Raw genomic sequence first — 102,371 nt, 5'->3', positions numbered from 1 at the left:
TGTGTGTCAGCCTCAACCACACACAGAGAGAGCTTGAGGGTCTGTGCATCCCTTTCCACACATTAAATCATGGTGCACACATATGATACCTGTGTGTGTTCCAACAGGAATTTATTCATAAATTTAACCTTGTTTTAACTAGGCAAGTCAGTAAAGAAGTAAATCTTATTTACAATGACGACCAAACCCAGACGACGGCCTCCCCCCGGCCAAACCCAGACGACGGCATCCCCCGGCCAAACCCAGACGACGGCATCCCCCCGGCCAAACCCAGACGACGGCCCCCCCCCCCCCCCGGCCAAACCCAGACGACGGCATCCCCCCGGCCAAACCCAGACGACGGCCTCCCCCCGGCCAACCCAGACGACTGCCTCCCCCCCGGCCAAACCCAGACGACGCCCCCCCCCCCCCCCCCCCCGGCCAAACCCAGACGACGACCTCCCCCCGTCCAAACCCAGACGACGGCCTCCCCCCGGCCAAACCCAGACGACGGCCTCCCCCCTGGCCAAACCCAGACGACTGCCTCCCCCCTGGCCAAACCCAGACGACGGCCTCCCCCCTGGCCAAACCCAGACGACGGCCTCCCCCCCGGCCAAACCCAGACGACGCTAGACCAATTGTGTTCCGCCCTATGGTACTCCCAATTACAGCCGGATGTGATGCAACCTGGATTCAAACCAGTGACTGTAGTGACGCCCCTTGCACAGCTGCGATACTCGGGAGCCCTGTGTGTGTGTGTGTTGGTGCCTTTACTAATAAACGAGAGTGTGTATTAATCGTCCTGATACCTCAGCTGGCATGTTTTATGGTGGGAACGCTGCACGACGTGTGTGTGTGTGTGTGTGTGTGTGTGTGTGTGCGTCCAACTGCCAAGACCAGCAGTGAACAGATGTCATTCCCACATGTCTCCCTTAGACTCAGACAGCCTCACAAACATTCAGTCACTCAGAGACACACACCGGTGTGTCTTCTCTCCTGTCCTCCAGTGTGTCATGACTCAGTACAGGTTCTCCTGAGGGCAACCAGGGAACCAACCCTGTGTATCTCCCTCAGTCCCTGAACCTGAGTTAACACACCATCACAGTTTACATTCACTGTGACCCAGATAGATAAGAGTGTATTTGTGGTCACATCGACCACCTGGGACCGTGGAGAATGTCCTGAATGATAGTTGTGGTGCTATTGAGCCTCCGACAGGGAAATGACCACAGGACCACAGGCCACGGACCACAGGACACGGACCACAGGACACGGACCACAGGACCACAGGACCACAGGACACGGACCACAGGACCACAGGACACGGACCACAGGACCACAGGACACGGACCACAGGACCACAGGACACGGACCACAGGACACGGACCACAGGACCACAGGACACGGACCACAAGACACGGACCACAGGACACGGACCACAGGACACGGACCACAGGACACGGACCACAGGACCACAGGACACGGACCACAGGACACGGACCACAGGACCACAGGACACGGACCACAGGACCAGGACACAGGACACGGATCACAGGAACACAGGACACGGACCACAGGACACGGACCACAGGACACGGACCACAGGACCACAGGACATGGATCACAGGAACACAGGACATGGATCACAGGAACACAGGACACGGACCACAGGACACGGACCACAGGACCACAGGACATGGATCACAGGAACACAGGACATGGATCACAGGAACACAGGACACGGACCACAGGACACGGACCACAGGACACGGACCACAGGACCACAGGACACGGACCACAGGACACGGACCACAGGACCACAGGACACGGACCACAGGACACGGATCACAGGAACACAGGACACGGACCACAGGACCACAGGACACGGACCACAGGACCACGGGACACGGACCACAGGACACGGACCACAGGACCACAGGACATGGACCACAGGACACGGACCACAGGACCACAGGACACGGATCACAGGACCACAGGACCACAGGACACGGACCACAGGACCACAGGACACGGACCACAGGACCACAGGACACGGACCACAGGACACGGACCACAGGACCACAGGACACGGACCACAGGACCACAGGACACGGATCACAGGACTACAGGACACGGATCACAGGACACAGACCACAGGACCACAGGACACGGACCACGGACCACAGGACACGGACCACAGGACCACAGGACACAGACCACAGGACCACAGGACACGGACCACAGGACACGGACCACAGGACCACAGGACACAGACCACAGGACACAGACCACAGGACCACAAGACACGGACCACAGGGCACGGACCACAGGACACAGTATGTGGTTTAGCGGCTGACCAAGATGGCTTTAGTACAGGTGACCTCACCAGGGTGATAACGGTAGAGACTGACCTCTACATAACAGGTGACCGCTATGCAACAGGTGACCTCACCAGGGTGATAACAGTAGAGACTACCTCTACATAGCAGGTGACCTCACCAGGGTGATAACAGTAGAGCCTACCTCTACGTAGCAGGTGACCTCACCAGGGTGATAACGGTAGAGACAACCGCTACATAACAGGTGACCGCTACATAACAGGTGACCTCACCAGGGTGATAACGGTAGAGACTAACCCTACGTAACAGGTGACCTCACCAGGGTGATAACGGTAGAGACTAACCCTACGTAGCAGGTGATCTCACCAGGGTGATAACGGTAGAGACGACCGCTACGTAACAGGTGACCTCACCAGGGTGATAACGGTAGAGACCAACCCTACGTAACAGGTGACCTCACCAGGGTGATAACGGTAGAGATGACCGCTACGTAACAGGTGACCTCACCAGGGTGATAACGGTAGAGACGACCCCTACGTAACAGGTGACCTCACCAGGGTGATAACGGTAGAGACGATCGCTACGTAACAGGTGACCTCACCAGGGTGATAACGGTAGAGATGACCGCTACGTAACAGGTGACCTCACCAGGGTGATAACGGTAGAGACTAACCCTACGTAACAGGTGACCTCACCAGAGTGATAACGGTAGAGACTAACCCTACGTAACAGGTGACCTCACCAGGGTGATAACGGTAGAGACTAACCCTACGTAGCAGGTGATCTCACCAGGGTGATAACGGTAGAGACGACCACTACATAACAGGTGACCTCACCAGGGTGATAACGGTAGAGACTAACCCTACGTAACAGGTGACCTCACCAGGGTGATAACGGTAGAGACTACCTCTACGTAGCAGGTAACCTCACCAGGGTGATAACGGTAGAGATGACCTCTACGTAACAGGTGACCTCACCAGGGTGATAACAGTAGAGACTACCTCTACGTAGCAGGTGACCTCACCAGGGTGATAACGGTAGAGACTACCTCTACGTAGCAGGTGATCTCACCAGGGTGATAACGGTAGAGACGACCGCTACATAACAGGTGACCGCTACGTAACAGGTGACCTCACCAGGGTGATAACGGTAGAGACTAACCCTACGTAACAGGTGACCTCACCAGGGTGATAACGGTAGAGACGACCCCTGCGTAACAGGTGACCTCACCAGGGTGATAACGGTAGAGACGACCCCTACGTAACAGGTGACCTCACCAGGGTGATAACGGTAGAGACGACCCCTACGTAACAGGTGACCTCACCAGGGTGATAACGGTAGAGACGACCCCTAGGTAACAGGTGACCTCACCAGGGTGATAACGGTAGAGACGACCCCTACGTAACAGGTGATCTCACCAGGGTGATAACGGTAGAGACGACCCCTAGGTAACAGGTGACCTCACCAGGGTGATAACGGTAGAGACGACCCCTACGTAACATGTGACCTCACCAGGGTGATAACAGTAGAGACGACCACTACGTAACAGGTGACCTCACCAGGGTGATAATGGTAGAGACTACCCCTACGTAGCAGGTGATCGCTACGTAACAGGTGACCTCACCAGGGTGATAACGGTAGAGACGACCCCTACGTAACAGGTGATCTCACCAAGGTGATAACGGTAGAGACGACCCTTACATTCTGCATTTGAACACCATTTTTTAGAGAGGCGTTAAAACTGCAAGGGAAATAGTCTATTAATTACACCGTTTTTACCAACTATTGAGTTACATTAATTGTGAATGATTATTCAGGCTATATGAGCAGATTTATAGAATGTTGAGACATGAAATTGCTGTCCTGGACAGTTTTTTGGGGAGGGGGTGATTCCCGGATTAAGCTGGAACAGAACTGGAATGGGAAACAGAATAATGGAATGATGGAAGTCTGATTCATGGAGCTCTTTGTTCAGATTCTCCATACAGACTCCATTCACTCTGCCTGGTCTGACCTGTGGTGGGTTCTGGGTCAGTATCTCTGAGTCTGTGTGTGCAACCCAAAGTGCACCCTTTTCCCTACACCCCTGACTGTGAAGGGGTGAGACAGAGACTGGTCCTGGCTGACTGTGCAGGGTGAAGGGGTGAGACAGAGACTGGTCCTGGCTGACTGTGCAGGGTGCAGGGGTGAGACAGACTGGTCTTGGCTGGCTGTGAAGAGGCGAGACTGGTCCTGGCTGACTGTGAAGGGGTGAGACTGGTCCTGGCTGACTGTGAAGGGGTGAGACTGGTCCTGGCTGACTGTGAAGGGGTGAGACAGAGACTGGTCCTGGCTGGCTGTGAAGGGGTGAGACAGAGACTGGTCCTGGCTGACTGTGAAGGGGCGAGACAGAGACTGGTCCTGGCTGACTGTGAAGGGGCGAGACAGAGACTGTACCCCTCTATCCCATCTCCCTCCCGTTATGTTTCATCCCACACAGGCTTTTTCTCTCCATCCGTCAATCTAGCTCACTCTTTCTCTATGAATCACTATATTCTACCTTTTTTCCGGCTCTTTCTTTCATTCTTTCTTCCTTTCTCTAAATCTGTCTTTTCTTTCCCTCCTTGGTGTGGGCAGGTGAGGTGACAGGTAGAGTTACCTGGTGAAACCTGACCTGTGTCCCTCCTCACATTCATCAGAGACACAAACCAAAAGCTACTCTGTTCCTTTCCTGTGAATTAGCCTCTGTCCCTGTTCAACTGAATCAAAACACCTCTGTTCTCCCTCTCTCTCTCTCACGGACAAGGACTGGGAGGGAGAGGGGCGGGAGAGGACTGGGAGGGAAGGGGGTGAGAGGACTGGGAGGGAGAGGGGCGGGAGAGGACTGGGAGGGAAGGGGGTGAGAGGACTGGGAGGGAAGGGGGTGAGAGGACTGGGAGGTAAGGGGGTGAGAGGACTGGGAGGGAGAGGGGCGGGAGATGACTGGGAGGGAAGGGGGCGGGAGAGGACTTGGAGGGAAGGGGGTGAGAGGACTGGGAGGGAAGGGGGTGAGAGGACTGGGAGGGAGAGGGGCGGGAGATGACTGGGAGGGAAGTGGGCGGGAGAGGACTGGGAGGGAAGGGGGTGAGAGGACTGGGAGGGAGAGGGGCAGGACATGACTGGGAGGGAAGGGGGTGAGAGCCCTGGGAGGGAGAGGGGCGGGAGATGACTGGGAGGGAAGGGGGTGAGAGGACTCGGAGGGAGAGGGGTGGGAGAGGACTGGGAGGGAGAGGACTGGGAGGGAGAGGACTGGGAGGGAGAGGGGCGGGAGATGACGGAGGGAGAGGGGCGGGAGATGACTGGGAGGGAAGGGGGTGAGAGGACTGGGAGGGAGAGGGGTGGGAGATGACTGGGAGGGAGAGGGGCGTGAGAGGGCTCGGAGGGAGAGGGGCGGGAGATGACTGGGAGGGAAGGGGGTGAGAGGACTGGGAGGGAAGGGGGTGAGAGGACTGGGAGGGAGAGCGGTGGGAGATGACTGGGAGGGAGAGGGGCGGGAGATGACTGGGAGGGAAGGGGGTGAGAGGACTGGGAGGGAAGGGGGTGAGAGGACTGGGAGGGAAGGGGGTGGGAGGGAAGGGGGTGAGAGGGCTGGGAGGGAAGGGGGTGAGAGGGCTGGGAGGGAAGGAGGGAGATGGGGATGAGAGAGGACTGCGAGGAAAGGAGGGAGAGGGGGATGAGAGAGGGATAACAACATGCACATTTCTCCCTTTGTGGATTAATAAAGCTGTTTTCTTCCTGTCTGTGGATAGTGTGTGGTGTATTGACTTCCTGTCTGTGGATAGTGTGGGGTGTATTGACTTCCTGTTTGTGTATAGTGTGGGGTGTATTGACTTCCTCTCTGTGTGTGGGGTGTATTGACTTCCTGTCTGTGTATAGTGTGGGGTGTATTGACTTCCTGTCTGTGTATAGTGTGGTGTGTATTGACTTCCTCTCTGTAGATAGTGTGGGGTGTATTGACTTCCTGTCTGTGTATAGTGTGGGGTGTATTGATTCCTGACTATGTATAGTGTGGGTGTATTGACTTCCTGTCTGTGTATAGTGTGGGTGTATTGACTTCCTCTCTGTGTATTGTGTGTTTCAACAACCATGACTGACTGTTGGTCATCTTATTCTAAGTGAATTGAATCAGAAACAAAGGACATAATGAGAGGGGTGTCATCAGTCCACTACTTTGTTATTAGCTTTGCGATGCTGTGAGGTGGTTGTTGTCTGATGCTGTGAGGTGGTTGTTGTCTGATGCTGTGAGGTGGTTGTTGTCTGATGCTGTGAGGTGGTTGTTGTCTGATGCTGTGAGGTGGTTGTTGTCTGATGCTGTGAGGTGGTTGTTGTCTGATGCTGTGAGGTGGTTGTTGTCTGATGCTGTGAGGTGGTTGTTGTCTGATGCTGTGAGGTGGTTGTTGTCTGATGCTGTGAGGTGGTTGTTGTCTGATGCTGTGAGGTGGTTGTTGTCTGATGCTGTGAGGTGGTTGTTGTCTGATGCTGTGAGGTGGTTGTTGTCTGATGCTGTGAGGTGGTTGTTGTCTGATGCTGTGAGGTGGTTGTTGTCTGATGCTGTGAGGTGGTTGTTGTCTGATGCTGTGAGGTGGTTGTTGTCTGATGCTGTGAGGTGGTTGTTGTCTGATGCTGTGAGGTGGTTGTTGTCTGATGCTGTGAGGTGGTTGTTGTCTGATGCTGTGAGGTGGTTGTTGTCTGATGCTGTGAGGTGGTTGTTGTCTGATGCTGTGAGGTGGTTGTTGTCTGATGCTGTGAGGTGGTTGTTGTCTGATGCTGTGAGGTGGTTGTTGTCTGATGCTGTGAGGTGGTTGTTGTCTGATGCTGTGAGGTGGTTGTTGTCTGATGCTGTGAGGTGGTTGTTGTCTGATGCTGTGAGGTGGTTGTTGTCTGATGCTGTGAGGTGGTTGTTGTTTGATGCTGTGAGGTGGTTGTTGTCTGATGCTGTGAGGTGGTTGTTGTCTGATGCTGTGAGGTGGTTGTTGTCTGATGCTGTGAGGTGGTTGTTGTCTGATGCTGTGAGGTGGTTGTTGTTTGATGCTGTGAGGTGGTTGTTGTCTGATGCTGTGAGGTGGTTGTTGTCTGATGCTGTGAGGTGGTTGTTGTTTGTGATGCTGTGAGGTGGTTGTTGTTTGCGATGCTGTGTGGTCATTGTTGTGTGCGATGCTGTGAGGTGGTTGTTGTTTGCGATGCTGTGTGGTCGTTGTTGTGTGCGATGCTGTGAGGTGGTCGTTGTTGTTTGCGATGCTGTGTGTGGTCGTTGTGGTTTGCGATAACTGTGTGTGGTCGTTGTTGTTTGCGATGCTGTGAGGTGGTTGTGGTCTGATGCTGTGAAGTGGTTGTTGTCTGATGCTGTGAGGTGGTTGTTGTCTGATGCTGTGAGGTGGTTGTTTTTTGCGATGCTGTGTGGTCGTTGTTGTTTGCGAGGCTGTGTGGTCGTGGTGTGATGCTGTGAGGTCGTGGTGTGATGCTGTGAGGTCGTGGTGTGATGCTGTGAGGTTGTGGTGTGATGCTGTGAGGTCGTGGTGTGGTGCTGTGAGGTCGTGGTGTGGTGCTGTGAGGTCGTGGTGTGGTGCTGTGATGTCATGGTGTGGTGCTGTGAGGTCATGGTGTGATGCTGTGAGGGCGTGGTGTGATGCTGTGAGGTCGTGGTGTGGTGCTGTGAGGTCGTGGTGTGGTGCTGTGAGGTCGTGGTGTGATGCTGTGAGGTCGTGGTGTGATGCTCGGAGGTCGTGGTGTGATGCTCGGAGGTCGTGGTGTGGTGCTGTGAGGTCTTGGTGTGGTGCTGTGAGGTCGTGGTGTGATGCTGTGAGGTCGTGGTGTGATGCTGTGAGGTCGTGGTGTGATGCTGTGAGGTCGTGGTGTGATGCTCGGAGGTCGTGGTGTGATGCTCGGAGGTCGTGGTGTGGTGCTGTGAGGTCTTGGTGTGGTGCTGTGAGGTCGTGGTGTGATGCTGTGAGGTCGTGGTGTGGTGCTGTGAGGTCGTGGTGTGGTGCTGGGGGGTCGTGGTGTGGTGCTGTGAGGTCGTGGTGTGATCGTCTGCTTAATGACTGAAATATTAGTTTCCTGAAACAAGGTGTGTTGATACGATCAGCTAGCGGAAAGGCAAACTGAAGTTGTGTTTTTTCCTGCAAGACTGCAGTGATATTATAAACCTCCATGTCGACCACATGACTTTCTATGTTGTTATGGTGCTAAATTACTCATTAATATGTAAGAGGAAAAGTGTTGAAAAGTGTTGAAAAGTGTTGTAAAATGATGTTGTTTGTCTGTCCAACAGGAATGAGCGTGCTCGCTGGATCAGTGCTCTGGGCCAGAGCAGCAATGAGGAGAAGAACCAAGACCGAACCAGTGAGTTCAGCACCACACACACACTTCACTCAGACAGCACTATCAAACATGGCTGGTCAGTGGAACTCACATGTACACACACAGCACCACTTGGTGGTGGAGTAGTAGAACTGTCTCCCAATCACTGTGTCAAATCAAAGTTTATTTGTCACGTGCGCCGAACACAACAGGTGTAGACCTCACAGTGAAATTATTACTTACCAACAAAAATAGGTATTAGGTGAACAATAGATAAGTAAAGAAATAAAAACAACAGTGAAAAATAACAGTAACGAGGCTAAATACAGGCACCAGTTAGTCTAAGTGACTATGCATATATGATAAACAGAGAGTAGCAGCAGTGTAAAAGAGGGGTTGGGGAGGGGGTACACAATGCAAATAGTCCGGGTAACCATTTGGTTACCTGTTCAGCAGTCTTATGGCTTGGGGGTAAAAGCTGTTGAAAAGCCTTTTGGTCCTAGACTTGGTGCTCCGGTACCGCTTGCCGTGCGGGTAGCAGAGAGGACAGTCTGTCTTTGAGGGGTCTGGGGGCGTCTACAGTAGGACAGGGCTATTCACATCCAAGCCTCTAGGTCTGGAGTACTGCTGCTTTTCTGTCATCTGATCATTCATTCCAGGTATAAATCAGTCCTTAAAGGGATACTTCTGGATTTTGGGCCATAAGGTTCTTTATCTACTTCCCCAGAGTCAGATGAACACATTGATGCCATGTTTATGTATCTGCATCCAGTATGAAGGAAGTTACAGCTACTTTCGTGAGCCAATGCTAACTAGTGTTAGCACAATGACTGGAAGTCTGCAGGAACAGCTGTTCCCAGTGTAAACTCTGTGTTGTGTCTGTATTGGCCAAGGGTTAGAATGTAAAACTCTGTGTTGTGTCTGTATTGGCCCAGGGTTAGAGTGTAAAACTCTGTGTTGTGTCTGTATTGGCCCAGGGTTAGAGTGTAAAACTCTGTGTTGTGTCTGTATTGGCCCAGGGTTAGAGTGTAAAACTCTGTGTTGTGTCTGTATTGGCCCAGGGTTAGAATGTAAACTCTGTGTTGTGTCTGTATTGGCCAAGGGTTAGAATGTAAAACTCTGTGTTGTGTCTGTATTGGCCCAGGGTTAGAGTGTAAAAACTCTGTGTTGTGTCTGTATTGGCCCAGGGTTAGAGTGTAAAACTCTGTGTTGTGTCTGTATTGGCCCAGGGTTAGAGTGTAAAACTCTGTGTTGTGTCTGTATTGGCCCAAGGTTAGAGTGTAAACTCTGTGTTGTGTTTGTGTTGTCCCAGATGCCATGCAGGTGGAGGTGACGAGGACGTACACAGCCAAGCAGCCTGATGAGCTGTCACTGCAGGTGGCTGACGTGGTCCTGGTGTCACAGACTGTGGAGGATGGTACGTTACACTGTTTGTCTCTCTCTCTCTTGCTCTTGCTCTCTCTCTCTTACCCCTCTCTCTCTCTTACCCCTCTCTCCCTCTTACCTCTCTCTCTTACCCCTCTCTTCTCTCTCTCTCTCTCTTACCTCTCTCTCTTACCCCTCTCTCTCTCTCTTATCTCTCTCTCTCTTACCTCTCTCTCTTACCCCTCTCTCTCTCTCTCTTACCCCTCTCTCTCTCTTACCTCTCTCTCTTACCCCTCTCTCTCTCTCTTACCCCTCTCTCTCTCTCTTACCCCTCTCTCTCTCTCTTACCTCTCTCTCTCTCTTACCTCTCTCTCTTACCCCTCTCTCTCTCTCTCTCTTACCCCTCTCTCTCTCTTACCTCTCTCTCTTACCCCTCTCTCTCTCTCTCTCTCTCTTACCCCTCTCTCTCTCTCTTACCCCTCCTCTCTCTCTCTTCTCTCTCTTACCTCTCTCTCTCTCTTACCTCTCTCTCTCTCTTACCTCTCTCTCTTACCCCTCTCTCTCTTACCCCTCTCTCTCTCTCTCTCTTACCTCTCTCTCTCTCTTACCTCTCTCTCTCTCTCTCTCTCTTACCTCTCTCTCTCTCTTACCTCTCTCTCTTACCCCTCTCTCTCTCTCTTACCCCTCTCTCTCTCTTACCTCTCTCTCTCTCTTACCTCTCTCTCTCTCTTACCTCTCTCTCTTACCCCACTCTCTCTCTTGCTCTTGCTCTCTCTCTCTTACCCCTCTCTCTCTCTCTTACCCCTCTCTCTCTCTCTTACCTCTCTCTCTCTCTCTCTCTTACCTCTCTCTCTCTTGCTCTCTCTCTCTTACCCCTCTCTCTCACCTCTCTCTCTCTTACCTCTCTCTCTTACCCCTCTCTCTCTCTCTCTCTTACCCCTCTCTCTCTCTTACCTCTCTCTCTTACCCCTCTCTCTCTCTCTCTCTTACCCCTCTCTCTCTCTCTTACCTCTCTCTCTCTCTTACCTCTCTCTCTTACCCCTCTCTCTCTCTCTCTCTTACCTCTCTCTCTCTCTTACCCCTCTCTCTCTCTCTTACCCCTCTCTCTCTCTCTTACCCCTCTCTCTCTCTCTCTCTTACCTCTCTCCTCTTACCTCTCTCTCTTACCCCTCTCTCTCTCTCTCTTACCTCTCTCTCTTACCTCTCTCTCTCTTACCTCTCTCTCTTACCCCTCTCTCTCTCTTACCTCTCTCTCTCTCTTACCTCTCTCTCTTACCCCTCTCTCTCTCTCTCTCTTACCCCTCTCTCTCTCTTACCTCTCTCTCTTACCCTCTCTCTCTCTCTCTCTTACCTCTCTCTCTCTCTTACCTCTCTCTCTTACCCCTCTCTCTCTCTTCTCTTACCTCTCTCTCTCTCTTACCCCTCTCTCTCTCTCTTACCCCTCTCTCTCTCTCTTACCCTCTCTCTCTCTCTTCTTACCTCTCTCTCTCTCTTACCTCTCTCTCTTACCCCTCTCTCTCTCTCTCTTACCTCTCTCTCTTACCTCTCTCTCTCTTACCTCTCTCTCTTACCCCTCTCTCTCTCTCTTACCTCTCTCTCTCTCTTACCTCTCTCTCTCTCTTACCTCTCTCTCTTACCCCTCTCTCTCTCTTGCTCTTGCTCTCTCTCTCTCTTACCCCTCTCTCTCTCTCTCTCTTACCTCTCTCTCTCTCTTACCTCTCTCTCTCTTGCTCTCTCTCTCTTACCCCTCTCTCTCACCTCTCTCTCTCTTACCTCTCTCTCTTACCCCTCTCTCTCTCTCTCTCTCTTACCCTCTCTCTCTCTTACCCCTCTCTCTCTCTTACCCCTCTCTCTCTCTCTTACCTCTCTCTCTCTCTCTCCGTCTATTTTTCTCCTCCTTGGGGGATCATTGAAAGAGATGTATCCGTGTAGTTTCTGACCAGAGGTGTTTGATGATGCGTATACACAGTTACACTCTTAAGGTGAAAGGTCATTTCCCATTGTCTCCATGGCAACCATCTCTTTTATGTGAAAGGGCATCCTAACACAGACAGAATAGAGCATCAAGCAGATGTCATTAAAGAGTCCAACAGCGGGCTGAGAGCTCACTTCCTGCTTTGAAGAGGAAACTATTTTCTCCAGCCCTGTGAAGTGATTTTCTGAAGGATAAATAAAGGAATATAGAGTGGTATGTGTCTCTCTTTCAGGCTGGTATGAGGGCGAGCGACTCCGTGATGGCGAGAGGGGTTGGTTCCTGTCAGAATGTGCTGAACCAATCATGTGCCAGGCCACTATTGAGCGCAACGTGCAGAGGATGGACCGCCTCCAGGGGCTGGAAACCAATGTGTGAGCTGGAACTGTAGGCTCCACCCATTAAATACACCAGTGACCTGCCTTCAATCAGACACACCAATGAGTGAGCTGGAACTGCAGGCTCCACCCACTAAATACACCAGTAACCTGCCTTCAATCAGACACACCAATGAGTGAGCTTTATGCCAGCAACAGCCCTCCACTGAACACACCAATAGAAAGTCTCTTTGGTCAACAGAGCAATGTGTGAGATCTTTCTGCCAGCGACTGAATACACCAATGAGCCGCCTTCAAGCACTATCAACCAATGAGAGTGCTGACTGCCACTAAATGCACCAATAGAATCTCTCTGTGGTCAACAGACACAGGTATGCCAGCTGACTGCATCTATTAGAATGGGTTTGGGGTCCAGTGATTGTTACCCATGCAGTGTAACATTCCCCATCTTCTACCAATCTCTATGGTAAGGAAGTTTGACCCTATGCCCTGTCAACAACACTTTGACTCCTCCCACTGATGGAAGACTGTCCAACCACTGCCCGTGTGACTGCTTTTTGGCCCCGAAGGACATCCCACTTGGACACACGCGCACACAGAACGTGCTGGGGTCAAAGTTTAAAACTGCCACGTGGATTGGTCACCTATAATAACAGTAGATTACAACTAATATAACATGTATTCATTTCATTTCCTTCTGAAAGACTCCCCAGGAATGAAGCTTACCTTCTGTACTACATAACTCAGATTTATATTAGTATATTTTCTGTCATGCTTTTTAAAGTGCCAGGTTGTTGTGATGGGACAGGTCAGTTTCACTTCTGCTCTGTGGTCAGGTTATAGTGTGTGATGAGACTGTTGGGGAAGAGGCTCATTGTAGACACACAAATTACACTTTACGTTAGACTTGTCTGTGTGTGGCTAGGAGGCCTTTTGTAATGTAACTGAATGTGACGACGGTCCAAAATGGCCAAATAAACGGATCATTTCTAGACTTCCCTGTGTGGCCAGTAGGAGCCAAAATGGCAGAATGGCTGGTCCAGTTTCCTGACTTCCCTCTGGTTAGAAGGTTACAGTAGAGTGAGGCTGAATGTAAGGAGCCAAAATGGCAGAATGACCAGTCCAGTTTCCTGACTTCCCTCTGGTTAGAAGGTTACAGTAGAGTGAGGCTGAATGTAAGGAGCCAAAATGGCAGAATGACCAGTCCAGTTTCCTGACTTCCCTCTGGTTAGAAGGTTACAGTACAGTGAGGCTGAATGTAAGGAGCCAAAATGGCAGAATGACCAGTCCAGTTTCCTGACTTCCCTCTGGTTAGAAGGTTACAGTACAGTGAGGCTGAATGTAAGGAGCCAAAATGGCAGAATGACCAGTCCAGTTTCCTGACTTCCCTCTGGTTAGAAGGTTACAGTACAGTGAGGCTGAATGTAAGGAGCCAAAATGGCAGAATGACCAGTCCAGTTTCCTGACTTCCCTCTGGTTAGAAGGTTACAGTACAGTGAGGCTGAATGTAAGGAGCCAAAATGGCAGAATGACCAGTCCAGTTTCCTGACTTCCCTCTGGTTAGAAGGTTACAGTAGAGTGAGGCTGAATGTAAGGAGCCAAAATGGCAGAATGACCAGTCCAGTTTCCTGACTTCCCTCTGGTTAGAAGGTTACAGTAGAGTGAGGCTGAATGTAAGGAGCCAAAATGGCAGAATGACCAGTCCAGTTTCCTGACTTCCCTCTGGTTAGAAGGTTACAGTAGAGTGAGGCTGAATGTAAGGAGCCAAAATGGCAGAATGACCAGTCCAGTTTCCTGACTTCCCTCTGGTTAGAAGGTTACAGTACAGTGAGGCTGAATGTAAGGAGCCAAAATGGCAGAATGACCAGTCCAGTTTCCTGACTTCCCTCTGGTTAGAAGGTTACAGTACAGTGAGGCTGAATGTAAGGAGCCAAAATGGCAGAATGACCAGTCCAGTTTCCTGACTTCCCTCTGGTTAGAAGGTTACAGTAGAGTGAGGCTGAATGTAAGGAGCCAAAATGGCAGAATGACCAGTCCAGTTTCCTGACTTCCCTCTGGTTAGAAGGTTACAGTAGAGTGAGGCTGAATGTAAGGAGCCAAAATGGCAGAATGACCAGTCCAGTTTCCTGACTTCCCTCTGGTTAGAAGGTTACAGTAGAGTGAGGCTGAATGTTATGATGGCCTACAAAGTACAAAAGAAACTCCCACATTCATGCGCTAACCCCGATTCCCAACACATCCTAACCCCGATTCCCTAGCCATTTTAGATACCTTAACTATTAAACAGGTATTAGCAGTATGGGCATAGTTTCACCTTGCACTCTGCTGAGGCTTGAACCATGGTTACATATGCAATTCGTTCAGCGTTACACACTGCCTAGGGCCTGGAAGTCGATCTGTAATTGGGCACTTTATCTCCATCTTAATGTCACCTTACATAAACGGAGACCTTTCCGTCCCACAAACCTCCGTCAGTCCTGCCTCTGGGTGTGAGGATTGCCCTGGGGTGGCTTTTAGAAGGCCCAGAGCTGGAAGTTTTAAAAACAAATACCCTTTCTGTGACGAGCGACAGGAGAGAAAATGAACCGGTGCGATGCTCTGGGTTCTAAAACTGGAAAAGCCAAGGTTTCAACATGATCTGTTAAGTGTGTAATGTTGTCTTGCATAGCTAAGGGAAACAAAGAATGGCCTGATCAGCTTCCTGTTGCAACGCCGTTCATCTAACCTGCTCTACATCTGGTCTGACCCAGACCCCTACTCTACATCTGGTCTGACCCAGACCACTACTCTACATCTGGTCTGACCCAGACCACTACTCTACATGTGGTCTGACCCAGACCACTACTCTACATCTGGTCTGACCCAGACCACTACTCTACATCTGGTCTGACCCAGACCACTACTCTACATCTGGTCTGACCCAGACCACTACTCTACATCTGGTCTGACCCAGACCACTACTCTACATCTGGTCTGACCCAGACCACTACTCTACATCTGGTCTGACCCAGACCACTACTCTACATCTGGTCTGACCCAGACCACTACTCTACATCTGGTCTGACCCAGACAAAAAAAGTTTAATTTGCACTCAGGGATAAACTGTGATGACACACATTTAACCTATGTAAATATGTAACTAATAACTTCTGTTTTAAACATATGTAATCCACAGCTATAGATTTATATTGCAGATGATGTCATTTAGATATTGTATCTAACTCTTGTTAATAAAAGTGCTATGTTGTATCTGTTGTATTTGCAATCTGTTTTTTTTCAGAATGCTGATGAATTGTTGAATGGCTCAGTGAATTTAGGGGAACGGGGAACAGACCTCTGTTATGGCTGGGGAACAGACCTCTGTTATGGCTGGGGACCAGACCCCTGTTATGGCTGGAGACCAGGGACCAGACCTCTGTTATGACTGGGGAACAGACCTCTGTTATGGCTGGGGAACAGACCTCTGTTATGGCTGGAGAACAGACCTCTGTTATGGCTGGGGAACAGACCTCTGTTATGGCTGGGGACCAGACCTCTGTTATGGCTGGGGAACAGACCTCTGTTATGGCTGGGGAACAGACCTCTGTTATGGCTGGAGAACAGACCTCTGTTATGGCTGGGGACCAGACCTCTGTTATGGCTGGAGAACAGACCTCTGTTATGGCTGGGGACCAGACCTCTGTTATGGCTGGGGACCAGACCTCTGTTATGGCTGGGGACCAGACCTCTGTTATGACTGGGGAACAGAACTCTGTTATGACTGGGGAACAGACCTCTGTTATGGCTGGGGACCAGACCTCTGTTATGACTGGGGAACAGACCTCTGTTATGACTGGGGAACAGACCCCTGTTATGGCTGGGGAACAGACCTCTGTTATGGCTGGGGACCAGACCTCTGTTATGACTGGGGAACAGACCTCTGTTATGACTGGGGACCAGACCTCTGTTATGACTGGGGAACAGACCTCTGTTATGACTGGGGAACAGACCCCTGTTATGGCTGGGGAACAGACCTCTGTTATGGCTGGGGACCAGACCTCTGTTATGACTGGGGAACAGACCTCTGTTATGACTGGGGAACAGACCTCTGTTATGACTGGGGAACAGACCTCTGTTATGACTGGGGAACAGACCTCTGTTATGACTGGGGAACAGACCTCTGTTATGACTGGGGAACAGACCTCTGTTATGACTGGGGAACAGAACTCTGTTATGACTGGGGAACAGACCTCTGTTATGACTGGGGAACAGACCTCTGTTATGACTGGGGAACAGACCTCTGTTATGGCTGGGGAACAGACCTCTGTTATGGCTGGGGAACAGACCTCTGTTATGGCTGGGGAACAGACCTCTGTTATGGCTGGGGAACAGACCTCTGTTATGGCTGGGGAACAGACCTCTGTTATGGCTGGGGAACAGACCTCTGTTATGGCTGGGGAACAGACCTCTGTTATGGCTGGGGAACAGACCTCTGTTATGGCTGGGGACCAGACCTCTGTTATGGCTGGGGACCAGACCCCTGTTATGGCTGGGGAACAGACCCCTGTTATGGCTGGAGACCAGGGAACAGACCTCTGTTATGGCTGGGGAACATACCTCTGTTATGGCCGGGGAACAGACCTCTGTTATGGCTGGGGAACAGACCCCTGTTATGGCTGGAGACCAGGGAACAGACCTCTGTTATGACTGGGGAACAGACCTCTGTTATGGCTGGGGAACAGACCTCTGTTATGGCTGGGGAACAGACCTCTGTTATGGCCGGGGAACAGACCTCTGTTATGACTGGGGACCAGTCCGAGAGAGAGAATGGGTTTGGTTTTAATTGGTAACATTCAGTGAAGTTAAACTTTACTCCTGCTGTAACTGTACCTCCTGTTAAGAGATTAGACCGATGGATACATAAATATCAAGATAACACAAATGGATTCTATTAAAGACATGCTCCGGTACTTTGGCGACTAGTATTTTCTAAATCTCCCGCTTTTGGGCCGGATGTGTCGATGTGTAGTTCACACATGCATCATCTATGAGCAGAATTACTGTTTTACCTCAGCCACAAAATCCCTAGTTTGAAAGAGACTTTTCTGGAAGATGTGCCATTTCCCCCCACGTGGGCCAGCCCCCCTAACGCTTTGAGTTCCAGCCAATGAGATTCAGCCCCTCGCCATGTGAGTGTCAGCGGTTAGAGGCAGGTAGCCTAGCGGTTAGAGGAGGCAGGTAGCCTAGCGGTTAGAGTAGCCTAGCAGTTAAAGGAGGCAGGTAGCCTAGCGGTTAGAGGAGGCAGGTAGCCTAGCGGTTAGAGTAGCCTAGCAGTTAAAGGAGGCAGGTAGCCTAGCGGTTAGAGGAGGCAGGTAGCCTAGCGGTTAGAATGGACTAGTAACCGTAATGGTTGCCAGATCGAATCCCCAGGCTGACAAGATAAAAAAATCTTGTCATTCTGCCCCTGAACAAGGCAGTTAACCCACTGTTCCTCTGGTAGGCCGTCATTGAAAATAAGAATTTGTTCTTAACTGACTTGCCTGGTTAAAGAAAATGTTTTTTAGTTGGATAACGCAATGTACATCTATCACGGCTGTTACATTTTAATAAGGACCCAATTCAGGAATATGTGTTTGTTACTACTAACGTATCTTCTAACTTGAAATCCGATCGCCCCTATTTCCACGTTCGTAGAGAGATGGCATTCAAGGTAAATGCTGCAGATGACGGCTCAGTTAGAAATGACCTTTAAATGTCAAGCACGCCATAATGCGAATCCAGGCCTTAATCTCTCCCACTTCACACCACACTAGAAAAGACGTCACACTGCAATAAGGGCAGCTTTATTGATTCAGCTTCAGGGAGAAGATTCAAATATTTGAACAAAAAACTGAAAAGAAAACAATGGCAAGTTAATCATTCATCAGTCAAATGGACCATTTGACAACATGAGAATGTCAAGCAATATCAACAAAACAGCATTCCATACAACTTAGTTTCACATAATTGTTTTTAACAAATGCAAAAATACATGCTCAGCCTTTTCCAGTAGGCTTATAGAATGAAATTCAAATAGTTGGTGTTCGGGGACTCTTTCTTCACATACCATCCTGACTGGACTCATATCCAATAGAAAATGTGCCTAAGACATTGAGATGTATAGAGATCTCTACTTGGAAACAATTTAGCGTGGACATTTAGAGGCTTCCACCATTTTAAAGTAGTCAACTGGGTGGGGGATTCCTATGGGAATGATCAGCCAATGACCAGACCATGGTCTTCAAATTGGTTTGCCTAGTTGGTAAATGGCGTTAAGCTTTATCGCCAAAATAACACAATATTTAGTTTAGGACTCCAGCTCTGCAAGTGGAGGTAAATCACCAACATTAGCTTGACACTTAATTCAAACGGAGATAGCATGGGCAGCGCCATTATGGCACAGATACAAAGTGGAGACCTCTTTCCATCTCTATGGCCTGAGCTTTTCTCTGGGTTGAGAAGAGATGCAGCAGTTCTCGTACTCGTCACCATCATCGTTGTTGTGATACTGGCGGCGTCCTCTAGGCTCAGTGTTCCTCGCGTTAACGTCGGGCCTCTCCTGGGTGGTGATGAGGTCTATGATGGCTGTGATGACGGCACAGTCTTTGGATTGGCGGTTGCTCCAGTCCACAGGGGCGGGGCTTCGGATCTTCTCTTCCAATAGAGAGTCCAGCTCCTTCTTCAGATTCTGCAGAGAGAGGTAGATACGGAAAAACGGTCAAGTGTGTGTGTGTGTGTTCGTGTACCTTGACGAGGTGAGCGATGCGTGCGGGGGACTGGAAGACGATCCAGTCGTCCACAGCGATGGTGTGTGTGTGTGTGTACCTTGACGAGGTGAGCGATGCGTGCGGGGGACTAGAAGACGATCCAGTCGTCCACAGCGATGGTGTGTGTGTGTGTGTGTGTGTGTACCTTGACGAGGTGAGCGATGCGTGCGGGGGACTGGAAGACGATCCAGTAGTCCACAGCGATGGTGTGTGTGTGTGTGTGTACCTTGACGAGGTGAGCGATGCGTGCGGGGGACTGGAAGACGATCCAGTCGTCCACAGCGATGGTGTGTGTGTGTGTACCTTGACGAGGTGAGCGATGCGTGCGGGGGACTGGAAGACGATCCAGTCATCCACAGCGATGGTGTGTGTGTGTGTACCTTGACGAGGTGAGCGATGCGTGCCGGGGACTGGAAGACGATCCAGTCGTCCACAGCGATGGTGTGTGTGTGTGTACCTTGACGAGGTGAGCGATGCGTGCGGGGGACTGGAAGACGATCCAGTCGTCCACAGCGATGGTGTGTGTGTGTGTACCTTGACGAGGTGAGCGATGCGTGCGGGGGACTGGAAGACGATCCAGTCGTCCACAGCGATGGTCTCCTGGTCCTGATCCATCTGTATGGTGACGTCACCTCCAAAGAACAGCAGGGAGAACGGAGACACCTCCGTACAGTCGTACAGGAAGATCTGGGGACAGACATGATTACAGCATTAACCCCCACACACACACACACACACATACAGGAAGATCTGGAGACAGACATGGATACAGCATTAACACACACACACACACAGGAAGATCTGGGGACAGACATGATTACAGCATTAACACACACACACACACACACACACACACACACATACAGGAAGATCTGGGGACAGACATGGATACAGTATTACACACACACACACACACACACACACACACACACACACACACACACACACACACACACACACACACACACACACATATACATACATACAGGAAGATCTGGAGATGCTTGGTAAATAACAGGTGGACCCTTCCCAACAATAGAGACAAAGAAAACAAATAGAAAAATGTATAACAAGGAATAAATCCACAATGAGTAATAATAACTTGGCTATATACACACGGGGTACCAGTACTGAGTCAATGTGCAGGGGTATGAGGTAATAACTTGGCTATACACACACGGGTACCAGTACTGAGTCAATGTGCAGGGGTATGAGGTAATAACTTGGCTATATACACACGGGGTACCAGTACTGAGTCAATGTGCAGGGGTATGAGGTAATAACTTGGCTATATACACACGGGGCACCAGTACTGAGTCAATGTGCAGGGGTATGAGGTAATAACTTGGCTATATACACACGGGGTACCAGTACTGAGTCAATGTGCAGGGGTATGAGGTAATAACTTGGCTATATACACACGGGGTACCAGTACTGAGTCAATGTGCAGGGGTATGAGGTAATAACTTGGCTATATACACACGGGGTACCAGTACTGAGTCAATGTGCAGGGGTATGAGGTAATAACTTGGCTATATACACACGGGGTACCAGTACTGAGTCAATGTGCAGGGGTATGAGGTAATAACTTGGCTATATACACACGGGGTACCAGTACTGAGTCAATGTGCAGGGGTATGAGGTAATAACTTGGCTATATACACACGGGGTACCAGTACTGAGTCAATGTGCAGGGGTATGAGGTAATAACTTGGCTATATACACACGGGGTACCAGTACTGAGTCAATGTGCAGGGGTATGAGGTAATAACTTGTCTATATACACACGGGGCACCAGTACTGAGTCAATGTGCAGGGGTATGAGGTAATTGAGGTAGATATGTACATATAGGTATGAGGTAATTAAGGTAGATATGTACATATAGGTATGAGGTCATTGAGGTAGATATGTACATATAGGTATGAGGTAATTGAGGTAGATATGTATATATAGGTATGAGGTAATTGAGGTAGATATGTACATATACAGTGCCTTGCGAAAGTATTCGGCCCCCTTGAACTTTGCGACCTTTTGCCACATTTCAGGCTTCAAACATAAAGATATAAAACTGTATTTGTTTGTGAAGAATCAACAACAAGTGGGACACAATCAAGAAGTGGAACGACATTTATTGGATATTTCAAACTTTTTTAACAAATCAAAAACTTAAAAATTGGGCATGCAAAATTATTCAGCCCTCTTAAGTTAATACTTTGTAGCGCCACCTTTTGCTGCGATTACAGCTGTAAGTCGCTTGGGGTATGTCTCTATCAGTTTTGCACATCGAGAGACTGACATTTTTCCCATTCCTCCTTGCAAAACAGCTCGAGCTCAGTGAGGTTGGATGGAGAGCATTTGTGAACAGCAGTTTTCAGTTCTTTCCACAGATTCGATTGGATTCATGTCTGGACTTTGACTTGGCCATTCTAACACCTGGATATGTTTATTTTTGAACCATTCCATTGTAGATTTTGCTTTATGTTTTGGATCATTGTCTTGTTGGAAGACAAATCTCCGTCCCAGTCTCAGGTCTTTTGCAGACTCCATCAGGTTTTCTTCCAGAATGGTCCTGTATTTGGCTCCATCCATCTTCCCATCAATTTTAACCATCTTCCCTGTCCCCGCTGAAGAAAAGCAGGCCCAAACCATGATGCTGCCACCACCATGTTTGACAGTGGGGATGGTGTGTTCAGGGTGATGAGCTGTGTTGCTTTTACGCCAAACATAACGTTTTGCATTGTTGCCAAAAAGTTCAATTTTGGTTTCATCTGACCAGAGCACCTTCTTCCACATGTTTGGTGTGTCTCCCAGGTGGCTTGTGGCAAACTTTAAACAACATTTCTTATGGATATCTTTAAGAAATGGCTTTCTTCTTGCCACTCTTCCATAAAGGCCAGATTTGTGCAATATACGACTGATTGTTGTCCTATGGACAGAGTCTCCCACCTCAGCTGTAGATCTCTGCAGTTCATCCAGAGTGATCATGGGCCTCTTGGCTGCATCTCTGATCAGTCTTCTCCTTGTATGAGCTGAAAGTTTAGAGGGACGGCCAGGTCTTGGTAGATTTGCAGTGGTCTGATACTCCTTCCATTTCAATATTATCGCTTGCACAGTGCTCCTTGGGATGTTTAAAGCTTGGGAAATCTTTTTGTATCCAAATCCGGCATTAAAACTTCTTCACAAAAGTATCTCGGACCTGCCTGGTGTGTTCCTTGTTCTTCATGATGCTCTCTGCGCTTTTAACGGACCTCTGAGACTATCACAGTGCAGGTGCATTTATACGGAGACTTGATTACACACAGGTGGATTGTATTTATCATCATTAGTCATTTAGGTCAACATTGGATCATTCAGAGATCCTCACTGAACTTCTGGAGAGAGTTTGCTGCACTGAAAGTAAAGGGGCTGAATAATTTTGCACGCCCAATTTTTCAGTTTTTGATTTGTTAAAAAAGTTTGAAATATCCAATAAATGTCGTTCCACTTCATGATTGTGTCCCACTTGTTGTTGATTCTTCACAAAAAAATACAGTTTTATATCTTTATGTTTGAAGCCTGAAATGTGTCAAAAGGTCGCAAAGTTCAAGGGGGCCGAATACTTTCGCAAGGCACTGTAGGTATGAGGTAATTGAGGTAGATATGTACATATAGGTATGAGGTAATTGAGGTAGATGTGTACATATAGGTATGAGGTAATTGAGGTAGATATGTACATATAGGTATGAGGTAATTAAGGTAGATACGTACATATAGGTATGAGGTAATTGAGGTAGATGTGTACATATAGGTAGGGGGTAAAGTGACTAGACAACACAATAGATAAACAGTAACAGCAGTGTATGTGACGGGTCAAAATAGTGGTAAAAGAGGGTAAATGCAGTTAGTTCATCAATAGCTACCCAGCCTAACTAAGCTTCGGTACAGTAGCAGAGAGAAAACAGTCTATGACTTGGGTGGCTGGAGTCTGATCATTTTAGGGCCTTCCTCTGACACCGCCTGGTATATAGGCCCTGGATGGCAGGGAGTTCGGCCCCAGTGATGTACTGGGCCGTACTCACTACCCTCTGTAGCACCTTGCAGTCGGATGAAAAGCAATTGACATACCAAGCGGTGATGCAGCCAATCAAGAAGCTCACAATGGTGCTGTCAGAGAAATTCTATAGGAAGAGAGACTGCGGATTCTTTCAAACAACACATTTTATTATAAGACTAGCAAAAATGAAGCAATCAACCATCACTAAAAATAGTCAGAGTTGAAAAGCAAAATGAACAGAGCTGTCTTTCACCTCCTATAGAAACTATATCCTTGTATCTTTGTAAGAGTTAGCAAATGTGCAGAAACAGACCCTGGGAAAAGAGCTCGTCGGTGTAGCCCAATATAGCTGATATCCACCATTTCTCTGTTCTTCCCTGCACTTCCCACATAAAATTATCCATTGTTATATGTTAGTATTTTTGCTGATACAGGCTTGTCTTGTATGAATCTGAGTGTATAGATGTATGAGCTGCTTGGATGCGACAGCAGTATGAGGCCACCTGTGTTTACGATCGGCAGGAATTGCGCTAAGTAAAAACAGCATAGTGTGTCTAAGTAAACAGTATAGTATGTAATTAATATTACATTTCCACCACAGTGCAGCTGGAGAACTTTGAGGATCTCGGGGCCCATGCTGAATCTTTTCAGCCCCCTGAGGGGGAGAGGTGTCGTCTTGCCCTCTTCACAACTCTGTTGGTGTGTGTGGACCATGATAGATCCTGATGTGGACACCGAGGAACTTGAAGCTCTCGACCGTCTCTACTACAGCCCCATCGTTTCCTGCAGTCCCCGATCAGCACTGCCAGGTCTCTGACGACCTCCCCTGTAGGCTGTGATCAGGCCCACTACCGTCGTATCATCTGCAAACTTAACAATGGTGTTGGCGTCGTACGCCACGCAGAGGCGGGTGAACATAGAGTACAGGAGGGGTCTAAGCACGCACCCCTGAGGGGTCCCACGTGTTGAGGGTCACAGTGGCAGACATGTTGTTGCCTACCCTCACCACCTGGGGACTGCCCGTCAGGAAGTCCAGGATCCAGTTGCAAACGGAGGTGTTTAGTCCCAGGGTTCTTTGTTTAGTGATAAGCTTCGAGGGCACTATGGTGTGGTGACTACGCTAAGCTGTAGTCAATGAACATTATTCTCACGTAGGTGTTCCTTTTGTCCAGGTGGGAAAGGGCAATGTGGAGTGCAATAGAGGTTGCGTCATCTGAGGATCTGTTGGGGCGGTATGTGAATTACTCTCATGCATGGTTCAGTGTTGGTATTTAGCTCGTCTGCTAGGCTCGCGTCACTGGACTGGCTAGGTTTCCCTTTCACAGTCGGACCAGAAAGACAGTCGGACAAGAAAGAAAAGCACCTCTATCTAACAGGGATGGGCAACTTTGCTGGGGGTGGGGGCCACAAAACAATCTCCACTCATAAGGGGCCGCAGTGCCTCGCAGGTCTGCATACCCACACCTGCATTAAGAGTCGGCCCTATCCTTCTGGGGGCGCTAAGCACAAAAATGTAGCGTCCCCACTTGAAAATGAGAGAAAAAAAATTGTATTAGTATTAGTTAATTTCATGCAATTCTACACATTTTGCCATCTTAAAAATTGCAAAGGCTGAATGAGAGAGACTAACAAAATCCATGGCCCCCCCCCCCTTGGTTGGTAATTCGACCATGATTACTACAAGCTTAGATAGCTGGCCATTAGACTGACTTAACAATCTAAAAGATGTTAGCTGACATGGCTGATTGAGTGACTGACATAACAAGAGAAACTGCTGATGCACAACCATATTGCCTTTTTTTTTTTGTGATATCCAATTGGTAGTTACAGTCTTGTCTCATCGCAGCAACTCCCATACGGACTCGGGAGAGCCGTGCTTCCTCCGAAACACAACCCAACCAAGCCGAACTGCTTCTTGACACAATGCCTGCTTATCCCGAAGCCAGCCGCACCAATGTGTCGGAGGAAACACCGTACACCTGGCGACCGTGTCAGCGTGCATTGCGCCTAGGCGCCACATGAGATGGGACTAGCACATCCCTGCCGGCCAAACCCTCCTCTAACCCAGATGACGCTGGGCCAATTGTGCGCCGCCCCATGGGTCTCCCCCGGGTCTCGGGCCGGCTGCGACAGAGCCTGGACTCGAACCAGGATCTCTAGTGGCACAGCTAGCACTGCGATGCCTTGTGCCACTCAGGAGGCACAACCATATTTATAAATTGCACCTTGTGTATTCTACTATTCTAACTCTCAACAGTAAGTTGAGATCCCGACTGAGTTCCTAAAACACATTTCCACAGTCAGTAACCCAACCCTCCTCTAACTGATAACATTCAGTGCAGCAGGGTAGAGAGAGGACAGAGAGAGGCTGGCATTGACTGCATTCCTCTCTGGTACTGCCCGGGAGCTTGGATGTGCCAGGGACTTTGGGAGGGAGTTGAAAGCCACTGGTTTAATCAAATATTAATCAAGTCTAAAAATGGGACCAGAGTTAACCTTTAACCCGCCAACTCAGTGAAACGGTCACAAACAACACTGTGGAACTCACAACCACCCATCCAAGTCCATATCCCTCACCCTCTGGTGTGTGTATCCTACTGCATGAATCAGGATGAAGTATCTATCACTCATCCTCTGGTGTGTGTATCCTACTGCATGAATCAGGATGAAGTATCTATCACTCATTCTCTGGTGTGTGTATCCTACTGCATGAATTAGGATGAAGTATCTATCACTCATCCTCTGGTGTGTGTATCCTACTGCATGAATCAGGATGAAGTATCTATCACTCACCCTCTGGTGTGTGTATCCTACTGCATGAATCAGGAGCATGCATATATCAAAAGATTGGTACTAATTTGCAATAGGAAAAAAAGTACTGACAAACTGATTTGAGTGAACCATCTCTGTAAGGTTCATTTGTGGCAAATGGTGCAACAGCGTTGTATATGGATGCTGTACTGTGTATGCATGCAGTACTGTGTATGCATGCAGTACTGTGTATGCATGCAGTACTGTGTATGCATGCAGTACTGTGTATGCATGCTGTACTGTGTATGCATGCTGTACTGTGTATGCATGCTGTCTGATGTATGATGTCAAAGTCAGTCTGGAAATTCACTTTTCATAAACCCTTAAAACATTGGAAATAACTTCAAAACAACTTATTTTGCATGGGTTGTATTACCAACATAAATGATCACACACAAACAATAATGTAACAAACAACGAGCTCTGGTCCCTCAAGAAAAGTCCCGTGCCTCGGGCCTAAAAGAGTCCAGCCCGGTAAAGCGTTCAGTAAACTCAAGTGACCTTAATCACGCAATGTTTGTCCGTTCATAAAAGTGTAGCGTAAACCCAGTCTCAATCATACTATCAAAATATCAACTATTTTACCACACAACCATAAAGAGTAGAGGTCAACAGATTAACCTCTCTTGGGTAGGGGGCAGTATTTTCACGTCCGGGTGAAAAGCGTGCCCAAAGTAAACTGCCTGTTACTCAGGCCTAGAAGCGAGGATTTGCATATAATTGGTAGATGTGGATAGAAAACACTCTGAAGTTTCTAATAATGTCTGTCAGTATAACAGATCTGAAATGGCAGGCAAAACCCAGAGGACAACCCCCCCCCCCAAAAAAAATAATTCAGCCTATTCACTTTATTATAAGGTGAAGTCCTCCCAGATTGCAGTTCCTAGGGCTTCCACTAGATGTCAACAGTCTTTAGAAAAATTTGCAGGCTGGTTGTTGGAAAAATTTAGTAAAATTGTAGTTTTTCTAGGTGGCTCCCATTTTGGCTGTAGTGTTTCCAAGCGTGTGGAAGAGAGCGCGTTCTTTGGTATTTTTCTCAGGTAAAGACAATAACGATTCTCTGTCTTAAATTTGATCGTTTATTTACATATTAGGGTACCTAAGGTTTGATTATAAATGTTGTTAGACTTGTTTGGAAAAGTTTATTAGTAATGTTTGGGACTCATTTTGTATGCATTTTGATGGGGGGAAACTGGGTGGATTATTGACTGAAGCGCGCCAGCTAAACTGAGTTTTTATTTTTATTTTGACTTTGACTTAGGGATGCCACCCGTTAGATAAAATACGGAACGGTTCCGTATTTCACTGAAAGAATAAACATTTTGTTTTTGAAATTATACTTTCCGGATTTGGCCATATTAATGACCTAAGGCTCGTATTTCTGTGTGTTATTATGTTATAATTAAGTCTATGATTTGATAGAGCAGTTTGACTGAGCGATGGTAGGCAGTAGCAGGCTCGTAAGCATTTATTCAAACAGCACTTTTGTGCATTTGCCAGCAGCTCTTCGCTGTGCTTCAAGCATTGCACTGTTTATGACTTCAAGCCTATCAACTCCCGAGATTAGGCTGGTGTAACTGATGTGAAATGGCTAGCTAGTTAGCGGGGGGCGTGCTAATAGCGTTTCAATCGGTGACGTCGCTCGCTCTGAGACCTTGAAGTAGTTGTTTCCCTTGCTCTGTAAGGGCAGCGGCTTTTGTGGAGTGATGGGTAACGATGCTTCGAGGGTGGCTGTTGTTGATGTGTTCCTGGTTCGAGCCCAGGTAGGGGCAAGAAGAGGGACTGCCTATAAGAACATCCAATAGTCAAAGGTTAATGAAATACCAACGGTATAGAGGGAAATAGTCCTATAATTCCTATAATAACTACAACCTAAAACTACCTGTGAATATTAAAGACTCATGTTAAAAGGAACCACAAGCTTTCATATGTTCTCATGTTTTGAGCAAGGAACTTAAACATTAGCTTTTCTACATGGCACATATTGCACATTTACTTTCTTCTATAACACTTTGTTTTTGCATTATTTAAACCAAATTGAACATGTTTCATGATGGTGTATTATATTAAGTTAAAATAAGTGTCATTCAGTATTGTTGTAACTGTCCTTATTACAAATAAATAAATAAAAATTGTCCGATTAATCGGTATCAGCTTTTTTTGGTCCTCCAATCAGTATCGGCGTTGAAAAATCATAATCGGTCGACCTCTAATAAAGAGTATCAAATCTCAGTTGTCATCAACTACAACTGACCACAAATTACAGTATAAATCACACTCATACAAATGAAATATTGTATGCAAAAAAGTCAGTCAGCCAATCCAATCAGCCAACAGATCTCCAGTGGAGAAAGGCCACGACAAAACAACGGAGACCAACTGAGATGTGTAGTCCAAAAGGAAGAAATGACTGGTTAAACTTGAGACAAGGCTACAAATCACACTTTTAAATACGACAAAACAAATGGAGTGAAGAAGCTTCGGAACTGAGGGTTGAACACATCCTCATTCCCACCACCATCACAACCCCACTTTTGCGCAGCTGATGCCGGCTATTTAATAGGGAATTAAAGGGGAAACACCCTATTGGAAGGAGAAGCAATGAGACGGTTCAGACAAATTCAGGGCCGTCACACACCCCCTCCCCTGGAAAAAGCCAACCATTGCCCTGGAACGCACATCTTGGTCTGGGAAACCAAGAAAAGTCTATCACTTTCCTCTACAAAAATATTCATGACTTTGTGGCGCTCACACTCCTCAGCTGAGGGGTAACAGGCCTTAAGGCGTGAGACTTCTGGGTCTGGGAATCAGAGGAAAGTCGTCATCACTTTCCTCTTCAAAGATATCCAGGACCTTGCAGCGTTCAATCTCCTCCAATTCCTCAGCCGAGGGGTAACGGTCCTTAAGGAGTGAGACATGGACAACGCGCATATCTTCACCGGTGTCCTCTTTCACCACTCGGTAGTTCAGAGGGCCCATCTGCTCCACAATCCTAGATGGTCCTTGCCATTTAGGCCGAGAAGAATTGTTCAGCTTTTGAGTAAGGATGAGAGCGAAGCCACACCCGATCACTAACCTGGAACTGCACGTCTCGTCTGTTCTTATCATCATTTCTCTTCTGCTTGAGTCGAGCCTGGGTCATGTTCTTTGAGATTCTTTGGGTTCTTTGAGAGTTCTAAAGTTCTAAAGTCATGGAGATGGACTACCTGGTCATAGCATGCAGAGTCTGGAGTAACCTGCTGGGGCTGTAGAACCATATCCAAGTGTCCTCGGAGGGGGACGACTGAGGTTCAGATCTACAGGGATGACTCCAGTGGACTCTTGCACAGCAGAATTCAAGGCAAATCGAAACTCACGAAGGTGCTTGTCCCAGTGTTTGTGCTGGGTCCCTACATATGAAGCAACTCCTTCCGCAGTTTCTCATTGAGCAGTGTGTAGGATGACCCGGTGTCCAGGATGGCTCTTCCTGTCCATGGGCCTATGGACAGGTGTAACACCAGTTGGTGCGGTATTAACTGAAAGGAAGGGGATGTCGATGGGGGAGCGTAGGCAGTGACTCTTGGGGCTTTCGGCTTTGGTCAAAGCAACCAGAGTAGGATGGGCGTTCCTGCGAAGGGAGTTAGAATGTTGTGATTGGTGGTTTCTGGAAGGGTTTACTTGATACTGATTTGGACATGTAGTTGGAGAATGTTTATTTTTGCTACATCTCCAACAGAACATGGGAGGGGTCTTGGCTGTAGACTCTGGCTGTTGTTGATGGTCTGGCTTGGGTAACTGTTTGGGTGTCTGTTTCTTTCTCTGTTCATATTGCAGCTGGCATTCTCTGTCCAGGGGATTGAGGGCAAGAAAGTCACAACATCTTCCCAGATATATTAGCGGATTAAGACTGTCATCCTCCCCCCCCCCAAAGGTGGGAAATTGCTATTTAACCTCACTAGGGTACGCTAGCGTCCCACCTGGCCAACATCCAGTGAAATTGCTGAGCACCAAATTCAAAAACAGAAATACTCATTATATAAAAATTCATAAAACATACAAGTGCTATACATCGGTTTAAAGATGAACTTCTTGTTAATCCAACCACGGTGTCAGATTTCAAAAAGGCTTTACGGCGAAAGCATACCATGCGATTATCTGAGAACAGCACCCAGCAGACAAATCATAACAAACAGTTACCTGCCAAGTAGAGGAGTTACACAAGTCAGAAATAGCGATATAACTAATCACTTACCAATGATGATCTTCATATGGTTGCACTCACACGACTCCCATTTACACAATAAATGTTTGTTTTGTTCCATAAAATCCCTGTTTATATCCAAAAACCTCAGTTTTGTTCGAGCGTTTTGTTCAGTAATCCACAGGCTCAAACACAGTCACAACAGGCAGACGAAAAATCCAAATATTATCCGTAAAGTTCGTAGAAACATGTCAAACATGTCAAACGATGTTTATAATCAATTCTCAGGTTGCTTTTAGTCATAATAATCGATAATATTTCAACCGGACAATAACGTCGTCAATATAAAAGGTAAACAAGAAAGGCACGCTCTCTGGTCACGCTAAATGAAAAAGCTGTGTGACACTGTAGGGTCCAGTCATTCAGAGTGGTCTACTCCCTCATTTTTCAGAATACAAGCCTGAAACAATTTCTAAAGACTAGTGGAAGCCATAGGAAGTGCAATTTGAATCCTAAATCAATGGATACTGTAATGGCATTCGATAGAAAACTATAAACAAAAAAATCCCACTTCCTGGATAGATTCTTCTCAGGTTTTCACCTGCCAAATCCATTCTGTTATCCTCACATACATTATTTTAACAGTTTTGGAAACTTTAGAATGTTTTCTATCCAAATCTATATGATCTATCCAAATTATATGCATATCCTATCTTCTGGGCCTGAGTAGCAGGCAGTTTACTTTGGGCACGCTTTTCATCCGGAAGTGAAAATAGTGCCCCCTACCCTAGTGAAGTTAATGGGCATCAGCCCCACATGACATCTACTCACATCACCATGAATAAAAGAGCTAGGAAGGATTGAGGAAGTAGAGGGTGAGGGAGTTATCAGACAATGGAAATAAACACCAGGATGCATGGTGGATCGCATCCTGCAGGGGGTGGCTGCAGCATGGCCTTGTCTTGGCTGTTCTGAGGTGCCAGCTTGGCCCTCGGTGGTCTGAACAGAAGTGGACATCAGAGAAGCTCTGTGCAAAGAGTTGTGCCTAATGGAGGTCATGTCAACAGACACGTCATCCAACATTTTACGACATTTAGAGAGCTCTGTCTGCAAGTGGTCTCCAGTGTTAACCAGGGGAGAAAAAATAGAATGAACGTCATTGGTGATGTTACAGGCACCACTGGCAGTGAGCTGGTTTCGTTGGTAGTCAAACTGCCTGTCCATGGCACCAGTAATATCCCATCTTCCACTCTCACTGAGCTCTGTCAGCATGTGGGTTAGAGTTCTCAGTGAGTCTCAGAATTCCATTGAGCTCTGTTGTTGCTCTTCACTCAGACATTTGAATTCATGGTGGATTAGAGTTTGGAGATGTTGTTGAGTCCGAATATCAAGGATGTCACCTTGAAGTTGTAAGACTACAACCTCTGGAGATAAACCAGAATAATGGAGGAAGGTTGGGTGTCAGAGGGAGGGGCTAGCTCAGTACTTCCACACATGTCCAAGTCAATAAGTGAGTAACTGGTTAGACCTCCTGTGGCCTGTGGTCCAGACCCGAGCATTCAGATTCCCAGGGCTCTGGCCCAAATCAACTCCATTATCTCCATTCACATTATGATTTGTATTGTCAGCTCGATGGTCAGAATGATCCTGTGTATTCCTATTGACAGGTATGCTATGGAGGCTCAATGGTCAGAATGATCCTGTGTATCCCATTGACAGGTATGATATGGAGGCTCGATGGTCAGAATGATCCTGTGTATTCCTATTGACAGGTATGATATGGAGGCTCGATGGTCAGAATGATCCTGTGTATTCCTATTGACAGGTATGATGTGGATGAACAGATTTTCTTGGGGTGAATCCATTGTTTTAAATAACACACAATCTGCACAAAAATATTTGCTTTGGTTATTTCTCAATGTTGAAAGAGGTCTGATCTGGGGTGCCATTTTCTATGTCACAGTTTTAACTTGAGGTTGTTGTTTGTAGGGGTGCCAGGTAGGTTGTGCCTACCAGAGAAAATACAGACACATTCAGGGTTGTCACAGTATGCTGTACTGTATACTCACACTGCTGGTCCTCATCTTGAGGTGATAGATGAGCCATGTGTAGTTAAACTGGGTCTCCTCAGCATTCACTGACTTGGGGTGAATACACACCTTCCCATCAGTTTTAGTATACACCCTCACCCTGGAGAAGAGAGGTGGGGAGGGGGGCATTAGTGTGTGTGTGTATGTGTACGTGTGTACATCCTTTACAGACAGATGTGTGTGTGTGTGTGTGTGTGTGTGTGTGTGTGTGTGTGTGTGTGTGTGTGTGTGTGTGTACATCCTTTACAGACAGGTGTGTGTGTGTGTGTGTGCATCCTTTACAGACAGATGTGTGTGTGTGTGTGTGTGTGTGTGTGCGCGTGTGTACATCCTTTACAGACAGATGTGTGTGTGTGTGTGTGTGTGCGCGTGTGTACATCCTTTACAGACAGATGTGTGTGTGTGCGCGTGTGTACATCCTTTACAGACAGATGTGTGTGTGTGTGTGTGTGTGCGCGTGTGTACATCCTTTACAGACAGATGTGTGTGTGTGTACATCCTTTACAGACAGATGTGTGTGTGTGTGTGTGTGTGTGTGTGTGTACGTGTGTACATCCTTTACAGACAGATGTGTGTGTGTGTGTGTGTGTGTGTGCGCGTGTGTACATCCTTTACAGACAGATGTGTGTGTGTGTGTGTGTGCGTGCGTGTGTGTGCGTGTGTACATCCTTTACAGACAGATGTGTGTGTGTGTGTGTGTGCGTGTGTGTGCGTGTGTACATCCTTTACAGACAGATGTGTGTGTGTGTGTGTGTGTGTGTGTGTGTGTGTGTGTGCGCGCGTACATCCTTTACAGACAGATGTGTGTGTGTGTGTGTGTGTGTGTGCGCGTGCGCGCGTGTGTGTACATCCTTTACAGACAGGTGTGTGTGTGTGTGTGTGTGTGTGTGTGTGTGTGTGTGTGTGTGTGTGTGTGTGTGTACACATCCTTTACAGACAGAGGTGTGTGATATTGTCCATAGCAACATAATACAGTTTCACGACTATTGATATTTGGCCAAAGTTTGAATCTGAATACAACAGTTTTTAAACCATCTCACTGCTTCAAGGCCTTTGATCGAAGGTGTATTTATGCAGCTGTCTGCTACGTGTTATGATGAGTTATTGATGCATCGGTCTGGAATGGGTTTAGGGTTTATGGTCTGCCATCCATCCTGGGCTTGGGGGGGGCCCTTCTCAGGTATAAATCAACAGGAAGTTGACAAAGAGTACGTTTCAGGTCTGAGTGAATTGTACTTCCCTCTGCAGAATCTGGGGTGTCCCCTCTTGTCATTTGTGTCGGTCTGTACTAGTGCCGAGCGATTAGTGCTTTCGGTTCAGTTTATTTTTTTAAATAACCACGTTTTTCGGGTTCGATTATTCGTTTATTTTTTACAAACATTAAATGCTTACCGTGTTGCGTCGTGCGTAAGAGCAGCCCTTAGCCGTGGTATATTGGTTATATACAACAGCCCCTAGGGCCGTATTGCTTAATTAACATTCATTTATTCACATTACTTTACTTTAATTCAATATTTCAGTCTTGTGTAAATTACATTAGTTTTATTTGATGACTTTATTATTTCATTCCAAGTCATCATCTGATCTCTATAAAGCTGCTGCCCGCCGTCTGACAAAACCACTATTTTTGTTGTTCTTCAATGTAAATAAGGCATTTATGACTGCTGAATATCACCGATCAGTCACTTAGATCATGTATTGTCAGGTAGAGATACTTTGCGAAGAAACAGCTGCTCTCTATATCCCCTCATGATCGTGCACTCTTCCCTCTTCAATAGTAGCAGGTTTAAAAAAAAAAAAAAGACTGGACAAGTAGATGCGCAACGGATTATGGTCATTGTAGTTAATTACAATGTGGAATATTGGCCTGTTGGAAACTACAACTCCCTACTGAATCGTTCAGGCTGGATCTGATTTATATGTGGAGAAACTGTGCAATGGGTGCATTGAGCTTACCGATAAAAACAGAACAAAATGCAAATCATTTAACCAAAATGTTGGTTAATTCATCAGCACTTGCCCCTGTTTGCTAATGGGTGTTATATGTGAGTCCTAATAGATACTATCTACACACACGCACAAAGTCGGAAGTTAACATACACCTTAGCCAAATACATTTAAACTCAGTTTTTCACCATTCCTGACATTTAATCAGAGTAACAATTCACTGTCCACACCATCAAGAATGTTAAATGTCAGAATAATAGTAGGGAGGACGATTTATTTCAGCTTTTATTTATTTCATCACATTCCCAGTGGGTCAGAAGTTTACATACACTCAATTAGTATTTGGTAGCATTGCCTTTAAATTGTTTAAATTGGGTGAAATGTTTTGGGTAGCCTTCCACAAGCTTCCCACAATAAGTTGGGTGAATTTTGGCCCATTCCTCCAGACAGAGCTGGTGTAACTGAGTCAGGTTTGTAGGCCTCTTTGCTCGCACATGCTTCTTCAGTAGGATTCAGGTCAGGGATTTGTGACGGCCACTCCAATACCTTGACTCTGTTGTCTTTAAGCCATTTTTCCACAACTTTGGAAGTATGCTTGGGGTCATTGACCAAGCTTTAACTTCCTGACTGATGTCTTGAGATGTTGCTTCAATATATCCACCTAATTTTCCCACCTCATGATGCCATCTATTTTGTGAAGTGCACCAGACCCTCCTGCAGCAAAGCACCCCCACAACATGATGCTGCCACCCCGTGCTTCACGGTTGGGATGTTATTCTTCGGCTTGCAAGCCTCCCCCTTTGTCCTCCAAACATAACAATGGTCATTATGGCAAAAGAGTTTCATCAGACCAGAGGACATTTCTCCAAAAAGTACGATCTTTGTCCCCATGTGCAGTTGCAAACCGTAGTCTGGTATTTTTATGGCGGTTTTGGAGCAGTGGCTTCTTCCTTGCTGAGGACTCATTTTACTGTGGATATATATACTTTTGTATATGGTGTTTATACTTGCGTACTATTGTTTGTACAGATGAATCTGGTACCTTCAGGCGTTTGGAAATTGCTCCCAAGGATGAACCAGACTTGTGGAGGTGTAATTTGTTTTTGCTGAGGTCTTAGATGATTTCTTTTGATTTTCCCATGATGTCAAGCAAAGAGGCACTGAGTTTGAAGGTAGGCCTTGAAATACATCCACAGGTACACCTCCAAATGACTCAAATTATGTCAATTAGCCTATCAGAAGCTTCTAAAGCCATGACATCATTTTCCAGAATTTTCCAAGCTGTTTAAAGGCACAGTCAACTTAGTGTATGTAAACTTCTGACCCACTGGAATTGTGATACAGTGAATTATAAGTGAAATAATCTGTCTGTAAACAATTGTTGGAAAAATTACTTGTGTCATGCACAAAGTAGATGTGCTACTGACTTGCCAAAACTATAGTTTGTTAACAAGACATTTGTGGCGTGGTTGAAAAACAAGTTTTAATGACTCCAACCTAAGTGTATGTAAACTTCAGACTTCAACTGTATGTACATCTATATATCTATATGCTACTGTAGGTCCAGGCTGACTCACGGTCTCTTCTTGCTACCGCTGGGTTTGATCATGGCCACTTTGGGGTAGAGACCTGCCACTATCACTGCCTTGATCAGCTTCTCATTATCTGAGGGAGAGACACACAGAGAGAGGGAGAGAGAGAGTGAGACATGGAAAGAGAGAGGAGCGAGAGAGAGAGAGAGAGGATCGAGAGAGAGAGAGAGAGAGGAGCGAGAGAGAGAGAGGAGAGAGAGGAAGGAGCGAGAGAGAGGAGAGAGAGGAAGGAGAGAGAGAGGAGCGAGAGAGAGGAGAGAGAGAGGAGCGAGAGAGAGGAGAGAGAGAGAGGAGCGCGAGAGAGAGAGGAGCGCGAGAGAGAGAGGAGCGCGAGAGAGAGAGGAGCGCGAGAGAGAGAGGAGCGCGAGAGAGAGAGGAGCGCGAGAGAGAGAGGAGCGCGAGAGAGAGAGGAGCGCGAGAGAGAGAGGAGCGCGAGAGAGAGAGGAGCGCGAGAGAGAGAGGAGCGCGAGAGAGAGAGGAGCGCGAGAGAGAGAGGAGCGCGAGAGAGAGAGGAGCGCGAGAGAGAGAGGAGCGCGAGAGAGAGAGGCGCGAGAGAGATAGGAGCGAGAGAGATAGGAGCGAGAGAGGAGCGAGAGAAAAGTGAGAGAGGAGTGAGAGAGGAGTGATAGAGACTAGCAAATTGTAGAAAAATATATCCAACCAGTTCACCTGAGTTAGTGTTAGATTCAGGGTCTTTTGGGTTCTTGCTGCTGGTGAAGCCAGCCCCCAGCAGGTGCTCAGCAAACTGACCCTTCATGTTGTGCAGCATCTACAGACAGACAAACACACAAGACAGGTTAGATACTAATCTCAATATGAAGCCAAGGCTGCATCCCAATGGTGGAGCGTGATATCTGATTGGTGGACCATGAGAATCACCTGGAGTGTATTGGCTGACAGGAAGTTGTCCCAGCAGAACTCTCGTTCAAACTTGTAGCCGCGTCGCTTAGCTTCCTCCCAGCCCTGACAGATTAACACACAGTCAAGTTAGCAATTCTTTAAACAGACTGAACCATTGATATTATTCCATTGAGGAGATGGGAGAGACCTCTAATGATGTAGGAGGGGAAAGAGGATCTTACTGTGAAGGCATAGATGATGGTGAGGTGGTCACTCTTTGAGTCTCTGGATAGAGTTCTTCTCCTAAAGTCTGCCATCTTCTCCTTACCCTGAGAGAGAGAGAGATTTGAGTACCTAAAATGTATGTGAGTGTGTGTGCCTGCGATCACGCATATGATTACCATTGGTATGAAGAAGGGGTCCTTGAAGCTGAGAGAGGCAGCGATAGTGAGGACAGGATCCAGACAGCCCAGCAGAGCTCCAAACAGGATCAGCTTCCCGATGTGAGGCTCTACAGGCAGCCTGGCCAGGTGGAACCCTAACGGGGTCAGAGCCTCTGAGCGGTCCAGAGCATTGAGGTCCATCAGATGTGTGATGGCCAGAGTGACAGCCTCCTCTGTGGGAGGGTCCAGAGCTTTCCTCAGGAACTCTGCTATTGGACCCAGCTTGAGGATCTAGAAGGAGTGGGGAGAGAGAGTTAGACAAACTACATTAAAAACTACTTAGGGAAAAGTCAACAGCTTGACTTGATCAAAAACAAATGGGAATGAGACCTGTCTAAACGTTAGACCAGGAAATCCATCTGGACACAGAAAGCAGTGAGTCAACTCCTCACTAGCAGATCCAGCAGGGCTGTACTATGTCACGGGTCCCTTTAGATCCAGTACATTAGTGTGTGTGTGTGTGTGTGTGTGTGTGTGTGTGTGTGTGTGTGTGTGTGTGTGTGTGTGTGTGTGTGTGTGTGTGTGTGTGTGTGTGTGTGTTTTAGAGCTGGGCAATAAGGACAATTATCCATATAGCAATACATTTCATGAATTGACGTGATAACAATAAATAGAAAGATGTTTATAACACCAATGTGCACCACAGTTTATAACACCAATGTGCACCACAGTTTATAACACGAATGTGCACCACCGTTTATAACACCAATGTGCACAACCGTTTATAACACCAATGTGCACCACCGTTTATAACACCAATGTGGACCACCGTTTATAACACCAATGTGGACCACAGTTTATAACACCAATGTGGACCACAGTTTATAACACCAATGTGCACCACAGTTTATAACACCAATGTGCACCACAGTTTATAACACCAATGTGGACCACAGTTTATAACACCAATGTGGACCACAGTTTATAACACCAATGTGGACCACAGTTTATAACACCAATGTGCACCACAGTTTATAACACCAATGTGGACCACAGTTGTTTATTATTCTCCTTTAAACTACTAAACTCACCAAAAAAGAAACAGCCCTTTTTCAGGACCCTGTCTTTCAAAGAGAAGTGGTAAAAAAATCCCCGAAAAATGTGCAGATCTTCATTGCTTGTTCAATGAAACATAAACTACTAATGAACATGCACCTGTGGAACAGTTTACAGATGGTAGGCAATTATGAAAACTTAGGGACATTAAAGAGGCCTTTCTACTGACTCTGAAAAACACAAAGAGAAAGATACCCAGGGTCCCTGCTCATCTGTTGGATCAGAGGATGAGGGCTAGGGTAATTCCCCCCAGAAATATCCAGAAACTTGCAGGTGCCTTGGTGGAAGAGTGGGGTAACATCTCACAGCAAGAACTGGCAAATCTGGTGCAGTCCACGAGGAGGAGATGCACTACAGTACTTAATGCAGCTGGTGGCCACACCAGATACTGAATGTTACTTTTGATTTTGACCCCCCCTTTGTTCAGGGACACATTATTCCATTTCTGTTAGTCACATGTCTGTGGAACTTGTTCAGTTTATGTCTCAGTTGTTATGTTCATATAAATATTGACAAATGTTAACTGCGTTTATTTTCAGCGAACTTGAAAGTGAGAGGAAGTTTATTTTTTTGCTGAGTTTAGTTTGATGGTTGTAGCCATCAATTGTCCCAAAAATGATGTTGATAATTTAAGTTTATCGTCCCAGCTCTAGTTAGTGTGTGTGTGTGTGTGTGTGTGTGCGCTGAGGTCAGTCATTCTCCCTCTAAAAAGGTGTGAATAGTACAATAGACACCAACACACTGATTAACACACGTTATCCCAGTAGGGGAATGGGAGACCAGCCATTACAACACTGTCTTTATTACTAGTTAAGCTAGTAATATCATCAACCATGTGTAGTTATCTAGCGTGTCCTGCGTTGCATGTAATCGATGCAATGCAGGGGGATGATTTAACAAAAGCACGTTTGCAAAAAAAATCACAATCGTTGGACGACTGTACCCAACCATAAACACCAATGCCTTTCTTAAAATCAATACACAGAAGTATAGATTTTTAAACCTGCATATTTAGTTAAAAGAAATCCAGGTTAGCAGGCAATATTAACCAGGTGAAATTGTGTCACTTCTCTTGCGTTCGTTGCACGCAGAGTCAGTGTATATGCAACAGTTTGGGCCGCCTGGCTCGTTGTGAACTAATTTGGCAGAATTTTACGTAATTATGACATAACAGCGATATTTAGACTTCGGGATGCAACCCGTTAGATAAAATACCGAATGGTTCCGTATTTCACTGAAATAATAAACGTCCTGTTTTCGGAATGATAGTTTCCGGATTCGACCATATTAATGACCAAAGGCTCGTATTTCTGTGTGTTATTATGTTATAATTAAGTCTATGATTTGATAGAGCAGTTTGACTGAGCAATGGTAGGCACCAGCAGGCTCGTAAGCATTCATTCAAACAGCACTTTTGTGCATTTTGCCAGCAGCTCTTCGCTGTGCTTCAAGCATTGAGCTGTTTATGACTTCATGCCTATCAACTCCCGAGATTATGCTAGTTAGCGGGGTGCGCGCTAATAGCGTTTCAAACATCACTCGCTCTGAGACTTGGAGTAGTTGTTCCCCTTGCTCTGGAAGGGCCGCAGATTTTGTGGAGCGATGGGTAACAATGCTTCGAGCATCAGTCGAGCAGTGAATTTCAAACACTGATTCAACAACAAAGACCAGAGAGGTTTTTCAACGCCTCGTAAAGAAAGGCACCTATTGGTAGATGGGTGAAAAATTAAATAAAAAAACAGACATTGAATATCCCTTTGAGCATGTTGAAGTTTTGAATTACACTTTGCATGGTGTATAAGTATATAGCCATGTTATTTTCTACTTCCTGTATATAGCCATGTTATTTTCTACTTCCTGTATATAAGCCATGTTATTTTCTACTTCCTGTATATAAGCCATGTTATTTTCTACTTCCTGTATATAAGCCATGTTATTTTCTACTTCCTGTATATAAGCCAATGTTATCTTTACTAGTGTTATTCATTGGCTATTTATTCCTTGCGTCACTATTTCTATCTGTATCTTTAACTCTGCATTGATGGAAAAAGACCAGTAAACATTTCACTGTTAAGTCTACGGCTGTTGTTTACCAAGCATGTGACAAATGATTGTGTATTTGACCGTCACACCAGAGATCCACACATTACCTTGATCTGCAGACACAGTTCCTCCAGTGGTGTGCGCATGATCTCAGGTAGCTGGTAGGCATCCAGAAGACTGGCCCTCAGGCCATTATACAGGTGATAACATTTCCCTGGACACACCCTGCCAGCGTGCATGCATACACACACACACACACACACACACACACACACACACACACACACACACACACACACACACAATTAGCTCATGTGATTATTCTGACAGTGTTATGTAGCCCTTATGACAGAGAATTGTATTAAAGTGTTAGTGGCTTTGAACAGAGTCACACTGTAGCTGCCACAACTAGACCAGACTAGTGGAGCACTAACTGTGTCCTGGCTCACTCTGAATACACACTGTAGCTGCCACAACTAGACCAGACTAGTGGAGCACTAACTGTGTCCGGACTCACTCTGAATACACACTGTAGCTGCCACAACTAGACCAGACTAGTGGAGCACTAACTGTGTCCGGACTCACTCTGAATACACACTGTAGCTGCCACAACTAGACCAGACTAGTGGAGCACTAACTGTGTCCTGGCTCACTCTGAATACACACTGTAGCTGCCACAACTAGACCAGACTAGTGGAGCACTAACTGTGTCCGGACTCACTCTGAATACACACTGTAGCTGCCACAACTAGACCAGACTAGTGGAGCACTAACTGTGTCCTGGCTCACTCTGAATACACACGGTAGCTGCCACAACTAGACCAGACTAGTGGAGCACTAACTGTGTCCGGGCTCACTCTGAATACACACTGTAGCTGCCACAACTAGACCAGACTAGTGGAGCACTAACTGTGTCCGGACTCACTCTGAATACACACTGTAGCTGCCACAACTAGACCAGACTAGTGGAGCACTAACTGTGTCCTGGCTCACTCTGAATACACACTGTAGCTGCCACAACTAGACCAGACTAGTGGAGCACTAACTGTGCCCTGGCTCACTCTGAAAACACACGGTTAGTATTGCCCTTATAGGGCCCGTACGGAGTAGACATGCAGAGTTAACCAAGCTGCACTCATCAACACAGAAACAAATTTAGGGTGAAATATAGGTGAGGCAGAGGCGTGAGAGAGGGAGAGACTAAGAGAAGAGCGGGAGAGAGAATAAGAGAAGAGAGGTAGCGAGACTAAGAAGAGAGGTAGCGAGACTAAGAAGAGAGGGAGCGAGACTAAGAAGAGAGGGAGCGAGACTAAGAAGAGAGGGAGCGAGACTAAGAAGAGAGGGAGCGAGACTAAGAAGAGAGGGAGCGAGACTAAGAAGAGAGGGAGCGAGACTAAGAAGAGAAGGAGCGAGACTAAGAAGAGAGGGAGCGAGACTAAGAAGAGAGGGAGCGAGACTAAGAAGAGAGGGAGAGAGACTAAGAAGAGAGGGAGCGAGACTAAGAAGAGAGGGAGCGAGACTAAGAAGAGAGAGAGCGAGACTAAGAAGAGAGGGAGAGAGACTAAGAAGAGAGGGAGAGAGACTAAGAAGAGAGGGAGAGAGACTAAGAAGAGAGGGAGAGAGACTAAGAAGAGAGGGAGAGAGACTAAGAAGAGAGGGAGAGAGACACCCAGACTGACCTGCCAGCGCGTCCTCTTCTCTGTTTGGCATTGGCCAGGCTGACCCACTCTGCAGTCATAGTGCTGATGTTGTTCTGAGTGTCAAAGTGAGTCTCCTTAATCTTTCCCCCATCTATCACAAACACCACATCATCTATGGTAATACTGAGAGAGGAGAAAGAGAAACAGAGACAGAGACAGAGACAGAGAGAGAGAGAGAGAGGAGAGGAGAGAGAGACAGACAGAGAGACAGACAGAGAGGAGAGAGAGAGACAGACAGAGAGAGGAGAGAGAAGAGAGGAGAGAGAAGAGAGAAGAGAGGAGAGAGAAGAGAGGAGAGAGAGAGAGACAGAGAGAGAGAGTGAAAGGGGACATTATTAAGACAGCCTGATGACACTGATGAGTCTGCACTTTGAAAAGAAAATCAAAACTCCACGCATACACACTCATTTGCTGCCTCTCTAACTCTTTGAACCACATGTATAAATAAATACGGTGTCTGACTGTTTCCTACTGTTCAGAGAGCAGCAGTAGTGAGGTCAGTGAAGTTTGTCTCGCCTGTTCAGTCGGTTCCTGAATTCATTCAAAGTGAATTTATTCAAACAGGCTGTCGCCCTGGCTCGGGATCAGCATTTGAAATGTTTTGACTGTTTTCCCGAGTTCTCATTTAAGCACTCAAATGAAAATATATATATTTAGAACACAAGGCCCGTACTGGAAATAAATGAGTGCATTTATCTATACACCAACTGTGCACAACAATGCCTAATTTATCATTACCATTACAGATAACAAATCATAAAAAGATATCATACTGTATATTCTCTATAAAAAAGGACCATTTAAGATGAATTTACTGAAACCATTACATCAACTGGTTATATTATATTGTGAAACCAAATCTTTCTAACAGGGCAGTAACCTCAGCAGTGATGCTTGTAGAAGACCATGGCTGTGTAATGGTGTAGCCTTGTTGTGTTCATTTAGCGGACAAAATAGTGTTATTTTGCGAGCCCTTATCACAGTCAAGACAGCTATTTCAATAGTAAAAATAAAAAAGAGGATGTAATATAACAGAATATTTTTTCCAAATAAAAAAATGAAGCTGCCAGTGCGAATTGATGCACATTTCACATCTTGAAACAGTTGTTCACAAAGATGATTTGAAACCGGTCTCAATTTGGACAGTTGAAAAGATTTTTTTTTAAATCTGGGTCAAACCAATATCGGTGTTCTTTTCGATATATAATTCGTTTTTTTTCTGCTTGTTCTTTGGAATATTCTAAATGTGTTTAACACGTTGAACATGGATTCCAGCCACAACATCAGTCTGGTGAGTAAGTCTATGTTCAATGGTTCTGATGAAAACTCTTTGAGTTTATCAAACTAATGTTTTGGCAAATTTTCATTGTGGAGCCGGTCTATGTTTAGGGGGTTATAGCCAAGGCTAAACAACTCGATTGGCTACTTTGTGAACTGCTAGTGCCAATGTGGGGCGGCAGGGTAGCGTAGTGGTTAGAGCGTTGGACTAGTAACCGGAAAGTTGCAAGTTCAAATCCCTGAGCTGACAAGGTACAAATCTGTCGTTCTGCCCCTGAACAGGCAGTTAACCCACTGTTCCTAGACCGTCATTGAAAATAAGAATTTGTTCTTAACTGACCTGCCTAGTAAATTTTAAATAAATAAAGGTCAAATAAAAATAAAAAATTGCGTGTGAAATAGACGGGATGCAATTATTTCCAAAACTGCAGCTCGTTGTTGGAACATATTGAGTCAACCAGCGCATTTAAAATGTGTGATAAAACTGTCAGCATTTGGCAATACAATTCCGTAGGCCTAAAGGCAACTTTACACTGGGCACGTCAATTCAACATCTATTCCACATTGGTTCAACTTCATTTTATTGGAATGACGTGGAAACAACATTGATTCACCCATTGACTGACCTTCATGTCTTAAAGTAATGATGGAATGTCGTTTCTCTTTGCTTATTTGAGCTGTTCTTGCCATAATATGGACTTGGTCTTTTACCAAATAGGTCTATCTTCTATATATCACCCCTACCTTGTCACAACACAGCTGATTGGCTCAAACGCATTAAGAAGGAAAGAAATTCCACAAATGAACTTTTAACGAGGCACACCTGTTAATTGAACTCAAATCAAATGTTATTGGTCACATCCACATGGTTAGCAGATGTTAATGCGAGTGTAGTGAAATGCTTGTGATTCTAGTTCCGACCGTGCAGTAATATCTAACAAGTAATCTAATCTAACAATTTCACAACAACTACCTTATACACACAATGTAAAGGAATGAATAAGAATATGTACATATAAATATATGGATGAGCGATGGCCGAACTGCATAGGCAAGATGCAGTAGATGGTGTAGAGTACAGTATATACATATGAGATGAGTAATGTAGGGTACAGTGCCTTGCGAAAGTATTCGGCCCCCTTGAACTTTGCGACCTTTTGCCACATTTCAGGCTTCAAACATAAAGATATAAAACTGTATTTTTTTGAGAAGAATCAACAACAAGTGGGACACAATCATGAAGTGGAACGACATTTATTGGATATTTCAAACTTTTTTAACAAATCAAAAACAGAAAAATTGGGCGTGCAAAATTATTCAGCCCCTTTACTTTCAGTGCAGCAAACTCTCTCCAGAAGTTCAGTGAGGATCTCTGAATGATCCAATGTTGACCTAAATTACTAATGATGATACAATCCACCTGTGTGTAATCAAGTCTCCGTATAAATGCACCTGGACTGTGATATTCTCAGAGGTCCGTTAAAAGTGCAGAGAGCATCATGAAGAACAAGGAACACACCAGGCAGGTCCGAGATACTGTTGTGAAGAAGTTTAAAGCCGGTTTTGGATACAAAAAGATTTCCCAAGCTTTAAACATCCCAAGGAGCACTGTGCAAGCGATAATATTGATATGGAAGGAGTATCAGACCACTGCAAATCTACCAAGACCTGGCCGTCCCTCTAAACTTTCAGCTCATACAAGGAGAAGACTGATCGGAAATGCAGCCAAGAGGCCCATGATCACTCTGGATGAACTGCAGAGATCTACAGCTGAGGTGGGAGACTCTGTCCATAGGACAACAATCAGTTGTATATTGCACAAATCTGGCCTTTATGGAAGAGTGGCAAGAAGAAAGCCATTTCTTAAAGATATCCATAAAAAGTGTTGTTTAAAGTTTGCCACAAGCCACCTGGGAGACACACCAAACATGTGGAAGAAGGTGCTCTGGTCAGATGAAACCAAAATTGAACTTTTTGGCAACAATGAAAAACGTTATGTTTGGCGTAAAAGCAACACAGCTCATCACCCTGAACACACCATCCCCACTGTCAAACATGGTGGTGGCAGCATCATGGTTTGGGCCTGCTTTTCTTCAGCAGGGACAGGGAAGATGGTTAAAATTGATGGGAAGATGGATGGAGCCAAATACAGGACCATTCTGGAAGAAAACCTGATGGAGTCTGCAAAAGACCTGAGACTGGGATGGAGATTTGTCTTCCAACAAGACAATGATCCAAAACATAAAGCAAAATCTACAATGGAATGGTTCAAAAATAAATCCAGGTGTTAGAATGGCCAAGTCAAAGTCCAGACATGAATCCAATCGAGAATCTGTGGAAAGAACTGAAAACTGCTGTTCACAAATGCTCTCCATCCAACCTCACTGAGCTCGAGCTGTTTTGCTAGGAGGAATGGGAAAAATGTCAGTCTCTCGATGTGCAAAACTGATAGAGACATACCAGCTGTAATCGCAGCAAAAGGTGGCGCTACAAAGTATTAACTTAAGGGGGCTGAATAATTTTGCATGCCCAATTTTTCAGTTTTTGATTTGTTAAAAAAGTTTGAAATATCCAATAAATGTCGTTCCACTTCATGATTGTGTCCCACTTGTTGTTGATTCTTCACAAAAAAATACAGTTTTATATCTTTATGTTTGAAGACTGAAATGTGGCAAAAGGTCGCAAAGTTCAAGGGGGCCGAATACTTTCGCAAGGCACTGTATGTATATTATGTATGTAAACATCATATAAAGTGACATTTTTAAAGTGACTAGTGATACATTACATCCAAGTTGTAATTATTAAAGTGGCTGGAGTTGAGTCAGTATGTTGGCAGCAGCCACTCAATGTTAGTGATGTCTGTTTAACAGTCTGTTGGCCTTGAGATAGAAGCTGTTTTTCAGTCTCTCGGTTCCAGCTTCGATGCAGCTGTACTGACCTCAGGGTGAACAGGCAGTGGCTCGGGTGGTTGTTGTCCTTGATGATCTTTTTGGCCTTCCTGTGACATCGAGTGCTGTAGGTGTCCTGGAGGGCAGGTAGTTTGCCCCCAGTGATGCGTTGTGCAGACCTCACTACCTTAGGGTTGTGGGCGGAGCAGTTGCTGTACCAGGCGGTCATACAGCCTGACAGGATGCTCTCAATTGTGCATCTGTTTGTGAGTGTTTTTGGTGAGAAGCCAAATTTGGTGTACGCCAACGAACTTAAAACTCTCCACCTTCTCCACTACTGTCCCGTCGATGTGGATAGCGGGGTGCTAGCAGGGTGCTCCCTCTGCTGTTTCCTGAAGTCCACAATCATCTCCTTTGTTTTGATGACATTGAGTGTGTGGTTATTTTTCTGACACCACACTCCGAGGTCCCTCACCTCCTCCCTGTAGGCCATCTTGTCGTTGTTGGTAATCAAGCCAACCACTGTAGTGTCGTCTGCAAACTTGATGATTGAGTTGGAGGTGTGCATGGCTACGCAGACATGGGTGAACAGGGAGTATAGGAGAGGGCTGAGAACACACCCTTGTGGGGCCCCAGTGTTGAGGATCAGCGAGGTGGAGATGTTGCTTCACCACCGGCCCGTCAGAAAGTCCAGGACCCAGTGCCACAGGACGGGGTTGAGACCCGGGGTCTCGAGCTTAATGATGAGTCTGGAGGGTACTATGGTGTTAAATGCTGAGCTGTCATCGATGAACAGCATTCTTACATAGGTATTCCTCTTGTCCAGATGGGTTAGGGCAGTGTGATTGCGATTGCGTAGTCTGTGGACCTATTTGGGCGGTAAGCAAATTGGAGTGGGTCTAGGCTGTCAGGTAGGCTGGAGGTGATATGATCCTTGACTAGTCTCTCAAAGCACTTCATGATGACGGAAGTGAGTGCTATGGGGCGATAGTCATTTCGCTCAGTTACCTTAGCTTTCTTGGGAACAGGAACAATTGTGGCCCCCCTAGAATCATGTGGGAACAGCAGACTGAGATAGGGATTGATTGAATATGTCCGTAAACACACCAGCCAGCTGGTCTGCGCATGCATGGAGGACACGACTAGGGATGCCATCTGGGCCAGCAGCCTTGCGAGGGTTAACACGTTTAAATGTTTAATGCACATTGGCTGCGGTGAAGGAGAGCCCGCAGGTTTTGGTAGCGGGCCGCGTGAGTGGCACTGTATTGTCCTCAAAGCGAGCAAAGAAGTTATTTAGTTGGTCTGGGAGCAAGACATCGGTGTCCGCGACGGGCCTGGTTTTCTTTTTGTAATCCGTGGTTGACTGTAGACCCTGCCACATACGTCTCGTGTCTGAGCCATTGAATTGCGACTCTACTTTGTCTCTATACTGATGCTTAGCTGGTTTGATGTATTCCAGGTGACTACCTCATGAAGCTGGTTGAGAGAATGCCAAGAGTGTGCAAAGCTGTCATCAAGGCAAAGGGTGGCTACTTTTAAGAATCTCAAATATAAAATATATTTTGATTTGATATATATATATATATAAAAACAATCCGTGTCTGTGATAATAGTAGGAAGTTTCTGAACAAAAAAAGTGTAGACACACACACACTGTATGGGGTTGGGAAAAGACACAAGGCTGATACACTAACAAAAATACACAAATATAAACCTACCTGGTCTCAGCGATATTGGTGGCAATGACAATCTTCCTGACTCCTGGAGGGGGCCTTTTGAACACCTGAAGAGGGAGACCAGTCAGAACAAACAGCATCACTCCCTGAGTTATTCATGTTTTGTTCTGGGTGAAAGGAGAGTTTCTGACACCATGCTCACCGAGGTCTGGGTGACAGTAGGCATCAGGGAGTGCAGAGGAATGATCACAAACCGATCTGAAACACAAGGTCAGACACAGAGTGTGTGTATATAGGAAGGAAGATAGATAAGGTAGATAAGGTAGGTAGATAAGGTAGGTAGATTAGGTAGATATGGTAGGTAGGTAGATAAGGTAGGTAGGTAAGGTGGGTAGATATGGTAGGTAGGTAGATAAGGAAAGTAGGTAAGGTAGGTAGGTAGATACGATAGGTAGGTAGGTAGGATAAGGTAGATAGATAAGGTAGATAGATAAGGTAGGTAGGTAGGTAGATAGATAAGGTAGGTAGGTAGATAAGGTAGATAGATAAGGTAGGTAGGTAGGTAGATAGATAAGGTAGGTAGGTAGATAGATAAGGTAGGTAGGTAGATAAGGTAGGTAGGTATACACACACGTACCTGATTTGAACATCTGCTGAGCCATGAGGAGGTCATTGAGGCCACTGATGTTGTCCCAACCTGGCAGGAACACCAAGATGGCTCCTTCCTGGAACACACATCAGGACACACTCAGGCAACATACACATCAGAGCTTTTCCATTACAGGCAGAAACAAACAGGAACCTGAATAAACAAAACAGGAACCTGAATTCTACAATTTTGATAAACATTCCCACTTTCTGTCATCTCAGCCAAGCCAGCCTCTCTCTGCCCACAGTCAAATTAAGTCATTACACAAAATAAGGGCCTATTTTGTGGATTTGGAATGAATAAATAAAAGCCTAATTTACTCAAAAGGGAACAGAAAGTCACACCTAAAAACCCAGAGACAAAACCGAGCTAACCACAATCCACATTAACCTGCTTAATGAGGTTCAGAGGAGAATAGTGGCCGTGTTAGCATTAGTTTAGCTTCAATGGTGGTCTAAGCCTGTGTTTACACAGGCAGTGCAATTCTGATATTTTTCCACTAATTGGTCTTTTGACCAATCAGATCAGACAACAATTGGGCATAAAATCAGAATAGGGCTGCCTGTGTAAACACAGCCTAAAAGTGTACCGTACTTAGTAGTTAGCTTAGTTGGTTTTCATCTTGGGTAGTCGTGTTAGCATCAGGGTTGGGGGCGATGTCATTACAATCCTGTTGAATTCATGAAAAGTAGTCCATTATTATGATTTACGAAGAGGACTTTTGCCATTCATGAACAGAATCTGATAGCTGAGCTGACTGGAGAGGATTGAGGGGTCAGTCCTTGTCATTTCAGCAAGCTATTGACACCCACCGTCTTAGATTGTTCTGATACGTTTCTATAGTTAGAACCAGATTAGAATTCCATGAAACATTCTGTTGACATTTCATTAGATCACATTTCATTTGGATTGCGAAATTGGCCATTTTAATTTACAAGATTCATATAATCATTAATAAATATAGTATCTAACATTGGATTTGGATCATAATTCTTCCCAACAATGGTAAAAAGCTACCCACAGAGACGCTACGCCAATCCCAGCACAACATTTGAGTGAGGAAAAGCTATTAGTTGTCTACTCAAAGTTGCAAAGAAAATGTTGTGATCCAATAAAACACAACAGAGCAGAAAAAAAGTTATAAAATAAATCAAGAACAGCAACATCCGGTGGGCAAAACTTGGTACTTTCACATTCATTTACGGTAAATAATGCAAGTGACTTCAGTTACTAATTTCTCTGACACCAGTCTCAAAGTCAGTGAAGAGGCGACTCCGGGATGATGGGCTTCTAGGCAGAGTTGCAAAGAAAAAGCCATATCTCAGACTGGCCAATAGAAAGCCATATCTCAGACTGGCCAATTAAAAGCCATATCTCAGACTGGCCAATTAAAAGCCATATCTCAGACTGGCCAATAAAAAGCCATATCTCAGACTGGCCAATAGAAAGCCATATCTCAGACTGGCCAATTAAAAGAAAAGATTAAGATGGGCAAAAGAACACAGACACTGGACAGAGGAAGATTGGAAAAAACGACGAATCTAAGTTTGAGGTGTTCAGATCACAAAGAAGAACACTCGTGAGACGTAGAAAAAATGAAAAGATGCTGAAGGAGTGCTTGACGCCATCTGTCAATCATGGTGGAGGCAATGTGATGATCTGGGGGTGCTTTGATGGTGGTAAAGTGGGAGATTTGTACAGGGTAAAAGGAGATGGTCTGGTGGTGCTTTGATGGTGGTAAAGTGGGAGATTTGTACAGGGTAAAAGGAGATGGTCTGGGGTGCTTTGGTGGTGGTACAGTGGGAGATTTGTACAGGGTAAAAGGAGATGGTCTGGGGGTGCTTTGGTGGTGGTACAGTAGGAGATTTGTACAGGGTAAAAGGAGATGGTCTGGTGGTGCTTTGATGGTGGTAAAGTGGGAGATTTGTACAGGGTAAAAGGAGATGGTCTGGTGGTGCTTTGATGGTGGTAAAGTGGGAGATTTGTACAGGGTAAAAGGAGATGGTCTGGGGTGCTTTGGTGGTGGTAAAGTGGGAGATTTGTACAGGGTAAAAGGAGATGGTCTGGGGGTGCTTTGGTGGTGGTACAGTGGGAGATTTGTACAGGGTAAAATGGATCTTGAAGAAGGAAGGCTATCACTCCATTTTGCAAAGCCATGCCATACCCTGTGGACGGCGCTTAATTAGAGCCAATTTCCTCCTACAACAGGACAATGACCCAAAGCACAGCTCCAATCTATACAATAACTATTTAGGGAAGAAGCAGTCAGCTGGTATTCTGTCTATAATGGAGTGTCCAGCACAGTCACCGGATCTCAACCCTATTGAGCTGTTGTGGGAGCAGCTTGACCGTATGGTACGTAAGAAGTGCCCATCAAGACAATCCAACTTGTGGAAGGTGCTTCAGGAAGCATGGCTCAACAAATTGATGACTAGAATGCCAAATGTCTGCAAGGCAGAAATTGCTGCAAATGGAGGATTCTTTGACAAAAGCTAAGTTTAAAGGACAAAATTATTATTTCAATTTTTTTTAAATCGTTATTTACAACCTTGTCAACGACTATATTTCCTATTCATTTTGCATCTCATTTCATGTATGTTTTCATGGAAAACAAGGACATTTCTAAGTGACCCCAAACTTTTGAACAGTAGTGTATATAAACTCAGCGCTGTCAACTGTGTTTATTTTAATTTTGTGTGTAAATATTTGTATGAACATAACAAGATTCAACAACTGAGACATAAACTGAACAAGTTCGACAGACATGTGACTAACAGAAATTGAATAATGTGTCTCTGAACAAAGGGGGGGTCAAAATCTAAAGTGACAGTCAGTATCTGATGTGGCCACCAGCTGCATTAAGTACTGCAGTGCATCTCCTCCTCATGGAATGCACCAGATTTGCCAGTTCGTGCTGTGAGATGTTACCCCACTCTTCCACCAAGGCACCTGCAAGTTCCCAGACATTTCTGGGGGGAATGGTCCTAGCCCTCACCCTCTGATCCAACAGGTTCCAGACGTGCTCAATGGGATTGAGATCCGGGCTCTTCGCTGGCCATGACAGAACACTGACATTCCTGTCTTGCAGGAAATCACACACAGAACAAGCAGTATGGCTGGTGGCATTGTCATGCTGGAGGGTCATGTCAGGATGAGCCTGCAGGAAGGGTACCACATGAGGGAGGAGGATGTCTTCCCTGTAATGCACATCGTTGAGATTGCCTGCAATGACAACAAGCTCAGTCCGATGATGCTGTGACACACCGCCCCAGACCATGACGGACCCTCCACCTCGATCCCGCTCCAGAGTACAGGCCTTGGTGTAACGCTCATTCCTTCGACGATAAACGCAAATCCGACCATCACCCCTGGTGAGACAAAACCGCGATTTCGTCAGTGAAGAGCACTTTCTGCCAGTACAGTCTGGTCCAGCGACGGTGGGTTTGTGCCCATAGGCGACGTTGTTGCCGGTGATGTCTGGTGAGGACCTGCCTTACAACAGGTCCTCAAGCCTTCAGTCAGCCTATTGCGGACAGTCTGAGCACTGATGGAGGGATTGTGCATTCCTGGTGTAACTCGGGCAGTTGTTGTTGCCATCCTGTACCTGTCCCGCAGGTGTGATGTTCGGATGTACTGATCCTGTGCAGGTGTTGTTACACATGGTCTGCCACTGTGAGGACGATCAGCTGTCCCTCTGTAGCGCTGTCTTAGGTGTCTCAAAGTACGGACATTGCAATTTATTGCCCTGGCCACATCTGCAGTCCTCATGCCTCCTTGCAGCATGCCTAAGGCACGTTCACGCAGATGAGCAGGGACCCCGGGCATCTTTCTTTGGGTGTTTTTCAGAGTCAGTAGAAAGGCCTCTTTAGTGACCTTAATTGCCAACCGTCTGTAAGCTGTTAGTGTCTTAACGACCGTTCTACAGGTTCATGTTCATTAATTGTTTATGGTTCATTGAACAAGCATGGGAAACAGTGTTTAACTTCATTGCTCTAGGGGACAGAATTCAGGAAGTTTTGATGAATGAGGTACCCAAAGTAAACTGCCTGTTTCTCAGGCCCAGAAGCTAGGATATGCATATAATTAGTATTGGATAGAAAACACTCTAAAGTTTCCAAAACTGTTAAAATAATGCCTGTGAGTATAACAGAACTGATATGGCAGGCGAAAACCTGAGGAAAATCCATCCAGGAAGTTGGATATTTTTGATGTGTGTAGTTTTCAACTGCCTGCCTATACAGTATGTAATGGGATAGGACCCAGATTGCAGTTCCTATGGCTTCCACAAGATGTCAGTCTTTAGACATTGTTTCAAGCTTGTATTCTGAAAAATGAGGAAGAATTAATTTTCTCGGTGGACTGTAGAATGAACCAGAGCTGGTTTGCGCGCGTGACCGATTGTGTGTGGTTTGTTATTTTTCCTTTCTCTTGAATATGCTATTGTCCGGTTGAAATATTATCAACTATTTAGACAATAGACAACCTGAGGATTAATTATAAACATCGTTTGACATGTTTCAACAAACTTTACCACTACTATTAGGGTGTATTCGCCTGCCTGTTGTGGCTGCCTTTGAGCCAGTGGATTACTAAACAAAACGCGTCAAACAAAACAGAGTTTTTTGGATATAAAGAGGGACTTTATCGAACAAAACAAACATTTATTGTGTAACAGGGACTCTTGTGAGTGCAACCAGATGAAGATCATCAAAAGGTAGGTTGCGTCCCACCTAGTGGAGAGAGGTTAATTAAACCCTTTACAATGAAGATCTGTGAAGTTATTTTAATTTTAACAAATGATCTTTGAAAGACTGGGTCCTGATAAAGGGGCGTTTCTTTTTTTGCTGAGTTTATTCAAAAAAAGTTGGTTAATTTTTTCTAGAATTTTGCGTAACAGGGTGAACATTTTTAAATGGGACATATAGACTAAAATGAAACATGGAAAAATAGATAATTTGTGTTCATATTTATTTAGCTTTGCACCATTGTTTTCCCACTAAAGAAATCAACACTTCCTGAATGTGGTGTCATTGTAAATGGGTTGTTTTCTTTAAACTCCCACACCAGCAGAAATCCACTTTTTCGAGCTGAAATACGATGGCCAGAGTTTACCCATTATATTGCACAACGATGTAAGTCAATGAGTCATAATTTTAGTCAAAGTATGATGCTCCATCACAGAGGCAAATGATTTAATTAACCAATCACCACAGTCAGAACCCTGACAGCCAGCCCCTAGCATCAACTAAGAACACTGTCATGGCCAATCTACTGCTTTCCTCTCAGTTCTCTGACAATGTTACAGTCAATCAGCCGGCTGGCTCCCTTCTGAGTCACGGTAGCTGACAGAGATAGGGTTGCTGAATTTAATATGGACCTCTAACCCCAAACCTCTAGGCATTACTGTATAGAGAAACTCTCCTCTCCATGTTTCAACTACACAGCCCTTTTTCTCCATGTATCAAACACTGCTCCTGGATAATGGTCCTACATGGGGAAAAGACAGATTTTTGGGGAAATTCACAATGGGACAAAGATATGAGTTAATTATTGATTGAACTTTACACTGATTTATGTTGTATTTCACATGATGATCCAAGATGGCGTTGTATTTCACATGATGATCCAAGATGGCGTAGCAGTAAGTCGTCGTGTCGTGTCGCTGTATATTTTGTTTATTTTTCGTTTTTTACATATTTTTCGTTTTTTACATAGCTATCCCTTTAAAAACATTTTGCTAAACCTAAGCTTCCAAATACGCTGGATCTTCACAACTAGCTATCTAGCTAAACCGCAACCCCGGATGATTACCCCTGGCTAGCGTTTCCACCCACTTAGCTTGAAGCTAGCCCGGCCTGCGCTACCACCGTAGCATACTCCTGAGCTACAATACCCGGGCCCACGACCGGTCTATCGATGTCACCGCATGAAGAGGAATAAACAGACTCACCCCATCGCGACGTCCCCCAAAGGCTAACTCTCTAGCCCTCGCTATCTCCCTGCTTGCTAATTCGGCCTGCTAACTGCTAGCTTGTCCAGCTCCGGTCCGCTAACTGCTACCTTGTCTAGCCCGGGCCTACAAACTGTTAGCTTGTTAGCACAGGCCTGCTAACCGCCTGAATCGCCGCGTCCCAAACGCCCACCGGACCCATATTTACTTTCTATCTCTTGACTTTTAATTTGTTTATACCTTCCGGAAACCTGCCTCACCCAATGTGATACGGAATCGCTATTATTTTTTATTTATTTTTAGAACACACTCAAGAACCTCCAGAAGCTAACCAGCTAACTAGCTACAAGCTATTTAGTCATTGTTCGTTTTTTTTAACCTGGATAACACTCGCCAGTCCAGCTTCTCTTCCCCATCCACCGCTGCCCCCTGGACACTGATCTCTTGGCTACATAGCTGATGCACGCTGGACTGTCCATAAATCACGGTACTCCATTCTGCTTGTTTGTTTTATCTGTTGGCCCCGTTGCCTAGTCTACGCCATTTTACCTGCTGTTGTTGTGCTAGCTGATTAGCTGTTGTCTCACCTACTGTTTTAGCTAGCTTTCCCAATTCAACACCTGTGATTACTGTATGCCTCGCTGTATGTCTCTCTCAAATGTCAATATGCCTTGTATACTGTTGTTCAGGTTAGTTATCATTGTTTTAGTTCACAATGGAGCCCCTAGTTCCACTCTTCATACCCCTGATAACTCCTTTGTCCCACCTCCCACACATGCGGTGACCTCACCCATTACTACCAGCATGTCCAGAGATACAACCTCTCTCATCATCACCCAGTGCCTGGGCTTACCTCCGCTGTACCCGCACCCCACCATACCCCTGTCTGCGCATTATGCCCTGAATATATTCTACCATGCCCAGAAACCTGCTCCTCTTATTCTCTGTCCCCAACGCTCTAGGCGACCAGTTTTGATAGCCTTTAGCCGCACCCTCATACTACTCCTTCTCTGTTCCGCGGGTGATGTGGAGGTAAACCCAGGCCCTGCATGTCCCCAGGCACCCTCATTTGTTGACTTCTGTGTTCGAAAAAGCCTTGGTTTCATGCATGTCAACATCAGAAGCCTCCTCCCTAAGTTTGTCTTACTCACTGCTTTAGCACACTCTGCTAACCCTGATGTCCTTGCTGTGTCTGAATCCTGGCTCAGGAAGGCCACCAAAAATTCAGAGATTTCCATACCCAACTATAACATCTTCCGTCAAGATAGAACTGCCAAAGGGGGAGGAGTTGCAGTTTACTGCAGAGATAGCCTGCAAAGTAATGTCATACTTTCCAGGTCCATACCCAAACAGTTCGAACTACTAATTTTGAAAATTACTCTCTCCAGAAATAAGTCTCTCACGGTTGCCGCCTGCTACCGACCCCCCTCAGCTCCCAGCTGTGCCCTGGACACCATTTGTGAATTGATCACCCCCCATCTAGCTTCAGAGTTTGTTCTGTTAGGTGACCTAAACTGGGATATGCTTAACACCCCGCCAGTCCTACAATCTAAGCTAGATGCCCTCAATCTCACACAAATCATCAAGGAACCCACCAGGTACAACCCTAACTCTGTAAACAAGGGCACCCTCATAGACGTCATCCTGACCAACTGGCCCTCCAAATACACCTCCGCTGTCTTCAACCAGGATCTCAGCGATCACTGCCTCATTGCCTGTATCCGCTACGGAGCCGCAGTCAAACGACCACCCCTCATCACTGTCAAACGCTCCCTAAAACACTTCTGTGAGCAGGCCTTTCTAATCGACCTGGCCCGGGTATCCTGGAAGGACATTGACCTCATCCCGTCAGTTGAGGATGCCTGGTCATTCTTTAAAAGTAACTTCCTCACCATTTTAGATAAGCATGCTCCGTTCAAAAAATGCAGAACTAAGAACAGATACAGCCCTTGGTTCACCCCAGACCTGACTGCCCTCGACCAGCACAAAAACATCCTGTGGCGGACTGCAATAGCATCGAATAGTCCCCGTGATATGCAACTGTTCAGGGAAGTCCGGAACCAATACACGCAGTCAGTCAGGAAAGCTAAGGCCAGCTTCTTCAGGCAGAAGTTTGCATCCTGTAGCTCCAACTCCAAAAAGTTCTGGGACACTGTGAAGTCCATGGAGAACAAGAGCACCTCCTCCCAGCTGCCCACTGCACTGAGGCTAGGTAACACGGTCACCACTGATAAATCCATGATTATCGAAAACTTCAATAAGCATTTCTCAACGGCTGGCCATGCCTTCCGCCTGGCTACTTCAACCTCGGCCAACAGCTCCGCCCCCACCCCAGCTCCTCGCCCAAGCCTCTCCAGGTTCTCCTTTACCCAAATCCAGATAGCAGATGTTCTGAAAGAGCTGCAAAACCTGGACCCGTACAAATCAGCTGGGCTTGACAATCTGGACCACCTATTTCTGAAACTATCTGCCACCATTGTCGCAACCCCTATTACCAGCCTGTTCAACCTCTCTTTCATCTCGTCTGAGATCCCCAAGGATTGGAAAGCTGCCGCAGTCATCCCCCTCTTCAAAGGGGGAGACACCCTGGACCCAAACTGTTACAGACCTATATCCATCCTGCCCTGCCTATCTAAGGTCTTCGAAAGCCAAGTCAACAAACAGGTCACTGACCATCTCGAATCCCACCGTACCTTCTCCGCTGTGCAATCTGGTTTCCGAGCCGGTCATGGGTGCACCTCAGCCACACTCAAGGTACTAAACGACATCATAACCGCCATCGATAAAAGACAGTACTGTGCAGCCGTCTTCATCGACCTCGCCAAGGCTTTCGACTCTGTCAATCACCATATTCTTATCGGCAGACTCAGTAGCCTCGGTTTTTCGGATGACTGCCTTGCCTGGTTCACCAATTACTTTGCAGACAGAGTTCAGTGTGTCAAATCGGAGGGCATGCTGTCCGGTCCTCTGGCAGTCTCTATGGGGGTGCCACAGGGTTCAATTCTCGGGCCGACTCTTTTCTCTGTGTATATCAATGATGTTGCTCTTGCTGCGGGCGATTCCCTGATCCACCTCTACGCAGACGACACCATTCTATATACTTTCGGCCCGTCTTTGGACACTGTGCTATCTAACCTCCAAACAAGCTTCAATGCCATACAACACTCCTTCCGTGGCCTCCAACTGCTCTTAAACGCTAGTAAAACCAAATGCATGCTTTTCAACCGGTCGCTGCCTGCACCTGCATGCCCGACTAGCATCACCACCCTGGATGGTTCCGACCTAGAATATGTGGACGTCTATAAGTACCTAGGTGTCTGGCTAGACTGCAAACTCTCCTTCCAGACTCATATCAAACATCTCCAATCGAAAATCAAATCAAGAGTCGGCTTTCTATTCCGCAACAAAGCCTCCTTCACTCAAGCCGCCAAGCTTACCCTAGTAAAACTGACTATCCTACCGATCCTCGACTTCGGCGATGTCATCTACAAAATGGCTTCCAACACTCTACTCAGCAAACTGGATGCAGTCTATCACAGTGCCATCCGTTTTGTCACTAAAGCACCTTATACCACCCACCACTGCGACTTGTATGCTCTAGTCGGCTGGCCCTCGCTACATATTCGTCGCCAGACCCACTGGCTCCAGGTCATCTACAAGTCTATGCTAGGTAAAGCTCCGCCTTATCTCAGCTCACTGGTCACGATGGCAACACCCATCCGTAGCACACGCTCCAGCAGGTCTATCTCACTGATCATCCCTAAAGCCAACACCTCATTTGGCCGCCTTTCGTTCCAGTACTCTGCTGCCTGTGACTGGAACGAATTGCAAAAATCGCTGAAGTTGGAGACTTTTATCTCCCTCACCAACTTCAAACATCAGCTATCTGAGCAGCTAACCGATCGCTGCAGCTGTACATAGTCTATTGGTAAATAGCCCACCCTTTTCACCTACCTCATCCCCATACTGTTTTTATTTATTTACTTTTCTGCTCTTCTGCACACCAATATCTCTACCTGTACATGACCATCTGATCTTTTATCACTCCAGTGTTAATCTGCAAAATTGTAATTATTATTACATACCTCCTCATGCCTTTTGCACACATTGTATATAGACCCCCCCTTTGTTTTCTACTGTGTTATTGACTTGTTAATTGTTTACTCCATGTGTAACTCTTTGTTGTATGCTCACACTGCTATGCTTTATCTTGGCCAGGTCGCAGTTGCAAATGAGAACTTGTTCTCAACTAGCCTACCTGGTTAAATAAAGGTGTTCTCAACTAGCCTACCTGGTTAAATAAAGGTGTTCTCAACTAGCCTACCTGGTTAAATAAAGGTGTTCTCAACTTGCCTACCTGGTTAAATAAAGGTTAAATTAAAAATTAAAAAAAAAAACTCCATCAACACCAAAATAGCCGTTTGGTGGGACTCCACACTAGACCCCACCATATATATATAGTTTCACCAATAATATTAGCCCTTTTCACACTATATCGGACGATAATTCCACAGATAACTAATATTAAATAAAAATGTTGATCTGAACACTTGCTGCCACTCTCATGATGTGTCATTATGGTCACTACTGTATGTATTAAATCAACACTTGAAGCAGTTATTGGACAATTGCTCTTTTGGATGGCAATATATATATGAGAATTCAGTGTGGAAAAATTTCCATTTCCCCGCTGTAAAACAGAATATCAGCAGATATATCAGTAAGTTTTGTCCCCCCAAAAAACCATAGCGGTTAGACTACACCACACCAAGATAGTTAAAACTCACTTCCTGGCTTAGCACGATATGTCTGATCAGCTGCACGATGAGCTCAAGGTCAATCTTATCATCATCGTCCATCATCTCCAACACATCTATGGTTCTGTCAGAGTACCTGCCAATCAAAATGAGAGACACGCAGAGTCCCCAATCACAGACAGGAACAGACACAAACAGGAAGAGATACAGACTAATCAATCAAAGACGGAGACAGTAATGCTATCAGCAATGACGCAGAACACTAAATAACAATCATTTATCAAATTGATTCTTTCATTTGTTAGACAGCTTTGACAATCCTCTCAGCAACCATTGTTCAATCAGAGTAATATAAAGGACAGCTAGACATGTCACACCGAATCTCTTTATTTAAACTGGAGAATCATTATGACATTTTCCCTCAGTAACTCACTTGTCTCGTAGTGTGTGGGCTTAGCAAGGCCAGCTCCCCCCCTCAGTAACTCACTTGTCTCGTAGTGTGTGGGCTTAGCAAGGCCAGCTCCCCCCCCAGTAACTCACTTGTCTCGTAGTGTGTGGGCGTAGCAAGGCCAGCTCCCCCCCCAGTAACTCACTTGTCTCGTAGTGTGTGGGCGTAGCAAGGCCAGCTCCCCCTCCCCCTCAGTAACTCACTTGTCTCGTAGTGTGTGGGCTTAGCAAGGCCAGCTCCCCCCCTCAGTAACTCACTTGTCTCGTAGTGTGTGGGTGTAGCAAGGCCAGCTCCCCCTCCCCCTCAGTAACTCACTTGTCTCGTAGTGTGTGGGCGTAGCAAGGCCAGCTTCCCCCCCCCCCCCCCCTCAGTAACTCACTTGTCTCGTAGTGTGCGGGCGTAGCAGGGCCAGCTCTCCTTGTACTCGGCCTCTTTCTGGTCCTTCTCTGGTCTGGAGTTCTGACCCTGCATGAAACCTCTCTTCCACCTGGGCCTCTGCTCCTTCTTCTGGGGACGGTACCTGGCAGACACACACAAACACAAGCACACAGTTCAGCCCAAAGTCTAAAATTACCGGATTAGAAGGTGCTAATCTTCCTCATACCTTTAGGCTAGTGAATATATCCTAGTCCAGTAGGATCTCACCTAATCATCTCCAACATCCTCCAGTAGGTTCTCACCTAATCATCTCCAACACCTCCTCCAGTAGGATCTCACCTAATCATCTCCAACACATCCGCCAGTAGGACCTCACCTAATCATCTCCAACACATCCTCCAGTAGGTTCTCACCTAATCATCTCCAACACATCCTCCAGTAGGTTCTCACCTAATCATCTCCAACACCTCCTCCAGTAGGTTCTCACCTAATCATCTCCAACACCTCCTCCAGTAGGATCTCACCTAATCATCTCCAGCACCTCCTCCAGTAGGTTCTCACCTAATCATCTCCAACACATCCACCAGTAGGTTCTCACCTAATCATCTCCAACACATCCTCCAGTAGGATCTTACCTAATCATCTCCAACACATCCTCCAGTAGGATCTCACCTAATCATCTCCAACACATCCTCCAGTAGGATCTCACCTAATCATCTCCAACACATCCTCCAGTAGGATCTCACCTAATCATCTCCAACACATCCTCCAGTAGGATCTCACCTAATCATCTCCAACACATCCTCCAGTAGGATCTCACCTAATCATCTCCAACACATCCTCCAGTAGGATCTCACCTAATCATCTCCAACACATCCTCCAGTAGGATCTCACCTAATCATCTCCAACACATCCTCCAGTAGGATCTCACCTAATCATCTCCAACATCCTCCAGTAGGAACTCACCTAATCATCTCAAATCAAATCAAATTTTATTTGTCACATACACACGGTTAGCAGATGTTAATGCGAGTGTAGCGAAATGCTTGTGCTTCTAGTTCCGACAATGCAGTAATAACGAACAAGTAATCTAACTAACAATTCCAAAAAAACTACTGTCTTATACACAGTGTAAGGGGATAAGGAATATGTACATAAGGATATATGAATGAGTGATGGTACAAAGCAGCATAGGCAAGATACAGTAGATGATATCGAGTACAGTATAACATATGAGATGAGTATGTAAACAAAGTGGCATAGTTAAAGTGGCTAGTGATACATGTATTACATAAGGATGCAGTCGATGATAGAGTACAGTATATACATATGCATATGAGATGAATAATGTAGGGTAAGTAACATTATATAAGGTAGCATTGTTTAAAGTGGCTAGTGATATATTTACATAATTTCCCATCAATTCCCATTATTAAAGTGGCTAGAGTTGAGTCAGTGTCATTGACAGTGTGTTGGCAGCAGCCACTCAACACATCCTCCAGTAGGATCTCACCTAATCATCTCCAACACATCCTCCAGTAGGAACTCACCTAATCATCTCCAACACATCCTCCAGTAGGAACTCACCTAATCATCTCCAACACATCCTCCAGTAGGATCTCACCTAATCATCTCCAACATCCTCCAGTAGGAACTCACCTAATCATCTCCAACACATCCTCCAGTAGGATCTCACCTAATCATCTCCAACACATCCTCCAGTAGGATCTCACCTAATCATCTCCAACACATCCTCCAGTAGGATCTCACCTAATCATCTCCAACACATCCTCCAGTAGGAACTCTTGCACTGGGAAGGTCATCCCCGGGATGTGGATCATAGGACAGTTATCTGGAGAGAGACAGGGAGGGGGCAGAGGGAGGAATTTACTGACTCTATTCAATGGTCATTCCCAATTTCCAAACTCCATTGTACACACTGCTACGACAGAAACACACTCAATCCCCACTGTTTGTCATTGCGTACTAAAGTACTTGGAGAACTTCTCAGCGTTGAGCGTGGCACTCATGAGGATGACCTTGAGGTCCTGTCGGACTCGGAGCAGGTCTTTAACAATGATGAGTAGAACATCAGAGTGAAGGTTCCTCTCATGAATTTCATCCAAAACCAGGTGGCTGATGGTGGACAACAGACTGACAGGGAGAGAGAGAGAGATTTAGAAAAAGAGAATGATGGGAGAGGAGGATGATGAAGAGGAAGGAGAGGAAAAACACTCACGGGGAAGAGCGAAGCCACTGTAGAATAATACCCGTTGTACAATACAGCACCGAGCCCTGTTTCCGTGGTAACCGACTAAAATGAATTTAAAAAAATGTTTTTAAAGAACACACAATTGAATACAAACACTTATTAATACAGGTTATTACATCTAATATACATAATAATACTGTTTATATACTTATTAATGCAGGTCATTACAGATTATATAATTATTACAGATTATTTACATATTAATACAGGTTATTCCAGCGTATATACTTACTTTCCCTAATATACTGTAAGCCATTTAAATCAGGGCCCAGAAAAAGAAAGAGGGAGGAGGGGGAGTATGTTGGATAGTGGGAGAAAAATCCAAAAGCCCTAGGCGGGGTCAGACATTAACGATGACCAGCTGGCCCGGGGTCAGTAAAAACACGTGTTGGGCCAGTGGAACTCGTCAGTGACTTCTCTGACCGGGCCAGTAACTTATCAGCGCATTTCTGCGTTCCAGTACAACATTTAACTGCTATGTCGCAGTCTATCACTGACTACAACAAACGGAAGAGTCATGCTGTATTTAAAGCCATATGATTGGTCGTTAGTTCAAGCACCACGCCCCCGCAAGTCACAACTTCGAGTGGTACATGATTAGATGCCTTAACACAGCACACGCCAGCTGTCCAGAGCAAAATGAAGCACCCATCACTCTACTCTCAAAGCTTATTTCTTATAGGGAACGTTATTTACAAAAGTACAACTTCAATAGTGAACATACTAGCAATATGCTGGCTACTGTTAATAGTCTGCTAAAAGATAGCTACACAAACACACCTAGACTTAGTATTAGCTAGCCTGCTGTATGTAGTCAGGTCCCTATCATTTTGGAATGTATGTCTTAAAGGGGTAGCGTCCTATTTTGAGATGTAAACAAATATAGATTCTCAAAATGTCATAGGCCTACTTTAGAAACAAAAAGTAATATAATGTAATTCTAGAGAATACAGTAATGACTTGCATTGCTAAATTATATTACACAGCTTTTTAAAAAAGGACCAATGCAGCGTTTTTTTAAATCCCAATATCAAATGATTTCTGGGTAACAATGAAGTAATTACCATACTGTAACTGCTTTCAATTAAAATTATCAAAAATAAACTAAATTGGCTTCTAAGCTAAATGGAATTTCTGTGTTGGAGTGATCTGAGTGAGGGGCCTAATTGGAGGATCCTAATGTAAGGGATGTGTAACCTGAAAAGTAGCTGTAATTAGCTGATAGGAGCACTGTTATTGGTCTACTAACCAAAAACCCAACCCAGGAAAAAAGCTGTAATTTCAGGGGGTCTTTTCAAACAGTTCTTACACTAAAATTGCATTATCATGTTTTTCAAAATGTCAGTTATTTTTTTTAAACACAGGAAATCACATTTTTGAACGCACTTTAATACAAATCATAATACGTGCACACACAAGCACACAGCGTGACAGAAGTACTATCTTCTTCCAAGGCTGATGTGTCGTCCCAGTATGACGTGTGTGAATATAGCCTTGATCACATTAACCTCTCGCTGAGCCCCATGGACACATGATTTCCCCAGTCGGTCATCTCTCCTCCATGTCATCTCCCCTTCATTGCAACCTAATTTTCAACCTGACCATCTATTCTGGCTTAAAGGGGTAGCGTCCTATTAAGATGGCTATGAAGAACCTGGCTGACGTTTTACTTCTCCCAACCAATTGTGCTATTTTGTTAGTTTTTTTGCGTTTTGTGTAACTCATTTCTTTAAACTTATTTTGTACATAATGTTGCTGCTACCGTCTCATAAGACCGACAATAACTTCTGGACATCAGAACAGCGATTACTCACCGCGAACTGGAAGAAACGTTTTCCTTTAACGAGTCCGATGAGAAAGATACACTACTTTCACTGGAACGGGCCCAGATTCCCGTCATTTGCTTGAAGAAAAGACGCAGGAAAAGGAAACGCAGATCGGTCTGCCTTCTGAGAATCCGTAGGCAAGCGAGTAAACTCCCACTGCCATCCATTCTTCTTGCTAACGTGCAATCATTGGAAAATAAAATTGATGACCTACGATTAAGACTATCCTACCAACGGGACATTGAAAACTGTAATATCTTATGTTTCACCAAGACGCGGCTGAACGACGATATGGATAATATAGAGCTGGTGGGATTTTCCATGCACCAGCAGAACAGAGAAGCTACGTCTGTTAAGATGAGGGGTGGGGTTGTGTGTCTATTTGTCAGTAACAGCTGGTGCGCGATGTCTAATATTAAAGAAGTGTCGAGGTATTGCTCGCTTGAGGTGGAGTACCTTATGATAAGCTGTAGACCACACTATCTACCAAGAGAGTTCTCATCTACATTATTCATAGCCGTCTATTTACCACCACAGAACGAAGCTGGCACTAAGACCGCTCTCAACCAACTCTATAAGGCCATAAACAAAGAATAAAATGCTCACCCAGAAGTGGCGCTCCTAGTGGCCAGGCATTATCATGTAGACAAAATAAAATCAGTTTACCAAATTTTAACCAGCGTGTCCCATGTGCAACCAGAGGGAAAAAAATATCCTAAGCCACCTTTACTCCACACACAAAGCTCTCCCTCGCCCTTCATTTGGAAAATCTGGCCATAATTCTATCCTCCTGATTCCTGCTAACAAGCAAATACTAAAGCAGGAAGCACCAGTGACTCAATACGGAAGTAGTCAGATGATGTGGAGGCTACACTACAGGACTGTTTTGTTAGCACAGACTGGAATATGTTCCGGGATTCATCCAATGGCATTGAGGAGTACACCACCTCAGTCATCGGCTTCATCAATTTGTGCATCAATGACGTCGTCCCCACAGTGACAGAGAAGCCATGGATTACAGGTAACATCTGCATCGAGCTAAAGGCTAGAGCTGCCGCTTTCAAGGAGAGGGAGACTAATCCAGATGCTTATAAGAAATCCTGGTATGCCCTCAGACGAACCATCAAACAAGCAAAGCGTCAATACATGATTAAGATTGAATCCTACTGCACCGGCTCGGACGCTCGTCGGATGTGGCAGGGCTTGAAAACTATTACGGACTAAACACCTCCCTCTGCAACTGGATCCTGGACTTCCTGATGTACCGCCCCCAATTGGTAAGAGTAGGCAAAAACATGCTGATCCTTAACACTGGGGCCCCTCAGGGGTGTGTACTTAGTCCCCTCCTGTACTTAGTCCCGCCCTGGCCCCCATTAACATCAACAGGGCTGTAGTGGAGCGGGTCGAGAGTTTCAAGTTCCTTGGTGTCCACATCACCAACGAACTATCATGGTCCAAACATACCAAGACAGTTGTGAAGAGGGCACGACAGAAGCTTTTCCCCCTCAGGAGACTGAAAAGATTTGACATGGGTCCCCAGATCCTCAAAAGGTTCTACAGCTACACCATTGAGAGCATCCTGACCGGTTGCATCACCGCCTGGTATGACAACTGTTCGGCATCTGACCGTAAGACGCTACAGAGGGTAGTGTGTATGGCCCGGTACTTCACTGGGGTCAACCTTCCTGCCATCTAGAACCTATGTAAGAGGCGGTGTCAGAGGAACGTCCATAAAATTGTCAGAGACTCCAGTCACTCAAGTTATAGACTGTTTTCTCTGCACGGCAAGCAGTGCCAGAGCGCCAAGTCTAGGACCAAAAGGCTCCTCAACAGCTTCTATCCCAAAGCCAAGGCTTTCGACTCTGTCAATCACCACATCCTCATCGGCAGACTCGACAGCCTTGGTTTCTCAAATGATTGCCTCGCCTGGTTCACCAACTACTTCTCTGATAGAGTTCAGTGTGTCAAATCGGAGGGTCTGCTGTCCGGACCTCTGGCAGTCTCTATGGGGGTGCCACAGGGTTCAATTCTTGGACCGACTCTCTTCTCTGTATACATCAATGAGGTCGCTCTTGCTGCTGGTGAGTCTCTGATCCACCTCTACGCAGACGACACCATTCTGTATACTTCCGGCCCTTCTTTGGACACTGTGTTAACAACCCTCCAGGCAAGCTTCAATGCCATACAACTCTCCTTCCGTGGCCTCCAATTGCTCTTAAATACAAGTAAAACTAAATGCATGCTCTTCAACCGATCGCTACCTGCACCTACCCGCCTGTCCAACATCACTACTCTGGACGGCTCTGACTTAGAATACGTGGACAACTACAAATACTTAGGTGTCTGGTTAGACTGTAAACTCTCCTTCCAGACCCATATCAAACATCTCCAATCCAAAGTTAAATCTAGAATTGGCTTCCTATTTCGCAAAACAAAGCATCCTTCACTCATGATGCCAAACATACCCTTGTAAAACTGACCATCCTACCAATCCTCGATTTTGGCTATGTCATTTAGAAAATAGCCTCCAATACCCTACTCAACAAATTGGATGCAGTCTATCACAGTGCAATCCGTTTTGTCACCAAAGCCCCATATACTACCCACCATTGCGACCTGTACGCTCTCGTTGGCTGGCCCTCGCTTCATACTCGTCGCCAAACCCACTGGCTCCATGTCATCTACAAGACCCTGCTAGGCAAAGTCCCCCCTTATCTCAGCTCGCTGGTCACCATAGCATCTCCCACCTGTGGCACACGCTCCAGCAGGTATATCTCTCTAGTCACCCCCAGAACCAATTCTTTCTTTGGCCGCCTCTCCTTCCAGTTCTCTGCTGCCAATGACTGGAACGAACTACAAAAATCTCTGAAACTGGAAACACTTATCTCCCTCACTAGCTTTAAGCACCAACTGTCAGAGCAGCTTACAGATTACTGCACCTGTACATAGCCCACCTATAATTTAGCCCAAACAACTACCTCTTTCCCAACTGTATTTAATTTTTATTTATTTATTTATTTCGCTCCTTTGCACCCCATTATTTTTATTTCTATTTTGCACATTCTTCCATTGCAAAACTACCATTCCAGTGTTTTACTTGCTATATTGTATTTACTTTGCCACCATGACCTTTTTTGCCTTTACCTCCCTTCCCACCTCATTTGCTCACATTGTATATAGACTTGTTTATACTGTATTATTGACTGTATGTCTGTTTTACTCCATGTGTAACTCTGTGTCGTTGTATCTGTCGAACTGCTTTGCTTTATCTTGGCCAGGTCGCAATTGTAAATGAGAACTTGTTCTCAACTTGCCTACCTGGTTAAATAAAGGTAAATAATAATAATAATAATAATAATAATAATAAGACTGGGTAACAATTAATCAAATCGCCACCGGACTATTTTACATTGACCCGTCCCTTTTTGTACACTGCTGCTACTCGCTGTTTATTGCCTATGTATAGTCACTTCACCCCTACCTACATGTACAAATTACCTCAACTAACCTGCACTACTGTTTATTACCTATGCATAGTCACTTCCCCCCTACCTACATGTACAAATTACCTCAACTAACCTGCACTACTGTTTATTACCTATGTATAGTCACTTCCCCCCTACCTACATGTACAAATTACCTCAACTAACCTGCACTACTGTTTATTACCTATGTATAGTCACTTCCCCCCTACCTACATGTACAAATTACCTCAACTAACCTGCACTACTGTTTATTACCTATGTATAGTCACTTCCCCCCTACCTACATGTACAAATTACCTCAACTAACCTGCACTACTGTTTATTACCTATGCATAGTCACTTCCCCCCTACCTACATGTACAAATTACCTCAACTAACCTGCACTACTGTTTATTACCTATGTATAGTCACTTCCCCCCTACCTACATGTACAAATTACCTCAACTAACCTGCACTACTGTTTATTACCCTGTATATAGCCTTGTTATTGTTATTCTTATTGTGTTACTTTTTATTACTATTTTTACTTTAGTTTATTTGGTAAATATTTTCTTAACTCTTCTTGAACTGCACTGTTGGTTAAGGACTTGTATGTAAGTAAGCATTTCATCGTAAAGTCCACACCTGTTGTATTCGGTGCATGTGACAAATACAGTTTGATTTGGCCACCTATTCTGTCCTATTTCCCCTGACCGTCTATTCTGTCCTATTTCCCCTGACCACTATTCTGTCCTATTTCCCCTGACCACTATTCTGTCCTATTTCCCCTGACCACTATTCTGTCCTATTTCCCCTGACCATCTATACTGTCCTATTTCCTCTGACCACTATTCTGTCCTATTTCCTCTGACCACTATTCTGTCCTATTTCCTATGACCATCTATTCTGACCATCTTTTCTGTCCTATTTCCTATGACCATCTGCTCTTGAGTATCTCATGCTACACACTGTACACGTTTGTCATTTAGCACAGAGGTTCCCAAACTTCTTCACTCGGGGGGGGGCCCCCTTCCAGCATTGGAAGGACATCCCGCCCCCCACCTTCCCACGCGTGCACACGCCACGTCTACAAGCACTGTTCATGACACAAACTGTTCACACCCCTCTTGCTGGTGGAGAGAATCTAGCAGGTTTAAAGCTTATTTCCTGCAATTCTACATATCTTTGTTCATGGGGCGCAAAGAAAATGTTGCCATTTTAAAGCACATTTTCTTGCAAGTCTATACATTTTGCCATGTCTAATGTGCATTCATGTCAAATTGGAGTGACCAAAAAATGACAACAATATCTATGGGCAAAAAAAATGTGCCGACACATGGCGCCCCCCACAGTTTGGGAACCACTGATTTAGCAGACACTCTTTTCAAGAGAGATATACAGGTAGTACATCCATCTTAACCTCGACAGGATCGGTGTGTCCCCGGCGCGATGGTTGAGCTAACGTGCGCTAATGTGATTAGCATGAGGTTATAACTAACAAGAACAATTCCCAGGACAGAGACATGTCTGATATTGGCAGAAAGCTTACATTCTTGTTAATCTAACTGCACTGTCCAATTTACAGTAGCTATTACAATGAAATAATACCATGCTATTGTTTGAGGAGAGTGCACAGTTATGTACTTAGAAATGTATCAATAAACCAATTAGGCACATTTGGCAAGACTTGATACAACATTTTGAACAGTAATGCAATGGTTCATTGGATCAGTCTAACACTTTGCACATACACTGCTGCCATCTAGTGGCCAAAATATAAATTGCACCTGGGCTGAAATAATACATCGTGGCCTTTCTCTTACATTTCAAAGTTGGAACAAAAAAAAGCATGTTTTTTTAATTTGTATTATCTTTTACCAGATCTAATGTGTTAACTTCTCCTACTATTAATTTCTAGTTTCCACAAACTTCAAAGTGTTTCCTTTCAAATGGTATCAATAATACGCATATCCCTGCTTCAGGTCCTGAGCTACGGTCAGTTATAATTGGGTATGTCATTTTTAGGCAAAAACTGAAGAAAAAAATTCCGGTCCTCATTAAGATAGCTAGGTGAGAACCACAGCTATAGTATGTAAGTACATGTACTCTTCTCTCTCTTTCACAGATCTCCTCTGTTGGTCTATGCTCTTCTCTCACTTCCCTGCTCCCCTTGGCCGTTGATCCCTCTAATCCACTGATCCTGTTATCCTCTCTTTCTCTCTACAGCTCTCCTCTCATCTGTCCATCTCTCTCCTTCACACTTCTCCCTCTCCTTACTCCCTCTCCTTCTCAAGCGCCCACACACACACACACACAACTGGCTGCTTGTACAAAGTTCTCTCAATCCATTAGCGCAAAACTCAACTCAGAGCTTGAGAAATCAATAACCCAGGTGATCACTGACAGGAGCGTGGCTTAGGAGGACTATAGGGGATTCATAGATCTCCTTTCAAAGCCCACCATCTGTGGAAACAACCACCCAGAAATCTAAACTAACATGAGAGGTCATCACAACACACTTCCTATGCAAAACAGCATACACCTTTAAGTACTTTAGGAAGAAGATGAGACAGAAAGAGAGAGAGACAGAAAGAAGAGAGAGAGAGAGAGAGAAAGACAGAAGGAGAGACAGAAATAAGAGAGAGAGATGGAAAGAAGAGAGAGAGACGGAAAGGAGAGAGACAGAAAGAGCGCGAGAGAGAGAGAGAGAGAGAGAGTGCGACTGAGGGACCACTGAGGCTGCAGACAGCTGTATAGCCATCTTGTCTGGATGTTTAGATGTTCTCAGTGAGTCGCAGTGGAGATGTGTTCTGCACCATACAGACACACAAACAGACACACTGAGCTTTCGCTCCAGCTGACATGGCAGCGTTTGTTCTGTATTTCTGTTCAACTCTGATGTTAGTGGCAGATGGAGCAAAGCAACTTATCCCATCAAGGGTGTGTGTGTGTGTTTGGTCTGAAGGACGAGAAGCATTGGTAGTGTGTGTGGGGTACAGACAGACAGGGTTAGGGGGTACAAACAGACAGGGTTATGGGGTACAGACAGCTTGTACAACCCACACACACACTTTCTAGTTAGTCAGAGGCATTGGGGATTAGGATTATCAGAGTTTAAACCCTGTACTCGATGTGCAGCTGTGCTTTCTCCACGCCCTTAACCCTCCACCCTCCACGCACTCAACCCTCTCCACCCTCCACGCCCTTCACCCTCTCTGCCCTCAACCCTCCACGCCCTTCACCCCCTCCACCCTCTTCACCCTCCACCCCCTTCATCCTCCACGCCCTCACCCTCCACCCCCTTCACCCTCCACGCCCTCAACCCTCCACCCCCTTCACCCTCCACGCCCTCAACCCTCCACCCCCTTCACCCTCTCAACCCTCCACGCCCTTCACCCTTTACACTCGTACCCGTATCCAGATTGAAAAGGGCTGATATGGGTACTAATAAGTGTCTAAATTGGAACGTTAGAGGCTGTACAGTAACATGCCAGAACACAGGCTCTGTGACTTCAGAACACAGGCTCTGTGACTTCAGAACACAGGCTCTGTGACTTCAGAACACAGGCTCTGTGACTTCAGAACACAGGCTCTGTGACTTCAGAACACAGGCTCTGTGACTTCAGAACACAGGCTCTGTGACTCACAACTCTGTATGGGTTGACTGACATACATTCTGACTTTAGGCAACTTTTGCAAACACTAAAATGGTCCATGAGTGAAATGCTGTAAATTGAGAGGACTATGCATTTTGAAAGATGAGAGGTTGAGGATTATAATAAATATTGCTTTGATGTCATACAATCAAGCCAAACACCGGAGAGTCCAAAATGTGCTCTTCAAAGTTCCATATCATAAAACTCATGTAATATACAATGTTCATGATCTCGATGTTTGATGTACAGTTACAAGATGACATGGCCAATACCCTGGGTTGTTCTGAACAGAATGAGCCCGTTTGTCTGAACAGAATGAGCCCGTTTGTCTGAACAGAATGAGCCCGTTTGTCTGAACAGAATGAGCCCGTTTGTCTGAACAGAATGAGCCCGTTTGTCTGAACAGAATGAGCCCGTTTGTCTGAACAGAATGAGCCCGTTTGTCTGAACAGAATGAGCCCGTTTGTCTGAACAGAATGAGCCCGTTTGTCTGAACAGAATGAGCCCGTTTGTCTGAACAGAATGAGCCCGTTTGTCTGAACAGAATGAGCCCGTTTGTCTGAATAGAATGAGCCCGTTTGTCTGAACAGAATGAGCCCGTTTGTCTGAACAGAATGAGCCCGTTTGTCTGAACAGAATGAGCCCGTTTGTCTGAACAGAATGAGCCCGTTTGTCTGAACAGAATGAGCCCGTTTGTCTGAACAGAATGAGCCCGTTTGTCTGAACAGAATGAGCCCGTTTGTCTGAACAGAATGAGCCCGTTTGTCTGAACAGAATGAGCCCGTTTGTCTGAACAGAATGAGCCCGTTTGTCTGAACAGAATGAGCCCGTTTGTCTGAACAGAATGAGCCCGTTTGTCTGAACAGAATGAGCCCGTTTGTCTGAACAGAATGAGCCCGTTTGTCTGAACAGAATGAGCCCGTTTGTCTGAACAGAATGAGCCCGTTTCTCTGAACAGAATGAGCCCGTTTCTCTGAACAGAATGAGCCCGTTTCTCTGAACAGAATGAGCCTGATCATTTGCTGCGTCACACATACCTAAACGCACTAATCACTCCATTCTATACGCACCAAAATGACATATCGGTTTCTCTGAATTGCCCTGTGAAAGCCTAACACTGTGAAGATAATATTTGATCATGTTTGGAAATAGAACCAGCTTTAAAACGACGCTGCCCTCCTGATGTGTGATTTATAATGGACCGTTTTGGGACGGCGTAAACAATAGTAATGGTGTGACGGCGGGGATAGAGGGCCGTGTTGCAAATAAACAAAACAACACGTGTCCTTCCACTAGTTCCTCAACGGCACAACGAGAACAGATAAAAACAGCACCTTTACAGTTGAAGACTTCTTCTTTCAGTCCTACAAGTGCAAAGAAATGACTTGGGAACTGAACACTGGTGACTTAGAGAGGTGTGTGGTGACGTAGAGAGGTGTGTGGTGACTTAGAGAGGTGTGTGGTGACTTGGAGACACTATTTAGTCCTCTCATTCCAACTCTTGTCCTTTTCTTGTCTCATGTTGCACCTATCTTACATTTTCCAGGAATATTCTCATGTTACTGAACGTATCCAGAGTATTTTCAGATTTCCATTATCAACAAATGCAGTGAAAAGTACAGTGAATGTCAAATTCACATAAAATCAACAGTGTAACGTTTGAATTCAGTCTTGTGTCAGGTGAATGTTGTTTCCTCACCTTTGGCCTAATAATCTCCAAACTGTTTCAATTACTACCATGCTTGTGCTTTTCATATTTCCTCTGTTAAGAAACATGTAAAAATGTGGCCTGATCCATATAACCCAATTGCCATGAGCATAAAGGGTTAAAGAGAGGTTCCACTCCAAACAGAAAACTCACCTCTGCAGGCGGATCTGATAACCACATGAGTTCCCGTCCCCTACACTCTCAGCCCTCTCCGCAGCCACCCGCTCCGCTACCTAAAACACAATGAGAGGAGAGAGTACACACCTGCAACAAGCACACATCAGAAATGACACGATACGTATATACAAAAAGGTAGGACACACACACACACATGGAAAGGGTGCAATACACACACACACACACGGAAAGGGTGCAATACACACACACACACACACACACACACGGAAAGGGTGCAATACACACACACTCCTGGAACAGGTGCGATACGCACGCACTACTTACAGATATGGCACTGATGCGACGTGGCTGGGTGCAGACCACCCGGCAGACTGAACCCATGCCCCTCTCTATGTAGTCATCCAGGATAAACTGGGTCACCTGGGTAGTCTTACCACACCCAGTCTCTCCACTGACCACCAGCACCTGGCTGGACCTGATCAACTCCACCAACTCCTGATGAACCAGAGAGAGGACAGTGGGAATACGGCAAGAGCCTTTCTGTCGGATGAAAACCTCTTATCATCCTTAATAACTTAACCTCTTATCATCCTTAATAACTTAACCTCTTATCTTTTCAGGAAATGGTAAACAAGTCAATATTTTAACAAACATTAACAAGCATTTTAAAACTTCTGACGCTATTTAGAATACATTTATTGTTCCTGGAGATATGAAATGTTCAGAGTACATCGAGGGGAGTTGCTTTCAATACATGTACAAAAAATAAATACCCCCCCCAAAAAAAGAGTGAACATATACAGATTGACAACCATTTCTGTATGGACGTCGCTTTGAGTACGGGGTCATTGTTATGCTGACACAGAAAAGGGCCTTCCCCAAACTGTTGCCACAAAGTAGGAAGCACAGAATCATCTAGAATGTCATTTCATGCTGTAGCGTTAAGAGTTTCCTTCACTGGAACTAAAGGCCCAAACCATGAAAAACAACCGCAGACCATTATTCCTCCTCCACCAAACTTTACAGTTTGCACAACGCATTAGGGCAGGTAACGTTCTCCTGGCATCCGCCAAACACAGATATGTCCGTCGGCCACCATTGTTCCTGTTCCCAAGAAAGCTAAGGTAACTGAGCTAAACGACTACCGCCCCGTAGCACTCACATCCGTCATCATGAAGTGCTTTGAGAGACTAGTCAAGGACCATATCACCTTCACCCTACCTGACACCCTAGACCCACTCCAATTTGCTTACCGCCCAAATAGGTCCACAGACGATGCAATCTCAACCACACTGCACACTGCCCTAACCCATCTGGACAAGAGGAATACCTATGTGAGAATGCTGTTCATCGACTACAGCTCGGCATTCAACACCATAGTACCCTCCAAGCTCGTCATCAAGCTCGAGACCCTGGGTCTCGACCCCGCCCTGTGCAACTGGGTACTGGACTTCCTGACGGGCCGCCCCCAGGTGGTGAGGGTAGGCAACAACATCTCCTCCCCGCTGATCCTCAACACTGGGGCCCCACAAGGGTGCGTTCTGAGCCCTCTCCTGTACTCCCTGTTCACCCACGACTGCGTGGCCACGCACGCCTCCAACTCAATCATCAAGTTTGCGGACGACACAACAGTGGTAGGCTTGAATACCAACAACGACGAGACGGCCTACAGGGAGGAGGTGAGGGCCCTCGGAGTGTGGTGTCAGGAAAATAACCTCACACTCAACGTCAACAAAACTAAGGAGATGATTGTGGACTTCAGGAAACAGCAGAGGGAACACCCCCCCCCCATCCACATCGATGGAACAGTAGTGGAGAGGGTAGCAAGTTTTAAGTTCCTCGGCATACACATCACAGACAAACTGAATTGGTCCACTCACACAGACAGCATCGTGAGGAAGGCGCAGCAGCGCCTCTTCAACCTCAGGAGGCTGAAGAAATTCGGCTTGTCACCAAAAGCACACAAACTTCTACAGATGCACAATCGAGAGCATCCTGGCGGGCTGTATCACCGCCTGGTATGGCAACTGCACCGCCCTCAACCGTAAGGCTCTCCAGAGGGTAGTGAGGTCTGCACAACGCATCACCGGGGGCAAACTACCTGCCCTCCAGGACACATACACCACCCGATGCTACAGGAAGGCCATAAAGATCATCAAGGACATCAACCACCGAGCCACTGCCTGTTCACCCCGCTGTCATCCAGAAGGCGAGGTCAGTACAGGTGCATCAAAGCTGGGACCGAGAGACTGAAAAACAGCTTCTATCTCAAGGCCATCAGACTGTTAAACAGCCACCACTAACATTGAGTGGCTACTGCCAACACACTGTCAATGACACTGACTCTACTCCAGCCACTTTAATAATAGGAATTGATGGGAAATGATGTAAATATATCACTAGCCACTTTAAACAATGCTACCATATATAATGTTACTTACCCTACATTATTCATCTCATATGCATACGTAGATACTGTACTCTATATCATCGACTGCATCCTTATGTAATACATGTATCACTAGCCACTTTAACTATGCCACTTGGTTTACATACTCATCTCATATGTATATACTGTACTCGATATCACCTACTGTATCTTGCCTATGCTGCTCTGTACCATCACTCATTCATATATCCTTATGTACATATTCTTTATCCCCTTACACTGTGTATAAGACAGTAGTTTTTTGGAATTGTTAGTTAGATTACTTGTTCGTTATTACTGCATTGTCGGAACTAGAAGCACAAGCATTTCGCTACACTCGCATTAACATCTGCTAACCATGTGTATGTGACAAATAAAATTTGATTTGATTTGATTTGACTGCCAGACGGTGAAGCGTGATTCATCGCTCCAGAGAATGAGTTTCCACTGCTCCAGAGTCCAATGGCAGTGAGCTTTACACCACTCCAGCCGACGGTAGCGAGTGTGTCTACCGAGGACAGGTGATTAACACGGGCTGCTTGCTCCAGCACTTGGCAGTCCCGTTAAGTGAACACGTGTGGCCTTCCACTTTGCGGCTGAGCCGTTTTTTCTCCTAGACGTTTCCACTTCACAATAAAAAGCACTTACAGTTGACCGGGGAGCTCCAGGATGGCAGAAATTTAACAAACTGAGCTGTTGGAAAGGTGGCATCCTATAACGGTGCCATGTTGAGTCACGGAGCTCTTCAGTAAAGCCATTCTACTGCCAATGTTTGTCTATGCAGATTGCATGGCTGTGTGCTCAATTTTATACACCTGTCAGCAACGGGTGTGGCTGAAATAGTAAAATCCACTCATTTGAAGGGGTGTCCACACATACAGTACCAGTCAAAAGTTTGGACACACCTACTCATTCAAAAGTTTTTCATTATTTGTACTATTTTCTACATTGTAGAACAATAGTTTATACATCAAAAATATTAAATAACAAATATGGAATCATGTAGTAACTAAAAAAAAGTGTTAAAGAAATATATTTCATATTTGAGATTATTCAAAGTAGCCACCCTTTGCCTTGATGACAGCTTTGCACACTCTTGGCAATCTTGGCATTCTCTCAACCAGCTTCACCTGGAATGCTTTTCCAAAAGTCTTGAAGGAGTTCCCATATATGCGGAGCACTTGTTGGATGCTTTTCCTTCACTTTGCAGCACAACCTCATCTCAAATCATCTCAATTGGGTTGAGGCTGGGTGATTGTGGAGGCCAGATCATCTGATGCAGCACTCCATCACTCTCCTTCTTGGTCCAATAGCCCTTACACAGCCTGGAGGTGTGATGGGTCATTGTCCTGTTGAAAAACAAAATGGATAGTCCCACTAAGCGCAAACCAGATGCTATGGCGTATCGCTGCAGAATACTGTGGTACCCATCCTGGTTAAGTGTGCCTTGAATTCTAAATAAATCACTTACAGTGTCACCAGCAAAGCACCCACACACCATCACACCTCCTCCTTCATGCTGGGAACCACCAATACAGAGATCATCCGTTCACCTACTCTGCGTCTCACAAAGACATGGCGGTTGGAAATAAAAATGCAAATTTGGACAGATTTCCACCGGTCTCATGCCCATTGCTCGTGTTTCTTGTCCCAAGGAAGTTTCTTCTTATTGGTGTCCTTTAGTAGTGGTTTCTTTGCAGCATGAGAGACAGTTTCATCATAGTGCTTGATGGTTTATGCGACTGAACTTCAAGAAACTGTCAAAGTTTTAGACATTTTCCGGATTGACTGACCTTCATGTCTTAAAGTAACGATGAACTGTCATTTCTCTTTGCTTATTTGAGCTGTGCTTGCCATAATATTGTCACGACTGACCATGAGAATCCAAATAGGTCAGATCAAGTTTGCAATGAATAACTTCAATCAGACCCCCTTTCACCAAAGGAATGAGTTTTGTCTCAACAGACCTTTTTGCCACTGAAACTCTAAGACGTTCAAAAGTGAATACTGGAACAATATTTTGAACGTAAAACATGGGCAATGGTCAGGGGCGATCTCTAGAACACTAACGTAATTATGTTTGTTATTTTGTGATGTCATTAAAAATGTCAAAGGAAATACTGTAACTTGAAAAGTTCACACACTACATACAGTTGAAGTCAGACGTTAACATACACCTTAGCCAAATACATTTAAACTCAGTTTCACAATTCCTGACATTTAATCCTAGTAAAAAGTACCTGACTTAAGTCAGTTAGGATCACCACTGTATTTTAAGAATGTGAAATGTCAAAATAATAATAGAGAGAATGATTTATTTCAGCTTTTATTTATTTCACCACATTCCCAGTGGGTCAGACGTTTACAAACATTCAATTAGTATTTGGTAACATTGCCTTTAAATTGTTTAACCTTGGGTCAAACGTGTCGGGAAGCCTTCCACAAGCTTCCCATAAGTTGGGTGAATTTTGGCCCATTCCTCCTGACACAGCTGGTGTAACTGAGTCAGGTTTGTAGGCCTCCTTGTTCGCACACGCTTTTTCAGTTCTGCCCACAAATTTTCTATAGAATTGAGGTCAGGGGTTTGTGATGGCCACTCCAATACCTTGACTTTGTTGTCCTTAAGCAACTTTGCCACAACTTTGGAAGTATGCTTGGGGTCATTCTCCATTTGGAAGTATGCTTGGGGTCATTCTCCATTTGGAAGTAATTTTGTGAAGTGCACCAGTCCCTCCTGCAGCAAAGCAACCCCACAACATGATGCTGCCACCCCTGTGCTTCACAGTTGGGATGGTGTTCTTCGGCTTGCAAGCCTCCCCCTTTTCCTCCAAACATAATGATGGTCATTATGGTCAAACAGTTCTGTTTTTGTTTCATCAGACCAGAGGACATTTGGCACAGCTCAAAAACTACGATCTTTGTCCCCATGTGCAGTTTCAAACCGTAGTCTGGCATTTTTATGGCGGTTTTGGAGCAGTGGCTTCTTCCTTGCTGAGCGGCCTTTCAGGTTATGTTGATATAGGACTCGTTTTACAGTGGATATATTTACTTTTGTACCGGTTTCCTCCAGCATCTTCACAAGGTCATTCACTGTTGTTCTGGGATTGATTTGCACTTTTCACACCAAAGTACCTTCATCTCTAGGAGACAGAACGAGTCTCTTTCCTGAGCGGTATGACGGCTGCGTTGTCCCATGGTGTTTATACTTGCGTGCTATTGTTTGTACAGATGTACGTGGTACCTTCAGGCATTTGGAAATTGCTCCCAAGGATGAACCAGACTTGTGGATGTCCCAAAAAATATTCTGAGGTCTTGAGTGATTTTTTTGTTTTTTTGTCCCATGACGTCGGGCAAAGAGGCACTGATTTTGAAGGTAGGCCTTAAACTACATCCACAGGTACACCTCCAAATGACTCAAATGATGTCAATTAGCCTATCAGAAGCTTCTAAAGCCATGATATCATTTCCTGGAATTTTCCAAGCTGTTTAAAGGCACAGTCAACTTAGTGTATGTAAACTTCTGACCCACTGGAATTGTGATACAGTGAATTATAAGTGAAATAATCTGTCTGTAAACAAATGTTGGAAACATTACTTGCGTCATGCACAAAGTAGATGTCCTACTGACTTGCCAAAACTATAGTTTGTTAACAAGACATTTGTGGAGTGGTTGAAAAACTAGTTAATGACTCCAACCTAAGTGTATGTAAACTAGTTTTAAATGACTCCAACCTAAGTGTATGTAAACTCGTTTTAATGACTCCAACCTAAGAGTATGTAAACTAGTTTTAATGACTCCAACCTCAGTGTATGTAAACTAGTTTTAATGACTCCAACCTCAGTGTATGTAAACTAGTTTTAATGACTCCAACCTCAGTGTATGTAAACTAGTTTTAATGACTCCAACCTCAGTGTATGTAAACTAGTTTTAATGACTCCAACCTCAGTGTATGTAAACTTCTGACTATGGGTTGTGCATGTAATATGAAAAACGATGTTTTTGTTAAGAGAGGGATGTGATTTGAGAAGCTATAAGAGATCATTGCCCCGTTCACAGAGAGATCCCAGGCATTTCACGTAAATACATTAATGATTTCTTGCTCAAAGCGGGCGGCGGTTCGTGTGCAAAGTAAATGGTTATTGTAATTAAGAGTAGTTTCTGAATGTGTCAATGTTAAGTGTCTCTGTCCCTCTCTCTCCTGTCATTCCACTAGGGACCTGCTCTCAGCGTATTACCTCTCCAGTCAATAACCGATGCAGACTGTGCGTTTATCCTGTGTCCCCATGTAATTCGCTAGTATATAAATACTTAAACCAATGTGTAGTACTGAATCATAAGTAAAGATCAGGGTTTTGCAGATGCAAAGAGGTTACAACAGTTCTGAACGATGATATGATACGAGGTTAGGATTGATAAGTTGACTGTTTAAAAGGATGTGATAGGTAAAGACCTTTTAGAATTTAATTGGGAGATGGTAACTCTTTAAAGATCTGCTCTCGCGGTGCCCCAGATCCTAATGAGTTAATTGTTACATGATTAATTTAACAATTAAACATATTTAGGTAATTAGATCATTAACAGTCTTCAGATTAATGTTAAAGTCAAGTCACGACAAGGTGGAATCGGTCTTATACCAAACGGGGATATCTTCTGTAAACCAACCCTACCTTGTCACAACACAACTGATTGGCTCAAACTTATTAAGAAGAAATTCCACTATTTAACAAGGCACACCTGCTAATTAAAATACATTCCAGGTGACTACCTCATGAAGCTAGTTGAGAGAATGCCAAGAGTGTGCAAAGCTGTCAAGGTAAAGGGTGGCTACTTTGAAGAATCTCAAATATATTTTGATTTGTTTAACACATTTTTGGTTACTACATGATTCCATGTGTTATTTCATAGTTTTGATGTCTTCACTATTATTCTACAATGCAGAAAATAGTTTTAAAAAATATTTAAAAAACCTGGAATGAGTAGGTGTGTACAAAGTTTTGACTTGTACTGTGTGTGTGGCACAGAGGTCAGTTGATTAAGTACACCATACCGTTTCTGCAGTCAGCATCCCAATTGCACACTCCCTCAAAACTTGAAACATCTGTAGCATTGTGTTGTGTGACAAAACTGCCTTTTAGTGTCCCCAGCACAAGGGTCACCTGTGTATTGATCATGCTGTTTAATCAGCTTCTTGATATGTCACACCAGTCAGGTGGCAAAGGAGAAAGGCTCACTAACAGGGATGTTAACAAATTTGGTGACAAAATTTGAGAGAAATATGTTTTTTGTGCATATGGAACATCTCTGGGATCTTTTATATCAGCTCATGAAACATGTTGCGTTTATATTTTTGTTCAGTGTAAATGAAAATTGGCAAATGTAGTTGCAAGGTTTTTATCAATCAGAAACGTTTTACAAGATGAGATCCTATTCTAGGTCTTAGGTAAAAACGCCCACATGGTAAGCAGAGGCCTATAGCATCCACATGGTAGGCAGAGGCCTATAGCATCCACATGTTAAGCAGAGGCCTATAGCATCCACATGGTAAGCAGAGGCCTATAGCATCCACATGGTAAGCAGAGGCCTATAGCATCCACATGGTAAGCAGAGGCCTATAGCATCCACATGGTAAGCAGAGGCCTATAGCATCCACATGGTAAGCAGAGGCCTATAGCATCCACATGGTAAGCAGAGGCCTATAGCATCCACATGGTAAGCAGAGGCCTATAGCATCCACATGGTAAGCAGAGGCCTATAGCATCCACACGGTAAGCAGAGGCCTATAGCATCCACATGGTAGGCAGAGGCCTATAGCATCCACATGGTAGGCAGAGGCCTATAGCATCCACACGGTAGGCAGAGGCCTATAGCATCCACACGGTAAGCAGAGGCCTATAGCATCCACATGGTAAGCAGAGGCCTATAGCATCCACATGGTAAGCAGAGGCCTATAGCATCCACATGGTAAGCAGAGGCCTATAGCATCCACATGGTAAGCAGAGGCCTATAGCATCCACATGGTAGGCAGAGGCCTATAGCATCCACACGGTAGGCAGAGGCCTATAGCATCCACACGGTAAGCAGAGGCCTATAGCATCCACACGGTAAGCAGAGGCCTATAGCATCCACATGGTAAGCAGAGGCCTAGCATCCAAGTTCATCAGGAGGAAAATTATGTCTCAGATCTTACCTCTTTTTTTCCAAAGGATGGAAGCTTTTCCCTGAATTTCTGCCAAAAAATAAACAGGAAACATGAATTACTACAAGCAGTCCATCAATAGATGTTGAGAACTAACAACATCTCACCACCAGTTCTATTGGTGTTATGATAACATGTGTGTTTATCAATAATAAACACAGTAATTATGATACTGCTCGTTTTTTATGAAGTGAATTGTCACCAGCATGTCTAGATATTTAGAGTCTGCCTTCTTCCTCTCTAGATCCCTCTTTAACTGCTGGTCCAGGGCATTCTCCCTGACCACCTCCTGAAACAAGTACTCCAGGTCTTTATCCTTCCCTCTCCTCTCCTTCTCCTCCCTCTCGTCTTGGGGTTCAGCTTTAAGGACATCCTGTGGGAAGTAACTGAAAGGCAGGACAAAGAGACATGATTGTGAATTGCTTTAACAAGTGAGCATGGCAATAGGAACAACAACAACAACCCTAAAATCTAGAAGTTAGCCTACCGTTGTGATGTGAGTGGAGTGTTCTGTACTGGCCTCTCCTCATCCTCCTTCTTCTCTTGTTTGAGATCAATTTTCAGGACATCCTGAGAGGGCTCATCACCATCAAAGTAACTGAAACACAGATCAGGTAAATAACAGTGTTGTAGTAAATCACAGGCTGAATGCGTTATGTTTCAAAAGCATTGAATGTAGCCGATGATGGTGACATGAGCCCTCCTAAATATTCCACAAACTTAGGAGATGTAAAAGGAGTTTTTATAGTATGCAGCTGCAGCAAGCAGGCTCATGTCCACAACACACAGAGGACCCATGCATAGGGACTAACGATGTCCTGGAGACTAGGGTTAGGGCTGGGGCCTGTGGACCTGAACACATCACATCACTGACTGACACATCACATGACATCACTGACTGACACATCACATCACTGACTGACTGACTGTCTGTGTCACAGTACATGACAGAGCCTACTGCAGTTGTACTCTTCTGAGAGACTGGGAGAGTTCGACATTGCAATCAACTTTAAAGGCGAGTCTAGACTGACTGATCTACAAATCACCTTGAATCTCAAATAACTACTCAAAGGTATTTGTTGATCAGTCAGTCTGTCAGAATGTACCCATAATACATCACGGTTTTGATGCTCTCAAACACAGCCGGGAAGACAGTGCCTTACCAGTGGCTGCCTCTGTCCGGTGCTGACGGGGTTGAACGCCAGTGCTCAGATGTGGAGGGGTGGGCCTCGCTGGCTGGGCATGTCGGTCCTCTCTGGACAGTGTTCAGCAGATTAGTGATATGCTGTTCCCTGGACTCATCCATCTGAACCACTGCCCGCTACACCGCGAGGGAAAACCAACTGCATTAGTACAGAGTTAATCCTGATACATGCTAGATGCTATAGATTTATTCGAGATACGTAGCTACTTCGTTATCAAAAAACAGATATAGCTAGTTGTTAGCCAACGAGACTAAGTAACGAGAGTTGACTACCAACGACAACAACCCAAGCAAGCCACTACACACCAGATACACAGGTGCCTCTGTAACTAATGTTACACCACTAACCGATTTTCTCTCATTTTCTTTCCTCTTCAAGCCTCCCCATTTGGCGTACCACAGTCCGATCTCCCGGCCCTTTAGATGCGGGGGTGGACGGTTTGGTCCCCCACCTCTCCCTCCTCGTTCTCCCCGGTCCTCCCTCGACTCCGTTTCGGTGCTCCGCGGGTGTCCACCACCACTCGATCCAGCTAGGCGGTCCCACCTCTCCCGGCTCCCATCCCGTCCGAATCCTCGACCTCCTCTTCGGCCACCTCGTCGGCCGCCTCTGCCCCCATAACCTCCATAACTCATAACGCCTTCAAAACTACAGAAACACAGCTATGGCAAGATAGCAGTGCAAGATACCGTCTGTAGACTTACAAATTGGGACTAGCCAGCTAGCTAAACTTGCTGCACTATTCGAAACCTTTGCCTTGGGATTTGCTAGCTAACGTTAGCTAGTAAACGTTAGCCGGCCAGTGGATCAAGTAGATGTGCTAAATTAATAATTGCATATCTCGAAGCGTGTACATATTTCAGATGAAGTTCGAAATACCTAAGTAGTTGAATGTGAAATAAATAAATAGCATTTCCGCTGATATCAAGAGAAAAATCAGTATTTTTTTTTGCAAGGATGTGAGCCTTGTGTATAGATATATATCCTGTCGCATAGTTTACACAACAATGAAATAGTCGAACGATGATGACGTTTCCCTCATGATTGGCCAGGGAGGATAGGCTTGGTTCACGCAACCCGGTGAGACCCCGAAATACTCTGAACGCATGAAATGCTACAAATGCTACAAATATATATGTTGTAACTTGTCACTCCAGGGTTTTTTTCTGGATCAAAATGGGGCTTGTTATGAGTAGTGGTGGCATTGTAGAAGCCCTCACCAAAGAGATTTCGTTTTTTGCTGTTTTAAAGGGAATTTCCTGCAGTTCTACATCCCTTTTTGCAATGACTTATGCCTTGTTCTTATGCTATCTGAGTGACTCAAACATTATAACAAAATCAATGTGGGTCCCATGAGAGAAGGAGAGAATTAAAAATGTTAGATTCTCCCTGACTGTCTAGTTATACTTTTAGTGATTGTTAGTTCTCAAAAAGATTTTATAAAAAAATATATAGGTCCATTATCTTTTTTCACATGAATTATATCTGGTGTTAGATGTTTAAGTTTTCAACGTTTTTTAATCATATTTTTGGGAATGGTGGCAGCGATTTAGCAGCGGCAGTTAAACAATAAAATAATTTTTATTTCACCTTTATTTAACCAGGTAGGCCAGTTGAGAACAAGTTCTCATTTACAACTGCGACCTGGCCAAGATAAAGCAAAGCAGTGCGACACAAACAACAACACAGAGTTACACATGGAGAAAAAAAACCGGAGAGTCAATAACACAATAGAAAAAAGTCTATATACAGTGTGTGCAAATGTCGTGAGGAGGTAAGGCAATAAATTGCCAATAGTAGCGAAGTAATTACAATTTAGCAAATTAACACTGCAGTGATAGATGTGCAGATGATGATGTTCAAGTAGAAATACCGGTGTGCAAAAATTAAATAAAAACAATATGGGGATGAGGTAGGTAGTTGGATGGATGGGCTATTTACAGATGGGCTGTGTACAGCTGCAGCGATTGGTTAGCTGCTCAGATAGCTGATGTTTAAAGTTAGTGAGGGAGATATAATTCTCCAAATTCAGTGATTTTTTGCAATTCGTTCCAGTCACTGGCAGCAGAGAACTGGAAAAAAAAGGCCAAAGGAGGAATTGGCTTTGGAGGATGACCAGTGAGATATACTGGTCATATGCTTAATGTGAGTCTGGAAGGAGAGTTTACAGTCTAACCAGACACCTAGGTAATTGTAGTTGTCCACATATTCTAAGTCAGAACCGTCCAGAGTAGTGATGCTGGGCGGGTGCAGGCAGCGATCGGTTGAAAAGCATGCATTTAGTTTTACTAGCGTTTAAGAGCCGTTGGAGGCCACGGAAGAGTGTTGTATGGCATTGAAGCTCGTTTGGAGGTTTGGTAACACAGTGTCCAAAGAAGGGCCAGATGTATACAGAATGGTGTCGTCTGCGCAGAGGTGGATAAGGGAATCACCAGCAGCTAGTGCGACATTGTTGATATATACAGAGAAAATAGTCGGCCCGAGAATTGAACCCTGTGGTACCCCCATAGAGACTGCCAGAGGTCCGGACAACAGGCCCACCGATTTGACACACTGAACTCTGTCTGAGAAGTAGAAGGTGAACCAGGCGAGGCAGTCATTTGAGAAACCAAGGCTGTTGAGTCTGCCAATAAGAATACGGTGATTGACAGAGTCAAAAGCCTTGGCCAGGTCGATGAAGACGGCTGCACAGTACTGTCTTTTATCGATGGCGGTTATGATATCGTTTAGTACCTTGAGCGTGGCTGAGGTGCACCCGTGACCAGCTCGGAAACAGCGGAGAAGGTACGGTGGGATTTGAAATGGTCAGTGATCTGTTTATTTACTTGGCTTTCAAAGACTTTAGAAAGGCCGGGCAGGATGGATATAGGTCTGTAACAGTTTGGGTCTAGAGTGTCACCCCCTTTAAAGAGGGGGACGACCACGGCAGCTTTCCAATCTTTAGATCTCGGACAATACGAAAGAGAGGATGAACAGACTTGTAATAAGGGTTGCAACAATGGCAGTGGATAATTTTAGAAAGAGAGGGTCCAGATTGTCTAGCCTAGCTGATTTGTATGGATCCAGGTTTTGCAGCTCTTTCAGAACATCTGCTATCTGGATTTGGGTGAAGGAGAAGCTGGGGAGGCTTGGACAAGTAGCTGCGGGGGGGCGGAGCTGTTGGCCGGGGTTGGGGTAGCCAGGAGGAAAGCATGCTTTATTGAAATTCTCGATTATCGTGGATTTATCTGTGGTGATAGTGTTTCCTAGCCTCAGTGCAGTGGGCAGCTGGGAGGAGGTGTTCTTATTTTCCATGGACTTTACAGTGGTGTTAGATCTACAGGATGCAAATTTCTGTTTGAAAAGCTAGCCTTTACTTTCCTGACTGACTGTGTGTATTGGTCCCCCTGACTTCCCTGAAAGGTTGCATATCGCAGGGACCATTCGATGCTAGTGCAGTCCGCCACAGGATGTTTTTGTGCTGGTCGAGGGCAGTCAGGTCTTTAGTGAACCAAGGGATATATCTGTTCTTAGTTCAAATTTTTTTGAAAGGGGCATGCTTATTAAAGAACAACCAGGCATCCTCTACTGACGTGATGAGGTCAATATACTTCCAGGATACCCAGGCCAGGTCGATTAGAAAGGCCTGCTCGCAATAGTGTTTTAGGGAGCGTTTGACAGTGATGAGGGGTGGTTGTTTGACCGCGGACCCATAGCGGATGCAAGCAATGAGGCAGTGATCGCTGAGATCCTGATTGAAAACAGCAGAGGTGTATTTGGAGGGCAAGTTGGTCAGGATAATATCTATGAGGGTGCCCATGTTTACAGATTTAGGTTTGTACCTGGTGGGTTCCTTGATAATTTGTGTGAGATTGAGGGCATCTATCTTAGATTGTAGGACTGCCAGAGTGTTAAGCATATCCCAGTTTAGGTTACCTAACAGAACAAACTCTGAAGATAGATGGGGTGCAATCAATTCACTTAAGGTGTCCAGGGCACAGCTGAGAGCTGAGGGGGGTCTATAACAGGCAGCAACAGTGAGAGACTTATTTCTGGAGAGATACATGTTTTAAATTAGAAGCTCGAACTGTTTGTGCATAGACCTGGAAAGTATGACAGAACTTTGCAGGCTATCTCTGCAGTAGATTGCAACTCCTCCCCCTTTGGCAGTTCTGTCTTGATGGAAAATGTTGTAGTTGGGGATGGAAATCTCTGAATTGTTGGTGGCCTTCCTAAGCCAGGATTCAGACACAGCAAGGACATCAGGGTTGGCAGAGTGTGCTAAAGCATTGAGTAAAACAAACTTAGGGAGGAGGCTCCTGATGTTAACATGCATGACACCAAGGCTTTTACGGTTACAGAAGTCAACAAATGAGAGCGCCTGGGGACACGCAAGGCCCGGGTTAACCTCCACATCACCCGAGGAACAGAGGACGAGTAGGATGAGGGTACGGCTAATATAGGGGAAACACTGCACACACTCACACACACACACACACACACACACACAGTGAAGTCTCTAAGACTGTGTGCCAAGTGTAATGGAAGCTAATCCTTAATGAGGAGGTCAGGACCCTGAGATATTCATTAAAAGTGCCTTTCTGTTTGATACGTTCATGGTGTGTTTGAGAATCTTCATTGACCACTCCAGGGGCCACCTGTGATTGTATCATCAAATCCTACGGAGGGCATTTAGGTCCAAAATAAGTACATATTAGGGTCAAATTAAATTCAAATAGAAGCCAAATCAAAACAATAAATGGAAAAGACTAAAAAAATGATTTAAACAAGTTCCTTGTTTTAATGCCTGTGGTGTGTAGAACACAGTAACATTATCCCATGGCTTTTTTCAAGAATCACTTAGCTGCAGTTGCCTTTCTGGCTCATATTGTATATATTGATCCAGAGCTGTTTGAAATTACTGGGGCTTCATATCCGAAGACACTGATGTTCTTCACTACGTGTTCAGTCTTCCGGCGCTCCCCCTAACACAGAGTTTTTAATTGGACTGTGTTCAGATTGCCTTTAGCATTTTGCTGAAATCTGTTGAATTTATAGGGAAGTGAGATGTTATTATTTATTTATTTACAGAGCAGAGCTAATTAGTGCCCTAAAGCATGGCAAATGTGAGCGAAGGAGAGATGAGAGAAGGAGAGAATGAGGGGAGAGGAGAGAAGGAGAGAGAGTGAGAGAAGAAGAGAGAATGAGAGGAGAGAGAATGAGAGGAGAGAGAGTGAGAGTGAGAGAAGGAGAGAGAATGAGAGGAGAGAGAATGAGAAAATGAGATGAGAGAGTATGAGAGGAGAGTGAGAGAAGGAGAGAGAATGAGAGAAGGAGATAATGAGAGGAGAGAGTTAGAGGAGATATAATGAGAGATAATGAGAGGAGGGAGAATTAGAGGAGAGAGAGATAGAAGAGATATAATGTGAGAGAAGGAGAGATAATGAGAGGAGAGAAGGAGAGATAATGAGAGATGAGAAGGAGAGATAATGAGAGGAGAGAGTTAGAGAAGATATAATGAGAGGGGAGATAATGAGAGATAACTAGAGGAGGGAGTTAAACATACAGGGAGCAGTGGTAACTCTTGAGTGTAATACTGAAAGAAAGAGAGAGCTTTTAAGAGGGTGCAAGATTGAGGGAGAGAGAGAGAGTCATGCGTGTGAGACGTGTGAGGTAACAAGGAAGATCCCACATAAACCTGTCCCTGTCATGAAACACAGTTGAAATTTTCACCACGAGCCCTTTGAAATGTTCTTCCTCACCGTCTGCTTCTCTGACCTCTGAAGCTGTAATTCTCACAGTACTAATGAAGGAGTCTGTGACTCTCTTGTAAATGCTTACCATCCGTCAGTCTGTCTGTACCTCGTCCATCATTATGGCGGTGTCACGTTAGACCCAGTTGTCCAGCCAATGAATCAACCACAATAGACCACTACTCAACCTCAATAGAAATGACTTCAGTATCCATTACGTCAGGGGTGATGCTGCTATTCAATCAAATAAATGAACATTTACATCAGCGTCAGTTTAAATAAAGGACAGGAGATTAATGATCTTTTTTTTTTTACCAATGTGAGTCCCCATGTCTCATGAGGATATTTCACTTCCTACAATATTCTACATTTAAGATCTGCCAGTAACCAGTTCTGACTGAAATGTATTCAGTTTGTGAGAAATATTATGGGAGAAGATATGAACGATTCACTATAAGTCTGGGTTTGAATCAGAGGTTTCCTCTGGCGTTGAAATTAGGGGGTGAAAATCCAGACGTATCTCCTTCTGCTAGTGCCTTTTGTCTCAACTTGCGAGACAGGGAATGAGAGGGGTGGGGCAAAAGAGAAAAAGGGGGAGAGAGAGAACTGAGGACAGAGAAATAGAGTTAGCCAGAGGGGGAGGGTTGCTTTGGTATGGATTAAATAATTGAATATCCCTCCCCCATCTGTGTTTCCTTAAGGATGGTAAAGGAGTACCTCCCGGTGGTACCTGGCAACCAACAACCTTTGACCCCCCCCCATACTGAATTATTTAACCCAGAAGTGATGATGATTTAGTGGTAATAACACTTTACATTGTGTTGCACTACACCTAAACAGCTTTTATTCTTCAAGTAACAAGAGTGTCATTATATTTTGTTAGTAGGAGGATGAGATGAAGGGGTTTCAAGACAGATTATGAACGTGACATTGACCGTGTCAAGAGCTAAGACTCCTCGGACATAAAACAATGACAACAACGCTCCTCTTTCCCTAACAAAGCATTCCTTAACCCAGGACACTTCCTATGCCCCTCAGTGTCTACCCTGGCCACAGAGGTCATTTTCAAAAAGCTAATAGCGGGGAGGTTAAAGCTGCAACAAGAACACAGAAGACGTGTCAGTCTCATGACAGCAGCGTGACCGGTACGTGGGAGAGAGACCGGGGGGGGGGGGGGGGGGGGGGGGGGTCACTCAAAAACAGAGCAGCTGGAATCACATTAAATAGAGGAAAGAGGATGAGGACAATAGCATTTCCACTGAGGACTGTTGGGAATAACTGGTTTAGTTACCACACACATAACAGGAACACAGAGACTATATACTGTATCAGGTCTGTTGGTTATGTTATAGTTGATTCAAATCTATCAGTGAATTTGTTTTGACTGATTCAATTAATTCAATTAGCATAGATAAGTAATTCATATAGGTAAACAAACATTAATCCCAGCCTTCTCAGTGGTGAGCCATGCATCCTTCCTCAATGATTTCCAAATAAGAAGAAAAACGCTCATCTAAAAATGTGTACAGTATGGAAAGCAAACCTCAATACCATATACTCACATGAATGAATACATAAGTGATGAGTTTATTTCCATTCTGCTTGGCTGAAGATGCTAAAACTTTTGTCAAAACACTGAAATGGTCTCTATTCATTACAAGGTCAAAAGTCAACTCATCTACTGGGACCCATTGGTTATGATTCATGAGCCATATGATTCATAAGCCATATGATTCATCAGCCAAGCCATATGATTTGTAAGCCACATGATTCATAAGCCATATGATTCATAAGTCAAGCCATATGATACATAAGCCATATGATTCATAAACCATATGATCTACAAGTATAGCCATATGATTCATAAACCATATGATCCACAAGTGAATCCATATGATTCATAAACCATATGATTCATAACCCAAGCCATATGATTCATAAGCCATATGAGTCTATAAGCCAAGCCATATGATTCATAAGCCATATGATTCATAAACCATATGAGCCTATAAGCCACTTTTCTCTAACTTGCTTTTTTTTGCCTTCAAGCATTGTGAACGTAAATGCATTTTACAGTGTTTGTTTGAGGCATTTTTCTAGTATAAATATTTTATGAGCACATTCATAGGAAGGACAAAACATTATGTGACACGTGACAAAGCTTTTCTCTACTGAAAGACACAACACAACACAGATGACACACAACGAAACCTGAAATAAAACCTGGAGGCTCACATGAGTGTCTGAAATGGTCCCCAAACACAGTGTGGTGAAGAAGACCGCAACGGCACCTTTTCATCCTCAGGAGGTTGAAGAAATGTGTCTTAGCCCCTAAGACCCTCACAAACTTTTACAGATGCACCATTGAGAGCCCTCCAGGACATCTAAAGCACCCGGTGTCACAGGAAGGCCAAGAAGATCATCAAGGACCTCAGCCACCCGAACCACCCGAGTCACGGCCTGTTCACCCCGCTATCACCCAGAAGGTGAGGTCAGTACAGGTGCAACAAAGCTGGTACATACAGACTGAAAAGCAACTTCTATCTCAAGGCCATAAGACTGTTAAATAGCCATCACTAGCCGGCTACCACCCGGTTACTCAACCCTGCACCTTAGAGGCTGCTGTCCTATGAGCATAGACATGGAACACTGGTCACTTAAATAATGGAACACTGGCCACTTTAATAATGTTTCCGATCTGTTCAACCCATTTCATACACTATATACAGTCCCAGTCAAAAGTTGACACACCTACTCATTCCAGTTTATTTTTTTATTTTTTTTACTATTTTATACATTGTAGAATAATAGTGAAGACATCAACACTATGAAATAACACATATGGAATCGTGTAGTAACCAAAAAAGTGTTAAACAAATCAAAATATATTTGAGATTTGAGATTCTTCAAAGTAGCCACCCTTTGCCTTGATGACAGCTTTGCACACTCTTGGCATTCTCTCAACCAGCTTCATGAGGTAGTCACCTGGAATGCATTTGAATTGACAGGTGTGGTTTGTAAAAAATTTAAATGTGGAATTTCTTTCCTTCTTAATGCATTTGAGCCAATCAGTTGTGTAGTGACAAGGTAGAGGTGGTATACAGAAGATAGCCCATATTATGGCAAGAACAGCTCAAATATGCAAAGAGAAATGACATCATTACTTTAAGACATGAAGGTCAGTCAATTCGGAAAAATTGAAGAACTTTGACCGTTTCTTCAAGTACAGTTGCAAAAACCATCAAGCACTATGATGAAACTGTCTCTCATGAGGACCGCCAAAGGAATGGAAGACCCAGAGTTACCTCTGCTGCAGAGGAGAAGTTCATTAGAGTTAACTGCACCTCATATTGCAGCCCAAATAAATGCTTCAGAGTTCAAGTAACAGACATCTCAACATCAACTGTTCAGAGGAGACTGTGTGAATGAGGCCTGCAAAGAAACCACTAGTTAAGGACACCAATAAGAAAAAGAGACTTGCTTGGGCCAAGAAACACGAGCAATGGACATTAGACCGGTGGAAATCTGTCCTTTGGTCTGATGAGTCCAAATTTGAGATTTTTGGTTCCAACCGCCGTGTCTTTGTGAGACGCAGAGTAGGTGAACGGATGATCTCTGTATTGGTGGTTCCCAGCATGAAGGAGGAGGTGTGATGGTGTGTGGGTGCTTTGCTGGTGACATTGTCTGTGATTTATTTAGAATTCAAGGCACAATTAACCAGCATGGCTACCACAGCATTCTGTAGCGATACGCCATACCATCCATCTGGTTTGCGCTTAGTGGGACTATTATCTGTTTTTCAACAGGACAATGGCCCAACACACCTCCAGGCTGTGTAAGGGCTATTGGACCAAGAAGGAGAGTGATGGAGCGCTGCATCAGATGACCTGGCCTCCACAATCACCGACCTCAACCCAATTGAGATGGTTTGGGATGAGTTGGACCGCAGAGTGAAGGAAAATCAGCCAACAAGTGCTCAGCATATGTGGGAACTCCTTCAAGATTGTTGGAATAGCATTCCAGGTGAAGCTGGTTGAGAGAATGCCAAGTGTGCAAAGATATCATCAATGCTACTTTGAAGAATCTCAAATATAACATATATCTTGATTTGTTTAACACTTTTTTTAGTTACTACGTGATTCCATATGTGTTATTTCATAGTTTTGATGTCTTCACTATTATTCTACAATGTATAAAATAGTAAAAATAAATAAAAACCCTTGAATGAGTCAATGTCTAACCTTTTGACTGGTACTGTATTCAAAAGTATGTGTACACCCCTTCAAAACTGTTGCTGACAGGTTTATACAATTGAGTACACAGCCATGCAATCTCCATAGACAAACATTGGCAGCAGAATGGCCTTACTAAAGAGCTCAGTGACTTTCAACAGCTCAGCCACGAAGTGGTAGGCCACACAAGCTGATAGAATGGGACCACTGAGTGCTGAGGCACGTAAAAATGGTCTGTCTTCAGTTGCAACCCCCACTACCGAGTTCCAAACTGCCTCTGGAATCAACGTCAACACAATAACTGTTCTTCAGGAGCTTCATGAAGTGGGTTTCCATGGCCGAACAGCCGCACACAAGCCTAAGAGCACCATGAGCAATGCTAAATGTTGGCTGGAGTGGTGTCAAGCTCAGCGCCATTGGACTCTGGAGCAGTGGAAACGTGTTCTTTGGAGTAATGAATCACTCTTCACCATCTGGGTTTGGCGGATGCCAGGAAAACGCTACCTGCCTGAATGCATAGTGCCAACTGTAAAGTTTGGCGGAGGAGGAATAATGGTCAGGGGCTGTTTTAGTTCTAGTGAAGGGAAATCTTTAAGCTACAGCATACAATGACATTCTAGATGATTCATTGCTTCCAAATTTGTGGCAGGAGTTTGGGGAAGGCCCTTTCCTGTTTCAGCATGACAATGCCTCCGTGCACAAATCGAAGTCCATACAGAAATGGTTTGTCGAGATCGGTGTTGAAGAACTTGACTGGCCTGCACAGAGCCCTGACTTCAACCCCACCGAACACCTTTGGGACGAATTGGAATGCAGACTGATCTATTAACTGATCTACTCCTCTAGGCTCTCAGCCACAGGAGGTTGGGTCCTCCAGGCTCTCAGCCACAGGAGGTTGGGTCCTGTAGGCTCTCAGCCACAGGAGGTTTGGTCCTCCAGGCTCTCAGCCACAGGAGGTTGGGTCCTCCAGGCTATCAGCCACAGGAGGTTGGGTCCTCCAGGCTATCAGCCACAGGAGGTTGGGTCCTCCAGGCTATCAGCCACAGGGGGTTGGGTCCTCCAGGCTCTCAGCCACAGGAGGTTGGGTCCTGTAGGCTCTCAGCCACAGGAGGTTTGGTCCTCCAGGCTCTCAGCCACAGGAGGTTGGGTCCTCCAGGCTATCAGCCACAGGAGGTTGGGTCCTCCAGGCTATCAGCCACAGGAGGTTGGGTCCTCCAGGCTATCAGCCACAGGAGGTTGGGTCCTCCAGGCTATCAGCCACAGGAGGTTGGGTCCTCCAGGCTATCAGCCACAGGAGGTTGGTTCCTCCAGGCTCTCAGCCACAGGAGGTTGGGTCCTCCAGGCTATCAGCCACAGGAGGTTGGGTCCTCCAGGCTCTCAGCCACAGGAGGTTGTGTCCTCCAGGCTCTCAGCCCCAGGAGGTTGGTTCCTCCAGGCTCTCAGCCACAGGAGGTTGGTTCCTCCAGGCTATCAGCCACAGGAGGTTGGGTCCTCCAGGCTATCAGCCACGGGAGGTTGGTTCCTCCAAGCTATCAGCCACAGGAGGTTGGTTCCTCCAGGCTATCAGCAACAGGAGGTTGGGTCCTCCAGGCTATCAGCCACAGGAGGTTGGTTCCTCCAGGCTCTCAGCCACAGGAAGTTGGGTCCTCCAGGCTCTCAGCCACAGGAGGTTGGGTCCTACAGGCTCTCAGCCACAGGAGGTTGGGTCCTCCAGGCTTTCAGCCACAGGAGGTTGGGTCCTCCAGGCTCTCAGCCACAGGAGGTTGGTTCCTCCAGGCTCTCAGCCACAGGAGGTTGGGTCCTCCAGGCTATCAGCCACAGGAGGTTGGTTCCACTTGAGTGGGATGAGTCACTGATGTGATCTTCCTGTCTGGGTTGGCGCCCCCCTTTGGTTTGTGCCGTGGCGGAGATCTTTGTGGGCTATACTCGACCTTGTCTCAGAATGGTAAGTTGGTGGTTGAAGATATCCCTCTAGTGGTGTGGGGGCTGTGCTTTGGCAAAGTGGGTGGGGTTATGTCCTTCCTGTTTGGCCCTGTCCAGTGGGTGTCATCGGATGGGGCCACAGGGTCTCCTGACCCCTCCTGTCTCATCCTCCAGTATTTATGCTGCAGTAGTTTATGTGTCGGGGGGCTATGGTCAGTTTGTTATATCTGGAGTACTTCTCCTGTCCTATCCGGTGTCCTGTGTGAATTTAAGTATGCTCTCTCTAATTCTCTCTTTCTTTCTTTCTCTCTCTCGGAGGACCTGAGCCCTAGGACCATGCCTCAGGACTACCTGACATGATGACTCCTTGCTGTCCCCAGTCCACCTGGCCGTGCTGCTGACAGAGGAGCTAGTGATCTCCTTGTTGTGGAGACTGTGAAGAGTGAAATCTTCACCATTCTTTCTCTCTCTCTCTATTTCCTTATGGTGGAGACCCCAGATTGAATACTAAGGTACTATTCTCTCCAGCCTTTCTCTCTGCTCTCCCTTTCTGTCTTCTCTTTCATTGCGCTGCTGTCCCTTAGTCCCGAACCACCTTCACTCCACCTCACATAGTCCTGCACCACCTCACCTCATCACTTAGTCCTGCACCACTTCACCTCATCACTTAGTCCTGCACCACCTCACCTCATCACTTAGTCCTGCACCACCTCACTTCATCACCTAGTCCTGCACCACCTCACATAGTCACTTAGTCCTGCACCACCTCACCTCATCACTTAGTCCTGCACCACCTCACCTCATCACCTAGTCCTGCACCACCTCACATAGTCACTTAGTCCTGCACTGCACCACCTCACCTCATCACTTAGTCCTGCACCACCTCACCTCATCACTTAGTCCTGCACCACCTCACCTCATCACTTAGTCCTGCACCACCTCACCTCATCACTTAGTCCTGCACTACCTCACCTCATCACTTAGTCCTGCACCACCTCACCTCATCACTTAGTCCTGCACCACCTCACCTCCTCACTTAGTCCTGCACCACCTCACCTCATCATTTAGTCCTGCACCACCTCACCTCCTCACTTAGTCCTGCACCACCTCACCTCATCACTTAGTCCTGCACCACCTCACATCATCACATAGTCCTGCACCACCTCACCTCATCACTTAGTCATGCACCACCTCACCTCATCACTTAGTCCTGCACCACCTCACATAGTCCTGCACCACCTCACTTCATCACTTAGTCCTGCACCACCTCACCTCATCACTTAGTCCTGCACCACCTCACCTCATCACTTAGTCCTGCACCACCTCACCTCATCACTTAGTCCTGCACCACATCACCTCATCACTTAGTCCTGCACCACCTCACCTCATCACTTAGTCCTGCACCACCTCACCTCCTCACTTAGTCCTGCACCACCTCACCTCCTCACTTAGTCCTGCACCACCTCACCTCATCACTTAGTCCTGCACCACCTCACCTCATCACTTAGTCCTGCACCACCTCACCTCCTCACTTAGTCCTGCACCCCCTTCTCCCCACCTTACCTCATCACATAGTCCTGCACCCCCTTCTCCCCACCTCACCTCACCTCATCACATAGTCCTGCACCCCTTTCTCTCCATCTCACCTCACCTCATCACTTAGTCCTACACCCGTTCACTTAACCTCACCTCATCACATGGACACATAATGGCCCTTTAAAGCACAGAATGGACACAGGATATGTGTCCCAGATGTCTTAAGCAGCGGCAAATAATGTTTTGTCACAAGATACACTTAAAATATAGAGTAAAAAGGTCAAGATACACTTAAAATATAGAGTTAAAAGGTCAAGATACACTTAAAATATAGAGTTAAAAGGTCAAGATACACTTAAAATATATAGTTAAAAGGTCAGTCCTTCTAGATCTGTCTTTCCAGTCTGCTTCCTGTGTGTGTGCATCAGTATTCTCTGTCCCCTCATTCTCTTCCTGTGTGTGTGCATCAGTATTCTCTGTCCCCTCATTGTCTTCCTGTGTGTGTGCATCAGTATTCTCTGTCCCCTCATTCTCTTCCTGTGTGTGTGCATCAGTATTCTCTGTCCCCTCGTTGTCTTCCTGTGTGTGATCATCAGTATTCTCTGTCCCCTCATTGTCTTCCTGTGTGTGTGCATCAGTATTCTCTGTCCCCTCGTTGTCTTCCTGTGTGTGTATCAGTCTTCTCTGTCCTCTTCTTGCTTCCTGTGTGTGTGCATCAGTATTCTCTGTCCCCTCGTTGTCTTCCTGTGTGTGTGTATCAGTCTTCTCTGTCCCCTCATTGTCTTCCTGTGTGTGTGCATCAGTATTCTCTGTCCCCTCGTTGTCTTCCTGTGTGTGTGTATCAGTCTTCTCTGTCCCCTCATTGTCTTCCTGTGTGTGTGCATCAGTATTCTCTGTCCCCTCATTGTCTTCCTGTGTGTGTGCGTCAGTCTTCTCTGTCCTCTTCTTGCTTCCTGTGTGTCTATATCTCTTCTGACCCACCACATACACTGCTGCTACTGTTTATTATCTATCCCGTTGCCTTGTCACTTTATCCCTACCTATATGTACATATATACCTAAATTACCTCGTACCTCTGCACATCGACTCGATACTGGTCCCCGTGTGTAGCCAAGTTATCGTTACTCATTGTGTTATTATTTTTCTATATATTCCTTGTGTTATAATTTGTATATTTGTTTAATACTATTTCACTTTTTTATGAGAAGGGCCCTTAAGTAAGCATTCCACTGTTAGTCTACACCAGTTACTTATGAAGCATGTGACAAATACAAATGTATTTGATTTGTGTGTGTATCAGGCTTCTCTGTCCTCTTCTTGCTTCCTGTGTGTGTATCAGGCTTCTCTGTCCTCTTCCTGCTTCCTGTGTGTGTGTATCAGTCTCACTGTCCTCTTCCTGCTTCCTCTGTGTGTGTATCAGGCTTCTCTGTCCTCTTCTTGCTTCCTGTGTGTGTATCAGGCTTCTCTGTCCTCTTCCTGCTTCCTGTGTGTGTGTATCAGTCTCACTGTCCTCTTCCTGCTTCCTCTGTGTGTGTAAAGTCCCCTCTGTCCTCTTCCTGCTTCCTGTGATGTATCAGTCATCTCTGTCCTCTTCCTGCTTCCTGTGTGTGTATCAATCTTTTCTGTCCTCTTCATGCTTCCTGTGTGTGGGTATCAGTCTTCACTGTCCTCTTCCTGCTTCCTGTAGGCTTCGTTGAGCAGCTGTATCTCCTCGCGGTAGCCTCCCGTCTCCTGTTTCTGCCTGCGACTGTTCTGCCGGTGGGCCTCCACCGTGTCAGGGATGTTGATGTTGATGTTGTCCACCTCGGGGTTGCCACTGTTGGGGATGAGCAGTGAGTAGGAGGCTGTCTCCCCCAGGTCACAGGAGACAAAGCGGTTCTCCTTCCGAGAATAGCGCAGCGACGGGGAGCGGGCGTGGGTGGACGACTGGCTGATGTTAGAGATGATGGACACGCTGTCCATGGCCTCCTCGTTGTCACAGATCTCCAACACCTCCAGGTGGATCTTCACATTGGTGTCCCCCATTGCCACCTCTCCGACCTCCACCTCCATCCCCACTCCCCCGTCCGGGTCCCTGGTGGTGGGGTCGTCTGCACTGGGCTCGTGGCCTACAGACTTGGAGCGGTAGACCTCCACCTTCTTGGCGGCGTGGGGGGAGATAGTGAGGCCGTCGCTGCTGACCTCATAGGTGGAGAGGGAGAGGGTCTTCCCTGTGGGGGAGTGCAGGGAGACGGTGCCCTGGAAGGCACACAGAGGGATGGCCAGACCTCCCCCAGATCTCTGTAAGGACACAAGACCAACACAGACTCCAGTCAAAATCTAGGAGAGCAATAACTATGCATTTTATCTACGGCATATACAGCAGCACACGTTCAAATACAGAGACATCTGTATGTCTCAGGGTACACCTCTAATTACATAAGGGACAGATTAAAAGAATTGAATAAAAACATATTAATATATTAACTGGTATATTGTTAAGTTGATGATGTACAGAATGTGTACATAAACACAGATTTCATTCTGGGAGAGCGTGAGAGAGAGAGAGAGAGAATGAGAGAGAGAGAATGAGAGAATGAGAGAATGAGAGAGAGATGTGTGAGAGAGAGAGAGAGAATGAGAGAGAGAGAGATGAGAGAGAGAGCATGAGAGAGTGTAAGAGTGAGAGAGAGATAGAGTGAAAGAGAGAGAGAGAGAGAGAGAGAGAGATAACAATGGCAGGTTGTCTAACTGGTTGTATTGAGTGTAGAACTCTTGACTAAGATGAGTTAATTATTTAGACAATGTGATCTGGTGATATGATTGCCTCTGACCGAGGCGTAAGGTATAAGCGTGGATAATGATCTATCACTCTGACATTCTCTCGATCTTAAACACCCCCTCGTTCCTTTCTCTCTCCCTTATCTGTCTTACCCTCTATCTCCCATTGTCTCTCTTTCTCTCTATCCCAGAGAAAGAGAGAGACAACTAAAGCTTTGAGACAACAATATACCTGCCGTGGCTCACAGTCACACTGGGAACAAAACACACTGTGCCAGTCTAAATACTGCATCAAACTCATCAGCAGAGCAACGAGTTAGGGGAGAGGGAGAGAAGGGAGACAGAGAGAGAGAAAGAGGGAGAGAGAGAGAGTAACAGAGCTAGAGAGAGAGAGAGATGAGGGCAACATCAATTCACACACCACTCCATGACCCCAACAGGGAGACATGTTTCAAACCTACGCTCTAAATCAGTGTTACTAAATCCTCCCAGAGAGATATATGGATACTAAATCCTCCCAGAGAGAGACATAGAGTGTTACTAAATCCTCCCAGAGAGACATAGAGTGTTACTAAATCCTCCCAGAGAGACATAGAGTGTTACTAAATCCTCCCAGAGAGAGACATAGAGTGTTACTAAATCCTCCCAGAGAGACATAGAGTGTTACTAAATCCTCCCAGAGAGACATAGAGTGATACTAAATCCTCCCAGAGAGACATAGTGTTACTAAATCCTCCCAGAGAGAGACATAGAGTGGTACTAAATCCTCCCAGAGAGAGACATAGAGTGGTACTAAATCCTCACAGAGAGACATAGTGAAACTAAATCCTCCCAGAGAGAGAGACATAGAGTGGTACTAAATCCTCTGAGAGAGACATAGAGTGAAACTAAATCCTCCCAGAGAGAGACATAGAGTGGTACTAAATCCTCCCAGAGAGAGACATAGAGTGGTACTAAATCCTCCCAGAGACATAGAGTGGTACTAAATTATCAAAGAGAGAGAGACATAGAGTGGTACTAAATTCTCCCAGAGAGAGATACATAGAGTGGTACTAAATCCTCCCAGAGAGAGACATAGAGTGAAACTAAATCCTCCCAGAGAGAGACATAGTGCTACTAAATCCTCCCAGAGAGAGACATAGAGTGGTACTAAATCCTCCCAGAGAGAGACATAGAGTGTTACTAAATCCTCCTAGAGAGAGACATAGAGTGGTACTAAATCCTCCCAGAGAGAGACATAGAGTGATACTAAATCCTCCCAGAGAGAGAGACATAGAGTGGTACTAAATCCTCCCAGAGAGAGACATAGAGTGATACTAAATCCTCCCAGAGAGACATAGAGTGGTACTAAATCCTCCCAGAGAGAGACATAGAGTGATACTAAATCCTCCCAGAGAGACATAGAGTGGTACTAAATCCTCCCAGAGAGAGACATAGAGTGATACTAAATCCTCCCAGAGAGACATAGAGTGGTACTAAATCCTCCCAGAGAGAGACATGGAGTGATACTAAATCCTCCCAGAGAGACATAGAGTGGTATTAAATCCTCCCAGAGAGACATAGAGTGGTACTAAATCCTCTGAGAGAGATATAGAGTGGAACTAAATCCTCCCAGAGAGAGACATAGAGTGATTCTAAATCCTCCATAGAGAGAGACATAGAGTGGTACAAAATCCTCTGAGAGAGACATAGAGTGGTACTAAATCCTCCCAGAGAGAGACATAGAGTGATACTAAATCCTCCCAGAGAGAGACATAGAGTGATACTAAATCCTCCCAGAGAGACATAGAGTGGTATTACATCCTCCCAGAGAGACATAGAGTGGTACTAAATCCTCTCAGAGAGAGACACAGAGTGATACTAAATCCTCCCAGAGAGAGACATAGAGTGGTACTAAATCCTCTGAGAGAGAGACATAGAGTGAAACTAAATCCTCTGAGAGAGACATAGAGTGGTACTAAATCCTCCCAGAGAGAGAGACATAGAGTGATACTAAATCCTCCCAGAGAGAGACATAGAGTGATACTAAATCCTCGGAGAGAGACATAGAGTGATACTAAATCCTCCCAGAGAGAGACATAGAGTGGTACTAAATCCTCCCAGAGAGAGACATAGAGTGAAACTAAATCCTCTGAGAGAGACATAGAGTGGTACTAAATCCTCCCAGAGAGAGAGACATAGAGTGATACTAAATCCTCCCAGAGAGAGACATAGAGTGGTACTAAATCCTCCCAGAGAGAGAGACATGGAGTGATACTAAATCCTCTGAGAGAGCCATAGAGTGGTACTAAATCATCCCAGAGAGAGAGACATAGAGTGATACTAAATCCTCCTAGAGAGAGACATAGAGTGGTACTAAATCCTCCCAGAGAGAGACATAGAGTGATACTAAATCCTCCCAGAGAGAGAGACATAGAGTGGTACTAAATCCTCCCAGAGAGAGACATAGAGTGATACTAAATCCTCCCAGAGAGACATAGAGTGGTACTAAATCCTCCCAGAGAGAGACATAGAGTGATACTAAATCCTCCCAGAGAGACATAGAGTGGTACTAAATCCTCCCAGAGAGAGACATAGAGTGATACTAAATCCTCCCAGAGAGACATAGAGTGGTACTAAATCCTCCCAGAGAGAGACATGGAGTGATACTAAATCCTCCCAGAGAGACATAGAGTGGTATTAAATCCTCCCAGAGAGACATAGAGTGGTACTAAATCCTCTGAGAGAGATATAGAGTGGAACTAAATCCTCCCAGAGAGAGACATAGAGTGATTCTAAATCCTCCATAGAGAGAGACATAGAGTGGTACAAAATCCTCTGAGAGAGACATAGAGTGGTACTAAATCCTCCCAGAGAGAGACATAGAGTGATACTAAATCCTCCCAGAGAGAGACATAGAGTGATACTAAATCCTCCCAGAGAGACATAGAGTGGTATTACATCCTCCCAGAGAGACATAGAGTGGTACTAAATCCTCTCAGAGAGAGACACAGAGTGATACTAAATCCTCCCAGAGAGAGACATAGAGTGGTACTAAATCCTCTGAGAGAGAGACATAGAGTGAAACTAAATCCTCTGAGAGAGACATAGAGTGGTACTAAATCCTCCCAGAGAGAGAGACATAGAGTGATACTAAATCCTCCCAGAGAGAGACATAGAGTGATACTAAATCCTCGGAGAGAGACATAGAGTGATACTAAATCCTCCCAGAGAGAGACATAGAGTGGTACTAAATCCTCCCAGAGAGAGACATAGAGTGAAACTAAATCCTCTGAGAGAGACATAGAGTGGTACTAAATCCTCCCAGAGAGAGAGACATAGAGTGATACTAAATCCTCCCAGAGAGAGACATAGAGTGGTACTAAATCCTCCCAGAGAGAGAGACATGGAGTGATACTAAATCCTCTGAGAGAGCCATAGAGTGGTACTAAATCATCCCA

At 45.5% G+C, this 102,371-nt stretch overlaps 3 protein-coding genes across 3 annotated transcripts in view; 1 reads left to right on the top strand and 2 right to left on the bottom strand.

Annotated features, from left to right (window-relative positions):
* The window catches only part of LOC109882119 (rho guanine nucleotide exchange factor 26), a 65,164-nt gene extending 49,604 nt beyond the window's left edge, over window positions 1-15,560 (top strand). The window contains exons 9-13 of the mRNA XM_031791451.1: window positions 1,212-2,435; window positions 4,935-4,939; window positions 8,608-8,678; window positions 9,949-10,053; window positions 12,209-15,560. Of these exons, the coding sequence (XP_031647311.1) occupies window positions 1,212-2,435; window positions 4,935-4,939; window positions 8,608-8,678; window positions 9,949-10,053; window positions 12,209-12,351 (1,548 nt within the window). The 3' untranslated portion in view covers window positions 12,352-15,560. The remainder of the gene's footprint in view (window positions 1-1,211; window positions 2,436-4,934; window positions 4,940-8,607; window positions 8,679-9,948; window positions 10,054-12,208) is intronic.
* Window positions 15,561-18,105: 2,545 nt separating this feature from the next.
* On the bottom strand, window positions 18,106-83,756 carry dhx36 (DEAH (Asp-Glu-Ala-His) box polypeptide 36). The gene is made up of 25 exons (XM_020507004.2): window positions 83,098-83,756; window positions 82,709-82,866; window positions 82,033-82,143; window positions 81,748-81,931; window positions 81,537-81,575; window positions 73,245-73,415; window positions 72,936-73,015; window positions 62,096-62,170; window positions 61,844-62,010; window positions 61,627-61,708; window positions 59,858-59,998; window positions 59,061-59,166; window positions 48,312-48,399; window positions 47,877-47,932; window positions 47,717-47,781; window positions 41,812-41,955; window positions 40,240-40,357; window positions 36,992-37,264; window positions 36,833-36,919; window positions 36,630-36,713; window positions 36,420-36,519; window positions 35,736-35,823; window positions 32,191-32,311; window positions 19,631-19,783; window positions 18,106-19,017 (listed from the first exon to the last, which is right to left on the bottom strand). The coding sequence occupies exons 1-25, from the start codon at window positions 83,380-83,382 to the stop codon at window positions 18,760-18,762; spliced, it is 3,234 nt and encodes a 1,077-aa protein (XP_020362593.2). The 5' UTR covers window positions 83,383-83,756; the 3' UTR covers window positions 18,106-18,759.
* Window positions 83,757-97,636: 13,880 nt separating this feature from the next.
* The window catches only part of LOC109907090 (probable G-protein coupled receptor 149), a 19,552-nt gene continuing 14,817 nt past the window's right edge, over window positions 97,637-102,371 (bottom strand). Inside the window, exon 4 of the mRNA XM_020504877.2 lies at window positions 97,637-98,451. Coding sequence (XP_020360466.2) covers window positions 97,825-98,451 — 627 coding nt within the window. The 3' untranslated portion in view covers window positions 97,637-97,824. The remainder of the gene's footprint in view (window positions 98,452-102,371) is intronic.

This window comes from Oncorhynchus kisutch, linkage group LG15 (assembly GCF_002021735.2).
Source record: "Oncorhynchus kisutch isolate 150728-3 linkage group LG15, Okis_V2, whole genome shotgun sequence".
In the NCBI taxonomy this organism is placed as follows: Eukaryota; Metazoa; Chordata; class Actinopteri; order Salmoniformes; family Salmonidae; genus Oncorhynchus; species Oncorhynchus kisutch.
Note: the sequence above shows the minus strand (reverse complement) of the source record. Positions and strands in the feature narration are given on the sequence as shown.

Excerpts from the sequence above, each read along its gene's own strand:
- dhx36 (XM_020507004.2), bottom strand. The coding sequence starts at position 83,382 with ATGAGTTATGGAGGTTATGGGGGCAGAGGCGGCCGACGAGGTGGCCGA. Across the intron at positions 73,016-73,244 it reads GTCGCATCAGTGCCATATCT|GTAGCGGAGCGGGTGGCTGC; the intron begins GTAAGTAGTGCG and ends ATTGTGTTTTAG. Across the intron at positions 36,520-36,629 it reads TGTCAGCCAATACACTCCAG|ATGCTGCACAACATGAAGGG; the intron begins GTGATTCTCATG and ends GTCTGTCTGTAG.